This window comes from Budorcas taxicolor, chromosome 18, assembly GCF_023091745.1.
Source record: "Budorcas taxicolor isolate Tak-1 chromosome 18, Takin1.1, whole genome shotgun sequence".
Classification (NCBI taxonomy): domain Eukaryota; kingdom Metazoa; phylum Chordata; class Mammalia; order Artiodactyla; family Bovidae; genus Budorcas; species Budorcas taxicolor.
In genome coordinates, this window is record NC_068927.1 from 52325563 (window position 1) to 52464137 (window position 138575).

At 54.8% G+C, this 138575-nt stretch overlaps 4 protein-coding genes and 1 non-coding gene across 6 annotated transcripts in view; 4 read left to right on the forward strand and 1 right to left on the reverse strand.

Moving 5' to 3' along the window:
* Nucleotides 1-15658: 15658 nt before the first annotated feature.
* On the forward strand, nt 15659-37632 carry POU2F2 (POU class 2 homeobox 2). The gene is made up of 15 exons (XM_052655771.1): nt 15659-15716; nt 15832-15866; nt 16001-16057; nt 18868-19050; nt 19297-19575; nt 30839-30944; nt 31038-31129; nt 33153-33266; nt 33546-33687; nt 33770-33918; nt 33995-34171; nt 35292-35358; nt 36653-36854; nt 36984-37057; nt 37310-37632. Exons 1-15 carry the CDS (start codon nt 15659-15661, stop codon nt 37630-37632), a joined length of 2058 nt encoding a protein of 685 aa, XP_052511731.1.
* An 8433-nt stretch (nt 37633-46065) lies between these two features.
* Nucleotides 46066-51606, reverse strand: ZNF574 (zinc finger protein 574). 2 transcript variants are annotated; one of them, XM_052655767.1, is made up of 2 exons: nt 51545-51606; nt 46066-49026 (listed from the first exon to the last, which is right to left on the reverse strand). In XM_052655767.1, the coding sequence occupies exon 2, from the start codon at nt 49004-49006 to the stop codon at nt 46316-46318; it is 2691 nt and encodes an 896-aa protein (XP_052511727.1). In that variant the 5' UTR covers nt 49007-49026; nt 51545-51606; the 3' UTR covers nt 46066-46315. The 2 variants fall into 2 exon arrangements, with proteins under 2 accessions (XP_052511727.1, XP_052511726.1); XM_052655766.1 differs by having other exon boundaries at nt 51440-51573.
* A 10132-nt stretch (nt 51607-61738) lies between these two features.
* Nucleotides 61739-120492, forward strand: GRIK5 (glutamate ionotropic receptor kainate type subunit 5). Its single transcript, XM_052655765.1, has 19 exons — nt 61739-61817; nt 62127-62291; nt 64831-64928; nt 65022-65187; nt 67870-68048; nt 69843-69896; nt 69976-70137; nt 71853-72005; nt 72303-72407; nt 72534-72641; nt 83046-83249; nt 99849-99965; nt 100132-100241; nt 100635-100808; nt 111210-111375; nt 111918-112143; nt 114684-114812; nt 114914-115035; nt 120076-120492. The coding sequence occupies exons 1-19, from the start codon at nt 61739-61741 to the stop codon at nt 120490-120492; spliced, it is 2934 nt and encodes a 977-aa protein (XP_052511725.1).
* TRNAR-GCG (transfer RNA arginine (anticodon GCG)) lies at nt 79726-79797 on the forward strand. Its single transcript has one exon. It is a non-coding gene; the product is annotated as a tRNA-Arg (tRNA).
* Nucleotides 120493-124873: 4381 nt separating the features above from the next.
* The window catches only part of ATP1A3 (ATPase Na+/K+ transporting subunit alpha 3), a 19655-nt gene continuing 5953 nt past the window's right edge, over nt 124874-138575 (forward strand). Inside the window, exons 1-17 of the mRNA XM_052656791.1 lie at nt 124874-125186; nt 125325-125338; nt 129284-129373; nt 129482-129541; nt 129681-129884; nt 131273-131386; nt 131500-131634; nt 131999-132116; nt 132246-132514; nt 133916-134114; nt 134223-134332; nt 134418-134552; nt 136669-136861; nt 137124-137299; nt 137387-137523; nt 138156-138306; nt 138427-138575. The exon at nt 138427-138575 is cut by the window's right edge and continues 20 nt beyond it. Of these exons, the coding sequence (XP_052512751.1) occupies nt 124874-125186; nt 125325-125338; nt 129284-129373; nt 129482-129541; nt 129681-129884; nt 131273-131386; nt 131500-131634; nt 131999-132116; nt 132246-132514; nt 133916-134114; nt 134223-134332; nt 134418-134552; nt 136669-136861; nt 137124-137299; nt 137387-137523; nt 138156-138306; nt 138427-138575 (2567 nt within the window). The remainder of the gene's footprint in view (nt 125187-125324; nt 125339-129283; nt 129374-129481; nt 129542-129680; nt 129885-131272; nt 131387-131499; nt 131635-131998; nt 132117-132245; nt 132515-133915; nt 134115-134222; nt 134333-134417; nt 134553-136668; nt 136862-137123; nt 137300-137386; nt 137524-138155; nt 138307-138426) is intronic.

Below are 138575 nucleotides of genomic sequence, written 5' to 3' on the forward strand. Positions count from 1 at the left end.
GCTTCCCAGGTGGCTCAGTGGTAAAGAACCCATCTTCCAGCATAGGAGATGTAAAAGACATAGGTTCGGTCCCTGGGTCAGGAAGATCCCCTGGAGGAGGAAATGGCACCCCACTCCAGTATTCTTGCCTGGAGAATCCCATGGACACAGGAGCCTGGGGGCTACAGTTCACGGGGTTGTAAAGAGTCAGACACGACTGAGCATGCACACGCACGCGCACAAACATGTACTTTCCCACTTCTGGTCCACTCACCAGAGGTAGTTGTCATTAGCTGATTAGTTACCCTTTGGGCCTTTTCTCTGCATTTGTCAATACCTGCACACCCAAAGGAAATACATAGAGGTTTTGGTATGTGTTTTACATCAATAATGTTAAGTTGTGTCAGTCATTCTGCAGCTTGCCTTTGCATTCAGCAGAGTCTTGGAGAACTTTCCATGTCCATATTCATAGATCAGTTCCATCATCTCTCATGATCACATACTGTTCCTGAGTATGAATATGCTGCGCTTTATTTAGCCACTGTCCTGTGGTAGCATTCTGTGTTATTTCTGGTTTTCTCTATTTCAAACTTTGGTGTGGTAAACACTGTGAACTTTCTGAACTCCTTGTGCATGGTAATCAGTGTTAGATTTAAGACTGACCACAACAGAGTCCTACTCTATAGCACAAGGAACCATTAAAAACAAGAGAAAAAAGATTAAGAAGTTCCTGTCAGCCCATGTTGCACGCATGCTCAGTCGTGTCTGACTCTGCTGTCCCACGGACTGTAACCTGCCACGCTCCTCTGTCCATGGGGTTTCCCAGGTAAGGATACTGGAGTGGTTTACCATTTCCTTCTCCAGGGGGTCTTCCTGCCCCAGGGATCCGAACTTGGGTCTTATGCATCTCCTGCTTTGACAGGTGAATTCTTTACCACTGATCAGCCCATATTAGTGCCCCCTTTTCAAGGATGAGGATCCTCAGAGGCTCAGAGAGGTGAAATCACCTGCCCAGGGTCATACAGCAAGTGAATGGAAAGACCAGTTTCCACGCTCTCAAATGTTTGACTCCCAGATCAGTGCTTGCATGCAAAGTTGCTTCAGTCGTGTCCAACTCTTTGCGACCCCATGGACTGTAGCCTGCCAGGCTCCTCTGTCCATGAGATTCTCCAGGCAAGAATGCTGGAGTGGGTTGCCATTTCCTTCTCCAGGGGATCTTTCTGACCCAGGGATCAAACCCGCATTGCTTATGTCTCCTGCACTGGCAGGGGGGTTCTTTACCACTAGCACCACCTGGGAAGTGCTAGTGCTTACATCCAGCTCTATAAAGTGTCACAGTCTACGGGGCAGATGTCCTCATTCAACGGGGCTTATCTGCAGATCAGTGCTGGACTCCATTCTACAAAAATGAATGAAACCCCACCGTGCCCTTCAGCCCTGCCCTGTGAGGGCAGCCTCATTGGGAAGTAACTTCAGTGTAGTACGATTAGTGCTAAGCCCAAGATGCCTGAACTGTGGGAAGACTGAGGCCACCACTATTAAGTAGGCCTCCCGTGGAGTCAGAGACAGCTTCCAGAGAGGAGAGATTCGAGCCGAGGCTGTAGAGGCCAGTAGAATTTGCCCAGCAAACACAGGAAGCTCGGAGGACTGGTACATAGGGAACCCCAAGTTGCCGAACCTAGAGGAAGAAGGTGAGCTCTGAAGGCAGTTTGCCCATGGAGATTGGCAGAAGCCCATGTCCACTTGAGCTTGGAAAGCCAGCCCTGGATTTCATCCTGTGGGCTGTGGGAGCCTGGAAGGATCCATTCATTCAACAGATAGGATCTAAGCACGTGGTGTGTCCCTTTCAGAAGGGAATACCGCAGAAGACAAGACCAAAAACAGCACCTGCTTTCAGAGAGCTTACATTTCAGAGGGCGAAACAGTAAGGCACGGTGGCAGCGCCTGAGCTGCAGAGGGCACTACAAAGAGAACAGCGCTGGCCACTGGCTCGGGGGCCTGAGCCCGAGCAAACGCCGGCCAGCGCTGGTGCACGGGGAGCCTGGCGTGCTGCAGCCCACGGGGTCGCAGAGTCGGACACGCCGGAGCGACTGAGCGAGAGCTGGAGTGGAGAGTGGCCGAGGGAGGGCTCCTGGGAGGAAGCGGCCTTTGAGCTAAGTCCTGAAGGGTCAGAGGAAAGGGAAGAGATGGGGAACAGCGTTCTAGGGGAGGGGTCGGCAAGGTCAGAGTCTGGTGCGGCAGGCACACAGGGCTCTCGTTAGGAGAAGTGAGGTCCTGCAAGTTCCTGGAGGCCATCCATGGTGAGCAGGCCGGGCTTTCCTGGAGGCAGCAGCGGGGTTACTGGAGGGCTTCTGGACCGCTCCGAGGGCCCTTGCATTTCAGCCTTTGGACAGCTCCCTGGGCTGGGAGGAAGGAAAGCGCCATCAGCCTGGAGAGTCAGTGCTGGTGCTGGTGCTGGTGAGCGGGAAGTCTGGGCTGGAGCAGAGTCCACAGCCTAGGGGTGGGCGGGGGCTCCTGTGCCCAGGGCAGAGCCTCCTCAGGGGAGGCCCAGGGCCCGGCACCTGCCTCTTTGGATGTCCTGGTGGGTCTGTTCAGGGACAGCCTACAGCCTGGGACACGTACAAGCCCAAGTAAGGAGCCGCAAACCCAGGACAGCAGTCTCAGCGCAGGCTTTGGGGTCAGAGAGACTCAGGGTCCACCCAGGCTAGCTGTGTGAACGTGGCCGCTAATGGCGCCATTGGTCCATCTTGCCTGTTCCTGTCCCTTTCAAGCCACAGAATGTTAACAGTTTGAAGAAGTCTTTGAATGCTCCTCCAGCCCACCTCCCACTTTCAGGTGGGGAAATGGAGGCCCAGAGAGCCGCAGGGGGCTGGCCCTGGGCCACCAGATGGCTAGGTTCAGAATGGGGAGCTGTTGGTCTTCTGACTTTTATCTTCTTTGGGCCATGATGCTTCCTCATTTCTTTTTGTGTGTGGTGAATTTCTGGGATTTCTGGTGGGTCTGGGAAGCTGGTGGTGGGCAGGAGATGCGTGAGGAGTGTTTGTGCCGATATGAATTTATTCAGCATCTGCTGCCTTCCTGGTCCATAGACCTTGCTGACCTCCCCCCACCCCCAATCCCCAGCACTGACCTAAGCATCTTCCCCAAATCTCCTCCCCTTCCCAGTGTCCATCAGTGATGGCCTGAGCACCCACCCATCCACCCTGCTCAGCTGCCTGCTTGTAAGTCCACCAAAGTCTTCAAGACTCTTACTCAAACTCATCCTCTCATCTGCATCCCCATGGCCGCATTCTCTCCTATTGTCTAGACCACTGTCCCAGCCGCTCCTCTGATCATTTTCTCCAGCTTCCACCCACCAGCCTGCTCTCACACCAGTCCCCCGTGGGCCTCTCTTATACAGACTCTTCCTGCTCAGAATCTTTCCACCTGCAACATCAAATCCAGCCTCAAGTCTGTGTCTTGGGATTCATCTTTGACTAGCACTTATCGGATACTTTCTGAGTCAGTTGTGGAATATCAGAAAACTCCCATCAAATCCAGTCTCCCCCTTGGACTGTGAGCTCCCTGCGGGCAGATTTCAGATCTAGTTCTCTTCTAAGTCCTCAGCCCCCAGTTCACAGCTTGGCTCTAAGGGACACGCAGGAAATGCTTGGGGACTTCCCAGGTGGCACAGTGGTAAAGAATCTACCTGCCAGTGCCTGAGACATGGGTTCAATCCCTGGGTCAGGAAGATCCCCTGGAGAAGGAAATGACAACCCACTCCAGTATTCTTGCCTGGAAAATTCCATGGACAGAGGAACTTGGAGGGTTATAGTCCATGGGGTCACAAAAAGACTTGGACATGACTTAGCAATTAAATAACATCAAACACGTATCACTGATTATACTGCAGGTAGATGGTCTCAGCCTGGGGTTGGCAAACTATGGCCCACAGGCCAGATCTGACTTACTGTCTGTTTTTGTGTAGCTCTGAGGGCAAGGCTGAGGATGAAGGAGGTGTGTAAATAGGAAATGAGCCCGGAAGTCAGGAAGAGGTGGACAGGCAGTGCCCAGGGGTGGGGGGGCAGGTGGGGTTTGATTCCAGAGTACTGGAGGCCTTACTGGGAGGATTGCACGACCCTGCAGCAGGGCCAGCCAGACATACTTTGGTGTGTGTGTCTGTTTGCCACCCCTCATCCTGCTTTCCTCTGTGTCTGGGTCCCTAATCAGCTTTCCCTGACCGTCCGCCCACCGACCTGCCTCACCATGCAGAGGTGGCCCTCCTTGGGCTCTGCTGAAGGCAGAACACCGAGATGCAAAGGGAGGTTAACGTTGATGAATCTCAGACCCAAGCTCACCTTCTGGCTCGGCTGTCAACTCATAGGTAACCCGGTCTCCTTGTCTCCTGCCAGCCTGGATCCCTCTCTGAGTTCCTACATGCTGCAGCTCCAGAGATGAGGCAGCACTTCAGGGAAACCCTGCTCAGGTCCCCACGCGGAGCAGGGGCATGGCTGGGGGTCCCCACGTGGAGCAGGGACACGGGCGGGGGCTGAGCGAAGAGGTCACCAGACACAGCGGGATGCAGAAAGAGGTTGGGGAGCCAAGCCACAGAGAGGGTCCCCAGGGGCGGCTGAGAGGAAGAGGCCATGGTTGGGGGCCCTGAGGGGTGAAGAATCTCGCTCTGCTGTCCCCGGTGGGCTGGCTGCTCCCCCCACCACTCCCCGCCGGGCCCCCAGGGGACCTCGCTCTAATAATGTATTTGATCGACTCGCCGGCCGCGTACAAGCGATTATTGTCTTGTCGGGAGTCAAACGTATCGATCCGGTGAGAAATATGAGCGGAGCAATGGGGCCCGCGTGTCAGTTACCAGCCCCGCTGGCCCTGGGGAGCCCCCTACGTCTCCTTTAATTACCGCTCAGCCCTGAGCCCAGCCTGGTCTCCCCTGCGCCGCATCCCTCCCAGGCTCCCTGCACCCCCAGTGGCCCCCGCTGCTCCCCAGCTCCCAGGCCCTACCTGCCTGGCTCAACTTGGCCTGAGGCCTCGTCTCCAGCTAAACGGCCACCATCTCCCGTGCCTGGGCCTCCCCGTTCCTGGCTGCCAGGCCCTGCCCACCCAGCATGCCCCTAACTCAGCCCCTCTGTCCTCTCCTGGGCAGGTGGAAGTCTCAGGCCCATTCTTCTTCAAGATGCCTCGACTCCAGCTCAGGAACTCAATTCTGGTCTGCTAGAGGCGATAATAGTGGAGTCAGCTTGAGAGGCAAGAGGGGTGGGGTGATTTTACCCACCACGGGTAGGGGGGGCATGAAAGGCTGTCCCCAGCTCCACCTCTCAGCCGGAGGCCTGGGAGGGCAGTACCGGAAACAGGGGGTGCATCTCTCCCTTCTCTGAGTTACCACCTGGAGCTCCCTCTTGACAAGGATGGTGTTGACTGTGGAGCATGGGGGGTGTTTTGGTGGGGTTTTGCTCCCTCTGTAAAGTCCTTATTACCCTCATTTCCAAGTCTTCCAAAACATAAATCCTAAATAAAAAAAGAGTTTAGCAGGCAAATGCAGCTTCAAGACAAGGCTCCAATGCCATCATCCACCAGATGCCTGACCCTCCCGTATAGAAATCCTGCCAGCTGAGAGAGAGAGAGAGAGAGGCAAAGAGGTGGGCCCGGAGGCAGGAGGTCTGAGGTGAAGCCAGCGGATGCTTCAGGGTCTCCGAATTTGCTCAGAGGAATGGCCTTCACAATACGGAATGTTATGAGTATAGCTGGTGGGGCCACTGTCCCCTCTGTGCAAATGTAAGGACCACCATCATTCTCATGGAGTGGGCCTGCCTGCCTGGGAGTGTCTGGGCTGCACAGGGCCTGTGTACAGGCAGAAAGGCACTCTTGAAGGCGCTCACACTAACCTGCGTGAGTGTGCATGGGTGTGAACGTGGGCACACATGGCCGGGAAGTATGCCTGGGTACACCTGTATAGCCGTGCCCATGTGCCCGCATGACAGAGCAGAGTTCTGGGCACACACGGGTAGTGTTAGTTGTTGTCAGGGCCTGGGCACCAGGAGTGTTTCCATGTGTCTGGATGTACACACGTGTGTGTGAAGTACTGGGGTCCCTGTGTAGAAACACTTGAGCGTGTGTATAGGAGTCCAGCCGTCCGTGTGCGCGCGCGTGCTCTGGGGGTCCGCCAGCGTAGGGTAGGGGCGCAGCGAGTCCTGCAGGGCCCGGAGCGAGCAAGTGGGCTGTTTAGAGGCACCAGGCGGCCCAGCAGCCTCGGACCGCGGGCGGGGAAGCGGAAGAGGGCAGCGGGCTGGGCCGCGCCTTTGTCTGCGCCGCCGCGCGCGGGGAGCCCTGCGCCTTTGTGTGACCCTCGCAGGTGTGCGCGCGGGGGCGGGCGAGGGAAGGGGAGGGGCGGAGGGCGGGGCGCCTCCTCCACACCGGCCCCGCCCTCTGGCCCATTGGCTGGGCGCTGCCGCCCTCTGGCGGGCACCGAGGGAAGCGTTGGGCCGCGAGCGCCGCAGCGCGAAGGGCCAGCCCGTGGCCCCGGGACCCGGTACTTCCCTCCACCCCAGCCACCTCCGGCGCCCGCTTTGCCCCCTGGCGGACCTCCTGCCGCTCCAGGGCAAGGCCCGGCCCTACCACTGCCCACGGGTACCTCTTCCCAGTGGTGGCCGCGGACGCCTCACCTGCGGGCAGAGGCGCGGCTGGGTTCCCCGTTGGCCACAGTCTGCGGAAGCCTCCTCCTGCCCTGCTTCTTGGCTTCAACGCTTCTTGCCTCTGACCCCTTAGAGAGGCCACCTCACGTCTCTGGTCCTCAGTCTTTGTCTGGAAAATGGGGGCAAATAGCACCTTCAGAGATGATGCCTGTCAGCTGTGACAGGCAGGGCCTAGCATTGGGAAAGGCCCGCCCCAAACTCCTAACCAGTGTTTTAGTGCCGTGTTCTGGGTCCACCTTCTCTCCCAGACCCACAAGCCCTGCTCCAGATGTGTCGGCCAGTGGAGGCGGCAGAGAGGCAGGGCGCACCTCCTGGGGGCACAGCTGCAGAGTCAGCTCTTCCAGCCTCCCTGCGCTCTACCCCCCCACCCCCACTTCCCCAACACACACACACACACACAACATGATTTGGGGTCCGCTGCCGGCTGGGGTGGGCCTTCGGGCACGGGTATTTTCCCTTCCGAAGGGGGCGGACCCTGTGGTTTCCTCCCTGGGTGACTTCCGGCAGCGAGGGCTTGGCCCCCAGAGAGGGCGGGGAGATGACACAGTTGTTCCCCCAGCCCTGCGGGGCGGGCAGCATGGTTCACTCCAGCATGGGGGCTCCAGGTAAGGGGCTGGGGCGCACAGGCAGCACCCTGGGGTTCGTTCTGGCTCGGCCTGCCCTTCCTCTCCGGCTGCTCCTCCGCTCTGTGACTCTGTGCCTCAGCAGCTGCCCCTCTCCCCATCCTGCGTGCCCACCCCCAGCTCCTCTGTCCCCTCCCCTCTCGCATCAGCCCTGGGGGGCTTCGGTCCTCTTCTCTCTTCCTCTGCCGCTCCCTGTCCTGGGGGGTCCGGGGGCGAGGGTGGAGCCAGGTGTTGGTCCCCTGCTCTCATGCAGAGGACCAGCGGGTGGGCGGCCTGCGTGATTCTGGGAGAGGACTGCCTGGGGGCTGGACCTCTGAGTGCGCGCGTCTGTATTCGCGCGTGTGAACAGTGGTTCTGCGTTTTCTATATATGACTGTCAGGTGTGCGTGTGCGAGGGGCTGTGTGTGCGGTTCTGTGGGGATAGCCTTGGCAAGGCTCTCTTGATTCACTTCCTCACTCCGTTCACCTCCGATGTCCCCTTCTCAGGTGGCCTCCCCTGCTTTCCCCATCTAAACGGGCAGCCAGTCCCGGCACTCTTGGGCCCCTCACCCTGTTCTGTCTTTTCTTCATGGTACTCATCACCCCTGAAAATGTATGATATGTTAGTGTGTTTATGAACCGCCTCCCCCACCAAGTGTCAGCGGACTGAGCGAACATTGTCTGCCAGGGGCTGTACAAAGTGACTTGTGCCTGTGGACTCATTTGGCATAACGTGTCCATCTCTGCATGATGCTCTAGGCGGTGCGGATAGGAGAGTTAAGTGAGGTAATATAGGAATAGCGGGGCCTGGACCACGGCCAGTGTCCATACTTCAGGGGTGTTTTGTTTGCAGCCCTGTAGTTCTGACCGTGGGGATGTGTCCCATTTGTGGGTGTCTGTGGAGCTGAATTTTGGTTTGGCCTGCGTCTGTGTGCATCAGCAATTGCGGGGGTCTTGTGATCCATCATCAACACGTATTTATGGAGCAGTTCTGTGCTGGATGTTGGGAATACTACAAAAGAAGGCAGTTCTGGGTCTGTCTTCCTAGAGTGCCCAGTTCAGTAACAGAGACAGACCTGTCACCAGATAAGGGAGGAAGCACAGGCAGACGGGTGAGAGCTGGGATGCAGGAGGCACAGGGCACTGGGCGAGCCCAGAAGACTTGCCCAATTTGGCTAATGGGGCATCAGGAAGGACTTCCTGGAGGAGGGCATGTCTGGTCTGAGATGAAGGATGAGTGGGTGTGAGCAGGCAAGGGAGGCAAGGAGGGAGCTGAGGTAGAAGGAAGGTTACTTGCAGGATGCTATGTGATGTGATGATTTACTGGTGACCGTATGTGCAGCTATGGATGTGTGTGTGTGTGTGTGCGCGTGTGTATGCTCAGTGCAGACGCAGTGACCCAGGGCATCTGCACAGGATAATGTGTACCTACTGTCTCTTCCCTGTCTAGGGGGAATGGCGGCTTTATCAGGCACTGGGTTAGACCCTTTATTTGGCATTTCTCAGAGAACTGCCCAGCCTGCAAGGCCTGCCTGGGCTCCCCAGCCTGGATGTGAATTAACACATGTGTGGTCTTGAGCAGGTCATGCCTCCTGCTCGGTCTTGGGCTCCACATCTCTGGACTGGATTCCGGGTTGCACCCTGGCCGTCTCCCAGGAGGAGGGGACTCTGGGAGTGTGAGTAGGTGCACGTGTGTGTGTGTCTATCTGAGTGACCTGTGTGTGTGTACACATCTCTGTGTGTCTGTCTAGTGACTGTGTGTGTGTGTATATATTTGAGTCTACCTTTATGTCTGAGTGACTCGGGGTGTATGTGTGTGTGTATATTTTGTGTGAGTACATCTTTGTTTGTCTATATGAGTGACCCGGATGTGTGTGTATACACACATCTGTATCTGTCTGTGTGTCTGAGAGACTCTGGATGTGGGTGTACCCGTCTGTATGTGTGTCTGAGTGACGCTGGGTGTGTGTGCACTTCTCTGTGTGTCTGAGTGACTCTGGGTGTGTGAGTGTGTAGCTGTCTGTATGTGTGTCTAAATGAGTCTGAGTGAGTGTGCACAGCTTGTGTATGTACATCTTGGTGTGTCTATCTCAATGACCTGGGTGTGAGTGTGTACCTGTCTCTGTTACTCTGTGTGTGTGTGTGTGTGTGTGTGTGTGTGTGTGTGTGTATACATCTGGTGTGTGTCTATCTGAGTGACCTGGGTGTCTGTGCATCTGTCTGTGAGTGACTCTGGGACGTGCGTGTGTGTGTGTTTGGGGGTGACTCGGTGTGCGAGTGTATGTACAGGCAGGTGTGCCCACACACGTCTGGGTGTGCGTTTTGCATATCTGCTGGTGGCATTGTGTCTGGGCTCGCACACATTCCCGTCTGGGATCCGCGCACCTGTCCCGTGTGCGTTTGCATGGGCTCGGCCCGTGTCGGAGCCCCGCCTGGCTGAGGCTGTGGTGTGTGCGCTCCGTGGCAGCTCCTGTCAGCACAGCTGCGGGGCCACCACTCTTGTTGTGTCTGCATCCTCCTCCCTGACACCCAGGAGTGTTCACTCCCTGGAGGCCGCCCCAGGGACAGCTGTGGGGTGTGGGTGTGAAACACTGCTCCCAGGGAGGCCGGGCTGGGCCAGTGGGCGCGCAGAGGTTCCCGGCAGCGCCCACTCGGCCCACAGGGGCTCCCAGGCCCCAGCCTTGCTTGAGGGCTTTGGAGGCCGGGGACCCAGGGGACAGGCCAAGCGGGGCCGGGAGGGGTGAGGGGCAGCCCTTGGGCCCTCTATATTTAGCCCCATTTTCGGTAAGTGCTAACGAGAAGCTGGCCCAAGTCTGCTAAAACCGGCTGGGGGAACTGCAGAGGAGAAGTGAAAGTCCGGGGAGGGAGGGGAGGTGGAGGGGACCCAGGGCCCCAGGCCTGGGGCAGTCGGGCAAGCAAGCGGGTGTGAGCCCAGGGGCGGGGCAGCCCTGGGCGGGTCTGACCTGAGGGCGGTGGGACCCAGGGGCCCCTCTGGGTCCTACAGGGCTTTTTCCTGCCCGGTCCTCTGAAAAGTCGCACGCTGCCTGTGATGGGAGGAGGGAAGGGTGACCCTAAGCAGCCACCCAGACTTTCTGTGCAGATGAATGAGGCTTTGAGGGGGCACTTCTGAAGGTGGGGGGGAACGTTAGAGCAAATTAGAGTCACATGGAAGGGGGCTTGAAAAAATTAGGACACTTAGGTTTCACCTTGTGCCATAACACTGTGCGAGAGTGTTATGGGGTGGGATTGGGCATGAGTCTTTGTCTAGAGTCGAGAGAGAGAGGGAACGAGAGAGCCTGCAGGATGAGGTCTCAGCAAGCTTCTTGCCAGGGTCACCGTACCCTGAGTCCCCATGAAGACGTCACTGAAGCTTTGGGTCCATGGTGGAAATGGAGTCCCCCCAGTTCATCCCTAGTGGGGATGGTTTGATGAGACCCTCCTCTTAGGTTGGGCTCGATGAAGGAAGAGGAGAGGGGAGGACAGAGGCCTGGGGAACGGGCAGCTCTGGCCATTTTGCTGTCAGCCCAGCCGATGCTGCAGGGGTGTGTGGGCTGTGTGGGAGCTGGGGGCAGGGGCGGGATTGGGGAAACAGAGCTAGAGAGTTCACCTCAAACCACGTTTGCCTTTGCAGCCACCATTCCTACAGAGGGGAGGTGACCTTAAAGGGTTAAGGTCAGGTGGAAGCCCCTGGGGGCCTGGGGCTGAGGGTTGAAGATCAGGGTTGAAGACCACAGAGAGAGGATTCTTTCCTGCATTCATTCATTCCAAAGAGAGTCCCAGACTGTGTAGTGGTGACTCCAGTCTGGGCCCCAAGGAGCCCACCGTCTAGGGCAGGGGTCACCACCCAGGCAGTCAGGGTGTGTTGGGGGCAAAGGGAGCCCAGACTAGAGAGGCACTGACCACCTGGGCAGTCCAGGAGGACCTTACAGAGGCGGTGACGTGGAGCTGGGGACTTAAAGAGGAGCAGGAGTTTGCTAGTCAAGAAGGAAGGGGTCGTCCCAGGCTGGGGGGAGCAGAGGCAAAGGCCTGGAGGGGAGAGAGCGGGGCGGCCCTGCCCATCCTACCCACGCGGCCTGTGAGGACCCCAGATGAGTCAGCCCTGCCCCGAGGGCTTCCTAGCCTGATGGGGGAGACATTCTGGAGCCCAGATGACTGCAGCCCTTAGGACAATGACAGGGAGGTGGAGCCAGGGTGGAGGGAACAGGGCAGAGACCCCCATCTGAAGTCATCAGGGTGGTAACTTCATAGAGGACGGAGCCTGTGCTGGGACCTGAAGGATGAGTAGGAGGTCGCCAGGCAGACAGAGTGGGGAACAGCGTTCCAGGCCGAGGGACCAGCCCACGCCAAGGCTCTTTACGTGACAGACAGAGAGCAGGACAGAGGCAGGAACAAGTAAGAGACAGAGGGAGCCGCAGAGAGGCCCAGACGTTTATAACCTGGGCTTCCAAGCCGGGTGATGCTGGGGACCCAGCAGTGAGTCGGCCCAGGCCTGTCCGCTGGTCAGTGGGGAAGGACAAGGGCATAGGTGACCACAGCCCTGCGGGCTCGGGGCTGGATTGGTGAGAAGAGGCTGCCTTAGTTGGCTAGGGCTACCATAGCAAAGTAACCCCAGACGGGATGGCTTGCACGATGGAAATGATTTTTCTCAAAATTCTGGAGGCTGGAAGTCCAAGGTCAAGCTGTCAGTGGGGTTAGTTTCTTCCAAGGCCTCCCTCCTTGGCTTGGGGTGGCCGTCGGCTCCCTGGGTCCTCACCTGGTCTTCCCTCTGTGCCTGTCCGCATCCCCGTCTCCTCATCTTATTAGGGACACCAGTCGACCTGGATCAGGGCCTAGCCTGAGGCCCTGGTCTATACGTGGAGCCTGATCTCATTTTGGCTTCATTACCTCTAAAGATCCTGTCTCCAAAGACGGTCACAGTCTGAGCTACTGGGGGTTAGGAATCCAAGAGAGGAATGTTGAGGGGTACAGCTCAGCACACAGCAGAGGCCGAGGATGAGCACGGGCCCTCTGGGGTGGAGGTGGGGCCCGAGACTGCCCCGGTCTGTGAGCAGGAGGGGCGTTCACCGGCGAGGTGAGGAAAGATCCTGTGTGGCCTGGACCCCTGCCCCCCGCCCCTCATCAAGCAGAGGGTGATGCCAGCATGACTGAAGAGAAGGGTGCATGGGTGCTAAGAGATGGGCAGTGGAGCGTGACGAGGGTCACACCCTGACGGCCAGGATGGGAGCCTGGGCTTTTCTTAGGAGACGGGGAACTGTGGAAGGGGTCACGGCCGAGGAAGGGGCTCCTGGTGGCAGCATGGTCACTGGCCGGAAGGAAGGGCTGCAGAGGTGGCTGCGGCATGGCTTTCCAGAATGCTGGCAGGGATGTAGGGCCACTCTAGGGTTTGTGGTGGCCTGCAGCAGGGCCAAGGGCTAGGAGATTTATTTGCTTGGCTTTAAAATGTCATTTATTCTGTATCTGGCTATGCTGGGCCTTCATCAGCGCACAGGCTCTTCTCGGGTTTCGGTGAGCAGGGGCCGCTCTCCAGTTGCCGTGCGCGGGCCTCTTGTTGCAGTGGCCTCCCTTGTGGTGGAGCGCGGGCTGTAGGGGACTCAGGTCTCGGTAGTTAGGGCTCCCAGGATCTAGAGCACAGGCTCAGTAGCTATGGCACATGGGCTCAGCTGCCCCTCAGCATGTGGAATCTTCCCGGACCAGGGATTGAACTTGTGTCTCCTGCAGGTGACAGGAGGATTATCGGCAGGTGGATTCTTTACCACTGAGCCACCAAGGAAGCCGAGTCTGGGAGTTTTAGAGCCAGGATCAGGCAGGACTCCTGCTTCTTGATGCCCCAGAGTCAGGAGGCGGGGGGACTCCTTCCTCAGCTCCCTTTGTGACCTCCGGGGTCTCGGGGTCCTTAACCACTCAATGCCCCTTCCCCAGTGCCCGGAAATAGGGCCTCAACTCCGGGAGCATCTGGGCACCTGCTCCCCACCCCCACCTTGTAAGCTTATGCCTTAGTAGGACTATGTGCTGGCTTATTATTATTATCTTGTTTTATTTCTTTTTTGTGTGTGAAAACATATATATAGTAAAACGCTCAGGTTTTAACTGTACAGTTTGATGAATTTTACATACGTACAGACCCCCTCCCCCTGCCAAACCACCAAATAGATCACCTCCCAAGACATTTCTAACCCTCTGAAGGCTTCTTCACACCCTTTCCAGATCAGCACCCCTCTAAAGGTGTCCACTAATCTGACCTTAATCACCTGAGGTTGTCCTGCCTGTTTCTGAGTTTCCCTTTATTGGGGTCCTGCTGTCTGTCCACTTCTGTCATCTCACGTCTTTCCCTTGGCGGCAGGTTTGTGAGATTCAGCGTACATGATGCAGGAGCTGGTTCTTTTCCGGGCTGTGGAGTATTTCGCTGTACAGACGCACCAATGTGTTGACTCATCCCCGGTTAACGGGCAATGGGCCCTGGAGCCATTTCCAGTGGAGGGAGGGCAGTTAGAAAAGGGCTGCTGCCCGGAACACATGTGCCCGGGGCGGTGGTGGGCAGGACGCTGTGTCCTCTGGGGTGGATGCCGGGAGAGGATGTGCTGGGAAGCGGCGCCTCTCTAACTTTGCTGGGTTGTACTTGGGTGGATTTACAACCCCGTCAGCAGTGTGTGCCCTGGCTTTTCCCCTTTTTCCCATTTGTTGGCACCTGGCTCTCGTTGCTGCGCGGGCTGCTCTCGTGCTGTGGTGCACGGGCTTCTCGCTGCGGTGGCTTCTCTGCTTGCGGAGCGCGGGCTTGAGAGCCCAGGCACCAGTAGTGGTGGTGCCTGGGCTTAGCTGCTCCGAGGCGTGTGGGATCTTCCTGGATCAGGGATCAAACCCATGACCCCTGCACTGGCAGGTGGATTCTTTACCACTGAGCTACAAGGGAAGCTCTGATCTGGTTATTTAATCAGGAATTTCAAACCAGAGTGGCATTCCTTGTCAAGTGACCCTCAGTTGCAAAATATCTGGACTTCTTTTTCAGTTGCAGAGGCTCTTCAGATCTCTCTTTTCTTTAACTATCTTGGACACAGAGCATGCTAGCGTTGGATGGCTCCGTGGATAGAATGGGGTCTTGGTGGGGATTTGGAGTGAGTTGTGAGATATTAGGGTCAGAGCCAGGGTCGAGAGTAAGGTCTGAGGCCAAGCTGGGAGTCCGGGTCAGGTGAAGGACTCGGGCCATCTGGACAAGAGCTGGGAATCAGTGTGGGTAAGAAAATTGCGAATGTGCCAGTCAGAAACCCAGACTAGGAGTCTAGGACCAGGAAGGGCTGGGTTTGAATGGCTCTCAGGGTGAGCCTGGGTTGGAGTCACTCTGGAGATGAAGTGGAGGGGATCAGAACAGGTTCATCAGACCATAGTGATACTGCTTAGAAGCAGGAGCCCCGGAGTCACAAGGACCCCGGTCCAACCCGGGTGCCTCTGCTGTCTCACGGGGCTCTTGGGGAGGTGCCATCTGCCTGGAACCTCAGTTTTCTCCCCTGTAAAATGGGGGTAATATTGGCACCAGCTGCCAACGTGAGCTCTGAGTCATATCTCGCGCTGTGCTGGTAGCACTCACCTTCCCATGACCAGAATCGGAGTGTTGTGAGCATGGGGTTGTTTCTCTTGCTCCGGGTCTCCTGTTTGCCACCTCCTTCCATTTCCTGTAGTGTGGGATGGGGTTCGTAGGGTGGAGGCTCCAGGTTGGATTAAGGGCTGCAGTCCCAGGTAAGGCTGCAGTCTAGGATTAGCTCTGAGGACAAGGTCAGGGCAGAAGCGGATGGGGTTGGAGTTGGAGTCACAGAGATGAGAGCGGGGCCGCCCAGCCTGAAAGGGAGGCGGAGGGGGGAGTGGACGGGAAAGTGGTGGGCCGGGGAGGGGACCTGGGGCGCTGAATCACACCCGGAGATCTGAGGACTCGCTCCTGGGGGATGCTGCCGTCCCTCACACCTCCCAGGCCCTACTCAGAGTGGAAAACACGCCTCACCGAAACCTGGTGGGGCAGGACGGGCGCCTGGGCGGCCGCTGCGAGGAGGCCCAAGGCTGACTCGCTCCTTCGGAGCATCACCAGCCTCCCCCAACCCCGGGCAGCCAGAGCCGCGCCAGGACCGAGGGCCAACCTCACCTTCCGTCCTGCCCCAGGCCTCTCGGGGGGTTGGAGGTGACCCTCCTTGTGCCACCTTCCAGAGGGGCCAAGAGGCTCCTCTCCTGTCCTACCGGTGGAGGGCAGGGGCCTGGAGCAGAGGGCATGTCTCCAGGAAAGAGACACTTGCAAGGTGGCAGGGGCCTGGGGGTCTGGGGGAGAGGCTGGGTGGTGCTTGGGGAGCCGCCCCAGAGCCCTGCTGGCTTCGGCACCCTCAGCCCACTGGCATCCCTCATTTGTCCTCAGAAATAAGAATGTCTAAGCCCCTGGAGGCCGAGAAGCAAGGTCTGGACTCTCCATCAGAGCACACAGGTAAGTGGGGAACGGGGCAGGAAGAGCAGAGGTCACCACGGGCAGAGGGCAGGGGCGCTGCGGGTTTTAGGGTCAGGGGCTAGTGACAACTCACCCCTCGTCCCTCTCTTTGCAGACACTGAAAGAAATGGACCAGACACTAACCATCAGGTCAGGAGGCAGGGGATGGGTATCGGGGAGAGGGGCAGAAGGGAGCAGAGCGGAGCTCTGTTGGGCAGGGGCAGAGCGTCAGAAGTTGCTTCATCTCACTGTTCCCATCGCCTACCCCCACTTGCTCTTTGCAGAACCCCCAGAATAAGACCTCCCCATTCTCGGTGTCCCCGACTGGCCCCAGTACCAAGGTAAGCCCCGGTCAGAGCAGCCAGGGTGACCGCTCGGGTATGACATTTGATAGAGGGTCCCGGATGCCTGCTGTGGGCCCAGGGCCTGGCACCTTGGTGACAGGACTCCTCCCGCCCCTTCTCACCCTCAGGCTCCCGCCCCAGGCCTGTGACTCACCAGGGCTCCTTCCCCTTCCCTGGGGGGGTGGGGGTGGCCAGGGAAATCCCCCCCAGAGCCCCAGGGCGATGAACAACAGGAAGCTGAGGGCCCCGCCCCCATCCCAACTTCCCTGACTGAACAGGGGCCTGCCCCACCCCCACCCCCCAACGCACACACTCGAAGCCAGGCCAGGAGTGGGGAGCAGGTGGGGGCGGGCAGATCCAGTGAGGATGCGGCAGGAGAGGACAGCGGGCAGGCCGGAAGGGGCCAGATGGAGCACGTCCCACATCCAGACAGGGCCCTGCTGCAGGGCACAGCTGGGCTTCAAGAGGTGTCTGGTGCCCGGGTCTCCAACCTCCAGTCTGGTGGGGGTGGCCGGCCGATCCAGAGGCCTGAAGATGGCGCAGGAGCAGAGGGGGCCTGGGCAGGACTCCTTACCCTGACCAGTGGTGGCCGGAGGATGGGGTGGGGGCCAGGAGGTGCTCTGAGACCATGGGAAAGTCACCCTCCCACCCTGGGCTCCTCAGTCTCCTCCAACCCAGGAGTGGGTGCGGGCAGGTTGGGTGACCTCCTGACAGGTGTCCGGTCCAGAGTGCACAGACATGACCCCGAGGAGAAGGCCCCTGACTCTGACCAGCTTCACTCTGATCTCAAGCTGGGCTCTGGCCTCTGCCCTCAGAGCCAAGAGCATCCATTGCCCCCCTCCCCCCCCAGCCCTGGCCCCCCTCCTCTGAATCTCTGCTGCCCAGCCTGCCCCCACAGCAGCCCTGCTTCTCCCCTAGGAGACCAGTGGGGCCCAGGGGAGCAAAGGCCCCGCTCCCTTCCCCACCCGCCTCTGTCCATAGCTGGTCTGCATTCCCTGCCCTTGCTGCTCCATCCCACCGCATCTCTTCTGTGTCAGTCTTTCCCTCAGGGCAGTCCTTCATGAGCTTCCATCAGGATGTCAGACATGCACACACCACCCTGTATGATTATTTACATCACAATTTTGTTAAATTGGTTCAATTAAAAAAAACTTATTATGGAAAATGTGAAACAAATACAAAAGTAGAAGGAAGACCATAGCAAAAACAAACCTCCAGGTACCTGTCATTCAGCTTCAACAATAATCAATTCATGAACTGGCTTGCTTTCTCAACAGCTAAAATAAAACTTTTTTTTTAATGGAAATTTTATGAATGGAAAACCAGAATCACTTGCCATGGAAATAAAGACAATGATTATTAAAATTACCCAGAGACTCTTGCCTGTTGTAGGGTCTAAGCCTGAGACCAGTTCTCTATTGTTAGAAGGGAAGGTGAGCCAGGTTTGGAAGGTATTAGAGACATCCTTGCACCTAATGGAGACTTTTCTTAAAAGACCCAGAGAGAAGGAAAGAGCGCCGAGAAGCCTCGGACTCTCACCATGACACACAGTGTTAGTTTTTTAAAAACCTTTCATTAAAATATGACACACACTTAGATCCTTGGCATACAACTCTGGATTTTCACAAATTGAACACCTGTGTTGTCAGCATCAGATCAAAAGACAGAACAGGACCAGACTTCCAGAAGGCCCTTAGTTTCCCCAGGAGGGCAGCCGTGGCCCTGACTTCCAGTTCCGCTGCTTCGCACTGCGTCCCCACACCCTAGGCTTTCTGACACTTGGACCCCACGCCCTGGGGCATGCCACTCACTCTCCGTTATTTGGCCGTTCCCAGGCCTCTGTCTGTCAGTCTCTGTCTGTGTTGCAGACGCCGTGCTCGCTCCTGCCAAGTTGCTGTGTTGCCTCGCACAAGTCGTTTCCCCTCTAGGGACCTCCTTTTGCAAAACGTTGTTGGGAGAGTGGGCTGAAGGATGATCCCTAACATTCCCCTGTGGGCCCGAGAGTGAGACCCATCAAGCCGCACAGCCCCACCCCACATGCCTTTTACCAGCAGGCCTCTTAGGCCAGCCCACCATTGTCTGGCTTTTTGTGTAGGAGGGGAGGAAGGCAGGGACCTAGGGAGCACTGTGAGCTGGTCTGCCATATGTGCTGGATGCAGATGCACCGGTACACTCCACGGAGAGAGGAGGAGGGGCTCGGCGGGCTCTGGGTGGAAGCTGACAGCAGACCTGAGCCACGTCTGGCCTGCAGACACCTTTTGCTGACCTTGCCGCATTTCTGCCTTAGATTTTTACTGGCAGGGAGCAGAGTGGGGGCTGGTCAGGCCCCCCCTTCAGGCAGGCGGGCACGCTCTTTCCAGCCCACTCCATCCACGCCTGCCCAAATCACCCATTTGCGGCATCTGCCTGTTTTCCATCAGCTTTGACTTCGTGACCCATATTCTAAGGCGGTGATTTTTCTTTAATACCTTAAGACCCTTTCTTCCAACAAAGTCTTGTTCCACTGGACAGACAAGAGATGTACTTTGGGCTGAAGCAGATGAGGGATGTGGTACCCAGAACCCTTGGGTCCCCCCAGGCATCATTTCCCATTTGACACATGGGGAACTGACCCCCAAGAGGGTAAAAGCACTCTCCGAAGGCAGCCCTCTCCTGTTGGGAGTTTGGGTGCAGAGGGTGTGTTAACCGAGGCTAAACTGAGCAGTTAGCCAGCCCCTGCAGACCTTGCCTCCGACCCCCAGCCTGCTCCTCCCCATGCGAGCGCCGGGCTGGCGTAGCCACACACGTGCCCTCTCTTTGGTTCGCAGGTGGGCATTCTCTCTGGCCTCCACTTAACATTCTGGGGTCCCGGACCCTGCCTCTCTCCCCCCCAGATCAAGGCTGAAGACCCCAGCGGCGACTCAGCCCCAGCAGCACCCCCGCCCCCGCAGCCGGCTCAGCCACACCTGCCCCAGGCCCAACTCATGTTGACTGGCAGCCAGCTAGCCGGGGTAAGTACCGGGGTGCACAGGGACACGGGACGGGGCGGGGGCGGGGAGGACAGGCCAGCCGCCTCCTGTCTGTTACAGGACCCACGGTGGCCTGGGGTATCCCGCCAGTCCCGCGGCGACTCTGTCCGCGCCTGCCTCTTCTGCCCGGTAACCCGCTTGGCTCGAGGCGCTAACTAACCCCTCTCTGCCTTCTCCGCTCCTCCCACGCTCCTCCTGCGGCCCCGCCCCGGCCCCGCCCCCCCGCAGCTCACGGCGCTGATGCCGGCTCAGCAGCAGCTCCTCCTGCAGCAAGCGCAGGCCCAGCTCCTGGCCGCCGCCGTGCAGCAGTCCAGCGCCGCCGCCGCCGCCGCCGCCTCCACCTCCTCCTCTTCTTCCTCCTCCTCCTCCTCCGCCTCCTCCTCGACCTCGCAGCCCCCAGCCTCCTCCTCCTCCGGGGGAGGCGACCTGCCACCACCACAGTCTGCCAGCCAGCCCCCGGGGACCCCACAGCTTACCCTGTCCCAGCCCATCCAGCTCACAGCACAGGTAAGGGCAGCCCCCGGGGGAGCACCCTCCCCCAGCCGAGCACCCTAGACTGCAGGAGGCTGGCTGGTCCCCGGGCACCATTTACCATTCTGACCACCAGCCACCGGCCGGGCAGTCCCCCAGCAACCCTAGGAAGCCTTGGGACACGCCGCCACCCATCAGTGGGGGACTAGACCGAGGCTCTGAGGGAGCACACCCTCCAGGTGAGGGGAGCATCTGACTCCCCGATTTCTGTGCACCTCGCTGCGGGGGCCCAGCCACCTGGGAGGCTGACACGTCATGCTCAGTTTACAGCAGAGGAAACCGGGGGTCACCTCAGTGGGCAGGACCTGTGTGTGGGTCCCGTACGAAAGACTGAGAATCAGAATCAGTGTCCCCACATCATGTCCTCTGGCTCATCCAGTGAGACCCTCTTTCAGAAAGAGGCCCATGGGTCAGGAAATGCCACGTTCTCTCTCCCCATTCTACAAACTTCCAGTCTACGTGGAATCATGCATATGAGGGGCCATATTAGCTTCTAGGCCTGCCACAAAAAGTGTCACTAATGAGGTGGCTTAAAACAACCAAAATGCATCATGTTAGACCAGAAGTCCAAAATCAAGGTGTCAGCAGAGCTGGGCTCTCTGTGAAGGCTCTCGGGGGAATCCCTCTTTGCTTCTTCCAGCTTCTGGTGGTGTGGGAAACCGCGGGCTTTCTCATAGACGGATGATTCCAATCTCTGCCCCCGTCGTCACATGGCCGTCTTCTCTGTGCTTATCGGTCTCTGTGTCCACATTCCCCTCCTCGTAAAAGGACAGCAGTCACCGAATCAGGGCCCACGCTAATGACCTCATTTTAACTTGATCATATCTGCAAAGACCTCGTTTCCAAACCAGGTCATAGTTACAGGAACCAGGGGTTAGAATTCCCGCCATATCTTTTTAGGGAACACAATCCAACCATGGCAGTGGCCAATTCAACTGTTGGCAGTGGCCCACAGACTTCCCATAAGGATCCCTGACAGGAGCTGAATAGACGCTGGGCAGGCCTCCTCTTCTGACAGGCTGCTGTCTCCGGCGCACCCCTTCCTTCCACACCTGCCCATGTCACCCATCTGTGCTGTTCACCTGGTTTCCATATAGCATTTGAGTCTGTGACCCGTGTTGCAGGACAGCGAAGGGCCTAGGAAGCCTTAGAACAAGGGACCCTGTTTAACTCCGCACGGCCCTGAGTTTCTCACAGTGACTGTTCCTAGGACCCTCCTCTTTCCCCACCCCTTCCCTAGGAATCCCCTGGGGGCCTCTGCTGTCTGCACCAGGGAGCTGTCCAGCGCCCACGAGACTGTTCCCTTGGCAGCCGTTAGCCTCTGATGGACCGGCTCCACTGCTGGCCAGCACTCTCATTTGGGGCTTAACACCAAGTGCATTTCTGCCTTCTTAGTGCTTCCTGCCACGAGGTCTGGCTCCTCAGCAACACAGAGCAATCTGGCCTCGCTGCTCTATAGTGACTTTCCCAAACAGATCGTCCCAATGCCTGGCTCGCCACTGTTGCCCCATGTAGTCTGTTGGATGCGGCCTTGGTACCAGGCACTGTGCTAATGCGACCGCCTTGAATCCACAGACCCTTATCATGCCTGAGGCTCCGGGGAGGTGAAGTGACTTCTCCTGCCTCAGGTCATACCGTGAGCTCAAGGGGCATTGCCAGCCCGAGTCCAGAGCTGTAACCACATGATCTGGGGCTGCTGCCCTTCTCTGGCACCCCTCCCTCCCTGGCCACCAGAGACCCCTGCAATTTGCCTCGCGGCACACACCTCTCTTTACTGGGCAGTACTGAGGCTCAGGGCTCCTCACTAGGCTCCTCCAATCTCTGTCCTCCTTTCTACCTGGAAGTCACCTGTGTTTATCTGGTCAGCTCCTCCTCTTCCTTCAAGTCCCAGCTCAGGAGTCTGCGCCTCCAGGAAGTCTTCCATGACTTCTCTTTCTCTCGCTGGTTTGATTTTCTGCTTTCTGATCACCAAAGGCTGTGTGAAAATAGGCCCTCGAAAATCTCTGAAGGAACACAGACTACAGGGAGGGCAGAGGGACAGGGCAGCCTAGTGCAGACCCAACCAGGCCATCAGCCCCAGGAGCAGCAGACGCTCCTGTTCAGCTGGTGCCTACAGGCTCTCCACAGACCCCGGGAACAGCAGGCTGACCCTCTGCCGCCCGTTGCCCTGCCCGCACCCTGATTCTCCAGGCCTGCTCCTACCCAGCCCTCTCCCCTCGCTCTGCCTGCCCCAGCTTCCCCCAGCTCTCATCTTCATCTGTCCCCTGCGAGTGCCAAGCTAGGCTGAGGTGGTTTCCTGGGAGTTCCATCGCCCCGTGATCTCACTTCCTCAGCAGATAAATGTTTATCCCGGGCAGCCCAGGAGCAGGGAAGCAAGCTGCCTACGCTCAGGCCGCGGTGGGCACCACGTCCTCCCATGCTCACTGCCCCGCTGCAGTCACAGCCGGCCCGGCCCTGGCTTGACTCTCTTCCCAGCCTGTGTCTTGTGCATGCTGGGGCCATTTAACTTCTCTTGCCTGCTCAGCTCTGTCCCGCCCTCACTTCACAGATATTTCCCTTGTGTCGAGCCCTGGCAGGAAGCAGGCATGACTCACGCAGAGCCTTGTCCCTGGAGGGGCTCCCAGTCTCATAGAGAAACAGACACACCAATAAGCCACCAAGAAATGTTTGAGAAGTTCTCAGAAAGTTAAAGGGCTTCCCAGGTGGCACTAGCGGTAAAGAACCTGCCTGCCAATGCAGGAGACCTAAGAGACGCGGGTTCAATCCCTGGGTCGTCAAGACCCCATAGAGGAGGGCATGGCAACCCACTTCAGTATTCTTGCCTGGAGAATCCCATGGACAGAGGAGCCTTGTGGGCCACGGTCCATAGGGTCCCACAGAGTTGGACACAACTGAAGTGACTTAGCAGACATGCAGGCAAGAGAGTCAAGGGCATTCATAGTCCTAGCACTTTGAAATTGTATGTAAAGTACAAAGAGAAAGTCCAGCTTCTATCCCTGTAATGCCAGCTTCCAAAAAGTCATGTTGGTCAGCTTGACAGGAACCTTCCTTGCATTTTCCTATCTTGAACAGATGAAGAGGTGATTATAATACCATTTTACCACTAACTGTTTTTTTGGCTGCACCGCATTTGTTGTGGAATCCCAGTTTCCTGACCAGGCATTGAACCTGAGCCCTTGGCGGTGAAAGCAGAGTCCTAACCACTGGGCCTAACCACAGAACTCCCTCTAATTTTTACACTCTGTGCGGCCAACACTGGGCACAGTGCCTTCTCCGAGGTGGCCTCACAGATATTTACTGAATCAGTGAGGGATGTTTTGCTGCCGCTTTTCAATCAAGGGTAGGGAATACATCTCTCCTGGGGAGTCATTCAGATTGTCTGGGGTAGGAGAGGCATTGATTGAACCTTTATATTCACTGCTAAAACATCATTTTGTCTCTGGAGAGCCCGGCGAGTTGGGGGGATGGCCCCATTCCATCTTACGGCCGCAGCAAATAGAGCTCGAGAAGATCTTTTAGGCAGGCAGGACCTAGTGAAGAAAGGTGACCGGGAGAAACCTGCTGGGAGTGGTGGGGACGCAGGAAAAGGAAAGCGGTGGTGTCTGAGGGAGTCAGGGCAGGCTTCCCGGAGGAAGTGGCATCCGCACCGAGGAGGGACAAGTGGGAGTTTGCCAGGTGGATGAATGGAGGAGGGGTTCCAGGCATGGGAAGGGCGAGTGCAAAGTGAGAGAGTAAGGCAGGCTTTGGGAGGCGGTGGGTGGACACAAATGAAGGATGAGGTGGGAGGAGGTGTCAGCGTGGCCACAGCTCCCGCTCTAGGCAGTTAAAGAGTAAGAGGGAATATTTGGCTCAGGCCACTGAAAAGGCCCAGCCTAGAACATCAGACCTGGCCCCAGGGGTCTGTCTTCCTTTTCATTCTGGGACGGGCACAGTGGATACCAGCACTTCTAGGCTTGCAGCCACCGTGCCCAGTGAGATAAAACACACCCACTACCAAGTCATTGTCTCCTGACTCCTGAGAAGGTGGGCTCAGCCCCGCCTGGACTACGTGGTGTGAGAATGGGAAGGGGAGCACCCCAGGAGGAGATGAGTCCTGCCACTAGAGACGAGGTGGGAGAATGCCAGGTGAGCCCAGGCACCTATCTGGAGGTGTTCAGCCGTATACCCACAGGCCCCAGAGTCCAGGAGCCAGGCCGAGGCTCGCTGGTCACTCCAGGACTCCTGGGCTGGGAATCTGTTGGGCCTTGTCTGTCCTGGAATTTTAGCATGAGGTAGAATGGAATGTTGGGCTCAGATGGTAAAGAACCTGTCTGCCAGTGGAGGCGATGCAGGTTCGATCCTTGGGTCAGGAAGATCCCCTGGAGAAGGGAATGGCAACCCACTCCAGTATTCTTGCCTGGAGAATCCCAAGGACAGAGGAGCCTGGCAGGCTACAGTCCATGGGATCACAAAGAGTCCAACACAACTTGGTGACTAACAACAACAGCATGGGATGTTATATGCAGTTGGCATGTAGGTGCTTGGTGCTTTTCCTCCCTGTTGACTGGTGCTCTGTTCCACGGTGTGCTGCCCCAGTCGCTGCTCCACGCGGCAGGGCCGACCTCTGGGGGATGGGGGTATACATAGAAGATCCTGTGCTAGAGACAGGCCACCTCTGTCCACCTGCAACCCTAACCTTTAGAGCTTCCCTCAGTGGAGGCGACCGGAGGAATCATGGTCATTTATTCATTCAACTAACACTTACTGAGCACCTGTGTATGCCAGGCTCTCATTCGTGGCCCTGAGGGGACAGCTGGGAGCAAGGCAGAGGGGGCTGCCCTTGAGGACGTTATTATGTTCTAGTGGAGAGACAGATAGTAAACAAGTCAACAAACCAGCAAAGCAAGACGGTTTTAGCATAAGTGTAATGAAGAAAATGAAACAGGGTGCTGCCCTAGGGGGAGGAAGCCACTTTTTTTTTTTTTTTTTTTTTTTTTGCAGCACTGCACAACACACTGGGTCGGGGATCGAACCCTTATTTATTTATTTTAACATCAAAAGCATTTTGTATTGGGGTATAGCCGATTAACAATGTTGTGATAGTTTCAGGTGAACAGTGAAGGGGCTCAGCCATACATAGACATGTATCCATTCTTCCCCAAACTGCAGGAGGAAGTCACTTTCAATGGATAGTCAGGAAAAGCTTCACTGAGAAGGTGGCCTTTGAGAACCAATGCCTGAATGAGTCAGGCATGAAGGCAGTGGAAGAGCTTGGGAAAGGGCAACAGCAGGTACAAGGGTCCTGAGGCAGAAACCAGCCTGACTTGTTCAGGACACAGAGGAAGGTGAAATGTGTGAAACAGAGTGAGTGGGAGACAAGTGGGAGGTGAGGGGCCGTGGCAGAGGCAGGCAGGACTGGCTTTTGCAGCATCTTGTAGGCAAGATCCAGGAGTTGGGAAGGTGTGCTGGGTATGATGGGAGGCAGTAGGGGGTGCTAAGCAGATTAGGAATGTGCCCCAACTGACCCTTTACGAAGCTCCTTCAGCTGCTCTGGGTAGAATGGACTAGAAGCAAGGAGCCGAGTGGGAAGCCCTTGCAGGCATCCCTGAAGGTGATGAGGGTGGAGGTGGGGTCCAGCATGCTCTTTTGTATGGATCCTATAGGTCAAGGGTGACTCCTGGGACTCTGGCTTCAGCGACTGGGTGGTGGTGAGGTGGTTTCCTGAGCTGGGGAAGGTAGGGGAGGAACAGGGTGTTTTGGAGGGCGGGGCTGAGGAACCAGGAGTTTCACTTTGGACATGGTAGGGTTCAGAGAGTCTGTTAATCACCCAAAAGTAGAGACATCAAATAGGCAGATGGATATTAGAGGCTGAAGCTCGGTGGAAGGTCTGGGCAGGAGCTGAAAGTTGTCAGTTTCCAGGAAGAGGATGGACCCGTGGGGCTCCTGCCCTCGAGAGCTCACGGGGTGACATGAGGCGGGTGATGGGAGGGTGAAGTGCCAGCAAATGCTTGTGTTGGGGGAGTATGTTCTGGTTTTCGAGATGCTTTGATAATAATAATATTACTCAGGCCTCAAAACAACCCAGTGAAGAGTTAGACATTATTACTCTCGTTTTATTGATGAAAGAGCAATCCAGGTGGTCCTAGTGGTAAAGAACCCACCTGCCAATGCAGGAGACGTAAGAGACACGGGTTCGATCCCTGAGTCAGGAAGATTCCCTGGAGAAGGAAATGGCAACCCACTCCAGTATTCTTGCCTGAAGAATCCCATAGACAGAGGAGCCTGGTGGGCTACAGTCCATGGGGTCTCAAGGAGTCAGATACAACTGAAGCGACTTAGCATGTATGTACACATATGTGAAAAACTGAGGCCCCAAGAGAAATGACTCAGTAAAAATGACTGCTGTTTAAGGAGAACCCCTTGAATGAATCAGGGATCAGGCTAAATGTTCTACATGCCTTGTCTTATTTAATTCTTTAACAGCCCCATATAAGAATTATTGAGGTGTCATTTGAATAAATTGAGGCTTAAAGAGGGTAAAGAACTGCCCGTGATCTCAGGTGTGTAAAGGACAGTCAGGTGTCTGGCTGGCTCCAGAGCCCAGGTATTCCAGGACACCTTGTATTGTTACCCCAGTCAGTACAGCCCAGAGAGAGAGCTGGTGTACCCCCAAGTCACTCAGGAATTTGCTGGTGGTGCAGTGGTTAAGGGGTCTCCCTGGTTGCTCCGGGGTAAAAGAATCTTCCTGCCAATGTAGGAGATACAGATTCGATCCCTGGGTCGGGAAGATCCCCTGGAGAAGGAAATGGCAACCCATTCCAGTATTCTTGCCAGGAAAATCCCATGGACAGAGAAGCCTTGGGGTCTCAGAGTTGGACATGACTGAGCTGCTGTGCATGGACACACGCCAGTGATTAGGACTACGTGCTCTCACTGCCAAGGGCCCGAGTTTGAACCCTGGTTGGAGAACTAAGATCCCACAAGCTGTGAAATGTGCCCCCACCCTAAAAAAGGAGGAAGCAGGCACAACATCCAAGACTCGAATCGCCATGGTTCTCAGATGAAAGGGACCCTTGCACCCCCCAGGTGACCTTCCCACCCACTGTGGGAACTCCCTCCATATTGTTCTGAGCAGGTGGGGGTGCAGTGTCACCCAGGGGGCCCCCAGGACGGATGCTTCCTGCCCCCCAAGTGGCCCCTTCCACCGGGCTTTCACACAGTCACTGCAGTGTACTCTACACGGCTCCCGGCCCCCATCCCTTCCTGTCCTCCACACCTGGCCCTCACTTCAGGCTCTTCATGTCCTGGCAGCACAGTGTCCAGAACAGGTCGTAATTTGCCCTATCAGGGAGGACAAGCCAGTGTAGACGTGCGCGCTGACACCTTCCCCTTGGGGTGGCTGTCGGTGTGTGTGGAGGCCAGTCTTGGGGGGCAGGGAAGTTGGCCTGTGCGGTGGAGTGAAGCACTGCACCTGCTGGGCTCGGCCTGGTGCCTCTAGTTCCTTCTCAAGGCTGCCTCCTCCCCACCAGGTGGAACCAGCCCAGTGGGCGATTACGTTGCAGTTCACCCATAGGTCATATAACCACCCTGTCTCAGTCTTTCTGCCCCCAGTCTGCGGCCAAAATCCTACCTGTGGCAAAACCCAGCCAGTTGGCACCCAGACACCATCAGTCCTAAGATTTATCCTATGCATTCTCTGAAAATTCGTGTATCACCTGTACCGCCCTGCTCTGGGGCAGGGGAGTGATCAGATGACAGCGATGAGCAAGAATGTGGCCCTTTCCTTCTCAGCTTTGATAGGCTGTGCTAGCCCTCTGTTCTGGTTTTTCTCGAAGGTTAGGGACAGAGCAGATGATCCACTAATATCCCAGCGAGGGTCCAGCTGGCATGCCTCCGCTTACTCTAACTTTTCCATGGCCTGTTTCGGTTCTAACACGCCACAAGTGGCTTCACAGGGCGAGCCGGTTCAGATGGCGCTAGGTTGTAGAGAAATGGCGCCCCCTACTGGCTAACCCTTGGTCTTGCGGCAGCTCACTGCTCTTCCCAGAATCTCCTCTCTCGTTCTTTTTTCCCCACATATGGATGAATGGATGTATGTATGTATGCATTTGGCTGTGCCAGGTCTTAATTGCAGCAGGCAGGATATTTAGTTGCCTCATGTGAATTCCCTGGTCAGGAAACGAAGCTCCCAAAAACTGTGTGGCAGTTTAAAAAAAAAAATTGATGGAAAGTTGTGGAGGCTTTATTTTTTTTGTTTGTTTTGGCTGCCACACAGCTTGCAAGTTCTTTGCTCCTGACCAGGGATCGAACCCAGGCCCCAGCAGTGAAAGCGCAGAATGCTGGCCACCAGATTGCCAGGGAATTCCCTCTATTAATATTTAAGAACAAGAAACTGGGTTCCACAGACCATCGCAACAGGGGTCTGTGGATAGAATTCAGGGGTGAGAGTCCATGAACTTGGATGGGAAAAAATTTTGTCTCACTTTTCACTATCCTCTCACTGAAAATGTAGCATTTCCTTCTGGCATGCATAAAGGCAGTGGAGCACAGTAGTATTGGGAGGGCTTGGACTTTGCCACCTATGGAATGAACAGATATTTCCATATTCTATTACAGTTTTGCAGATCTTTTAAAATATAATTTTCAATCACTGTTTTGAAATTACAGTAGTCATTCAGCTTGTTGCTTGCTCCTATTTAGTGGGTTAACAAAGAAGCCCATTGATTACTGTTTATCACAGTCAAAAATATATTTGATGATTGTATTTTAATATAAGTGATTTGCTTTGAAGTTCTATATATTTTACGTTGCACTTTTTTTTTTAATTCTGGGAAGGAGGGTAGATTTTGGCAGATATTGAAGCATTCAAAGCACAAAAATGTGTAGAAAAAAATTTGGTAGAGGACTTCGCTGGCAGTCTAGTGGTTAGGACTCTGTGCTTCCACTGCAGGGGTCATGGGTTCGATCCCTCGTCGGGGAATTAAGAACCTGCAAGCTGTGACACTCGGCCAAAAAAAGATACGAAAAAAATTTTGGTAGGACTTATGGATAGACTGGATGGATAAGAGAGGGAGAAATCAGGGCTGATCCCCCAGTTTGTGGTCTGAGTAACGGTGGGTGGGGGACTGGTTAAGGTTCTCATGCAAGTCCTCACTGTGAGACCCACGCAAATTGCAATGCATTTCCCCATCTTTTCCCTCTCCCTGCTGATTCAGAAAGAAATCTGCAGACCTCTGTTTCAGCCTTCTGGAGATAAAGGGGGATTTCTCCTGAGAGTCACACTCCCAGAGAGATAGAAGTTAGTAAATATTTTAATTCTTATTTATTTTAATAAATAAGCTGAGAGTTATACAAAATCAGAACAATACTACTAATAAGATTATTTCTGGCCTTACTTTTTGGATTCAATTCAGTGGGCAGTAAACGGGGGCTTTCCAGGCTCTACTAAGGGTGAGGTGTTTAGTCCCTCAGTCGTGTCCAACTCTTTGCAAGCCCATGGACTGTAGCCCGCCAGGTTCCTCTGTCCCAGGGATTTCCCAGGCAAGAATACTGGAGTAGGTTGCCATTTCCTTCTCCAGCAGATCTTCCCAAACCAGGGATCGAATCCAGGTCTCCTACATTCCAGGCAGATTCTTTACTGCTGAGCCACCGGGCCTTTAGGACAGGGAGTTCTCTGGTGTCCCAGTGGCTAGGATTCCAGGCTTTCACTTCCTTGAGCCTGGGTTCATTCCCTGGTTGGGGAACTGAGATCCCATGAGCCACACAGTGTGGCCAAAACGATAATAAATATAAAATGAAAACTACTGAAAAGTACACAGATCATAAGTATACAGCTCAATGAGACTCACAAACCGAGCACACCCATTTAACAGGCACTCAGATCAAGAAACTGAATATGGCCAGGCCTCTAGAAGCCCCTAAAGATCCCTTTTGGTCTGTGAAAGTGTTAGTGGCTCAGTTGTGTTCAACTCTTTGCGATCCCATGGACTGTAGCCTGTCAGGCTCCTCTGTCCATCAGATCCTCCAGGCAAGAATACTGGAGTTGGGTGCCATTGCCTTCTCTAGGGGGTCTTCCTGACCCAGGGATCGAACATGGGTCTCCTGCACTGCAGGCAGGTGCTATATGCTCTGAGCCACACATGCAAATGGAACTTAAAAATCCAGGTGTAGCCAAGGTTGGTTCCTCCTGAGGGCTGGAGAAAAGGATTTGTTCCAGGCCTCTCTGCTTGGCTTGCAGATGCCCACCTTCTCCCTGCATCTCTTCATGTCATCTTTCCTCTATCCATGTTTGTCTCTGTCTGCAAATCTCCCCAGATTATATGGATACTAGTCATATTGGATCAGTGCCCACCCTAATGACCTCACATTAACATGATCATCTGCAAAGACTCTGTTTCCAAATAACATCACCCTCTGGGGTTCTGGGGAGGTTAGGATTCCAACATGTCTTTTTTTTTTCGGGGGTAAGGGGGGAACGACACAATTCAACTCATAACAATGCCAAAGAGTTTTCCTAAGTGATTGTACCAATTTAATCAGCTACTTGTTCGGTTGCTAAGTTGTGTCCAGCTCCTTGCAACTCCATGGACTGCATGCCAGGCTTCCCTGTCCTTCTCTGTCTCCTGGAGCTTGCTCAAACTCATGTCTACTGAGTTGGTGATGCCATCCAACCAATCCAACCATCTCATCCTCTGTTGAGCCCCCTTCTCATGCCTTCAAGCTTTCCCAGCATCAGGGTCTTTTCTAATGAGTCAAGTCTCCGCATCAGGTGGCCAAAGCTTCAGCTTCAGCACCAGTCCTTCCAATGAATATTCAGGGTTGATTTCCTTTAGAATTGACTGGTTTGATCTCCTTGGAGTCCAAGGGACTCTCAAGAGTCTGGTCACTGGGGGCTGGAGTATTTTAAAGCTAGTTCCAGACATGATATCATATGCCTTGGGAGTGTTTTAAAAGGAAGGAAGACTGTCTGATTTACATTTTTAAGCGATTCTATCTGTTCTGTGGGAATATAAGACAAGGCAAATATCCCACCAAGAAAGAAGAGGTAAATAAAGAGTGAGCTCTCCTGTGATGACACATGTAGGATGCTCAGGCCTCCCTGGTGCCCTCAGCTCAGGGATGTGTCCAGCGACCCGTGCTCCATCCCTTGATGACTAGTGCCAGCCTGCCCTGTGGAGCACCACTTGGGGTTTGGGGGATGCCGAGAGAGAAAGCGGGCCCGGACTCAGGCTGTCTTTCTGTCCGCCCTCCTCCCTGCCAGGACATCCAGCAGCTCCTCCAGCTCCAGCAGCTGGTGCTTGTGCCAGGCCACCACCTCCAACCACCTGCTCAGTTCCTGCTGCCGCAGGCCCAGCAGAGTCAGCCAGGTAAGACCCTCTACCCTGGACGGCCTCCCCCAATGCCTCCACACGACTCCTGCTGTCCCCCCTCACCCCGTGTGGTCCCTCTTGTCTCCCCAGGCCTGCTACCAACGCCAAATCTATTCCAGCTACCTCAGCAAACCCAGGGAGCTCTTCTGACCTCCCAGCCCCGGGCAGGGCTGCCCACACAGGTAACCGGTCTACTGAGGACTTCAGGGTGTGGGTGAAAGGTGTGAAGTTGGAGGAGTGAGGGTCTGCTTCCCATTTGGCCCACCTGCAGCCACAGGGGCCAAGATGGGGGTCGGAAGCCCCAGGGCCCAGCGCTGTTCTGCCACTGATTTGCTGTGGGACCCTAGGCAAGCTGCTCTCTCTGTCTGAGTTGGTTTGCTCCTCCACAGAATGAGGGAAGTCAGCCAGACCAGTGGCTCTTAACCCTTGCAGGCACATGGGTTCCTTGGAGAATCTGATGGAAGATTTGAGTCTGACCTCTCACTGCCCCAAAAAAGGCACAAGTGCACAAAACAAAATTTCAGGTGGTTCACAAGCCTTTAGATCACAAATGCTTCAGATCTCCTCCAGCACTCCAAGTAGGGTGGGGGGGCGGTTCCCTGAGGAAGGTGTCTGTTGGTTCATGTCCCCTTTCCAGACCAGAGACTGCAAACGGTGGCCCACACTCACTGAAAAATTGAGTTAGTTGTCAACAAAATTCCCAGATTCCCAGCTTCTTTTGACAAAGCAGAAGCTATGGGAAGGCTGGATCTGCATTCAGAGGGTACGAGCACAGGCCCCTTCCCGCATGGTGTGAGCTCTCCAGGCCGTCTCGTCCCCATGGCCTTTTAGTTTGCTGCCTGCATTCTAAACTTTGATCATGCGTGCGTGCTTAGTTGCTTCCGCCGTGTCTGACTCTGTGCGACGCTATGACGCTATGAACTATAGCCTGCCAGGCTCCTCCGTCCATGGGTTCTCCAGGCAAGAATACTGGAGTGGATTGCCATGCCCTCTTCCAGGGGATCTTCCCCACCCAGGAATAGAACTCCCTGCGTCTCCTGTGTCTTTTGCATCACAGGCAGATTCTTTGACGCTGAGCCACCCGGGAAGCCCCCAGCTTTGATAATACTCTTTCATAATTACAATTTCAAAGTTCCCTCCTACCTATTTTTCATAACAGCCCTTTCAAAAAATATATAAACTATTTCAGAAAACCTGAAAAGTTTAGATGCTAATATAGGGCTTGGCTACAACACTAGAATCCAAAATGCTCAGAAAATCAAGCTGATCTTGTAATGTGGGCACCGGAAGTCATTTGGCTGCAAAACTTGTCTTAACCTGAATTGAGGCAGTGTGTCACTTCTTTATCCCTCTTGTGTGATGTTCACCCTTAACTGACAGCTGTTGATATGTCTGAATATAGGGTAATGCCTCGACCCTAATCGGAGGAGAGTTTACATTATCTGTGATATATGCCCCATGCAGGCTTTCTAAAACCTGAAAAATTTCTGAATTCTAAAACACATCTGACCCTGAGGTTTTTGGATAATGGATCAAGGACTTGTGTGTCCAGCATCCCTGCACCCATCACCTGTTTAGATGTTTCATTTTTAGGGAAATGAAGCATTCCAGAGAGAACTGCTGCCTCCTTGTAAATCTCCCTAGTGTCCCTCCCTATTTTTTTTTTTTTTTAATTTTACTTTATTTGCAGCCTAGTCATTTTAAACCTGATTCTCCCAACAACCCCGTGGGGTAGGTAGGGTAGCCATGATTGTTTCCATTCCGCGGAGGGAGAAACTGAGGCCCAGGGAGATTAAGAAATTTCTGCTATCCTAGCAACTGGATAGCAGAGCCAGTCCTTGGATTTCCTGCCTGAAAGGAGGCTAAAACCGTGAACCCCCTTGGAAAGAGCCTTTGGTGGAAGGAGATGGCAGCTCCTTATGGGAGTCTGCAGGCCAGGAGGGAATGTGCAGAGAATTTCGGGCAGTGAGAGCGCCCTTGTGGGGCAGCAGAGGTCAGCTTGATTGGCCCTGAGTGGGGAGGAGCCACCTGGGGCGGGTGGAGGGGAGTCTGCAGGGAGAGTCTGGATGGCAGGGAGGGAGGGAGGGGACAGAAGCCAAGGCTGAGCCCCATCCTGGTCCTCGGCCCTACATCCCACCCACCTGCCCGCCCCACCAGGCCGTGACCCGCCCCACGCTGCCCGACCCGCACCTCTCACACCCGCAGCCCCCCAAATGCTTGGAGCCACCATCCCATCCCGAGGAGCCCAGTGATCTGGAGGAGCTGGAGCAGTTCGCTCGCACCTTCAAGCAACGCCGCATTAAGCTGGGTTTCACACAGGTCTGAGGCTGCCCGCCAGGACAGGCGGTGGGCGTGGGGAGACAGGGCGCCGGGACCCTCTGGTGGCGGGAGGGGTGGGGCCTCGTTATCTGGTGGGCGGAGTAGAGGGCGTGGCCAGATGGTGGCAGGGTGAGGGGCAGGGAGCGTAGGAGTCTAGTGGGCGGGGTGAAGGGGGCAGAATCATCTAATAGGTGGGGTTGGGGCGGGGTTAGATGGTGGGCGGGGCTGAGCCTTGTGCCCAGCCCTGACCGCCGTCCCTTCCCCGCCCCACCGGCCTAGGGTGATGTGGGCCTGGCCATGGGCAAGCTCTATGGCAACGACTTCAGCCAGACGACCATTTCCCGCTTCGAGGCCCTCAACCTGAGCTTCAAGAACATGTGCAAACTCAAGCCCCTCCTGGAGAAGTGGCTCAATGACGCAGGTGGGACTTGGGCTGGGGTTCCTCTACGGTCGGAGGGCCAGGGGAGGCTCCCTCTCACGCCCCCACCTTCTCCCGGACACAGAGACTATGTCTGTGGACTCAAGCCTGCCCAGCCCTAACCAGCTGAGCAGCCCCAGCCTGGGTTTCGACGGGCTCCCCGGACGGAGACGCAAGAAGAGGACCAGCATCGAGACAAACGTCCGCTTCGCCTTAGAGAAGAGTTTTCTAGCGGTGAGGTCCCACCCCCGGGCGGCCCCGAGGGCTGGCTGGAGGGTGCGTCCAGGACTGACGAGCCCTCTGTCCGCAGAACCAGAAGCCTACCTCAGAGGAGATCCTGCTGATCGCAGAGCAGCTGCACATGGAGAAGGAAGTAATCCGCGTCTGGTTCTGCAACCGGCGCCAGAAGGAGAAACGCATCAACCCCTGCAGCGCGGCCCCCATGCTGCCCAGCCCGGGCAAGCCGGCCAGCTACAGCCCCCACCTGGTACTAAGAGCCCCACGCGGAGAGGAGGGGGTCTCCAAGCTCTGGCACACCCTCACCCCTCGGCTGGCCCCTCCTGTGAAGCACAACCTACCTGGTTGTCCACAGTGTTCCCAGAATGGGTGGAGGCAGGGAGAGCCACCCTTGGGGACAGGCTGTCACACAGCACACACTGCTCTGCTGGAGATCCAGGCACCACCGGCACACACTGGCATGGCCACACACACAACTGTCCCAAGGTGCAGCCACACGGGGACGACCCAAAGTAGAGATCCCCCCTCACACAGATTGACCACCACTCAGACCCTGGCAGGGGCGTCAGTACAGCCCTGCTTGTGCACAGGACATCCCTTTTTCCCACCTAGAGTGGAAGGTGTGACACTACAGAGAGGGGCAAGGGGCCCAGAGGATGTGAAGGAAGGAGGGACCCTCTGAGCTGAGTCATGAGGACAAGAGAGAGTGAGCCAGCCACATGATGGACAGGCAAAGGGATCTATGTGCACAAAGGCTTAGAAGCCAGAGTGTGCTGAGCCCAGTTCAACAAACTCCAGTGCAGTTCAGTGTGGTTGGAGCTGGAATGTTTATGAATGAGTGTGGGGGAGGGGTGGAGGATAGGCAAGGGCCAGATACCAAGTCCAGTGCTGAAGGAGCTTTATCCTGAACCACAGGCAGTGAGGCACCCAGGATGAGTTTGGAGCCTTAGAGGGACTGGCTCACATTTACAGTGAGGCTTCTGGAATTAGGATGAGACTGGAGGCAGGGAGGCTAAGAAGGAGACTGGTAAATGGTCCCCCCAAAATCAAGCAATATAACATCTCAACACTGTGATGCAGAGATACACCTTATGCTCCTAACCACCCGCACCCCACCATGAGCATGTGCAGAGACACGCATACTTCAGACCTGCAGTGGGACAGCATCGGAGGAGAGGCAGGGAATGACTGTCGGTGGCCTAGGATCACCTAGGGCAAATGTGGCGAAAGCTGATGGAAAGCCCCTGGCATGAGAGAAACACAGCCTTGCAACCACAGCCCCTTTCCCCACCCTGGAGACACAGGTGCAGGACCCACAGGAAGCACAGGGGAGCTGCCGGAAGACAGTGCCTTCTCTCCTCTCTCCCCAGGTCACACCGCAAGGGGGCGCCGGGACCCTGCCATTGTCCCAAGCTTCCAGCAGTCTGAGCACAACAGGTCAGAGGGGGCGGTGGGCAGTGACAGGGTGCTGGGAGAACGCAGGGCAGGCTTGAGCCTGAGGTCCTCAAGAGCACGGTGTCTCAGGGCATCTATGGGCCTCGAGACGGAGCCTGGAGGTGGGAGATGGGGAAGAGGACAGACTCACCCCTACCTGCCAGAGTGGCTCAGGCTTCATCTGCTCCATAGTTTCATAGGAGAGAAGCAGGAGGTGATGTGCCTGGGTTCTGATTCTGGCATTTAGAAACTGTGAACTCCAGGAGCAACCCTACCTCTCTGAGTCTCAGTTGTAAAACGATTGTGAATGTATCATATATACAGAATTTACATCCACGAATATAGACATACAGAAGTGTATATGCACATATGCCTATACATGCTTTTGTACCCAAAGCCTTCCTTTGTTCCTTCCTGGGCCGCGTGCGTACTAAGTTGCTTCAGTCGTGTCCAACTCTGTGTGACCTCATGGACTGTAGCCCGCCAGGTTCCTCTGTCCATGGGATTTCCCAGGCAAGAATACTGGAGTGGGCTGCCCTGCCCTCCTCCAAGGGATCTTCCCGACCCAGAGAACGAACCGGCGTCTCTTAGGTCTCCTGCATTGGCAGGTGGGTTCTTCACCACTAGCACCACCTGGGAAGCCCCCTTCCTGGGGGTAGGGCATGTTTAACACCATATATAAAAATAATATAAAAACAAACACCAAATTGCCCCCCCTCAGGTTAAGAAATAGTAAGTGGAAGTTTATAAAGTAGTAACGGTTTAAACTAGGTCTAAACTCTTTATAGTGAGTGTTGACTTCATACCCATTTTATAAGATAGATTATGTTATTTTCCCCATTTTCCAGATGAGGGAACTGAAGGCCAGAGAGGTGGAGGTACTCACCCAAGGGCACAGCTGCAATGTTGCAAAGCTGGCGATTGTTGTCCCAGGTGTCTTGACCTGAGTCTGTGCTCTGCGCTCTCAGCCTCAGCTGCACCCCCTTCCTGGCCCCTAGAGGGAGCCATAGGGGTCTGTTCTCTGGGCACCCCTGGTTCTTTGTACAAGGGGGCCCAGAGGTGAGATTCAGGGCTGGATAAGCAGGGTGTGAAAGCACTCTGAGCTCAGGGCAGAGGCCCAGTGGGTGGCTGCCGCTTGTGCTGGGATTACTGTCACTGTGGCAGAGGCCGTGGGACAAAAGGGCAAGAGGCCTAAATGTGTTCTGACTGAGGAGAGGTTGCGGGATTGGGTAGGCGTCGACCTCAGTGGAGGACGAGTGGAAGCTGAAGTCTCCATCTCTTTGTCTCTCTCTGGCAGTTACTACCTTATCCTCAGCTGTGGGGACACTCCACCCCAGCCGGACAGCTGGAGGGGGTGGGGCCGGGGGCGGGGCCGCGCCCCCCCTCAATTCCATCCCCTCTGTCACCCCCCCACCCCCGGCCACCACCAACAGCACAAATCCCAGCCCTCAAGGCAGCCACTCGGCCATCGGCTTGTCGGGCCTGAGCCCCAGCACGGGGTAAGTGGGCAGCAGCAGGTAGGAGGCTGTGGGGAGAAGCAGGGCCGCCGCCTCCAGGGTGGGGAGCTGTAGCTCCGATCCGGCGGGAGGGTCTCTGCCCCGCTAATGCCTCTGCTTTGCCTCTTGCAGAAGCACAATGGTGGGGTTGAGCTCCGGGCTGAGTCCAGCCCTCATGAGCAACAACCCTTTGGCCACTATCCAAGGTGCGTGCTGCCTTAGGTCACTCCCATTGTCACCAGCCCCGTCCCCCGGGGCCTGGAGCCCCCCATTGCTGCTCCAGCCATGCCATCCTGCCCTCGCTCACTGCATCGCTCATCTCTTCATACCCATCTCACCTCTGGGGAAGGTGTGAGGGGTGCTGACGGGGTCCACGGGTCAGATGGGAGGACAGAGGGCACTGCGGGCGGGATGCTGGAAGGCACGCCCAGCCCAACCTCTCTCTCTCTCCCTCCCAGCCCTGGCCTCTGGTGGAACCCTGCCCCTTACCAGCCTTGACAGCAGCGGGAACCTGGTGCTGGGGGCGGCTGGCGCAGCCCCAGGGAGCCCAGGCCTGGTGACCTCACCACTCTTCTTGAACCACGCTGGGCTGCCCCTGCTCAGCGCCCCGCCTGGCGTGGGCCTGGTCTCGGCAGCTGCTGCGGCCGTGGCAGCCTCCATCTCCAGCAAGTCTCCTGGCCTCTCCTCGTCCTCCTCCTCGTCCTCCTCTACCTGCAGTGAGACGGCAGCACAGACCCCTGGAGGCCCAGGGGGACCCGAGGTAGGGTCCAAGCCCGAGTGAGGGCCCGCCATGCCTCCCCTCCGACTCCTCTGACCCCCCCCAGCTCCCCCCCTGCCGGCTCCGTGCCCCGCCTGGGAAGCAGGCGAGGAGGCCGGCGGTGGGGGCACCGAGGGTCCTCAGAGCAGGAGTGACAAGGGAGGAAAGACCAAAAAATTAAAAACAAAAGACCAACCAACAAACCAAAAAGAAAAAAAAAAAGAAAGAAAAGAAATCAACCAACAGAAAAAAGAAAACCAAAAATAATCACAAAGAAACCAGCTGCCCCAAAGGAACCAGAAGTGAAAAACAAACAAACATTAAAAACAAAAACCAAAAAACAAAAAATTCCTCACCAAACCAAACAAACCAAATACCAGTCTGGAGCCAGACCTCAATGTGCTCACCCTCACTGCTACGACACCAAATAAGAACCCAGCCAGGGGCGGAGCAGCCTCAGCAGGGCGGACCTTACACGACCCCTGGCTGTAGGGCCAGGGCTCCCCCCTGGGGGGGGCGGGGGCCAGAGAAGGAAAAAGAGAATGTGCCAGCCTCCCAGCCTGTACCCCCTGCCCTGGGCCAGCCAAGACAGGGCACAGCCTGCAGTGGAGGGGGTGGGCTCAGAACCACCCACCAAATATTCTTTTCCAGAAGGTGAAAGAGAAAGGGCCTGAACAACCTTACACCAAATATTCAGTAGCTTCATCCAAAGGATGTACAGAATTTTTAGCGTCGTGCTCAACAGAATGTGTCCCTGTCCTGTGTCTCCCCCTCTCTCCCGGCCCCCAGCTCTCCCCGCCCTGGCAGGGGGTCTCGCTTTAACCTCCTCCCTCCCTGACCCAGGGGAGAGTTCAAGGCCAGGCCTGGGATGACTTTTCAGCCCTTGTACCTCCCCCGCCCTTTCCCTTTGAAGGGTGGGCTAGGCCATTTTGCCAAGCTCTAGCTCTCACATGTTCCCCCTACCCCACCCCACCCCGCCCACCCATCACCCTCCTCTGTTCTGGGACCTCCCACTATCCCTGGTCCAAGGGAAGGAGGAAGTTTCAGGCAAGAGAGGAGAAGGTGAGGGCATTCAAGTTGTCTTTTTTCCATCCTCGTCTGTCAGTTTCCCTTAAAGAAAAAAAAAAATTCATATTCCAGTGCCTATCCGTGGGATCCTTCACGTTCTTCGACATTTTTGACCAGAAACCAAAAAGAGAACTCACCTTGCTCTTCCCGCCCTGTGCCCCTCCGATCCTGGCAGATGCCTCTCCCTCCCCCCGCCACCCCACACGCACACACGCACGCACCCCAGTGGTGGGGTTCCTCCAGATGGCGTCCCCATCAGGGTCGGTGTGGCAGGGACAGTGCCATGGCCCATGGTCCCCATCCGAGTGGGCGCTCTGGTGACCACCACTCCCATGAGACCTCCCTCGAGTCTTGGCTGGACCTAATGTTTGCCCAGCCCTGGACACATCTCGATGGAAGAGGAGAGACGCTGCTGGGAGCCACGTTGCCCTCCTGCTACTGGGGAGGCCAAAAAAGTTTTGAACCAAAAAAAAAAAACAAAAAAACCAAACAATAAATTAAAACTAGGAAAAAAGAAAGAATTTATAGATATATATATATTTAAGGGAAAGAAGACGAGGACTCTTCAACGAATAAGAAGGAGCCGCGAGGTGGAGCCAGGCCCCTGCACCAGTGGTCCAGGCCTTTGGTCCCCAAGGCGGATGGAAGGATGGATGCTTCTTTCTCTTCACAAATACCTCATGGACGTCGTCTTCGGGAAAGCTGGAGGGGGCGGCTGGGGCCAGGCCTGTCCCTCAGCCAGGGCGGATGGAAGCGGGTGGGCAGGGCTGAGAGAGGGTGTCAGGGACGGGGGTGAAGAGCCCCAAGCTCCCCGCCCCCCCCCCCCAATCAACTGAAAAAGCTTTAAGAAAAAACAGGAAAAAAGAAATGAGAAAGCAAAAAGGAATGGACAAAGGAAAACTAACAAACTTTCGGGTGGTTTGATTCCTCCTTTTGAGTCTGTTCTCTTCGGTCTGTCCTCTCCCCTCTCTCCTCCTCTCTCTCGGCTGTCCCTCCCTCTTCCTAACCTCCTCTCTCACCTCTCTCCATCTCCTTGTTTCTGTGTCTCTCCTCAAACCAAAGTGTTGCTGTGAAGGACGCGAGCCATTGAAATCAGAGTGGCCCCCGCCCCTGGCTGGGCAGGCGCAGAGGGAGGGGAGAGCCCCAGGAGACTGGTGGGGCTGCCGGACACTCCCAGGAGAGGCAGACGGAGCCTCGGATGCCACCCTGGGCCCCGAGGCCTCAGCGTTCTCACTTTCTTTCTTGTCTCCCTTCTCCCACCTGGGAAATGAAACTTTCGGGCTGGGCCACGGAGGCAGCAGAGACTCGGCTGTTTCAGGGGTCTCGGGGTGCCTTGTCTGGGAAGTGGTGGAGCGGTTGCCCCTCCCACCCTGGCACCGATGGGGCCTGGCATGCCGTCGACCCATCCTCGCCAGAATGTAAGCATCTCCGCTGAACCGACTCCCTGCCCTTACCCTACCTCTGAGTTTGTCCGTTTTTATTTCCTGAAGAGAAGGGACTGGCTAGCGGGCCTGGGCCCTAGCCCAAGGGTGGAGACGGGGCCAAGGGCTCCTGAATGGATAGGAAGGACGTTTGAGCAGAGCCAAGTGAAAGGAATTGCAACCAAAAACCCCTCCGAGAAGACAGGCAGCATGGAAGGCATGGTGGAGATGACTCAATAAACTATAATTCTAGACCAAAAAATAGAAAAGAAAAAAAAAGAAAAAGAAAAAAAAGGAAAAAAGAAAAAAAAAGGAAAGAAAATCCAGGACTCACCACCACCCACTTCATCCTGCTTCCTCCCCATCAAGTCCTGCCTCCCGGACTGCTCCTCCACCCCAGTAGGAAGTGGGCAGAGGAGAGGAGGAAGCAGGGGACAGGGATGGGCCGACGCCCTGACATTGGTGGAGGGACCCCCGTGCAGCCAGGGTGGTGGGGACCCTCCCCATCCAACCCCCATTATCTGGGAAAAGAAATAACAAGAGAAAATAAAATTCCTGGGAGGGGGAAAAAATAACCAAATCCCAAGCTTTAACTACAGCTGTGAAACCAAATATTGGGAAGGGGGTGGGAGGGAGGGAGGGGCAAGTGTGCCCCAGGTCTCCCCCCTGGGCCCCCCTCCCCCGAGGACTCGAGATAAGGCACCAAATACCTCATAGAACTTTAATGTTAAAAAATGGAAACCAAATATCGTTGGCTGGGGGCCAGCCAGGGCAAGGGGCTGGGGGGCTGAGGGAGCCAGGGTTAGGAAGGTGATGGGGGAATTCATGCCCCCCACCTCCCTCTGCCCCTTCCTCTCCAGCCTCCCCGTCTCGACTCCGGGAAACAAAACTATCTCATCGTTTTTATTTTGTGGTCTGTACAGAGCCTGTGTCCGTGTGTCTGTGTGCGAGCGAGAGAGTTGGGGGGCTGGGGAACTTTATGTGGGGTTGGGGAAGGAGACCCCAGGCCAGGTTCTGGGCTAGGGGCGATGTCTGAGGTGGGGGGCCAGGGGCCTGGGCTAGGAAGAAGGATGAGTGGACTGGAGAAAGTGGGAGCCCTCTGAATTTCTCCTCCCCAACCGTGACCTCCTTACTCAAGGGAGGGACAGAGACTGGGTCTACCTAACGGTGGACCTTTTAATTGTGCCAAAAAAAAAAAAAAAAAAATGCCAGTAACTAAAACACCTCTCTCTGGCCTCTTCTGGGAAGGCAGGGGCTGGGAGTGGGAGGAAAGACTGGGGGAGGGGAGGCGGGGTCAGTGGCGGTGAAGAACCGAGGCTCTGTATGACCTGGGGCTACGACCAGGAGGAGGGGTAAGGCTCTGAGTTTCCCCGCAGGTCTCCTCCCTGGGGAAGGCCAAGAGAGGCTCTCCAAGCCCTGCACCCTGGGAAGATGGGGTAAGGGACTAGCCCTGTGGTGAGGGCACCTCTTGACCTGGCTAGATCTCCTCCCCCAACCCAAACCCCAGGGTGCCTCTCTCCCTTTAGCCCAGGGTAGGGAGAACTGAGTGAGAGAGAGAGTGAGACGGACTGAGCAAGACTGAGACACGCGGGCCCCCACTGGCCTCTGAGTGGGAAAGGCAAGTGCGAGAGATAAAGGCCTCCAAGAGAAAAAAGAAACAAACCAAAGATTTAACCATTAAAAAAAAAACCCACAGACAACTCCGCTACCTTTTTATACGTTGGAAAAAAAAGTGAAAAAAATTAAAAAATAAAAATTAAAAAAAAATACACAAAAACTCCAAGCCGCAGTTCCTTCATGCGGTTTGAACTTTGACCTCAGCAGTCTCCAAAGCAAGATGACGATGAGAAAGGGGAACAAAAGAAAGAAAAAATAATGTATATTTTTAAGTATTTGTCCTTGAGATGTTAGCTCCTTGTTAAACAAACACAAAAAGGAGAGAAAAATCCAGAGAGAAGCGTTGCTGGGATGGAGACAACTATTTACTATGTCTGTGACCCCTCCCCTCTGCCTCCCCTTCCTCTCCTTTCCTGTCCCTGCTGTCCCTCCCCCAACCTGTCCCCCCAAGCCCAGGGGCTCAGTATTTATTTATTTATATGACTGCAGGGTGACTGGGGGCCTCTCGGCCACTTGTGGAGAGGCCCTTTGGATCATGGTAGGGTGGGGAAGGGGCGAGGAGTCTGGAGAGAAGCAGGAGCCTGATCTTCGGTCAGTTCCTCTCTGCCGGCTCCTTTCTGGCTTCTCATGTCACTGCTGCCACCTTCACCTCCCAAATCCAAGGCTGTTCCAAGGTGACCACCCCACCTTGTGAAGATGAAACTGATTCAGCCCTTTCTGAGGTGGGTGTCTCTCCCCTTTGAAAGACTAGGTTCGAATGGGGAGGGGAAGAGGTGGCTAGTAGTGGGCAAGGGAGACCAAGGAGTCTCATCCAGACATGGAGCAGGCCCTGGAGGAGGCCCGCCTCTCCTCCATCCTCACCAGGTTAGCCCCCCTTTCAGTTCTGTTTGTCCCCTGTGTAGCCCCTCCCCTTCCACCCTGGACCCCCCTCCCTGTCTCTTCTCGTGGTAGCGGGTTAGCGTTTCAGTGTTCTTAACTCCAATCTGCTTGTTCATTGTACAATGTGCTTCTTTTAAGGCCCCATTTTTGTAACTTGAGTGTGTCATTCATCTGAACAACATCAAAAAATAAAAAATGAAAAACTGTACAGAGAGAAACACTGCCTGCTCTCCTTGGTCTCCTATCTTGGGAAAGGTGGTGGGGAAGTCAGGGTGTGGGGTGGGCGTGTGTGTGCCTGGGAGGGGAAGGCTTTACTTCTGTTGAATGTTCAGAAGTAAGGCCTGAGCAATTTTTTTTCACCAATTAAAAAAACAAGTCTGGAATCTTAGAATGAATTCAAATTCCTGAATTCAAATCTCATTGCTAGGGACCTCCCTTGCAATCCAGTGGTTAAGACTCCATGTTTCCACTGCAGGGTGCTCAGGTTCGATCCCTCATTGGGGAACTAAGATCCCACATGCCCGTGTGACGCAAACAAAAGAAATAAATCTTATGCCATTTTATAGATATGTGACCTTCAGTATGTGAGCTTCAATGTCGGCATCTATTACACCAGGACAATATGTAGCCTGTGGCGGTGGTAAGGATTCAAGATGATCTCCAGCAGACAGACTTCGATAAATGAGTACTATGAGAAAATCAGGAAGTCAGAGAGCAGTTCCCTACTTCCATCCACAGAGGACTTAGGAGACCATTTAAAAAGAGTCGACTTTGAAGTTGTCTGGTGATACAAGATACACACCTGACTTCTTTTTCAGAATGACATTAGTGCTCTCAATTTTTGTGCCTGTCATTTGGCAGGAACGACTTGTTTCACACACCAGACCATGGGCTGATCCCTAAGATCTCACCGCTGAAAATCGTCAGTGGGTGGTCTCACTGTCTCAGGTCTTCCTGCCGCCGCTCTACCCTCTGATGTATGCCTGACACAGAGGTGCTGGGAGTCTGCAACACTCAACAGCGACGGATAGGGGAACAGGAGAAAGGAAAAGAGTAGGAGAGGGTTTGATCAAAGAAAGTATTAACACTTTGGGAATTCCCTGATGGTCCAGTGGTTAGGACTCTGCTCTGCGCTCCCACTGCAGGGAGGCACAGGTCCCATCCCTGGTAAGGGAACTAGAATCCGCAGACAACATGATGCAGCCAAAAAATTAAAAATTATCAGCACTGCACTGTTTTGGCAAGACAGAAAAGTGCTTCTCCAACTCTCAAGCCAAGTCAGTAGGGATGGGAGAGTGGCATGTTGGGCTGGAAGACTGGTCTTTTGTCCCAGTCTTCTCCCTGTAGGGGGATGCAGTCAGAACCATGTAGGCCCGAAAGGACTCTGTCTCCCAGGCCAGTCTGTGACAATCGGAGAGGCACATGCAAGGGCACTCCAGAGCTGAACTCGGCAGCATCCACTTGTGGCCCCTAAATGTGCTCAACTGTTCCAAGCAGCCTCCCCTGCACAGCCATTCTTGGGCCTCACATACCTTGAAGAACACGTTGTCACTAGAGGACCACCATTCTGTTCCTTTGAGTGCTCTGCTGAAGCACCTTCTGTATCTAAAAAATCTAGCAACGCAAGGTTCTTTGTGGGGTCTTCAAGCCACCACCAACAAAATTGCTGTGTTCAAAATGCAGATTCCTACGTCTCGAGGCAAGCTGCTGGATCCAGATCTCCGGGGAAATTCCCAAACATAAAGTTCAAGAGCCTTTGCCTGTCCAACTCAAACTCCAGCATCCAACAAGAGTTTGATTAATGCATCTTCTTTAGGACCGTGGTCCAACTGAAGATACTGGAAGTTTCAGTGGGGTGAACAATGATTCTTGTTCATAAACACATTTGTGCACATAAACTTCTCAAGGGAGTCTTGAAAAGTTTTCACTAGAGGCTCTAGAAAGGAACCACAATAGAGGATGACCCCTGCCCCAGGCACTGTCACAGAGCTTGCTTCTCTGCTGAAAGCATCTTTATTGTGGAGTCAACCAGAACCCTCAGGGTTTTTCCCTCCATTCCTGTCCCTTGATTCAGCCTGATTTTTATCTGGTTTTGCGAAGAGAAATCCTCTAATTGTTCTAAGTATTTATTTGACATGACTTTCTCGACGTTACAGCTCTTCTTTAAAGCAAGCAGTCTGAGAATGAATCTTTACTCGTGGATTAAGGGGCTCTGGTATGCTGGGCTAAGATGGTTCTAGTCCTTTCTGTAGGGTATGAGATTACTCAGATGGAGCCCACGATCAACACGCTTAACAGATAAGTGCTGTTCTTCATTAGGAGCTTTCAAGATCTCAAAGGGCTGGGAGCTTTACCTTTTTTAAAAAATGAAGCCTAAGCCTAAACCCCAGTGCCCACAGAGGGCTACAGGATTGCTGAAGGGAGTCAATCAAGAGCAATGGAGAGGCTGAGAGGGCAGCTCTTAGGCCTCCCTTTCCACTGGTCTCAATGCAAAGAGCTCCCTTTACCTCTCATTCCCTAGGGTTCCAGTAAGAATCCTAACAAAAAGACTGGAGTAACCCTGCGGGTGGGGCTCTTAGAGACAAAGACTAGCACAGAAGCCAGGCACTTCCAGTCACACGCTCCCCATCTCTTCTCCACCGCCCTCCCCCTCAAGGATGCAGAAAGCAGACGAATGTAGAGAAAGCACAGAGGCAATTAAGTCAAATGAAACTATGCTGAAATTCAAGCTCTGCCCTGTGTGGGTTGAATGACCTTGGATAAGTCTCCTCACTACTTTTGACTTCAGATTCCTTTCCTACAAAATGTTCTCTTCACAGGACCAGGGTGAAGATTCCAAAAAATGTAGAACACTTGACACAAATTAGGCATTCAAACATCAGCCAGCCACCCCAACCACCTCTCCCGCCACAACAAGCAACTGTTGGCTAACTCCAGGTGGGTGTCAGAGCACTTTCCTACCCCCAGAAGCTGTTCATCTTCTCCAGCCCCACAGCTGGATCTTGTGCCAGAAGCCACCTCCTCCACTGCCCGAGGTCATACCTTTCCAAGACGTGCGTTTGCCCTCAGGGGTCCATGGTGAGAACACCAGATGGCCTTGGAGGAGACCGCTCACATCAGGCCAGAGCAGGGGCGACAGCGTGGTAAGAACAACCTGGAGACTTTCCTAAAGGTTCCTGCCCCCCAGCAGAAACAGCTTCAAGTTTTTCCATGGGGCTTTGGGGACCTCTAGTGGTCAGAGAACCACACTGCCCCTACCTATGACCAGAGGGAAGTCCCTGCTCCAAGAGCCCAGGGACTCCAAGTCCTCCTCTTAGGTTCCGCATTCCCGTTTACTGAGCTCCACTGCTTGCCAGGCTCTGCTCTAGGCACTGGGGATGCAGCCATGACAAGTCAGACCCAAGAACCTGGGGGCTCACAGTTTCCAAGTTCCACCATCCCACAGTCAGGCCAGACAAAAGCACATAAATGTCCAACTCAGTCTTTATTGACTGCTTTACCTTGGGGCCACCAGTGCTAACAGTTGTGGGGGGGGGGGGCCCACCTTTATTCAGGTCAAGGACCCTAGAGCACCCCCCTCAGAAGACAACAAATCCAGTTACAGAACTTACATGGCAGTTGGGAGGAGTGGAAAGGGGCACAGTATGTACAGAGACCTAAGGGGATGGTAGAGGTTCTTCAGCAACCGGGCCTGGTGGTGCTGAAGAGGGAAACGAGGTGCGTCAGCCACTGATCTGGACCCCCTCGGCCTCAGCCAGAGGGTAGATCTCAATGGCCTCCACCAGGGGCAGAGCCTCCACTGCAGTCTCCATCACAGCCAGGCCGACAGCGGCTTCAGCCTCTGCCAGCTGCTGCCGCACAGCTGCCTGGTGCTGCTGCTGGTGGGTCTTGCGGTGCTTCCACAGGTTGGAGAAGGAGCGGTAGCTCTTGCCACAGTCGGGGCACGAGTAGGGCCGTTCACCCGTGTGGATGCGGCGATGTTCTGCCAAGCGCATGGAGATGGCGAAGGCCTTGCCACACACTTCACAGGCGAACGGCCGCTCGCCGGTGTGCAGGCGGCGGTGGTCCTTCAGGTGGGTGCTCTGGCGGAAGGCCTTGCCACAGTCCGGGCAGGGGTATGGCCGCTCGCCGGTGTGGATGCGCCGGTGCACCTGCAGCGACGTCTCTGTGCTGAACAGCTTCTTGCACTCACTGCACTCCAGGCCGCGACGTCGGGCGGGGGCCGCAGGGGTGGCGGGGGCCGCGCTCCCAAGGGGCGGCGGGGAGGCAATGGGTGTGCGCGAAGCCCGTGGGGCCCGAGGGGCCGGGGGCTCCTTAGCCAGGACCTCGCCTGGCCCAGCCGCTGCGTGGGCAGCCTCGTGTGCCTGCAGCCGGGCGGCCGAGCCCACCTTCTTGCCACACGTGCCACACTCGAAGCGCCGCGGGGCCTGGGCGGCAGCAGCTGCACAGCGGTGCTCCCGCAGGCGCAGCGAGGAGGGGAAGGCAGCACCACAGGACGAGCAGCGGTGGGGCTGGCGCCCGGCGTGGGCCACCAGCTGGTGCACCTCCAGCAGCCGGCGCAGCAAGAAGGAGCGGGGGCACTCGCGACACTTGTAGGGGTACTCGCCCGTGTGGTGGTAGCGGTGCATGAGCAGGCGGTAGGGCCGGTGGAAGCGCACCCCGCACTCCTGGCAGCGGTATGGGAAGTGCTGGGCATGCACCAGCCGGTGCTGCCGCAGCGTGGAGCTCTGGGTGAAGGCCTTGCCGCAGTCCCCACAGCGGTAGGGCCGCTCACCGGTGTGGGTGAGGCGGTGGCGGGCCAGGTTGGCGGGCGAGTTGAAGGGCTTGGAGCAGTCCGGGCAGGGGAAGGGCCGCTCGCCCGTGTGCGTGCGCAGGTGGTTACGCACGTGTGACTTCTTCTTGAACATCTTGCCGCAGATGCTACACTTATGGCGCCGTTCCAGCCGGTGCACAAAACGCTGGTGCCGGGTCAGCTGCAGCGCCTTGCCAAACTCGCGACTGCAGAGGAGGCAGCGGTAGGTGCCTGGGGCGGTGGGCTCAGCTGAGCTCTCCTCGGCCACGGGGGGCTCCGGGGCCTCCGGCTCTCCAGTCTCTGCTGGGGCTGGCTCAGGAAAGCCAAGGACGGGCTCCTCTGGGGGGACTGGTGTTGTAGGCAGAGGGACACCCCCAACCCCGTGGGTACGCCGGTGATAAAGGAATTTGGTGAGGTTGACAAAGGTCTTTCCACACGGACATGAATGCAGAGGATTGGGGGTGTGGGCTCGCCGGTGGGCCAGGAGGAGGGCCTCTGTGCCAAAGGCCAGGCCACAGTCCACGCACAGGAAATGAGACTCACTGCTGTGGTCTCCAAGGTGCTGGTCCAGACTGGAAGGGCTGGGGAAGACACGACTGCACAGGGGGCACTTGAAGACACCCTCCCGGTGACTCCGCAGGTGCTGCTGTAGCTGGTGAGGTGAGAGAAAGAGCTGGTCACAGGCTGAGCAAAAGAGCTCCTGGGTGGCTGCCCCGCCTGGCTCTCCGCTGTTGTTCCTCCGCGCCCTGCGCCCCCGGCGATCGCGCCCGAGGGCTTCCCCGTTGCGCAGCTCATAACTGTGGTCAGAGGAGGGCACGGGCTCAGGCTGAGACACAGGCACCTCCACCGGCGCTGGGGTCAGAGTCTCCTGCTGCAAGATGGGCTCCTCAGACTCCGGGGCGGGAGCAGGGAAGTGGGTGGCCTGATGCTCCAGGAAGTCGGCTGGCAGCTGGAAGAGCTGCGAGCACTCCGAACACTTGTAGAGGAGCAGCTCCACCTCGGTCACCACCTCAGTGGTGGTGGCAGCAGCAGACGGGACAGCTGCCCCTTCCCCACCCTCTTCTGCTTTGCGGTATGAGTGCTCCACAGCCACGCGGGTCTGGCCCACAGGGGACCCCACGACAACTGGGGACCCCAGGACAACTGGAGTTGGAGGCTTGGTGGGAGTGGCCCGGAGGTGTGTCTGCCGGTGGTTCAGCCAGAGCTCCTGGCTGGCAAAGAGAGCCTTGCAATCCACACACTCATAGTGGATGGTACTGGAACTCAGGGCAGGTGCCTTGGGTGCTGGCTCAGCTGGCACTGCCTCCTGGGGTGCCATCATCTTCAGGTGCAGCTCCTGGTGCTCCAGGAGCTGGCTGGGTGACATGAGCAGCTGCCCACACTCCAAGCACTGGTACTGGCTCTCCTGGACGAGGGTCTGATAGAGGCCCGTGCCAGAAGCTGCCTCTGCAGCCACAGTGACTCCGGGGTCAGCCACACCCACGAGCTCAAAGTGCTGCTGGGGCACGTGGGAGTTCTGATGCATGAGCACCTCCTCCAGGGATCCATAGAGCTGGTTGCACTCGGAGCAGACATAGCGGTGCTCAATGTACAGGACCGTTTCCTCTGACTCCTCAGTCATGACGGTGGCAACACCCTGGGCTGGGAGATGTGGGGACAAATCATATCTAAGTCACTGCTTCCTCAGTCCTTCCCAGGGACAACTCTTTCCCTTTATCACTCCTCTACCAAAACCCTAGATTTATTTCCCCCTCTAACTTTTTGCTTCCGTATTTCTACCCCACCCCACTCCCTAACAACCCTTCCTCTCCTGAACACACAAGAACACCAAGCACAAAACCTTTCCCCCCGTCCCTTCCCAGTCAATCTACCTAAATCTCATCTCTGAATCAACTCGCATTAAATTCCCACCACCAGATCCTTGCAACCTGTTGACTCTCTTCATTCTCCTGCCGCACAGCTGGCCCAAGGCCCCATCCTACCACATAGGAACCTCTTCAGTCAGTACTTCCTCTACTGACTCCTTACCAACACACTACCCCATCCCTACCCCACATGCCCAGGAGAGTCCTCACACAGGCATGGACCACCCACTTCTCACAGCTCGCTCCTCCTCTGCTTCCACCCCCAGGTTCTCTCTCTCTTTACACCTCAACCACTCAGACTGTCCCAATGCCTGGCCACTTTCAGCACCTTTTCATGGTTCAACCCTGCTCCTCTGCACATAGCCCATCACCCACTAACCTTCTCCCTTTGGTGTCCAGGTTCCTCACATCAATAAACTTTTCTCACATTGGCCTAACCCATCTCCACCCCCAGACGTTGCCCACCTTAACCACTTTCCCATGATTCCCAGGTCCCTCTCTTCAAATTACTTAACTCCCTCTATACATTAAGGCCCTTTCCCACAACCCTAATAGCCTACCCAGAACTTCTAGACTTATTTTCACAAAAGACAGCCAGAACTTTCTTCACACTTAGACCCCTCCCACCACCCTAACTCATTCTCCAGAGCACCCAGACACTCATCGCATTAATCCTCTACCTCTTCTGTGCACTGAGACCTCACCCACAATTCTAAGTCCCTCTGGGGTACCCAGCCCCCTCTTCATACTGACTTAAGCCCCCCTTCTTCATAGACAACCATCCTGGACAATTGAGGGATTCCCAGAACCTCTCTCCACATATTCTTCTTCGCAAAAAGGACCCTTCCCATCCTAACTTATTCTTGGGATACCCAGATCCTTCTTTAAAAAAGACCCACCCTCACCCTAATCCTTCCAGGGACAGACCCCCGCCCCCCCCCCCACATTACTAATCTGACCTTTTCTTCCCTGCAGAAAGACCCCATTCCTCCCACCCTAACCCATTCTAGGGACGCCTAGACACCCTTCTTCATATCAATCTAAGCCCCTCTTATCCGCAGAAAGACCCAACCCCACCCTAACCCACTGCAGGGATGCTCAGATCCCCTCTAGATACCTAAATTCCTCTTTTCTGCAAAAAGATCCCACACATACTCTATCCAAGAATATCCAGACTACTCTTCATCATAATGGCTTAGATTCCTTTCCCACATACTCCTCCCACTGTCCAAATCTCATTAAGAATACCTAAACCTTGCATCAGCACCCTAACCCTGACAGCCAGCCAGATCCTCCTTCCTAACAACCCAAGCCCCTCTCATCAGCCTATTAACCTTGGGGCTACCCAGACCCCCTGCCCCACCCTAGACACACAGATCACTCTCACCACCCTAAAATCCTCCAGGGACGCCCAATTCCTACTCTTCACCTTGACCTAATTCCTGGTACTTTCCAAAAAGACTACTTCTCAAGTTACTCGATAAACACGAAGACCAGTTTCATATAACATAAAACTTCTTTACACAGAGACCCATTCTCAGGTCTCAACCCATTCCAAGAGTGCTCAACGCTCCCCGCTCGCCCTCCCTCCCCACATACTTTGGTTTAACTCTTCACATTAATGTAACTCATCCCCATCCTTCACACTGGGACCTCCACCTAGCCCTAAATCTCCCTTCTAGGCATATCCATTTCCTGGTATCTTTTCACACTTAAGACCTAACTCATGAGCCTAACTCTCCAGCCATAACTAGATTTTCGCTTTACGTCAACTTAACCACCTCCGTTCTCACGGCCGGAACCCCTCCCCGGGCACCCAGCTGTCCTCGAACCGTCCAGCCTTCATCCTGGGTTGTCCCACAGCCAAGCCCTTAGCCGCGCACTCCCTGGAGCCTTAGAAACCCTCCCGGGGACACTCGAACGCCTCCCTTCACACCCAAGTCCCCGATAGCGCCCAGCCCAAGCCCCGTCCCTCCTCATTCAGCCCTTCCCACGACTCCTCGCTCCCTTCCCACCCGCCGCCCCGGCCCGGTCTCCCGCGCACCCCGCGGGCCGTTGGTACCGCTCCGCCCCACCTCCCGGCGCGCGCCCCCGCTCCGGTCCTCAGTGCGCAGGCGAGGTGGCGAGAGAAGGCCGCACGAGTAGGGTGGGGAGCCCGACCGGCCCTTCACGCGCCCGCTCGCACGTACCCGCCTCCGCCGTCTCGCACGCCCCGGGGCCGGACCCGGACCCGGGCCGCAGCTCCCCTTGCGCGGCCACCCTACCGCTGCGCCCTCTGTAGCTCCCGCCGTCACCTCTCGCCTGCTCCGCAGCCTCGCTCTCGCCCCCGATCGCCCGCAGCAACGCCCCTCCCACCTTCCTCCTTGGCCGCCGCGCGGATGGCCGAGTGCGCCCAATCGTCGTCCGTCTGGCCTCTGCCGTTGGACCAATCGACGCTCACGTCTCCGTCCCCTGGACCAATAGTATCGGGCGTTGGGCTCCCTCCGCACCATCCAACCAATCCTCCAGCGACGTTTTCTCATTGGCCCGCCCCCGACTGTTAAGGCCCGCCCCCACTGATAGGGCCCGCCTCCTTACGCCCTCTGAAGGATGTTCCTCCTGCACCTCCTCCTCGACCCCTCTTGACGGCTCGAGAAGGGAGGGCGGCGCGATGACGTCAGGTGGCGGAGCGACGCTTCTGGCGCCATCTTGGGGCCGCTGGGCGGGAGGCGGGTCGTTCTCCAAGGGGAAAGTAGGGGAAATTGAGGCACAAACACTAGGAGGGCGGCGGAGGCGGGGAAGCTGAGGCTTAGGAATCCCTGAAGAAGGAAGGGAGAGAGCGAAGCTCTGGTCAGCGCGAAGGGGAAGCTGTAACACCAATTGCATGGATGGAGAAAAGGGAAATCAAGGCTCTAGACTTACTTTGTTAGAGAGGAATAAAGGCAGAAAGAAAGAAGGGAAGAAAAACCGAGGGACCCTTGAGGGAAGGGGGAGGAAGAAATGTCGGAGGAAAAGCACGGATAGGGAGTCTGAGCGAGCAAGGAAGATATGAAGGATAAGGGAGGAAATGGAAGTTGGAAGGAGAAACCGAAAAATCCAGGAGGGGCATTTGTTTTGTTTCCTATCGTGAATATTTAATAAGCGGCTGCAGTATGCCAAGTCAAGGTTAATCTTTGTAGGGATAGAGAAGGAACAGGAAAAGTGTGTGCCCTCCTGGATTTTAATTTCTGAGAATATAAAAGTTATCAGGTTCAGGGCTTCCCTGGTGGCTCATCCAGGGGTTAAGAATCCGCCTGCCAGTGCAGGAGGCATACGTTGCATTCCTGATCTGAGAATGTCCCACATGCATCGGGGCAGGTAGGCCAGAGGACAATAACTACTGAGCCTGTGCTCTGACCCAAGAGAAGCTACCACAAAGAGGCCTGTGTACTGCAAATAGAGAGTAGCCCCTGCTCCCTACAACTAGAGAAAGCCCACATATAGCAAGGCCAAGTGCAGCCAAAAATAAATATTTTAAGAAAAGAAAAGATCTGTAGACAGCCAGTGGCAGTAGTTGTAAAGAAAATAAAGCAGAGCGACAGAGGACATGGACTGATATTGGATGGCAGGGAGGGTCTCTCTCTGAGGTCGCTGAGGAATGACAGGAAGGAGCCAGGAAGGAAACTGCTGTGGGAGTGGGGAAGGTACCCACATGGATCCTCATTTTTCCCCAAACCCCTTTCAACTCAGGCTCTGGTCCAGGAGACTTTCAAAGTAAACCAAGTCCAGGACAGTGACATTCCTGCCTTCATTATCAAGGCTTTCAGAGCCAGGAGAGAGGAGATGGCAATGGGAATCTCCCAGGCCCCTTCTCTCCCTGCCATGATAACCCTTGGCTTCCTCAGGCCCAGGCCAGAGGTCTGAATTCCTATCTTTTGGGAAATCTCGCATACTGAAGAGTCACTAAGGTCTCAGGCCAGGCCAGCTAGCTCTGGCAGTTCCATTTGAAGAAACAAGATGTGTAGATGGGTAGATGACCTGAAAGACAGCCAGGGTGAGAACCTGAAGCTGGTGACCCTATAGTGTCTGGACTGTATTCCACTTTCTTCTAGGGTGCTCTTTTTCCAGGCTGATGGTGCAGAAGCTCAGGAAGGCTGGAATCCCCATATGTTTGAGGAGCTCTGGACTACTCACATCCCCTTATGGATGGCTCTCAGGGCCTTGGAAGCAAGTTGCCGCCCACCCAGCCCTGCAGTTGCCGGGGCTACTCTACTCCCCAAGGACAGGAGGGGACCTGCAAGAGATTCAGTTGTTCTAATTGCTTCCCCTCCCCCCATTGCTAAATGTCCACCAACAGATGAATGGATAAAGAAGATGTTGTATATATACACAGTGGAATACTACTCAGCCATAAAAGATGAAATAATGTAAATTTGCAGCAATATATATGGAATTAGAGTTTATCATAGTAAGTCAACTAAGAGGAAGACAAATGCCATATGATATAACTTCTACATAGAATCTAAAACATGACACAACAGAAGATATCCATGGAGCAAACAGGCTCACAGATACAGAGAACAGACCTGTGGTTGCCAAGCAGGTGGGGTGGGGGAGTGAAAGATTGGGAGCCTGGAATTAGCAGATAAAAACTATTATATATAGGATGGATAAGCAACAAGGACCTACTGTATAGCACAGGGAATTCCATTCAATAGCCTGTGATAAACCATAATGGAAAAGAATATGAGGGGACTTCCCTGGTGGTCCAGTGGTTAAGATCTGCCTTCCAATGCAGGGGATGCAGGTTCAATCTCTGGTCAGGGAGTTAAGATCCCACACACCTTGGGGCATCTAAGCCCATGCACCACAACTATAGAGTCCGTACACTGCCAATGAAAGATCCTGCATGCTGCAACTAAAACCGAACATAGCCAAATATATAATAATAAAATGTTAAGAATATTAAAGCATATATATGTATATCTGAATCACTTTGCTGTACAGAAAAAATTAACATTGTAAATCAACTTCAAAAAAGTTGTCTAAGTTATTTTTATTAGGATCTCAAGTGCTTCCTTTTTAAAACAATTTATTTTGGCTGTGCAGCATGCAGGAACTTAGTTTCCAACGTAGGGATAGAACTAATACCTCATGCATTGGAAGCATTGAGCCTTAACCACTAGACCACTAGGGAAGTCCCTATGCTCCGTGCTTTCCGTGCATTTTCCGACATAATCCTATCAATAACTCTAGAAAGGAGGAACTAATGTTCTCACTCTAGAGAGAAAGTGAGGTTCAGAGAAATTAAATAACATGTCTCATCATTAGGAAGAGACCCAACCAGAATTCTAACCCAGGAGTTCACTCCAAGAGCTACACTCTTAGCTCCCACTCAGGTGGGACATCCAAAGCATCATACCAAATGGATGAATGCATTGCACGCATGCTAAGTCACTTCAGTTGTGTCTGACTCTGCCACCCTATGCAGAAGGCTCTCAATGGCCTAGTTTGAGCCCGTCCCCATCTCTGAACCAATCCCTGTGGCCAGGACGATGTGGTTCTTTGATCCTGGGTCAGGAATCAATCAGTCCTGGGAAACATATGGTTCTCTGAGGGAAAGTTCAAGTTCTGCCTTGGGGATGGGCACTGGGCAGGTGAAAACAAGACTTTGTCCGCCTCCCAGCCTGGAGATACATGCATGTATAAGGAGAAAGAAAAGGGAAGAAAGAGAGCCAGTTAATGCAACAGAGGAACAGTGTTTGGGGTGTAGAGCGTAGAGGGAACCGTGGCTGTGGATTCAGGGTAGAAGGGATGTTGGATGAACCCTAGGTGGTTGTTGTTTAGTCACTAAGTCGTATCAGACTCTTGTGATCCTATGGACTGTAGTCCTCCAGGCTCCTCTGTCCATGGCATTTCCCAGGCAAGATACTGGAGTGGGTTGCCATGCACCTCCTCCAGGGGATCGTCCTGAACCAGGACTCGAACCAACGTCTCTTACATCTCCTGCATCGGCAGGTGAGTTCTTTACCACTAGTGCCATCTGGAAAGTCCAGATGAATGCATTATTGCCTTCAGGGTGAAATCATCAGGGGCAGGAACCAGATAACCTGGAAGACCTGGAAGCTAGACTCAGCCTTTGGGGTTCCATGCTCTTAGGCAGATTCTCACTCTTGCAGAGGCCTCCTTTCCCCACTTGAAAACGGAAGGGTCCAGCTTGACTTATCTTTCTGCTTATACCTTCAGCTTGGAATTCCCAGTTTATCTGGATTGACTAGGTCCCTTCACTTCAGATGATGCAGGAGTAAGCTGAGGCCTGCGTCAGTTTTTCTGGAGGTGGTGGCACAGGACTAGGGCATCTGAGACAGGATCAGCTTAGAGAGAATACCATTTTATGCTGGGATCCCTGCATAAGCAATGGCCTGGAGGCCACTGTAAATCTGGGCTTTCAGACCTAGCTGGAGCTGAGAGTGGGTGTTGGGGCTCCCTTAAGTCCCGTGAGGAGGGGTATGCAAAGTCAGAGGCCCTTCAGGGTCAAATATACGTGTCAGATGTATGTTGGGGCCACCCCATATGCCAGCTGCAGAGGGACTTCTGTGCCAGGCCAGCGTGAGAGTTGCCACGTGCCGACTGTGTGCCTTCTTGCGAGGCATGCAGTCACGTGTGCTGGGGGCTGCACGTGAGTGCTTTAGTGTCTCCTCCCCATCACGAGCATTGGGGGTGGTGGTGAGTCACGGACTCAGCCTTCAGCGCCAACTGTCATGTTCCTTCCCCCCAAATTTCACCCCCCACCCAGCCGTGCACCACCCACCCCCACTCCTGCTTCTCTGCCATCCCCCTGCCCTGCTCAGCTCTCTCCGGGAGGGAGGGAGTCTCCCACTTCTGTGGGCTCTGCCCTCCAGCTCCCTGCCCTTTCCCACTGCCTCTATGCTTGGGTGGGTGACTCTCCTCCCCACCCACTCAGGTCCCCGGGATTGCTCTGCTTCATGGAGAATTCCCCTACTCACCACCCATCCCTGCATCTCCATGGGGGCTATTTCTGTTTCTCGGGGCTACTCCCTCGTTCCCACAGGCCCGCTGTGCCTGCCTCAGCGGGTCCTTTGGGTCCTCATTCTGCCTCTCTGGATTTTCTGGCCTCTGTGGGCCCCCCTCCAGGTCCATGGCCAGCTCCCCCTTTCCCTGGCCCTCCTCCCAGTCTCCGTGATGTCCACCCTTGTTCCAGTCTCTGCGGGCCTCTTCTCCGGTCACCCCAGACCGCTCCCCATGTCTTCTGTGCCCGAGGGCCTCAGTCCACCAGGTTCCCTCTGTCCCCCTCTTCACAAGGGGCTCTCTGGGTCCACCAGCTGCCCTCGCTTCCGAGGTCCTTAGCTTGTCTCTGTGGTCTGCTCCCTTGTCTCGACGGCCCTTTCTTTGCGCTGGGCTTCTTCCTGTCCTTGTCCTTGTGGGCTCTGTGGACCCTGGTCCACCTCTGTGGCTCTTGATGGCTGTCTTGCCATTTCTCTGCATTTTTCTTCGTCTCCGTAGCCCTCTCCCCCAGCTGCACGGCCTTCTCCCCAGGTCTCCCTGCCTCTCAGTCTCTGTCTCCTGTGGGCGCCTGTGCCCAAGGGCTGCCCGGGCAGGGCGGTGGCATGGTGTGGTGGAGGAGGTGGCCCGAGGGGTGGGCCCTCTGTCCAATGCAGCGCCTTGCCCTCATCAGCATTCTCCTCGCGGGGGCCCCCCAGCCGGACCAACGGGCTCCCCCTCCCCCGGCTCCCCTCCCTCCGATCTCTCCCTCTCTCTCTGTCTTCCTCTCTCTCTATCTCCGCCTGCCTCCCTCCCTTCCTCCTGCCCGCTCTCCTCCCTGTCTCCCTCCCTCGCTCCTCTCTCCCCCCGCCCCCCTGCGCTCCAGGACCCAGCGCGGGCGGCAGGCGGGCAGGCAGGCGGCGGCCTCAGAGGGGAGAAGTGGCGGCGGCGGTGGCGGCGGCGGCGGGGAGGGAGGCCCAGCTGGGAGCCCGGAGCCGGCGGCTGCTCCTCGCAAGGGACCAGGAGTCCGTGGCCAGGCCCTCCCGCCGAGGCCCTGCGCTGGGCGCCCCGGGACACCCCACCCTCCTCCGCCTTCCTCTTCCACCTGCTCCTCTCCATCCTCCCCTCCCTCCTCCTCTCCCTCTTCATCTCTCCACCTCTCCGGCCCGGCTCGTTGGCGGCGGCTCTTCTCGGGGTCTCCCAGCACCCCCTCCTCCCCCAGCTCCGCCACTCGTCCGCCTCTCCCCGCCCCCAGCATGCATTCCCGGCGCGGGCTGAGGGCTTGAGGACTCCAGGCCCCAGCCTCCTCATCAAGGGCCGGCCCGGGCTCCAGGGGGGAGGGGGAAAGGGGTGGCCCCCTCCCCCCCAGCCAGCCCTCCCTTCCCCCACCTCTCCTGATGGCCGGCTTCCTTGTCGCCACCCAGTCCTCGCCCCCCGTGGCCCCCCCAGGCCGGCCCGGCTAGGGGAGGGGGCGGGGGCCCTTGCCTGGGCCGGCTTCCCCCTCCCCCGGCTCTGCCTGTGCCCCCTCCCTTGCGTTTTCACCTTCCTCCCTCCTCCCCCTCTTCTCTCTCCCCTTCCCTCCTCCATTTTCTCCTTTCCCCTTCCTCCCTTCCCCGGCCCGCCCTCTTCTCTTCCACCTGTCCTTCCTCCCTGCCCCCCGGGGAGCCCCCTGTTTGGGATTAGTTGGGGGCCACCGCCGGAGGCGGGGGAGGGGGCCCTGTGGACTGCCCTCTCCCCCCCGCCCCAGCCACACCGCCCAGCGCCGGAGCGTCTCCCCCGTGTCGATCCGATCCTCGGGCCTCGAGGGAGCCCAGCCCTCCGTCCCACCAGGATCCGTGAGTGTCTGCAGGGTGCGGGTTGGGCCTGGGCCTGGAAGGCTGGGCTCACTGCTGGCTGGTGGGGGGCCCACATCCCCCTGATCGACCGGACCGGCAGACACCCTCCCCCACCAAGGGCCTGCCCTGCACCCTACATCTCCCCACCTCCTTTCCCCTCAGCCTTTCCTCACCCCTTCTTCTCATTACCCAGCTCAGCCGTGGCCCCCAGCCCCAGCTGCTGGGCTCCTGAGGGGCTGATTTGGCTCTGACTTGGGGCCTCACTCCGCCTCCAGGACTCCTGGCTGGTCTCCGCCCCTGCTAGCTCCAGCCTGGGTCCGCGGTGGCCGGCTGTGCTCTCTCACTCTGTTCCAGTCTCTCTCCTTTCCCCTGAGCCTCATCCTTGCCACCTACCGTGGGCCCCTTCCCAGCCGGTCTCTGTCTCCTGGAAGTGTCTTTTCTCCGCTTTTGAATCTCCCATTTAATGTGTCTGTTGGACCTCTGTCCGACTCTGTCCAACTTCTTTCTCTTTGCGGTGAGCCCAGCCCTTTCTTGGTGTGTCCCTATGGATCTCCCGGTCTCCCTCCCCTCCCGCCGTCTCTCAAAACTCTCCTGTCTCCTCTCTGTCTGGGAGGATCCTCTGCCTGGTCTCACCCTCTCCCCACTGCCCTCTGTCCACTGTTCACTTTGCCTGGGCCTCTGCTCACCTGTCTGCCTCTCTGTCCCTCTCTGGGCTTGGAGGCCGTCTTCCTTCTCTTACTTCTGCTTTCTTCCCCCAGATCCACTCATCCTGTCTCTTCCATCCCTCACTCCTTAGCCACTGCCCTGCTTTGTCTTTTCCGTGGTGATCTCCTGGGCCCCCTATTCTCTCTTCCCCTTCTGCATCCCCCCGCCTGGCTTCTGGTTCCCATTCCTCCCCTTGCCTTGGGGCTTGCAGTCTCTAGGGTTGACCTGCTTCCAAGATGCTGCTCTGTGCAGATGGATGGATGGATGGATGGATGCTTCTGTGTGTGGGTGCTTGTCCCCTGCCTGTGCCCCTCCAGGCCACTCACTCTTCTTTCCCTCCATCAGTTTCCCTCCTTGACTCTCCTTTCTCCTCTCTCCATGTTGGGGAGTCTGTCTCTCAATCTTGTGTCTCTCTCCCACTTGGTCTTTCCTCCTCTTTAGAGAAACTGTGTGGCTCATAGACCTTTTCTCTCCATCTCTCTCTTTGACTAGCCCTCCTTGTCAAAGTTTGGCGATTTCTCTCCTCCCCTCCGTTCCTGTATCTGTTCATCTTTTCTCTCTATCCCTCACCCCATTTGCCCTCTCTCCTTTGCGATATTTCTCACTTGCCCACTTGTCTGTCTTCCTCTCCTGGCAGGGCCCATTCCGCTCACTCAGCTGCTGTGTTTCCATCTTTATCTGGCTCTGCTTAAGTCTCTGGGCCTCATTCCCTGCCCTCCTCTCTGCGCTCTCCCTCTTGTCTTTGTCCCTTTTGGTGTCTCACTTCTAGGTAATGTCTGTGTGTCCTTCTCGCTCATTGAGCCCCAGTTACTTCCCTTTGGTTTGTCTGTCTTTCTGTCTGTGCCTTCCTATGCCTCTGTGTCCCTCTGGTGCCCCAGCCCAGTCCCTGGACTGTCTCTTTCACCTCGCACCGGTGTCTGCCACCTGCGGGTCCCCGCCCTTCTGGCCCCTGTCTCTTTCTTGGTCTTTATGTTTCTAGTCTCCTCCGTGATTTGTCCCCAGAAGCCCCTGGAGCTCAGGATGACCCCTCACTCGCACCGCTCTCCTAGCCCCGCCCTGCACACCCCTGTCCCTGTGAGTTCTCCTTCTGGGTTCGCCCTGCCTCCTTTCGTCCTGCACCCTTGATAGGCCTTCACCTTCGATGCAGATTACAGTCCAGAGGCCCCAGGCAGTCCAGCAGGCCCTCCTACCCCCAGCCTGTCTTTCCCAGAGGTCCTGGGAGAGAGGGACCTGTTCAAGGTCACCTGGGAGGTGGCGGCAGAGCAGGGACCCCGGGAGTCTCTGGCGGCCCTGGCCTAGGTTTTTCTGGCTACAAGGGATGATGTGAAGTGTTGCCGTGTACTTCTGCCTCCTCCTCCATCGGTGGGTCTCATTCTGCCATCTCCCCAGCCTAAGCCCTCCTCCCATGGGAATGAGTGGGGTGTGGCGAGTCCCCCAGGTTCACATCACCCCACTCCAGGCCTCTTAGGAACCCTTTCCCATGGAAACCCAAGTGTCCCTTCCCATGGGGCCCGGCCCTTGACCAGGGGGAGCCATGCAATTGGCCAGACTCATCCCTGCCCAGTGGTCCCCCTGCAGGGGGCAAGGGCACTGGGAGCAATTGTGGGAAGCAGAGGCTCACTGGCTCCCACTAGTCTTCAGCTCCCTAGAGCAGGGAGGGGGGGCCGTAGTTTGGCACCCGATTCAGCAGATAGTGCCCCCCCCCCCCAGCTTTATTCACTGCTTCCATCCAGCTTACTGGTGGCATCTCAGTAGATTTGTGTCTTCTCTCCTTTCTGTCTTCGTGTTCTATGTTGTGTCCCTCCTGTGCCTTTTTGTGTGTGTGTCACACTGCTTGGCATGTGGAATCTTTAGTTCCCCTACCAGGGATTGAACCTGCGCCCCTTACACTGGGAGCCTGGAGCCCTAACCACTGGACCACCAGGGAAGTCCCCTCCTGTGTCTTGATTTGCCTCTCTTCTACCTGCCCACTCTCTTCCTCTCCCTGCCCTGCCCTTTCTCTCTGTCTCCACGTCTCCCTGTCTTCTGGCTTCTCCTTCTTTCTCTTTCTTAGTCCTGTCCTCTTCTCCCTACAACTCTCCTTCTCTGTTTCTCCCCATTGCGAGAGAAATGTTTCTCTCCATTGTTTCTCCCAATTCTCTTGTCTTCGCATCATCTCTCTGTTCCCTCATATTTTGGCCCATTTTCCCTCTTTCCTTTCCTGAGTTTCTTCATATCTCTGCCACCCCCAGCCTCTCTCTTTCTCTGTGTCCATTTTTGTCTTTCTCTCTCATTACTCTTTTTTTTTTAATCCTTTTTTCTTTTTTAGCCCCTTAGGTGCCTTGGATCTTCCCATCTGTCTCCATCTGTGTGTCTCCGTGTGTCTTTCTCTTCCCAAGTTTCTTAACTCCCAGATACTTTCCCCTCCAGACCCCGGATGTCCAGGCCCCTCTCCCCGTGGGATTGTGGGAACCAGGGACGTCAGGAAGATGGCAAGTGAGGCCTGGGATGGGGTTGCCTAGCAACCACTGCATCCTCTCCAGCCGGTTTCTGTTGCCTAGTAACAGCTGCCTGCCCAGAGACAGGGGCGGAACTGGGTGGGGGGGTGGCACTTCCTGGTTTCCTATTGGGGTGGAGATAGTCCCTGGAATCTGCTCTTACCTGAGATCCTCTTCATATCTCCCTCCTGCTTGGGTAGCTGTGAACATCCTCCATCAGTGCTTCTCCCCCTCGATGCCTGGGTGCTGTGAGCCTCGCCCCCCACCACTGCTAGTCTTCCTGAGGCTCGGCACCCCCAGTGATGGCTTCAGCACTGTCAGCTCTAATGAGGGCAGGGCCTTTCAGAGCTCAGCAACTGCGTCCCAGGCTCTGTGGTCACCCCCCCATCCGGCAGTCCACAGAGGGGCTCAGAAGCCCCCATTTTGGCAATCTCCCCGTGGGCGGGGGGGTCTCCCTGCAGGTGGCGAGTGGGGGCCGCGGCAGCTGCGTCCCCATGAGGAGGGGAGGAAGATGCCGGCTGAGCTGCTGCTGCTGCTGATTGTCGCCTTCGCCAGCCCCAGCCGCCAGGTGCTCTCATCACTGCGCATGGGTGAGGCCCTGAAGCCCCCATCCGCCCTGCCTCCTCACAGACCCTCCCACTGGGCCCTGGGGCTCTTCTCCGACCATGCCGGTCCCTCAGGAACCCTGGGATCTGGGCCGCAGTCTGGCAGCCCCTGCCCAGCTCCTTCCTCCCCCTGAGCCTAGGAGTCGGCATCCCAGGTCTCTCCAAGCTCAGATTCAGGAATCTGGACCCCTTCACCCCACCTCCAGCCCTGCCTCAGAGCCAAGGAGTCCAGGAGCCAGGCCCTTCCTCCCTCAGGACCCAGGAGTACGGTCCCCAACTCCTGTGTTCCCTCAGCTGCCATTCTGGACGACCAAACTGTGTGTGGCCGTGGTGAACGTCTGGCCCTGGCCCTGGCCCGGGAGCAGATCAACGGGATCATTGAGGTCCCAGCCAAGGCCCGCGTGGAAGTGGACATCTTTGAGCTGCAGCGGGACAGCCAGTACGAGACCACGGACACCAGTGAGCAGGGCCGGGGGGGGCGGTGGGGGTGAGGCAGGCCGGGCTGCTGCCTCCATCCCTCCCTCAGCCTGCCCTATTCTGGGTGCTGCCCTGGAGGACCTGAGGGCCTCATTTGAAAGACAGGCTTCATGACTGGCTAGGGATGCTTAGCCCCCAGAGCTAAGTAACGAGGGGCCCAGACAGTGGGGCTGGGGGCCTCAGGGGCAGGGACAGCAAAGGTGTTCTGGAGAAGACTAACCTGAAGCTGAGCTCTGAAACATGAGCAGGATCTAGAAGGAGAGGCATTGTTCAAGATCCAGCCTGTGAAACACAACCAGCCCTCTAGTAGGGGTGCATGAGTCTATTGAATACTCACAGACTGAGCGAATGTCCCTTGAACAGACGTGCTGGGGACACAGACTTGTGGGAGAGGCGGCCTTCAAACGCGTTTTAGATTTCTTCCTTGCAGACCTTATCAGAACCTTTGTTTTGTTTACGTTTGTTTCAGATCTTTGAGAGGCCAGATGGGGTCCAGTGACTCCTGGACTTTTTTGGCTGGAGTAGCACAGAACACAAATTGAGAGACTGGATTGGAGGGTGTGGAGGCAGATGGTGTTCCAGGCATCCGCCTGTAGTCTGGAGCTGGGGCAGAGGGGACGACTGAGCGTTTGGAGCCAAGGAACATGATGTGGGGTTGCACTCAGCCTGACCCCCTGGGCTCAGGACCTGTTTGCAGGGATCGTGAGAGACTAGAGTATAGCTGGGTGATGGGCGGTGAGGCTGGGCAGGTTGACAGGTCAGCTTGAGGAGGCTGAAAGATGCCATCTTCACTTGCAGGCAGTGGGGAGTCATTGATGGGTTTGGAGCAGGGAGCTGGTGAAAGTAGAACCTAGAGGCTAGATTTGGGTGGCTGATGAGGAGGCCGGTGAGTGCCTGAGTTGACAGCCCTGAGATAGGACAGGGAAGGAGGAGTTGAAGAGAGGAGAGAAGATGTGAGAAAATCTGAGGACAAAAAAGAGACAGGACTTGGTGACTTGACCATTAGGAGAGAGATCAAAGCTGAGGATCATTTCCAGGGATGTGGTGAATGGTGACCCTGCCCCCCTCACCAACACGGAAGGCGTGCTGGGAGTACATTTGGAGGAAAACGAGATGTTTAGTTACAACGCTCTTTGTTGGGTAGCAGAAACCCAACTCAGGCTGACTTAAGAAAAACAACTTATCAGGTCATGTCACTAAAGGCCCTGATGCTGGCAAAGATTAAAGGCAAAAGGAGAAGGGGGCAGCAGAGGATGAGATGGTCAGATAGCATCACTGACTCAATGGATATGAATCTGAGCAAACCTCCGGGAGATAGTGGAGGACAAGGGAGCCTGGCATGGTGCAGTCCATGGGGTTGCACAGTCAGACACGACTTGGTGACTGAACAACAGCAAAATAACCTAAAGATTAATTTGGGGCTTGCTTGGATCCAGGTGCTTGAATGATATCCCTGGATTGTTTCTGGCATGGCTTAATACAGATACTCAAGTGATGTTCCAGGGAGCTCTGTGTCTTCATCTCTGGGCCCTACTTTTCTCTCAGTTGGTTTTGTTTTCGGGAATGCCCTCCCCAGCTGGTGTCAGGATGGCCACAACTGGTCAAAACTTTACATCTCTCCAGTTTAGCAAAGCCAGGGATAATTTTAGCAGGGGACCTGGGGAAGGCTCTCAATGGCCTAGTTTGAGCCCGTCCCCATCTCTGAACCGATACCTGTGGCCAGGACGATGTGGTTCTTTGATCCTGGGTCAGGAATCAATCAGTTCTGGGAACCATGTGGTTCCCTGAGGGAAAGTTCAAGTTCTGCCATGGGGATGGGCACTGGGCAGGTGAAAACAAGACTCTGCCTGCCTGCCAGCCTAGAGACGCACACGTGTATAAGGAGAAAGAAAAGGGAAGAAAGAGAGCCAGTAAACGCAACAGAGGAACGGTGTTTGGGGTGTAGAGCGTAGAGGGAACCGTGGCTGTCGCCCCCATGTGCTGCAGCCCACCAGCGTCTTCTGTCCATGGGATCCTCCAGGCAAGAACACTAGAGCAGGTTACCATTTCCTCCTCCAGGGGATCTTCCCCACCCGGGGGTGGAACACAGACGTGGCTCCTGTGTCACCTGCATTGCAGGTGGATTCTTTTACCACTGAGTCGCCTGGGGAGCCCCGTACCCTAGGTTTTATGTGGTTAAAAAGGTTGAGAAAGCCAAACGCTGAGAAACCAGACACTGGATTTGCAGCCAGAAGGAGGTCCTTGGTGTCTCCTCTTCCCCTCTTTGTTTCTCTCTTGCTCTGGCCTGGCCCTCTGTCGCCATGTCTCCATGTCTCCCTCTGTCTCGTGGCCCCTCTGTTTTTTCCCCCTGCGATGGGCCAGGTCAGGGATCAGGCCTCTGGGTGCCTGGCACGGGGAGGAGGATCAGGCAGCCCTATGTGGAGTGTGGGGTTCTCTCCTGGGCCAGGAAAGGGTCCCCGGGGTGGGAACAGAGAGGAGGAAGCAAGCGCCTGAATCTGCGATCTCCTCCTGCCCCTCACAGTGTGTCAGATCCTGCCCAAGGGGGTTGTGTCTGTCCTGGGACCCTCCTCCAGCCCCGCGTCTGCCTCCACCGTGAGCCATATCTGTGGAGAGAAGGAGGTGAGAGGCGAGCCTGGGGTGGGGGGCGGGTCCCTGGAGGCTGAGGGCCGGGGAGGGGGAGCAGGATGGAAGCACAAGCTCTTCTCTCTTTAGATCCCCCACATCAAGGTGGGTCCCGAGGAGACGCCCCGCCTTCAGTACCTCCGCTTCGCGTCCGTCAGCTTGTACCCCAGTAACGAGGACGTCAGCCTGGCCGTCTCCCGGATCCTCAAGTCCTTCAACTACCCCTCGGCCAGCCTCATCTGCGCCAAGGCCGAGTGTGAGGGAGAACGGTTTCTTTATTTCATTTTCACTTATGTGATTTTGTTGGCCACGCCTTGAGCCTTGAGGGATCTTAGTTCCCCGACCAGGGGTCAAACCTGGGCCCTTGGCGGTGAGAATGCGGAGCCCTAGCCGCTGGACTGCCAGGGAATACCCATGAGGGAGGAGGATGGGAGGCTTTGTTTTCTGTTTCCCCAAACTCCTCTTCCCAAGAGATCTAGTCTCTCACAGTCGTTGGTGCCCCCTGGTTGTAAGGTCTGGGGGAGTCAGACACAGTCTCTCCTTGTCCTTGCATCCCTTTCCCTTTAGGAACCCGGATCTCTGGTTCCATAGAGCTTCTCACTTCCCCACCCCCAAAGAGACCATCTAATGCGCAGATAATCACTAGGCATGGCTCAGAGCAGGACCCCTGGAGGTCCCAGCGTTTCCTCGGTGAGCAATGCTAGGCTCCGTCCCTGACTTCCTGGAGCTCTGGGGCCACTGGGCCACACGGTGGTTGAGCGGTTGTGATTCAGAGTGATGCGAGCTCTCAGGAGTTGAGCGGGCGGTGATCCTACTCTGGTCTGAGAGCCTCAGAGTCCTCCTCCCAGAGAAAGTGACCTCTGTGCTGGACCTGAAGGGTGGGGATGAGTTGAGGTGGGAGAGGAGGAAAGGCATGGGTACTGAGTAGAAAGCAAAGCAGAGGCAAGGCCCAGAGAGGCTCAAAGATGCCTCCTGTGCGGAAGTAATGAAGCAGGACCCGGAGGTGGGGCTCTGTCGCTCCGGGCCTGTGTTTTATCCTGAAGATTATGTGCTAAATCGCTGTCATGTCTGACTCTTTTGTGACCCCATGGACTGTAGCCTGCCAGGCTCCTCTGTCCATGGGATTTCCCAGGCAAGAATACTGGAGTGGGTTGCCATTTCCTCCTCCGGGGGATCATCCCCACCCAGGGATGGAACACAGACGTGTCTCCTGCATTGCAGGTGGATTCTTCACCCGTTGAGACATCAGGGAAGCCCAGTGATGGAGGGTGGGGAAAGGACCCACGCCAGGCAGGGTAGTATGTCACAGGAAGGGTGCTCTGGGCCCTTTGGCTGCCTAGAGAGCAGACTTGGAGAGGGACAGGAGATGTGGCAGGAAGACCCCCCAGAGGTGGGGAGGGATGGTCTTGGTTAGGCCTCAGGTGGTGGCAGGGGCCGGAGGGGCCAGAATGGATCTGAGGAGCATCGTGAGGGAAGGTCAGAGGGGTCATGGACGGTGACCAGGTCCTGCCCGTGGAGGAAGGGACAGTCAGTTCTGGGGCACACGGTGGGTTTGACATGTCCTTGAGACAGTCAAGTGCGGATGTCTAGGGGGCTGGTGGGCCTGTGGGTGTGCAGCTGGAGAGAGAGGACCGCGCTCAGTCACCTCCAGGAAGTCCTCTTTCGTAAGGTATTTCCTGCATACTTGCCGTGGTCCAGACATTCTTCTTGGTCTTAGGGATCAGGCTGTGCATGAGCCAGGCCAGGGGTCTCCGCCCTTGTCAGAGCTAATGAGAGGAGCCAGGAGGTGAACATAGAGAAGATGTAGTCCAGTCAGCAGTGTTGAGTCCTGTGGACAGGAACTTCCCTGGCGGTCCAGTGGCTAAGACTCGAGTTTCCAATACAGCATCTGTGGGTTCAATCCCTGATTGGGGAACTGGGACCCCATGTTGCACAGCAGAGCCAAAAAAAAAGTATGTGTGTGTGTGTGTGTGTGTGTATGTGTGCGTGTGAACATAAAGTCCTGTGGATAAATAGAGGAAGATGACAGGAACTGGGAGAGCTGGGGCAAGGAGTGGTATTTGAAATGGGCTGGTGGGCTTGGACCTTGTTGAGGAAGTGACATTTGAGTAGAGATCTGAAGGTGGTGAGGGAGGGAGCTGAGTGGGGATCTGGAGAAGAGCGTTCCAGGCAGAGGGGACAGCAAGCAAGGAGGCCACCGGGTGTGTGTGTGTGTGTGTGTGTGTGCGTGCGTGTGTGTGCGTGTGAACGAGGAGGCCAGCATGGCTGAGAGTGAGTGAGAGGAGCTGAGGTCAGGGAGATGAGGCACGTGGGCAGATGGAGTGGGGCCTTGGAGGCGGTGAGGACTTTGGCCTTCACTCTGAACACATGAGAAGGCGTCGGAGGGTTTGGAACAGACGGGGACACACCTGCTCACAGCAGTTCTGGCTGCTGCCCGGGGAACAGGCTCTCCCGGGGGTGCGGAGCGGGTGCGGCCTTTGTAACAGGCAGGAGATGGCAGCGGCCTGGGCCAGGGCGGTGATGGTGGCTCGGCGCCACAGGGTATGCTTTGAAACTCGAGCCTGGGTGGATTGGGCGCTGATGTGAGACGGAGAGGAAGCCAGGCTGCCATCAAACGTTTTGGCCTGAGCGCCTGGCCGGCTGGAGTTTGTGCGCTGACAGCCAGAGACTGGCGGTTTGGCGAGAAGAGCAGATTGCGGCTCTGCACGTGCGAAGTGTGCGTGCCTGCGACGCAGCCCCTTGGGGGCAGAAAGGTGGCAGGAGACGGGCATGTGGAGGTCAGGGGAGGTCCTGGCCCAGCGCCCCAAGAGAGCCAGCTGCGCTCTGGACAGCTGCCCTGCATCCTCTCCCTAGCTATCCCGTGCCAGGGAGGAGGGAGCAGCCGCTCCCATCTGGGCGCATGGAGGGGCTCTAACCCAGGGCCCCTTCCATCCCTCAGGCCTGCTGCGATTGGAGGAGCTGGTGCGTGGCTTCCTCATCTCCAAGGAGACGCTGTCTGTGAGGATGCTGGATGACAGCCGGGACCCCACGCCACTGCTCAAGGAGATCCGTGACGACAAAGTGTCCACCATCATCATCGACGCCAACGCATCCATCTCCCACCTCATTCTCCGTAAGGTGGGTCCCTCCCGGCCCCATCTCTGGTTCCCTGCAGGGTCAGGAGCAGAAACATGGGGTGACAGAGGAAGTCAGCTGAGGCCCTCAGCGGTCGCGTGGTGGTCCGGATCCCCGCTTCCCACGTGCAAACACCAACCAGGAAGTTCTGTCCCTTCTTGCTTGCACCCCTGGTTGGATCCTGGACAGTTGCCTCCCCTTTTTGAGAGTACATCCTATCTCAATGGATTGCCACTAGGGTTAATGAGGGAATGGTGGGGAGGCACCCGGATGGCCCCTGGCCCAGGATAGATGTTGGCATACTGGCAGTGCCCTGTGGTGTTTACTGAGTGCTTGTCCTGCTCTGTGTTGGGGTGTTTGCGTGTCTTCTTTAATTTGGCTCTTGGGAATTAGCTGGTGGTCCAGTGGTTAAGGTTCCACACTTCCACCGTAGGGAACATGGGTTCGATCTCTGGTTGGAGAATTAGTATTCCACAAGCTGCACAGCTCAGCCAAAAAAAAAAATTATATAGGTTTCCTAGGTGGCACTAGTGGTGACACAACCTAGGGAAGAACCCCCCCTGGCAATGCAGGAGATGTAAGAAAGGCGGGTTTAATCCCTGGGTCAGGAAGATCCCCTGGAGGAGGGCATGGCAACCCAGTCCAGTATTCTTGCCTGGAGAACCCCATGAACAGAGGAGCCTGATGGGCTACAGTCCATGGGGTCACAAGGAGATGAACATGACTGAAGGGACTTAGCATAGCACAACATATATATATATATATATATCTGGCTCTCATCCCACCCTGCAGGGCAGCTATGATACCATTTTGTGAATGAAGAAGCAGGGGTTCAGGGGCAGAGATGGACTGGCTCAAGGCCACCCGCGATGGGCCAGCCCCAGGACCTTCCCCTCCCACCCCAGGGCCCTCCAAGTTCCACCCACCAGTGAGCCACATTCATTAATCATTCATTGTTCCCTGCTCTTAATTTTCCTTATAATCTAATCTGTATTATTTATTTTTCTCCAGCTTTTAAAAAATTAAAACCATATGTCATTGTTGAGTATAGCTTCTAGGAAGGAAGTGTGACAGAATCCACGGGGCTCTTGAGGCAAGTGTCTGAGAGAAAAGATTTTGGGTTCTCAAGGCAGGCAGGGCAGGCCTGGGCCGGGGTCCCAGCCCCTCCTGTGTGAGCCGGGTGACCAGTAATCACCTTCCTCTCCGGCCCGCACTTTCCTGTCCTGGAAGGGGCTATAACCACGCGCTAACAGCTCCTGCCATGCAGGAAATGCAGGCTGGTGCCATTTCCTGTTCTAATGATCAGAGCGGGACAGAACTGGGCACTGCTGGCTTGAGATGTCTTCTAACTTTGTTCTGCTTGAAGACTGTGAGAAAGGGGGCTCACAACGTGACTCTTGAGAGTTACTTATTTATTTTTTATTTTCTAAATTTTTTTCTTTTTTGGCCATGCTGCGAGGCAGGTGGGCTCTTAGATTTGCCCCTGCAGTGGAAGCGCAGAGTCCTGACCACTGGACCTCTAGGGAATTCCCCCAAATCTTGAGATTTAAATGGGCATCCTTTCATGGCAAAGTGCTTCTAAAGATGGCAAGGCGTAGTTTTTCTGACCTGTGACCAGGCTGAGCCCTACGCATTAGCAGCCCCAAACTTGGCTTTGGGGCAACCTGGGGGTTAAAGTTAAGGTTACCTACCCCGCCTCTACCCTTTTCCCGTCTCTCTCTGTCCCTGGGTGTCTCTTACTGTTTCCCACGGGGTGTCTCTCAGCTTCTTCCCATTGCTGCCTCCTCTGTTCTCCAGGCCTCAGAGCTGGGAATGACCTCAGCATTTTACAAGTACATCCTCACCACCATGGTGCGTATCCCCTGCAGCCCCCACCCGCCTCTGCCCCAGGCGGGCCCGCCCCAGCCTCACGCCCTCTTCTTGGCCCCAGGACTTCCCCATCCTGCACTTGGACGGGGTCGTGGAGGACTCCTCCAACATCCTGGGCTTCTCCATGTTCAACACCTCGCACCCCTTCTATCCTGAGTTCGTGCGCAGCCTCAACATGTCCTGGAGGGAGAACTGTGAAGCCAGCACCTACCCCGGCCCTGCGGTGAGCTCACGCCTTCCTCTCTGCACACAGACACTTCTGGGGCCCCTTCAGGCTTAGGGCGATCATGCTCAGAACCCCCAGTACCCCTCTTGCTTTCTGAGTTCATCTAGGAGGCCTCACGGTGCAGCCCTGGGGTTCAGTCTGACACATTTCTTCCTCTCCACCTGCTCCAGCCACACCTCCAGGTGCCCCAGCACACGCACACCGCAGGGCCTTTGCGCTTGCTCTTCCTGCTGCTCTGCATGCACATCCCCAGGGAGCTCGCGATTCACTCCCTCACCACCAAGTTCCTGCTCAAACGCTCCCCTATTTTAAAAATGGCCAACTACCGGCTATTTGCAATGCGAGAGGCCCGGTTCCATCTCTGGGTCGGGATGATCCCCTGGAGAAGGAAATGGCAACCCACTCCAGTATTCTTGCCTGGAGAATCCCATGGACAGAAGAGCCTGGAGGGCTACAGTCCATGGGGTCGCAGAGAGTCAGACACGACTGAGTGACTAACACACACCCACTGTTTAGCCCCCTTCCTTGCTGGGTTTTTCTCCATAGCACCTGTCTTTGCTTATCTAACCACCCCGTGGCTTGCTGTATGTTGTGCTTAGATGTATTTATAGGGATTTAGGTTGTAAGTTCCACGAGGGCAGGGGTTTCTGTCTGTTTTGTTCGTTATTGTATCCCCACACCTAAAACCAGGCTCAGGGTAGATGTCTGAAAATGTGCTGAATAAATGCACAAAAGATGCACACTTAACGTGTATTTGTTCGCAGACATCTAGTCAGACACCAGGGTGCCGAGAAGACACATCTCTGTGCACAGAAACTCACACAGACCCCAAGCCACGCGTTCAGACGTGTGCATGCAGGGCCCTCACGCACATACACGGACGGATGCACATCCGTCTGCACCCTGCACCTACCGACACCACACGGCTACTCAGACCGTCACACCCAACCTGCTGAGACACGTTCTCCCAGATTCTCCCATATACATCCCCTGAGCTCACGGACACAGCCCAGCGGCCTCTGCGTGTCGAGCCCTCACTGAGTGCCAGGTGCTGTTTTGAGCTCTTTGCATGCGTTCTCTCCCTGGAACCCCACATAAGCACTTGTTACCTTTACTTTTACCAGGGAGGAAGTGGAGATTTGGGGAGGGGTGTGGACTCAGCTCTCTGCAGGAAATGTTAATAGCAGAGCCAGGCCTCTAGCTCGGAGTCGCCTGCCACCCAGCCCCAGGCTCATGACCGTTATGCCCTCCTGTTTTCCTGCACGTGACGCCCCTCCCCCCACCTATAGACAGATATGCACGTTTGTCCAGCCCCGCCCACATAAGTGTGTCCCTGGACACACTCAGACAGGGTCTGTGGCTGTCTCCCTTCCCCTTCTCCATGACCCCGTGTCAGCCACACAGACGCATGGATTCCTATGCCCACGAACCTCCCCGCTGTGGGGGTGACAACTGGCCGTCCAGGCAAACCCTCTTGGATGTGCCCTTCCCAAGACACATGCCACACAGGACAAGCTGCCCTGACAACGGCTTGGGCAGCCTGCTTGCCCTTCCCCCTGCTATCTCCGACCCCTGAGAAACCCCTCCTCGCTCCTGACCTCATGATTTTACATTCCTGGAGAGAGCAATGTCTGAGGGCTTGGGGATAAACACCATGGAGCTTCGCGCCTCCCTTGGCTGAACTCCGTCTTTCCCATCCCTCCGTTCCCCAGCTATCGGCTGCCCTGATGTTTGATGCCGTGCATGTGGTGGTGAGCGCCGTCCGGGAGCTGAACCGCAGCCAGGAGATCGGCGTGAAGCCGCTGGCCTGTACGTCGGCCAACATTTGGCCCCATGGGACCAGCCTCATGAACTACCTGCGCATGGTGAGCCCGGAGCGGGGTGGGCCGCGGGGGCGGCAGCCTGCCTCGGGCACGGGGGGCACTCACTGTGTCCCCCCCGCACCCCGCTCCCTGCGCCTCCAACCCACTTCCCCGCCTCCTTGCTCCCTTTGGCCCCGCCTTCCTCTGTCTATGCTGTTCTCCTCCTTCTCGCCCTGTCTCTCTGTCTCACCTCCTCTCCGTTCACCTGTGGTCCTTCCTGGTCCCTCTCCCTCTCTCTCTGTCATCTCCTCCCTCTGGGCCCCTGCCACCCCTCCCTCTGCCCTCCTCCCGCCCTGCTAGGTAGAGTATGACGGGCTGACTGGGCGGGTTGAGTTCAACAGCAAAGGGCAGAGGACCAACTACACGCTGCGCATCTTGGAGAAGTCTCGGCAGGGCCACCGGGAGGTGAGCTTCCCCAGGGCAATGCTGGGGGGCCTTGATGGGGTGGGGGGCGAGGGTAGGGCAGGGCCTGAGGGCTGAGGCATCCTCAGGAGAGGGGTGCCCGTGCTGACAGCGCCCTCTCTGCCTCAGATCGGGGTGTGGTACTCTAACCGGACGCTGGCCATGAATGCCACCACCCTGGACATCAACCTGTCGCAGACACTGGCCAACAAGACGCTGGTGGTTACGACCATCCTGGTGAGTGGCCCTCGCGGGGGTGGGCCGTGGATACAGCGGCCTCTGCTGAGTGGTACCCCCGCCCGGTCCTAGTGAGGAGGCGGGATGCATTGCCAGGGCTGGCCCAACACCCAGAACAGGGGAGGTGTCACCCGGGCACCCGACGACCCCTGATTGTGGACAAGATGTCACCCGCCTGATTGCTGCTGGAGCCTCAGCAGGCACAGACTCTGACCTTAGAGCCAGGTCCAGCCCCAGGAGCTGCCAGCCTGCCAATGCCTGGCAGAGACGGGAACTGCTGTCAGCACGAGCATTCCACTGGCACCAGAGGCAGGGCCTTGCACGGTGCCCGGCCCAGGGTGGGTCCCCGTGAATCACCATCGCGGGAGAGGTCATTTTGCCACATTTGCCTTCTGAGCATATTGACACACACCAGCTTACTTGATATCCATCTTGAAGAGGCTCAGAGAGGTGAAGCAACTTGGCCAGGTCACACAGCAAGTGTAAGGCATGGCCAAGACGGATGCCACGTCTCTGAATCTCCACAGCCTGGGTCTCAAGCACTGTGCTCTGAAGGTCCAGTCCTCCCCTTTCTGAGCCCTGGCACGATCATGGTCCTGTAGCCCCTGGGGTCCTACGTTTTGCCAGGTCAGAGACCAGGGAGCCTTTGTGTGTCAGTGAGGGTTTCTGAACCTGCTTTCACATCAGGCACCGTGCTAGGCCCTGGAAGGTGTCACTCTTTAAACCTCTCAGCTGCTCGGTGAGGTCTGTCCTGTCTTTCTCCTTTTGACAGTCAGGAAACAGTTTACAGGCTGGGTCCTGGCTGGAGCTGAGGGACATACTTGGAATCCCTCCCGTGTCCCCTGAACCCTCTGCCTTGTGCCAGGAGGTCAGGGAGGGGAGATGCTCAGGACCTGGGGAGCAAGAGGGTGCCCCGAGCTGCTGGGCTTCGGAGCACCCGGGTCCCTGGCCAGGTGGTATCTGTTGTCTGGGGGGAGCTCCCCAGTCACTGTGAGCTGGGCCGGCCGATGGCTATGGATGCTGAGCTTGGGAGGATTACACGGGTTCCACAGGATGGCAGAGGCCCCTAAAGCAGTGCGTCACATGCTGAGCCATTCCCTTGGTCCCTGGGGAACTCCTGACCTAGTGTGGGCCTTGTGTCCCTCTGGAGAAGGGCCAGCAAGCCTGCTGGGGAGGGACAGATGGCCTGCAGACGGGAAACCAGACGCTTCCTAACAGCCTCACCGAGGGGCCCTGAGGGCCAGGCCAGGCTGACTGGGAGAAGGAGTACCTCCTTGCAAATGTGGAAGCAGAGTGCACTACAGAGGTTGCCTGGGGTTCTGGGTGGGGAGCAAGGGCAGACGTCAGGGCGGGGATGTCAGGAGAGCACAGCCATGACCTGGGGGGCTTCCGGCCTCTTCCCACACTTGTCTCCCCTTTTCCCCAGGGCCCCTGAGCCCATGTTGCCCTCTCCCTAACCTTCATTTTTCTTGTGATGGAGTCATTCATTGGCTCATTCATTCTACAAATATTTACTGAAGCTGCACCAGATGTGATACAAATCCCAGAGGCACTGGGATGAGTCACAGGTGGGCTCGTGGTCTCTCTGTCCTCGAGTGGCCCCGGGGAGGGGATCCCAGTCTGATGAAGGAGGCGGACCTGGACACAATCGTTCCCAACCAGGGTGCTAAGGGGGCCCCACAGAAAGGAGGGGCTGCCTGAACTTTCAAAAGCCTGAGGAAGGAAGGCTTCACAGAGGAGGTGGCATTAGATGGGGCTTTAGAAGCTGTGTAGGAGTTGGGTGCACAGAGGAGGGGGCCTGGCCTCCCAGGCAGCAGGAACTCCCAAGAGGAGGGGCCTCAGGAAGTGTTTGCCAGGTTGGATGTGGAGGCAGCAGCCTCAGTGTGCCCCTTCATTCACGAACTTTCTCAGACTCATGTTTCTGGGCAGGGCCTGTGCCGGGCACTTGGCAACACAGATGTGAGTCAGCCTGGGTGCCGGCAGGAGGGGCACGAAGTTGTCAGGACCTGTCTTATTTCCCGCTCTGGTCCCCAGGGCTTGGGATGGTGCCTGGCACCCAGCGAACATGGAGGAGTGGTGAACGCTGACAGGTGGGGAGGGGCCTCTGAAGAGCTTAGTCATGCTCATTCTGTACCTTGGAGGGGTTGCCCTGGTGGCTCAGCGGTCAAGAATCCACCTGTAATGCAGGAGATGCAGGTTTGATCCCTGGGTTGGGAAGATCCCCTTGAGGAGGGCACAGTAACCCACTCCAGGATTCTTGCTTGGAGAATCCCATGGACAGAGGAGCCTGGCAGGCTACAGAGTCCAATGTGACTGAAGTGGCTGGCATGGACCTTGGAGACTGTTAAACCAGAAGGGACGGGGCCAGATCTGGATGTTTGGAAAAGCTGGGCCCTGAGGGAGACTGCAGGAGAGAGGTGCTCCAGGTCAGATGGGAGGATGAGGCTTGAGCTGGGCTGGGGCTGTGGAGATGGAGGGACCTGATGTGGGGTGCTGATGGGCTGGGCTGAGGGAAGGAGCAGGAGGAGGTCCTTGATGGGGGTGGAGGCTGGGGTTATCCCCAGGGTGGGGCCCACATGTCTGAAGCTGAGAGATCAGGCTGGTGCCAAGACTGAAGGAGGTCCCACAGGGAAGCTGGGGGTGTGGGACAAGTCCCAGGGGATGATGCCGTGCTGGGCCATCCCAGAGAGTTTCCTCCTTTCCTGGCATTCCTTTTCATTAAGGCATGACATCTTATCTTGCTCTTTGGTTTTCTGGGGTCAGACAGGCCTCACTTGCATTCCTGACTTCACCTGGACCTCAGTGTCTGACTCTCTAGGTTCCATACCTTCATCTGTAAATGGGTCTAATAGTCCCACCTTGAAAGGCTGTGGGAGGATTGCGTGAGATCAGAGGACCCCCCTGGCAGAGGGTCCTGCTGGCAAAACGTGCTGAGCATGTGGGAATCCCTTTTTTCTCCTGACCTGGTATCCTCAATAAGAATAGCAACTGAGACTTCCCTGGCGGTTCAGTGGTTATGACTCCAAACTTCCATTGCAAGAGGGATGGGTTCAGTCCCTAGTGAGGGAACTAAGATCCCAGCTCAAACAAGCCACCTGGCATGGCTTCCCCCCCAAAAAGAGTAGCAATCATCATGCCCAGAGTCTTGAGCTGTGTGCTGAGAGTCCTTTGCTGGTGTTACTCTGTGTTCATGGCAGTCCTGAGGCTGGTACCATCGTGACTCCCAATCTTCAGACAAAAATAAGGCACAGGAGGTTTAGGGGACATGAGTGGCCCAACTGGAAGATGGCAGGGCCCACGTGTCTCTACCTTGAACCACAACACGTCGATTTCTGCTTCTTTCCAAGCCTTCACTTCTGTTCTAGACCTGGCCCAGCTGTCTCTACACTTGGTGACCAGGGTGGGTCTCTTCTCTCTGTTCTCAGCTTCCTCCTGTAAAATGAGGGAATTAAAATGTTCATGACAGAGTGAAGGGTGGTGGGCTACATCAAGGTTCTTTAAACTGAGCTTCAGGAAGTCATGGATATGGAGTTGGGTCCTGGCTTCAGGAAAGGGTCGAGGCAAGCAGCTTGTGAAGAATTTTCCAGAACCCATCCTACTTTAACATTTTTGGTTTTAGTTTCAAGGGATTTTTTCCCCCTAGCAGTGTAACATGCGTACAGAAACTTTCACAAATCATGAGCGTACTGATCAGTGAATTTTCAATAACTGAGCACATTGTGGGGCCAGCCTTCCACATGCCCCGTCAGGTCTATAACTGCTGCCACGGCCTCAACTTTTATCACCACAGAGTAGATTTGCCTGCTTTGAACTTCACATAAATGGCATCATATTCTGTATTCTCTCTTGTGCATACGTTTGTGAGATTCACCAACTTTGCTGCCAATGGCTTAGTCTCGTTGTGGTCTAGTCGCAAAGTCATGTCCGACTCATTGCGACCCCATGGACTGTAGCCCGCCAGGCTCCTCTGTCCATGGGATTCTCCAGGCCAGAATACTGGAGTGGGTTGCCGTTTTCTTTTCCAGGGGATCTTCCTGGACCAGGGAACAATGTCTCCTGCTTGGCAGGCAGATTCTTTACCACTGAACCACCAGGGAAGCCTTTAGTGTTGTTACATGTTGTGTTACGTGAACAAACCTCGGTTTAGTTACCCCCCGAATTGATGGGTGTTGGAGCTGTTCCTAGTTCTTTTGCTGCTGTGGATACTCTGCCACATGCCTTTTGGTGAACGGATGGAGATTCCTGTCGAGTGTATAGGCAGGAGAAGAGTTGTTGGGGTTTGTAGCTTCTGCAGATACTAACAAAGCATCTTCCTAAGCCATGGTACCCATCTCCATTCCCACCCATGGTGTATGAAGGAGGATTCCAGTCGCTACTCACTTCTGCCGGTGCTGAGTGCAGAAAGCCGCGGACCCTATTGTGATTTTCATGTACATCTCCTTAATGGTCAGGGAAGTTGACCGCTTTTCATTTATTGCCTATTTGGAATCTCCTTTTGGGAGGTCCCTGCTCAAAGCTTTCTGTATATTCAGAAATTTGAGATATCTGACCTTTTTATTGATTTGTAATGTATTTGTGTATTCTGGATATAAGTTCTTTGTCGGAAGATGCATTGCAGAGACCTTCTCCCACTTTGTGACTTTCCTTTTCACTCTCGGAGGTTTGTTTTTTCTTTTTTTCAGCCGCACTTGTGTGGCTTTGGGAATCTTAGTTCCCTGAACAGAGATCAAACCCGGGCCGTTGGCAGTGAAAGCGTGGAGTCCTAACCACTCAACCACCAGGGAATTCTCCTCAGAGGTATCTTTTGAGGAAAAGATTTTTATTTTCCTAAAGTCCATTTTATCCATTTTTTCCCCCTTTCTGCTTAATGCTTTTAGAGTTTAAGAATTCCTGGGACTTCCCTGGTGGTCCAGTGATTAAGACCCTGCATTTCCACTGTAGAGGGTGTGGGTTTGATCCCTGGTTGGGGAACTAAGATCCAACATGTGGTAAGGCATGGGCAAAAAAAAAAAAAAAGACTTCTCTGCCTACCCCGAGATCATAAAGCTCTTTTCCCGTATGTTTCTTTGTAGTAATTTTGTCTTTTACGTTTAGATCTACAGTCCACCTAGAATTGATTTTTATGTATCATGTGAGGAGGAGTGATCAGAATACTTTTTTTCCATATGGATGTTTTATAGAAAGGCATCATTTATCAAAATGTTCATTCTTTCTCTTTTTGCTACAGTCTTACCCTTGTCATAAATCATGCATGCTTGCATGCTAAGTTGCTTCAGTTGCATCTGACTCTGTGTGACCCTATGGACTGTAACCCGCCAGGCTCCTCTGTCCATGAGATTCTCCAGGCAAGAATAGGGGAGTGGGTTGCCATGCCCTCCTCCAGGGCATCTTCCCGACCCAGGGATTGAACCCACAACTCATGTCTCCTGCGCTGGCAGGCAGGTTACCACTAGCGCCACCTAAATCAAGTATACATTTACCTGTGGATGTACAAATTCTTCATTCTATTGTCTGTCTGTCTTTGCTCTACTACCACATTGCCTTAAAACACCACAGCTTTAAGTTGTGTTAAAGCTATGGTAAATCCTTCAGTCCTCATATTCTACTTTAGGATTGCTTTGGTTCTTTTGATCTTTTGCATTTCCATATACATTTACATATCATCTTTAAGATGTTTTAAATATTTTAAAATTAAAAATGTTAAACGGGGGGTGGGACAGAAGTTAATTAAATAGAATTAAATAGCATTCAATTTAATTCTCCATTAAATTGAATTCAAGGCTTGCAGGGTGGGTAAGGAGTGAAAAAAAATCTGTCTCTTTCCCTCTCCAGTCCCCATTTTCCCCCCATCCTCCCAGAAATATCTGAGCATATACAAGCACATCCCCACTCTTGCCTTCACAGAGAATAGCATATTGTACACGTTGTTCTGTAGCTTGTTTTTTTCCTCTTAATATATCTTATAGAACTTGTTATTTCAGTAGTTGCCTGGGATTCTTTGATGACATCAATAATCTTTTTAACCTGTTCCAAATTAGGCTGTCTCGGTCTTTGTTCCCGCTACAAGAAATGCTGCCATGACTCCCCTGGACCTGCATTTTTGTGTGCACGTGCATAGCCACTCGGGTGAATTCTTAGAATCGGACTTAGCAACATCCCACTGTCTGCAATGCTGGGTTTTCTGCAGGTTCTTTTTTGAAGGAGTCTGAAAGCCTTGGATTAGAGGCTCCTTCAGGCCCCCAGCTCTGATGGTCTGGGACTGCAGCTTGAACACTGGATCACTGTTTTCTGACCCTGAGTTCTGTTCCCAGGCCTCAGCCCTTATTTTTGGCTCTGTCAGTTCCCACCCTGATCCTGAGGCTTTGAACCCAAATCTACAGCCCAGATGCCCCAGTCTTGAATTGGGAGAGCGACCTGATGGAAGGAATGAGGGCTTTGGCGAGTACAGCAATGGGTTTCAAATCCAGCCTCTGCCCCATCTCCCCTTGCCACTGCCCTGCTTCGGCTATGTGACCTTGGGCAAGGCACTTGACTTCTCTGAACTTCAATTTCCTCCTCTGTATGTCAAGAGGACTGTACCAGAGCCTTCCAGCTCTAACACTTGCTTGTCTAGAGAATTCCTAATTTCTGATTCTCTGGCTTCAATACCTGGCCTTCCCTTCCCTCACCCCCGTCTCTGTATCTGGCTACTCTCTGATTCTGTCTACTTGAGTTTAGTCCGGCGCAGAGCTTAAGAGCAGAGCTGTGGACTCAGCCTGACTTGTCCATCTCAACCACTTACTACTTCACTTCTAGGGACCTGTGTCCTCATCTCTCAAATAGAGGTAATAATACCGACCTCCTACGCTGACAGAATAGCTGTCATACAGCAAGCCCACAAGAAATGCTAGCTGCCACAGCTATTATTAGCATTATCTCATCCCTACTCTCAGTTCTACAAGTTTGGATTTAGAAATGTGGCTTTGGAGAGAGAGAAAAGTACTGACTTCCCTCCACCCCATCTCCCCTCAGCTCAGGGGCTTTGCTGGGGTCCAGGAATCCAGTCTGTAGTATCTTATAGGTACCTTCTAGTACCTATCAGGCTTCCCTGGTGGTTCAGATGGTAAAGAGTCTGCCTGCGATGCAGAAGACCCAGGTTCGATCCCTGGGTGGGGAAGATCCCCTGGAGAAGGAAATGGCTACCCACTCCAGTATTCTTGCCTGGAGAATCCCATAGACAGAGGAGCCTGGTGGGCTACAGTCCTTGGGGTCAAGAAGAGTCAAACGTGACTGAGTGACTAACACTATAGTATCTACCACTGTATAACAAACTGCCCCCAAACCTGGAGGCTTCCAACAATAATGATTATTATTTCTCACAATGCTACGGGTCAACTGAACAGTTTTGTTTTTCTAATGTGGCCGCAGCATGCAGCTTGTGGGATATTAGTTCCCCGATCAGGAATTGAGCCAACACCCTCGATGGTGAAAACACAGAATCCTAAGCACTTGACCCCCAGAGGAGTCCCTAAAAGTGATGTATTGATTTACTTAATTATTTTTGACTGCATCTCAACACTTGTGGCATCTTTGTTCCCCAACCAGGGATCGAACCCAGACCCTTGGCAGGGAGAGTGCAGAGCCCTAACCACTGGACCACCAGGGAATTCCCTGAGCAGTTCTGCTGCTCTCACTGCGGTTGCGTGCAGCTGGTATCTAGGCTGGGCTGTTGGCCAGCATACCTCGGTCCATTCATCCCTACTCATCCTTCAGCAGGCTGGCCCAGGCTTCCTCACACTGAGGTCCCAAGAGGTCTGTCTGAGGACCCAGGCGCTGAAAGTCACACAGCACTACTTCCACCACACTCTGTTGGCCAAAGCAAGTCTTGAGGCCCGCTCAGACCCAAGAAGTGAGGAAATCCACTCTACCTCTTGACGGGAGGAGCTGCAGAATACTATGTGTCTACCTCAGAGCTCAGGAATTCTGTGTTGGATGAGAGGCAGCAGGATGACCTCTGTGAACCTCAGTTTCTTTCTTTTTTAGAAAAATTCATTCATTCATTAATTTTTGGCTGTGCTTGGTCTTCATTGCTGCACACACGTGGGCTTTCTCTAGCTGCAGCGAGCCGGGGCTACTCTAGTTGCAGTGCACAGGCTTCTCATTGTGGCGGCTTTTCTTGTTACAGAGCACGGCTCTAGAGTGCGGGTCAGTAGTTGCAGAGCTCAGGCTTAGTTGCCCCAGGGCATGTGGGATCTTCCTGGACCAGGGATCGAACCCTAGTCCACTGCACTGGCAGGTGGATTCCTGACCATTAGACCACCAGGGAAGTCCAAGCCTTAGTTTCCACATATGTAAAGTGAGTCTGAGGATACCACCCATGTCAGGTCGCTGTGAGGAAATAAAGTGATAAAATCCAGAGAACACACTCAGTGCAGGAGCTGGTACTCAGCAGGTGTTCAGTCCATATGGTAACCATTGTGGATATTATTGGCCAAGGTTCTTCTGGCTGGTTCCTAAGTCATAACTCCTTTTATTCCTAAGTCCAAGGTGACACTGTACAACCATTTAGACAATAACTGCACAGATAAATTTCCCTTTTGTTACCATCATCTTCCTATACCTCATCTTAGTAACACTTGGAATATTCTCTCTGCTTTTGTCTCATTTGGCACAATAAGAGTCAGTAAAGTCTGCTCAAACCCCTCAGAAATAAGCATCAGCATAGCAAAACGGCTGTAGGCCAGAGATTCCAAACTGTTAGGTGTTTGTGTAGCTTGCAAAGCATTAAAAAAAAAAGATGGTATTAGCATTTGAATTGTTGCTAACCTTTATAATCAGGAGATTTTACAAAACAACCTGGGTTTCCAAATTCTCTTAACATTGGACCATCTGGCATCTCAGGCCTGCTACTCTCATGACAGCGTTGGGCTGGAGCTAAATCCTGGTGGGGCACATCCTTGTGGCTCGTGAAGTCAGTTTAGTGGGTCGCTAACGATTGTGTAGAAAAATGAAACAGAGCAGGACAGAAAATATCAGGATACTTTGCCATAGTTGTAAGAAGGACTGCTTTGTGGAGCTAAGTGTAGTGACGCACATGCAGCTACAGTCACACAGGCGTATATGTGTATGACTTGGATTACAAGTAATATATCTCAAGGGGCATCCCACGTGGCACTAGGGGTAAAGAACCTAAGGCACGCAAGAAACGTGGGTTCCATCCCTGGGTCGGGAAGGTCCCTGGAGGAGGGCATGGCAACCCACTCCAGTATTCTTGCCTGGAGAATCCCATGGACAGAGGAGCCTGGTGGGCTACAGTCCATGAGGTCACAGCAACTGAGCACACGTGCACGCCATGCAGACTGATTCACTCGGGTTACCTGCCTTCCTCATAGCCATTTGCGCTTTTTTTTTAAATTGGCTGTGCTGCTTGGCTTGTGGAATCTTATTTCCCTGACCAGGGATTGAACCCAGGGCTATAGCAGTGAAGGTGCTGAGTCCTAACCACCGGACTGCCAGGGAAGTTCCCATTTGAACTTGAGATGAGCGAATGTTAACTTGGCTGTTGGAGATCAAACCAGCTCCCTGGGATCTGCTAGGGGCTGGCAGGTTCCCTGTGCTTTTTCCTTGGCTCTGAGTATTTATGTTTTTTAGTAGTTATTTATATTTTTTTGAGGTATAGTTGATCTACAGTGTTGTTAGTTTAGGTCTATAATACGGTGATCACGTTTTATACACACACACATATATATATTCTTTTTTTCAGCTTCTTCTCCCTTATAGATTATTACAAAATATGAGTATAGTTCCCTGGGCTGCAGAGTAGGTCCTTGTTGATTATCCATTTGTGGTGCTGGAGAAGACTCTTCAGAGTCCCTTGGACTGCAAGGAAATCAAATCAGCCAATCCTAAAGGAAATCAACCCTGAATATTTATTGGGCAGACTGATGCTGAAGCTGAAACTCCAGTACTTTGGTCACCTGATGGGAAGAGCTGACTCACTGGAAAAGACCCTGCCCTGATGCTGGGAAAGACTGAAAGCCAAAGGAGAAGGGGGCGACAGAGGATGAGATGGTTGGATGGCATTACCGACTCAGTAACATTGACTTTGCGCAAACTCCAGGAGACGGTGAAGGACACAGGAGCCTGGAGTACTGCAGTCCATGGGGTGGCAAAGAGTTGGACACCACTTAGCGACTAAACAACAACATGTTAATCCAAACCTCCTAATTTATCCACCCCCCCCCGCCCCAACCCTGCCCTGGCTCTGAGCATTAGTAAACAGGGGATGTAGGTAGGCCAGGACTCTGTCATCCCTGCTCTGCGAGCAGGTTCTGGAGCTAGCTGCCAGGCGTGGACTCTGGGACCCAGACGTCCCCTCGATACCCAGTCTCTGACCCCACTCCCTCTTCTCTCCTGCTTCCCCAGGAGAACCCGTACGTCATGCGCCGGCCCAACTTCCAGGCTCTGTCCGGAAACGAGCGCTTTGAGGGCTTCTGCGTGGACATGCTGCGGGAGCTGGCCGAGCTGCTGCGCTTCCGGTACCGCCTGCGGTTGGTGGAGGACGGGCTGTACGGGGCGCCCGAGCCCAACGGCTCCTGGACGGGCATGGTGGGCGAGCTCATCAACCGGGTACGGCGGGGCGGGGGCTGCGGAAGGGGCATGGGCTGGGTGAGGAGGGAGGGAGGGCAGCCAGTGGGGCCTCAGGACCAGGCTGGCATGTACACTAGGCACCAGCCCATGGTGTGCTGTGCCCGTGTGGCTGGTGAGCACCACGGGGCCAGCACCGGAAAGGGGACAGTGCATCATTTCCGGTGTCAAAGGCCATGCACATCACTTCCTGTGTCCGGCTTCCAGATGCTTCCCTCATGCCGCCTCGGCTTTGTCTTTGCTCAAAGCTCGGACGGGAAAGAATCTACCCGCAATGTGGGAGATCCCCTGGAGAAGGGAATGGCTATTCACTCCAGTATTCTTGCCTGGAAAACCCCATGGACGGAGGCTACAGTCCATGGGGTTTCGAAGAGTCGGACATGATTGAGCGACTAACAAAGACTTGAGTGAATGAAGGAGACGAGGAATCGGAACTGGAGGGACTGGACAACTGGAGGAGGTGGAGAAGGCTTCCTGTGGGAGGCGGAGCTAGGAGGGGCAGCCGGGGACTGCACCTCAGGTGCATTGTGCCCCAGCACTTGCTGGGAGGTGGACTTCGAGGCTGCCCATTGCTCTCGCAAGTCCACTCTTCCAGTAGATGTTTATTGAACATCTAGTGTGTGCCTTGCACCTTGCTAGGCCTAGGGTATAGTGAGGAGCCTAGGGGACCTGGACCCTGCTTCCGAGAGCTCAGGGCCCCATTGAGATGTAGAAAAACAAATGACCACAAGACAGAACTTTCCAGACTTCGAGGGGAAAAACTCAGAGGAGGGATCTAAAGGCTCCTGACCCAGCTGGGGATCTAGGGAGGGCTTCCTGGAAGAGGTGACACCCCAGCAGATTCCCAAAGAGTGTGAAATAGTCAGCTGGGTGAAGTGGGATTTGTGAGGAGGAGAACTTATTCGAAGGAGAAGAAATGGCATTTACAAACAGCTGGGTGGGGTGTATGTAAGAGAGAGAGGGATGTTTTCAGAAGAGCAGCTGGGCCCTGAACGTGGACAGGATGTGAGGGTAGGTGAGGAGGGGAGAGGATGGGCAGGTGGGAGGTGGTAGGCGAGGGTGCAGTGGAAAGACTATTTTGGAGTCAGGCCAACCCTGGTATGAGTGCTCTGGTGAGTCATTTCTCTCCTCTGCGCCTCAGTTTCCCCTTCCTAGGAGGGGGGCTAATGATAGCTGACAGGTCTGTAATGGGGGTTACAGACACACCACGCATGTTGCTGGTCATGTGTGATTCCTGAGTTCCTCTTTGTTTCTGGTTGCCCTGCGAGGCTTGAACAATCTGGGTTCCTCAACCAGGGATTGAACCCAGGGCCCAGCAGTGAAGGTGTGGAGTCCTAATCGCTGGACCACCAGGGAACTACTGGGTCTACCCTGTAGTTCCTTTTTCTCCCAGACACTAGAAGCTGCATGGGCAAATGCCCAGAAAAGGCAAACAGGTCCCTGGCTTAGGGCATGCCCAGGGCAGGTGTGTTGAGCAGGGACCTTTGGCCATAAACAGTCAGGGTGGCCTTGACATTGGACTTGGCAGAGGGCATTGGAGACTGTCACTTTGCTGTCTCTCTCATCCAGAATTCACTGCATGCAAGGCCCTGAATGCCACCAGGGTAAACTCGAAAAGGCCACTTTGCTTGACAAGGACGTTGATCCCTTAGGGCACTGATTTTCAAAAGCTGTTTTGACTGCAGAACCTTTTTTCCGATTGAAAGGGCCCTCAGAACCCTGGACAAAACAGTTGCTCTGGTGGAGAAGGAGGTGGGGGTGTCCCTCGGGGTCCTGGTGACTCAGTCTCCCCCGCCCCCGACCCCGGCCAACTCCAACTGGCAGGCCCGAGGCACTGTTCTGCAGGCACCAGCTGGTTGAAAGCTTCAGCCCTGGGTGGGTTTAAGAGTCTGAAGCCAGGACCTGAGGAGCCCAGAGGCAGAAGCTGGTGCCTTAATGCCCGCCTCACTGGCAGCCTTACCTGTGACCTCATTGCCACAGCCTCGTCCCCAGTCATGTAAACTCAGAGCTTTCTGTTCATCGGGGCCCCCAGAAATAAGATCCAGGAGAGTAACAACCGCAACCTCCCCCCCCCCCCCCCCCGCCCCGAACCAAAGTCACCGTCAACTGGACGCCTGTCCATTCATCAAGGAAGAAATCCTGTTTATAACTGTATGACCTTGGGCAAGAGTTTAACTCCTTGTGCCTTAGGACTTGGTGTGAAGGTGCCTGGAGTGAGCGGAGCAGGACTGGGAACTTTGCTGATTGGTGGCTGCTAATCAGAAAAGTTTATGCTCCTGGGTCCTCCTGGGTCTTGTTTGAATCTCTGCAGAGCATTTGTTGTGTGACGTTGGGCGAGTTATTTAATCTCCCTGTAAAACTGAAGAAATAACAGATGCTGGCGCATAGGGTCGTTGTGAGTGTAAAATGAGTTAATCCGTGTAGGGGCTTGGAACAGGGCCCTGCAAGTAGTGGGTGCTGGGTGCTGAATGCTCTTTCTATCGTTGTTAGTGTCATTCCTGCCAGCATGGACATCCATTCATGCATTCATCTGCCCTCCAGCCAGCTAGCATTTATTGAGTGCCTGCTGTATACCAGTAGGAAAAATCCCCTGATGCTGGCAAAGATTGAAGGCAAAAGGAAAAGAGGGCGGCAGAGGATGAGATGGTTAGATAGCATCATTGACTCTATGGACGTGAACTTGAGTGGGAGATGGTGGGGGACAGGGAAGTCTGGTGGGCTGCAGTCCACGGGGTTGCAAAGAGTTGGACATGACTTAGCAACTGAACAACAACAGCAACTGTAACCAGGTGCTGTGGTACACCCTGGGGATTCAGTGGCCTGGCTTTGCTCTTAGGGTTAAAGACTGGTCCTCAGCTGGCAGCCCATGGGATGCACCCCCTGCACACAAAGGGTTGAGCTGGCTTAAATGAGGAGACGGTCGTGGGGTGGGGAGTGGCAGGGGCTGCCAGAGGGTCTGTAGGGATGAAAGGGGAGGCTGGACAGGGCCTGGACTTGGTGACTGCCTGGGGTGAGGGACGGAGGAGAGAGGACATGAGTGCTCCTCCTGTTTCTGATTTGGGTAACTGGGCACCAGCGACGACATTTAGGGGAAGAACACTGGAGGAGCTGACTGTGCAAAGGATGGGCAGAGTTTGGCCTTGCCGAGGCTCATCTGCCTGCTGTGGGAGGCCAAGCACACTGAGCCTTACACAGACACTTCCCACTGTCTTCCTGGTGGCGGCAGCTGATGTTAGTGAACCTCACACTACGTGTCAGGAACTTTGCAAGTGTCACTTACTTCTGACAATCCTTCCTGGCCCAGACGATCACGCCCTCCTGCTGATGCGAGATCAGGGGCTCAACAGTGAAGGGACCGGCCCCCAACACGTAAGGCTGCAGATGGGTGCGTCTGACCCGAGGCCTTTCCAGACACTCGGCAGGTCCTTGGGAAGCCTGGAGTGGTCAGAGTGATGCTCACGCCATGCCAGGCCCTTGTCCGAACTTTATGAACTTAACACAACTCCTTGACTCCTCACAGCCAGCCACCCCTTTGAGGAAGGCCTGGTGTTAGCTCAGATTTCTGTAATGGGCAGAGTGAGGCACTCAGATACCATGCCCAGGGCACATGGCTGGTGACAGGCAGAGCCAGGGCTGGCACCCCGGCAGGCTGGCCCAGAGCTGACTGACTTCCAGAGGGAAAACAGCCCTGGGCACCAGCAGCCCCCCAACCACCCCTGGGCCAGGTGCAGGGCTCAGACGCCAGGCTCCAGTTATGGTCCATTTATTCCACCCAGTGGCCACTGCCGGAATTGGCTTTATCCCTGCTGTCACTGCCACGCTGTGAACTCAGCCCCGCCCCTCACCCACCTCCTCTGGGTCTCCCATCTCTCTCCATTCCAGTTTGTCCTCTAGAGTCGGACACTACTGAAGCGACTTAGCAGCAGCAGCAGGATTTTTCTAGGGGCTTCCCTGGTGGCTCAAATGGTAAAGAATCTGCCTGCAGTGCAGGAGACATGGGTTTAATCCCTGGGTTGGGAAGATCCCCTGGAGGAGGAAATGGCAACCCACTCCAGTATTCTTGCCTGGAGAATCCCATGGACAGAGGAGCTTGGTGGGCTACAGTCCATGGGGTGGCAGAGTCAGACACGACTGAGCGAGTAACACAATTTAGTTGTCACCTCCCCAGGCCTGGAGGCTAAACTCTGTGCACTTTGGTCTGGCACTTAAGAGATCAGGAAGCGAATTTCCAGGTGGAAATTAGCAGGCAGGAGGTGTGTGGGGGCGCCCTTAGAAACCTGCCTAATGAGGTGGCGTGTGGGAAAGAACTCATCTGCCAATGCAGGAGACGCAGGAGACCCAGGTTCCATCCCTGGGTGGGGAAGATCCCCTGAAGGAAGGCATGGCAACCCACTCCAGTATTCTTGCCTGGAGAGTCGAATGGACAGAGGAGCCTGGTCGGCTACAGTCCATGGGGTTGTAAAGAGTCAGACATGACTGAAGTGACTTAGCACGAGGGAGGGGAGGAGCAGGCTTGGGCAGAGAGGGAGGAGTTGAGCTGTCAGGCAGTCATGACCATCCTGCGGGCAGCTCTGGAGCTGGGGTGGCCATTAAAGATGTCCCCCTGAGGGAAGGGGCCAGGCTTTTATGCCCCCCACGGACAAATCACTGGAGAGGGGCTGTCCTCAGGGGATGTCAAGGGGCTTCTTCCACCTACAGAGCAAACAACCACCAACACCTAGGGCCATGAGTATCCTATCCTGCAGAAGGGTCCAGGCAGCCACCACTGTGTCCACAGCTGTGAGCTGGTCAGACCCCAGATGGAGCCGGCCTCAGATTGGAAGTGTTCCCACGTGATCTCTGACAAGCCACTTCATTTCTCTGATCTCAGTTTTCCCTCTTGAAATGGGAATGATGTTCCCTTTGTCACAGATTTGCGGGGAGTGGGCAAGGGGGGATTCAAGGTCCCAGGACAGAGCCTGGGTCACTGGGATCTTGCAGGTATGAAATTTGGGTGTGTTTTTGTTTGTTTTTTGTTATTCTTTCTGACCTCAATACGTGGCTTGAGGATCCTAGTTCCCCAAACAGGGATGGAACCCGGGCCCCGTGAGTGAAAGCACTTGATTCCCAACCACTGGACCACCAAGGAATTCCTTTTTTTTTCTCTCTCTCTCTCTTTTTGGATTTTATTTTTATTGTGTTGTGGAGCCACTGGAAGGTTTCAAGCAGGGAAGGTGCCATGATCTAATTTCTTTATTCTTTTTTTATTGAGGTTCATATAAAATCAACCATTTTAAAGTATACAATTCAGTGGCATTTAGTATATTCACAATATTGTATAACCATTGCCTCTCTCTAGTTTCAAGACATTTCCATGACCCCCAAAGAAAACCCAAACCCAAAAGCAGTCACTGCCATCTGCCCCTTTCCCCAGCCTCTGGCAGCCACCACTCTGCTCTCTGTCTCCATGATTTACTTATTCTAGACATTTTGTGTAAATGGAACCAGCCAATATGTGGCCTTTTGAGTCTGGCTCCTTTCACACAGCACAGTGTGCTTGAGGTTCATCCACATTATAGCATGATGAGTACTGCCTTCCTTTTTAAAAAAAAGTATTATTATTATTCTGGAGGAGGGCATGGCAACCCACTCCAGTATTCTTGCCTAGAAAATCCCATGGACGGAGGAGCCTGGCCAGCTACAGTCCATGGGGTCACAAAGAGTCTGACACCACTGAGCTACCGAGCGTGCACACACACACACACACACACACACACACACACGTTATTACTATTATTTTTATTATTAGGCTACCCCATGCAGCATGCAGGATCTTAGTTCCCTGACCAGGGATGCAACCTGCACCCCCTGCATTGCAAGTGTGGAGTCTTAACTGCTGCACCACCAGGGAAGTCCCCTCCCTTCCTTTTTGCGGCTGAATAATATTCCATTACATGGATATAGGGCCTCGATTTAATTTCAAAAACATTTGAAAATGATTACTCTGGGCAGGGCTTCCCTGGTGTCTCTAGTGGTAAAGAATCCACCTGCTGAAGGGAATGGCAACCCACTCCAGTATTCCTGCCTGGAGAATCCCCTGGACAGAGGAGCCTGGTGAGCTACAGTCCACAGGGTGGCAAAGAGTCGGACGTGACTGAATGACTGAGCATGCGTGCAGTGGTGGCTGAGAAGTAACCGTAGTGGTCCAAGAGTAGAGGCAGGCCGGTCCACTTCAGAGGTCGTTGGAAGGTGTGGAAGAGAGAAGATGCTCCCTTGTGCTGGGGTGGTAGCCATGTCAGGTGTACCACCAGGTAGGGTGTGTGCCAGAGGCCAAGAAGAGTCAAGTAACTGCAAGGTTTGGCTAAACAGATGGGCAAAACCGGTAAAGCCAGTTTCCATGGTGGGGAGGATATAGGAGGGGCAGTCTCTGAGTGGGGAGGATGAGAGTTATCTCTGGGCGTGGATCACTGGAGATACCTACTTGAAATTCAAGTGGAGACAAAAGGATTTCCTTGTGCGACTGAGCATGAATTATTTAGCTCATCCCCTATTGATGGATATTTGGATGGTTTCCAGTTTTTGCAGGCATAGACAATGCTACCATCAACTGGGCCTGTGGACTGGTGGGGGTGTTCCTGAGGGATAAATTCCAAGCAGTGGAAGCATTGGGTCAAAGGGTACGAATATTTTTTAAGTACATACTGCCAAATGGCCCTTCAAAAAGGTTCCACCAATTTATATTCTCACCCAAAGTGCACAAGAATGTCAAATTTCCCACACTCTTGCCAACAATGGGTATTATCAATCTTTTAAAAAAATCTTTGCCAACCCGAAAGGCTAAAAATAATCTTAGCGTTTTAACCTAAACACAATGTCACACGGCTGCACATTAACCCCCATGTGGATGTACTGTACTTTACTGAAGCATTTTTTAGTTGTTTCCAGGTATTTTTATCTGTTTGTTTGTGCTGTTATGAACAACCATAAGCAAACATCTTCATGCACAAAGCTTAGCCTGCATTGTAGCTGATTAGAGTTGACTCTCAATAGAATTACCAGGTGAAAGAGGAAAACCCTTTGTATGGCTTTTGTTATATATTGTGGAACTGTTTTCTGGAAAGACTGTACCAGGTTCTTCTTTCTTTTCTTTTTTTCGGCTGTGCCACATGGCATAAAATATCTTAGTTCCCTGTGTGCACGCTTGGTCAGTCACTAAATTGTGTCTGACTCTTTGCGACTCCGTGGACTGTAGCCCATCAGGCCCCTCTGTCCCTAGGATTTCCCTGGCAAGAATACTGGAGTGGGTTGCCATTTCCTTCTCCAGTGGACCAGGGATGGAACCCAAATCTCCTGTATTGGCAGGCAGGTTCTTTACCACTGAGCCACCTGGAAAGCCCCTTAATACCCTGACCAGGGATCAAACCCATGACTCTTGCAGTGCAAGCTCGAAGTTTGAAACACTGGACCACCAAGGAAATCCCTTCTTTTCTCTTTTTTTAAGCCCAGTTTCTTTTAATACCAGCTTTGTTTCAGCACTGAGGATTTGATGGGTTTTTAGGTTTTCAGACAACCTCCTATCATTTTCATAGATGGCAAGGCATTTTGGGTTTTCCTGCTTTTACTGGTGGACCACCATAAGGGTTCTGTGGCCATGTGATCGATGCAGTCTGAGCCCAAGTTCCACTCAGGAGGGGCCCAATGGATCTGTGGACTCCCTCTGTGTTTCCCCAGGTCTGGGCTGTATAATTGGGACAGATGTATGTGGCAGCTGGCAGAATCCCACACTGGTGTTCTGACCCATAGAGTCAGGATCATTGTTATAGAAAGAGCCAGTGGAAGCCCCCAGAACGCCCCACATTTCCCAGGATGGAAATCCAAAAGCAATTCTACCACCTTTGGAGGAACTGCAGATTAGTGCCACCACTAATGGCTCAAAAGAAGCTGGGGTGGTGATCTCATCTTTGTTCCACTGACCTGTTTGGGGACTTCCCTAGCAGTCCAGTGGCCAAGACTGTGCTTCCAGTGCAGGGGACATGAGTTTGATCCCTGGTCAGGGAACTAAGATCCTGCATGCCACGAGGCACGGCCCAAAAACAAATGGACAAAAAATGACTGACCTGTTTGGCTTGTGTGGAAGGCAGATGGATCTCGGAGAATGACTGTGGATTACTGTAAATGCAATCAGGTGGTGATTGCAATTGCAGTTGCTGGCCCAAGTGAAGTGTCTTTACTGGAGCACGTCAGCACAGCCCTTGGCAGCTGTTGTGAGCTACTGACTGACCTTGCAAATGCTTTTGTCTCCATACCACTTTCCAAGGAGCACCAGAAGCCAGGAGTACAAACCTTCAGTCTTGCTGAAGGCTGACATCAACTCTCTTGCTTTTTGCCATCATCTAGACCACTGAGAAGGCGATGGCCCCCACTCCAGCACTCTTGCCTGGAAAACCCCATGGATGGAGGAGCCTGGCGGGCTGCAGTCCATGGGGTCGCTAAGAGTCGGACATGGCTGAGTGACTTCACTTTCGCTTTTTCTTTCATGCATTGGAGAAGGAAATGGCAACCCACTCAAGTATTCTTGCCTGGAGAATCCCAGGGACAGGGGAGCCTGGTGGACTGCCATCTATAGGGTCGCACAGAGTCGGACACGACTCAAGCGACTTAGCAGCAGCAGCAGCAGACCACTGAGATACAGTGTTGCACTCGTCCCGTCACATTGGCAACATTCTGCTGATCCGATCTTAAGAGGAGGAAACAGGATTTAGTAAGGAGGTTGGCAGTAAACCCACTGCTGGTATCAGTCAATTATGGTCCAATCTGGAGACAAAACAACACCAGTTACTTGGACAGAATCATGTCACTCAGTTGTGTCTGACTCTTTGCAACCCTACGGACTGCAGCATGCCAGGCTCCTCTGTCCTCCACTATCTCCCGCAGTTTATTCAAAGTCACATCCATTGAGTCGGTGATGCTATCTAACCATCTCATCCTCTCCCGCCCTCTTCTCCTTTTGCCTTCAGTCTTTCCCAGCATCAGGGTCTTCTCTAATGAGTTGTCTCTTCGCATCAGGTGGCCAAAGTATTGGCACTTCAGCTTCAGCTTCAGTCCTTCCAGTAGATACTCAGGGTTGGTTTCCTTTAGGATTGACTGGTTTGATCTCCTTGCAGAATCATATCAGCTATTTTTGTATGTTTGTTTTTATTTTATTTTTGGTCGCAGTGTGCATGCAGGATCTTAGTTCCCTGACCAGGGTTGGACCTGTGCCCCCTGCAGTGGAAGCTCTGAGTGCTAAAACTGTGCACCTCTGATGAACCCGTGTGTGAGGATTCAAAGCCAACCAAAACTCAGACTGGGACTTGAACCCACGGTCCTTTTTATTTTATTTGTTAATATTTATTTATTCGGCTGCGTCAGGTCTTAGCTGTGGCTTGAAGCATCTTCATTGCATCATACGGGATCTTTTGTTGCAGCATGCGGACTCTCTAGTTGCAGTGTACTGGCTCCAGAGCTCGCAGGCAGGCTATGTGGTTGCAGCGCATGGGCATCGTTGCTCTGCAGCTTGTAGGATCTCAGTTCCCCCACCAGGGATCGAACCCGAGTTCTCTGCACTGCAAGGTGGATTCATAACCACTGGACCACCAGGAAAGTTCTGAATCGACTGTCTCTTAATTAGAATCACTCACCTGGTGTCTAAACTTGGGTTCTTTGAGTCTCAGCACAGAAGGAATTCAGGGAGAGGCAAAGTGATAGGCAGGAAGTAGAATTACTAATATTCTACTTGCTTGTGTGGGATGCAAGTGGGCAGGTGAGGGGGCTGTGTCCCAAAACTACATTTTGGGCTTAACTGGTAGCTCAGAAAAGAATCTGCCTGCAATGCAGGAGACCTAGGTTCGATCCCTGGGTTGGGAAGATTCCCTGGAAGGGGAAATGGCTACCCGGTCCAGTATTTTTGTCTGGGAAATCCCATGGACAGAGGAGTCTGGTGGGCTACAGTCTATAGGGTTACAAAGAGGAACGACCGAGCAACTTATACCCTTATCAGTTGACTGAACGCTAACACTTATAATCAAAGGAAAGTGGAGGAGGGGGGAAAGGACGGCCTTCTTCCTCTTTCTTCCAGTTGATGTCAGGCTTACATCACTAGCTTCTCTTTTCTTTTGGATAGGAGAGTGTTTGACCCTATGAGGTCAAACTAGGACTGTCACAGAGCTTATTGAAATCAGCGGAAGGGTGGTAACATGTCCTAAAATATGTTGAATCATCTCAGTTTCCATGTAACGACAGTCTCCTGCTTTGAAATGTCAACCTTTCCCTTAAATCTGTCCTTAATCCTAAGGATCATTATTTTGCTGATCTCGACCAACACAATGCAAGCTGCATTATTTTTTTTTCTTTCACTTAATGACCTGGGGCATATCTCATGCTTTTACTCATGGCTTTGTAGTTAAGCAAACCTGCTTCATCCCAGGATGTTGTAATAACTTTCTTGAGTGACCCTTACCTTAGAGTAGGGCTTCCCTGGTGGCTCTGCAGTGCCAGAGACCTAGGTTTGATCCCTGGGATGGGAAGATCACCTGGAGAAGGCAATGGCAACCCACTCCAGTGTTCTTGCCTGGAAAACACCATGGACAGAGGAGCCTTGTAGGCTACAGTCCATGCGATCAAAGAGTTGGACACGACTAAGCGACTTTACTTTATCTTAGAATGGTCTCTTGAAGTTCCCTAGGTTTTCCTCTATCTACAATCCCCTACTGGGACTTCTACAGCCATCTGTGTAACTATCTATTTTTACCCCTATCAGTTTTTTAAATTTTATTTTTAAATATTTATTTGGCTGCATCAGGTCTTAGTTAGAACATGTGATATCTTCATTGAATCTTGCGGGATCTTTCCTTGTGATGCCTGGACTTTCTCATTGTGAGGCGCGGGCTTAGTTGCCCCAAGGTATGTGGGATCTTAGTTCCTTGACCAGGGATCGAACCCACGTCCCCTGCATTGCAGGGTGTATTCTTAACCCCTGGGGCCATCAGGGAAGTCCCATCCATATCAGTCTTAACCACTGGACCGCCAGGGATTTTTCCTCCTATCAGCTATTAGAACAGAGATAATTTAATATAGCTATTTGTTGCGCTTCCTTGGTAGTCCAGTGGTTAAGAATCCGCCTGCCAATTCAGGGGACATGGATTCGATCCCTGTTCTGGGAAGATCCTATGTGCTTGAGGCAACTGAGTCTGTGCCACAACTACTGAGCCCCTGCTCTGGAGCCTGTGAGCCACAACTAGAGAGGAGTCCCCACTTACCACAACTACAGAAAGTCCTTGTGCAGCAACAAAGACCCAGCATAGCCAAAAATAGACAAATCTCTTTAAAAAAGAATTGTTAGCTTGGGAAACCCCTGGCAGTCCAGCGGTTGAGACTGTGCTTCCTCTGCTCAGTGTCCGGGCAGATCCTGCAGGCTTCACAGTGTAGCACCCCCCCCCCACCACCAAAAAAAAAGAATTGTTAACTAGATGTAAAGTTGTTAGAGGGCTTCCCTGTTGTCTCAGTGGGAAAGAATCCACCTGCCAATGCAGAGACGGGGAATCTATCCCTGGGTCGGGAAGATCCCCTGGAGAAGGGAATGGCAACCCACTCCGGTATTCCTGCCGGGAGAATCCCACAAACAAAGGAGCCTGGCGGGCTACAGTCCATGGGGCTGCAAAAAAGTTGGGACACAATTTAACAACTAATAACAAAATGAAAATTGTGAACCTGCTAGCCAAAAGAGTAAAAAGGAAAGTAAGGGATCCTGAGGGTAGCAGCTGCAGGAAGCACCCACCACCCTGAGGGCTAAGGAGAAAGGAGAAGAAGTTGGAAAGACTGAAACTTAGAAACTCGAGAGGCCCAATAGAGCTGAGACTCAGACCTTTGAGGTGGAGATGCTGTTGGTCTGGTACTGCGGATGTTTGGTGGGATTTTTGGATTTGAGCAGCAACTTGTCCCTGAGTCTCACTGTGTGTGCTGCTTCAGGCTTTTACCAAACAATTCATAAGACTTTTCATTTTGAGGGAGGCCCAGAGTACAAAGACTCTGAAGCAGGTGCTGGCTTCATGTAATCTGACCTGGCTGACACCCGGACCTGACGACCCGGAGGATCCAGGGATGTGCAGAGCGCTGGCGGCAAATAGGGATGCAGGCAGCAGGGGGTCACTCTCTGCAGACCGCCAGGGTTTTGAAGCAAATCAGACTCTTTTCGGCAGATACTATTTTTTTTCAGTTTGAGAAACTGCTCATTACTGGGCCCCCACAGAGTTTGAACACCTGCCCGTGAGTAGTGACCATGTGACCTGAGCACTCGTGTGATCTGAGTATTGTCATTTGTGCACCATTCAGGGTCCTACCAGGAAACAGGTCACTCCAAATATCTGAATGAAGAGAAGTATTCACTAGGAATGAAGTTGCTAACTAGGTAACTGGGAGGGTAAAAGTTGAAGTCCGAGGCCAACTTTTTCTTCCAGGGGCCAGATGTAAATAGTCCCAGCTTCCAGGTCATCCTGTCGCTACTCAACTCTTCTTTTGTCTGGAGAGCAGTTGCAGACGATAGCTAAACGAGTGAGGCTGGCTGGGTTCCAATAAAACTTTATTTACAAAATTGGGCAGATGCACTAGACCTGGCGGTGGTGCACACACCGTTGCTCTCAGGCACGGAGACAGCAAGTCAGGAAGCCACTCTGTCTCCAATTCCGAAGGAACAGAGAGGAGCTGACACTGTTGGAAACTTTGAGGAAGGGCTCTGTGAGGCTCGTTCTGCAAGTGCTTGTTGTCGTTCTTAGTCGCTAAGTCATTTTAGCCCGCCAGGCTCCTCTGTCCATGGGATTCTCCAGGCAAGAATGCTGGAGCGGGTTGCCATTTCCTTACCCAGGGGATCTTCCCGACCCAGGGATCGAATCCCTGTCTCCTGCATTGGCAGGCGGATTCTTTAGGGGAAGAATCGGGGAAGCCCGCTGCAAGTGCTAGGAAGCTGCAGACTGGATTTGTCTGCTGTCCTGGGAAGAACCGTGGCTGCCTTTGGTGCAGAAAGAAGGCTGGGGACCTGAGAGCCCACTGGGAAGTGCAGGCTACGCGCATTCCTCCAGCCTGCAGCCTTCCTCTGGCGCCCCCTATTGGCAGAGCCTGCCAGGGAGCCGATGGCACAGCACCGGTGGTTTGCGCAGAGCTGGTGCCCAGGGTGGGTTGGGGGCAGCGGGACAGTCACAAGTGGTTGGTTTTTAGGCATTTAGACAACCCCCACCCCCATCACTTCTACAGGTGGCTTATCATTAGGCTTCTTCTCGATTTCATCCCAGAGATAAAACTGTCAGGGTCCCCTTGGGGAGGGAAGTCTTCTCGAAGGAATGGGTGTCTCTTTTGGGAAATGAAGAGGCGGGGAGGAGGTGGAAAGGGAGGGGGAGTTTTAAGTCTCTGAGAGGAGTCTAGAAGGAACTTTCAGCCTCTAAGGATCTATCTGTCCTCTGTTCAGAATGAAACCTGAATCTGACCACCACCACTTTGCCCGCCCCTGGCATCTGCATGGACACCTTTAGTCAGCTTTCTCCCTGCCCATCTCACCCCTATGCCCGCTTCCACTCTTGCCCCTGTGGTCTGTTCTCAAGGCAACCAGATCAGTCACCTCCTGCTCACACCCTCTGATGTGATGTCCTCCACTGTCCTTGGAGCAGAATTGGCCGCCTTACCCTGGTCTGCAAGGCCCTGCAGGGCTCTGGTCCCCACTCCACTGAATTTCCCACCCCTCGCTTTCTTTTTCTTCTTTTTTTTTTAATATTTGTTTATTTGGCTGCACCAGCTTTAGTTGCAACACGCAGGATCTTCAATCTCAGTTGTGGCAAGACCAGGGGTCGAACCCAGATCCCTGCTTTGGGAGCACAGTCTTAGCCACTGGACCACCAGGGAAGTCCCCTACTCCTCCCTTTCTACTCCAGCCACCCCAGACACTGTCTTGGGTGCAGTGGGGAAGCCACCCACCCCTGGGTTTTAAACAGGTGATTATCACTTTGGATTGGGGGTGTTATTAGCGGAGGCGGGGGGTGTGGCAATGAGGAGGCTGATGGGTTATCACAGAGGACCTTTGCCAAGACAGACCTCCGGGGGTGCGTAAAATATAATAAAGATTCCTGTATTTGCTGGCATTGTTCCTAACAATTCACATATTAGTCATAAGAGGGGCAAGTGCACAACAAAGGAGAAAACCAGAATTCCCTGGTGGTCCAGTGGTTAAGACTTGGTGCTTTCACTGCTGGGGGCACAGGTTCCATCCCTGGTCACAGAACTGAGAATCTGCAAGTTGTGGGCCAAAAAAAAAAAAAAAAAAAGGAGGGAACCACTCCTTACTCTCAGCATGCAGAAATCCCCGAGGGTGGGCTGTGAACCCAGTGTGTTCTGGGCCCTTGCCACACGTCGAAGCCTCTGGCTTCACCATCGCTGCTCCCAAGTCTCACGGGGCCATGTCGTCTGTTCCCCACCTTGCGGGAATCGTTTCACCTGCGTCATCTCCCTCTGCTCTTGGTTCGTCTTTCGGGTCTGTCCTCTTTCGCTGACATCGAGTTATCTTTCAGATCGGTCTCTTCTCCCCCGATCATGGGTCTCATTTGGGCCCCACATGGTCTCTCTGTGGCCCTGGTTCTATTTTCAGCCTGTGCCACCGCTCTCTCCTTCAAGGCCTGAGCCCTCTCTCCCTTTCCCCAGTTCTGCCCCAGCCTCTGTTACCTCCCATGCTGTCAGTCTCAGTGCCCTGGGGAGGTGAGCGTATCCCTCCTCCCAGGCCAGTGAGCTAGGACCTTGACTCTTCTGTTTCAGCCCCAGGGTTGAAGGTCTGTGCTTGAATTGGGAGTCAATGCTGGGCCCAGTTCAGGCTGTTGGGGCGGAGCCGGTATTCATGGAGAGGCACCCTGGGAGCCGGGTCCCAACCCAGGAGACGTCTCGCCCACACATATTGCTCCCGTTTTACAGAGGAGCAAACTGAGGCGCCGGAGAAGGCAATGGCAACCCACTCCAGTACTCTTGCCTGGAAAATCCCATGGACGGAGGAGCCTGGTAGGCTGCAGTCCATGGGGTCGCACAGAGTCAGACACGACTGAGCGACTTTACTTTCACTTTTCAGTTTCATGCATTGGAGAAGGAAATGGCAACCCACTCCAGTGTTCTTGCCTGGAGAATCCCAGGCACGGCGGAGCCTGGTGGGCTGCCGTCTATGGGGTCGCACAGAGTCGGACACGACTGAAGCAACTTAGCAGCAGCAGCAGCAGCAAACTGAGGCTCAGAGACATGGAAGCCCCTGTCCCCGGTCACGCAGTGAGCTGGTCAGAGCCAGGGCTCCCTCCTCCTGCACCCGGCCCTTACCAGCTCCCTGCCTCCTCTGTCATGTATGTGTGCGTGTGAGGCCACGTGTTCACATGTGTGCACTGTGCCTCTAGGGGATGACCCCCCCACACCACATCACCGCTCCGCCCTGCACTCATGTACTGGGCACGTGTCTGTCTGCCTGAGTCCACGTGGGTAGCCTGTGTCTGGGCACTTATGTGTGGATTTGGCGTGGTGCACACATGTTGCTGGTATAGACTTGACTGTGTATAGTGCTCACATGTGCAGTGTGTATGTGTGTGTGTCTCCGGGGTGTGTATATGTGTGTGTGAAGTGCCAGGTTTTTTCCCAGCCTGGGTCCTGCCCGCAGCTAATGACTGACTGATGTCCACTTGAGCAAGATGGCCTCTTTGGATCAGGCATCCTGGTGTGCCAGCCAGACCCCCCAGCACACCCTTTTCTCCCTCCCCACCCTTCACCACGTCAGGCCTGGACCCCAGCCACCCACCCCTCCCTGACTCAAGACCACATGCAGCTCCTCTCGAGGTCATTCTCTCAACGGAGCTGGGCGTAGTCCTGTGTCTCGGGATGCCTGGATGCATACACCCGGGTCCCTAGCACCTGCCAGGGGCAAGAGACTGGAGGTCACAGATCTGTGTTATGATCCCCAGCTGTTGTGCCTTTATTCCCCAGTGCCTTGATGTCTCTGAGACTCAGTCTCCCCAGCTGTACAATGGGGCTAGTAGTAGCCCCAGGGAGCTGTTGAGAAGATTATACAAGATAAACCCTATAAAGTGGCATCTAGCTCGAAGCCTGGCACGTAGTAAGCTTGATAAATGTTACCTGTTGTTAACTGTTCATACCAAAGAGAAACCAAGGCTCCCGGAGGGTCCTGAGTGGGTCAGCGTCCGGGCATCTTGACTCCAATCTCAGGACCCCAGCATGGTGGGAGTGGTGGGGGGTCAGTGGTAGGTTTTATAAAGCAGGGCCTTAAATGATGAGCTTGATGTCAGGGGAGAGGAGCGGGAGAGATTGGATGAGGCGGGGCAGCTGGGAGGAAGGAGGACGTGAGATGACAGGGGTCCAATACGGGGCCCAGGGAAGACTCCTGGAGCCAGTCTGGTCCCCTGGCTCCTCCTGCCGTCCTGCTCCCTGTGTGTCTCTCTCTTGGCTTCTGATACTCCAAATCGCTCCCTCGGCACAGCTCTCTCTAACTGCGCGTCTGTCTCCCCGGCCCACCCCTCTGCCCCCGCCCCGCCTCCCCTCCAGCAGAAGGCAGACCTGGCTGTGGCTGCGTTCACCATCACAGCCGAGCGGGAGAAGGTCATCGACTTCTCCAAGCCCTTCATGACCCTGGGGATCAGCATCCTCTACCGGGTGCATATGGTACGGTTCCCCTGGAGATGTGGCCGGGGCTGGGGCGGGAGTGGCACTGAGGCCCGAGGGAGACAGAGGCTGCAGGCTGGACCTTGCCTGCCACGGTGGGGCTTGTGGGCCCCAGGGCTTTGGGAGGGGCTGGGGGGGACTCTGCTCTCACTCCCTCCCCCACCAGGGCCGCAAGCCTGGCTACTTTTCCTTCCTGGACCCTTTCTCTCCGGCCGTGTGGCTCTTCATGCTTCTTGCCTATCTGGCCGTCAGTTGTGTCCTGTTCCTGGCCGCCAGGTGAGCCCACTACCTGCTGCCTGGGAGGGAGGGGGCGGGGTGGAGGCAGGAGCCGGGCTCTCCACGGCTGTCTGTCCTGGCTGTCTGTCCTGGCTGTCCCGGCTTCGCTCGGAGCCTTGGGTTCCCTGCAGCTGCCCTCCCTTCTCCCTTTCCGGCCCCGTCTCTGTGTTTCCTCCCTGTGTCTCTGGCTTCTGCTCCGTGGTCCTCTCCAGGCCTCTCCCCTTCTCGTTCTTCTGTCCCCTTCCTCTTTTGCCCCCACTGTCTCTGTGTGTGTGTGTGTGTCTCTCCCTGTTCATCTGTGTCTCTCTTCCTCTCCAGGTGTGTCTCCCCATCCCTTCTGATCACGGTGGCTCTCCTGTTTTCTTTCTTCCCACCTGCTGTGTCTCTCCACAGGCTGAGCCCCTACGAGTGGTACAACCCGCACCCGTGCCTGCGGGCGCGCCCCCACATCCTGGAGAACCAGTACACGCTGGGCAACAGCCTCTGGTTCCCCGTGGGGGGCTTCATGCAGCAGGGCTCGGAGATCATGCCCCGGGCGCTGTCCACGCGCTGCGTCAGTGGAGTCTGGTGAGAGGCTGTCTGCCCGCCCCAACCGGGGTGGGTGGGACTTTTTGGGGGGACCCTCCTGAGACCTGGGCCCATTCCTATTCCCCACGCCAGCCGTGTGATGGGACACAGGGTAGGGTGAGCTGAGCCCCAGCTCTGCAGCTCACTGGCTGTACAACCCCCTCCATGCCTTAGTCTCCTCATCCGAGAAATGGGAGTAAAAATGCCCACGTCTCATATAATCAGGACAGCATGGGTGTGGTAGTCACTGTCTGAGACATTGCCCCAGGCAATCACAGAGACTAGAATCCTTGAGCCACGACAGCCTTCACTGTCCAGAGACCAAGGCTGAGGCCCAGTCAGAGACCTGCTCCCTCAGAGCCCCACAGGGACCCAGTACCTTGAACAGAGCTTATTTTGCCCCCGAGACAAGCTCTGAGAAGCTTCATGCCAGAGAGCAGACACTGAGCCAGCCGGCCGTGTCTGGCTCATAGCTTTACACTTTTTGGATTAGTTGGCATTTAAAAATTGGGCAAATTCACTTACAAATTCAGATTTCTTTCTTCTTAAAAGAAAAATATTTGATTAAATTAGTTTATTTGTTGGCCACGTGGCATGTAGAAGCTTAGTTCCCCAGATTCTATAGGGATCGAAGCCATGCCCCCTGCATCGGGAGCTCAGATGTTCTTAACCACTGGACTACCAGGGAAGTCCCAGGCTTCTATCTTTTTCTGTTTTGTTTTGGCTACGCCACACGGCTTGCAGGAATCTGTTTCCCAGCCAGGGATTGAACCCCGGGCCTCGGCAGTGAGAGCCCGCTGTCCTAACCACGAGGCCACCAGGGAACTCCCCACATTCAGAGTTCTCACTTTGCTCAAAGCTTTGGGAGCTCTGGTATTGCGCAGCTGGCACTCCCACCTGGTGTCGACGCCGCTCTGTTGGCCCCAGGCCCTCTGCCTCCTCCGGCCCCTTTAGGGCCTCGCTTCCATAAGCACTCACGTCTGCCACCCTGTCTTTGATTCATTTAGCCCCGTGGCATGTGGGACCTTAGTTCTCCAACCAGGGATGGAGCCTGTGCCCCCTGATTAGGAGTGCAGAGTCTTAACCACTGGACCGCCAGGGAAGTCCCCATCCTGTCTTTTAAATAGCAGATGGGCTCGGTGGCAGCTCATGTAACTCTTCTCAGCTCCTTTTCCTCCTTAGAACCACAGAAAGCCGAGGAGCACGCCTAGAACAAGGAACATTCTCCCAGTTTTACGGATTAGGAGGCCGAGACCCAGAGAGAGGAAGTGGTTTCCTAGAGAGAGTGCGTTTGGCTAGAGACAGGGTGGGGCTGAGCCAGCTTCCTGCCCCAGTGCCACCCACCCCCAGTCCCTGGGTGCTGCCTGAGCCTGGCTCTGCTCCCCAGGCCCTTGGTGACCTCTCCAGGGCAGCCCAAGACGTTGGGCCTCGTCCCCGTCTGTTACGGTCAATGCATCAATAGTCATTCAGCACAAAGTGCTTCTGAGCCCTTTCCATGTGCCACGTAGTCAGGTGAAAAGAGGCAAAGGGGCTGAGAATAAATAAGTGAACAGATAGATAAACACAAGGAGGTCATATTTTATGCCAGGAATGTATCCCGGTGATACTGTCTGATTCAAAACTTGTTCATTCAAGACCAGCCATAATGGTGGCAGGTTTTTCTCTCTCTCAACTAAGTGGGACTAACTACCATCTGGCAGTTGTTTGCAATTTGCTTGGCCCACTGGCTTTGAAACTTTTGAATCTCAATGATTTCTTTTAAACGTTTTGGAATTGGCATCACTTCAGGAGTTACACCCTGCCTTCGTTTTCTGTTGCTGTTGCAACAAATTACCATAAACTTAGTGGTTTAAAAACAATGTAAATTTATTCTCTTACAGCTCTGGAAGGCAGAAGTGCAGGATAGATATCACTGGGCTAAAGTCAAGGTGTCGGCAGGGCCAATTCTGAAGGCTCTAGGGGAAAATCTATTTCTTTGCCTTTTCCAGCTTTTAGAAGCTTCCTGCATTCCTGGGCTCGTGGCCCCTGCCTCCAGCTTCAGAGCCAGCAGCACAGCCTCTTCAAATCTCTCTCTGACTCTGACCTCCTTCTTCCTTTTATAAGGACCCCTGTGATTCCATGGGCCCACCTGGATACTCCAGGTCAATCTCCAAATCTCAGGATGCTTAACTTAATTCTATCTTCAAAGACCTTTTTTAAGAAAAAAATTTTTTATTTATTTGGCTGCACTGGGTCTTAGTTCTGGCACTCAGAATCTTTGATCTTCATTGTGACATGCTGGGTCTTCAGTTGCAGCATGCTAACTCCTAGTTACGGCATATGAAATCTAGCTTCCTGATCAAGGATCGAATCTGGGCCCCCTGCACTGGGAGGGCAGAGTCTTAGCCACTGGACCACTAGGGAAGTCCCCTGTAAAGAGCCTCTTACTCTATGAAGGAACATACAAGTTCCAGGGATGTGTATATAGGTGTCTTAGGGGCAAGGCTTTCTTCTGCCCACCACGCATCCGAAGTGAATTTTATTAGCATTTTAAATGTAATGATGTATCAGATGTACATAAGCTGAGCTATTGAAGAACCCAACAGGGTGCAGTGAAAAAGAACAGTGGAGAATGAAGATGCTTAGGAAAGGCACCTCTGAGGGAGGTGACATCTAGGCTGAGTCCGAAAGGTGCAAACAGAGGCAGGCCTGCCAAGGAGAGGGAGGCGCATTCAGCCAGGCAGGAGAGGGTGGCCTGTGTGAGGAGGTGGCTGCAAGGGCAGGGAGGGACCCGCCGTGACAAATCTGGCTGAGTCCCCAGGTCAGGTGGGGGACCAGTGACCACCTCTCTGTAGCCCGTCCCTTCTGCTCCTCAGTCAGGGACCCTCTTCCCCAGCTGGGTGTTCCATGCCCCAGAGACGTGGTTGCCACAGGAACAGCAGCAGCCCCCCCGACCCAGAGCCCACCTCCTGGGCCCCTCATCTCATGTCCACCTGGGCCACAGCCTCCTGCAGCCACACCCAAGGGCGCATCATCATTTGGGACAGTTCTGCCTTGATTCTTTATTATTTTTGGCCATGCCCCGTGTCCTGTGGGATCTTAGTTCCCCAAACAGGGATTGAACTCACACCCCCTGCACTGAAGCCCCGAGTCTTAACCACTGGACCGCTAGGGAGGCCCCAGTTCTGCCTTGAAAATGAGTATTTCCGAGTTCACACTCTGACCCCAGCCCTGTCCCTCCTGGGCTCCCCCATCACTCCCTTGAAGTCGGTCCTTACCCCTCCTTTGCCGTTGTCAACGTCTCAGGCCAGGTCACCCTCTTGTCACGCCCTCCTGGTTCAGAAAGCCCCCAAACCTCGGGTCTCGCCCTGCTCCCTTCCCCACGCTCCACCAGGGTCACATGGCCCCCTTTATTGATATGGCTAGCACACCCTGTCAGCCGTCCTCTTTCTAGAAACCCTTTGCTCCTAGGCTGCTGTGTCTTCCTGGTTCCCTACGACCTCTGGATCTTCTGTCCCATTTCATCATGGGCTTCTTTGGCCCTTGCTCTCTCACTTCACACCAGTGACTCTTCAGTGCTCACAGACTCAATGCACTCTTTAAAAAACAAACAAAACACTGTTTACTTGTTTATTTTGACCACTCCACACAGTGTGTGGGATCTCAGTCCCTGACCAGGGCTTGAATGCAGGCCACAGCAGTGAAAATGCAGACTCCTAACCACTAGCCTGTGCACATGCTAAGTCGCTTCAGTCACGTCTGACCCTTTGCAACCCCCTGGACTATAGCCCAGCAGATTCCTCTGTCCATGGGATTCTCCAGGCAAGAATACTGGAGTGGGTTGCCATGGGGGATCTTCCCAACCCCGGGATCGAACCCATGTCTCTTAAGTCTCCTGCATTGGCAGGTGGGTTCTTTACCACTAGTGCCACCTGGGAAGCCCCCCTTAACCACGAGACCACTAGGGAACTCCTTCAATGCCTTCTTTTTTTAAAACATATTTATTTATTTGTGGCTGCATGGCCTTCCCTCTAGCTGTGGGGAGTGGAGGCTGCTCTCTAGCTGAAGTGCACAGGCTTCGCATTGCAGTGGCCTCTCTAGTGGCGGAGCACGGGCCCTAGGGCGCTTGGGCTCCAGTAGCTGCAGTTCATAGGCTCTGGAGCACAAGATCGATAGTTGTGGTACACGGGCTCAGTTGCTCTGTGGAATCTTCCCGGGTCAGGGATCAAACATGCGTCTTCTGCATTGGCAGGCGGATTCTTTACCGCTTAGCCACCAAGGAACCCAATGCCCTGTTTTTATAACAAATATTTGGTAACATCTCTTTTCCGCCCTAATGAAATTCAAAGGTAATACGTCAACCTACACTCATGATTCAGAACAAATCAATATAATGCCCTGATTTCAATACAAAGGAGAAAAGGAGAAGTGATTGACGATACAACAGTAGGAAAGCAATACCTAAATGCTTGGGCGGGACTGTGCTCCAAGACAGATTGCAGCGGTCAGGTGGCCGTACCTACAGGTAGTGGATACCATTGCAATTATGAGAAGACAGACTGTTTAATAGAATGATGTCAATACCTGAGGCATGATGCTTTGAAATCATTGGCAGATAAGTGTATCTGTACAAATACAAATCACCATGATTGTGAGACTCATCAACACAGCCGGTCCAAGTTTCTTCACACAGTGACTCAAATACCACAAGCAGGGCTGCTGTCAGAGACGCGATTTCCCCAAATCGTGAGCAATTCTTGGCACGGTTTCAAACAAAACAGCGTCCAGCTTTGTTCCTCAATCTAAACAATAGGTACCTTTCTAGAAATGTTGGTTTCTATTCTAGCCATGCCAAAAATATTTCTATTTTTATGTCCGTGCGTGCTCAGTCATGTCCGACTCTTTGCAACCCCATGGACTGTCGCCTCCCAGGCTCCTCGGTCCATGGGATTCTCCAGGCGGGAACACTGGGGTGGGTTGCCGTTTCCACCTCCAGGGGATCTTCCCGACCCAAGGGTTGAACCTGAGTCTCCTATGTTGGCAAGCAGATTCTTTACCACTAGCACCACCTGGGAAGCCCTGGTTTTTAGGTATCAGGGAGTTAAGAGTCAGATAATCAAATACAGGATTTTCCATGTTTAGACTGGGCTGTCTGGTCGACACCTGTCCCTACCCACTGACATCAGGACCCCACACAATCACTTTGGTCACCAGAGTGCCTCACACCTCACCAAGCACTTTCCTCAAACAACCCTGGGGCCACGCCCTGCCCAGGAACCACCACTCTGTATACCCCCAGCTTCCCTTCCCAAGTCCTCAACTGCAGATCCCTCCATGAGGCACCCTCAGACTCAGCTTGCCCAAAATGGAGCTCACATCCTTACTCCCAAATTGGTCCCCAGGTTCTGTCTTGGTGAATGGCCCCATCACCCCCGCCATCGCCACCACCCATCTGCCATGGTGTCCCTGGGGTTTTGGGGTGCCTGGGGTGTATCAGGCACTGGATAGTTTTGTCTTGAGTGAATGACAGCATTGATCCGTGGGGTAGGTTTGAAGAGACTTGGTTTCCAGAGAGATTATGGCGGACCCTGGATCTTTGTATGAGTTGAGTTTGGGTTGCTTTTGGAAAAGGTGTATTATTCATCCCTTTATCCTACACTCCACCCGCATCCCAGCACCCAGCACAGGAGTGTGCATGCGTGCTCAGCAGAGGACAGCTGCTCTTTTCTTCATTATCCACTGGAGGAGGGGGTGCTCTGGAAGGACCTCTCAGCATCTTTCCTGTCTTCATGCCCCGCAGATCTGTGTCTGTACTTCGGCAGGGAGCCTAGTCCCTCTCATCTGCCTGGTGGGAGGAGAGAGGGCCAGGCCAAGGCAGGTGACTGCTTTTGGGTCTAGAGCCAGGCCAGTGGGTACTTCTTTTCCCAAGTCTGTTCTGAGTCACAGGACCACAAAAGCACACACATGCATGGCACTTGGTCTGTGTTGTAACTCACTCTTAGAACAGCCCTGTGAGGAGCGACCTACAATTATTATCATCATTATTACTATTATTATAAATACTGTTATTTTGGCCACACTCTGAGGCGTATGGGATCTTAGTTCCTCCACCAGGGATTGAACCCCCCCACTTGACATTGGAAGCATGGAGTCCTAACCACTGGCCTGTGAGGGAATTCCTATGGGGGCCTACGATTATACTTAACCTCACGGGTGAATCCATGGTCTCACAGCTCATCAGTGATGGAGCCAGGATTTGGGGATTTTCCAGGGACCTCGATTTCTACTTTATTTCCAGTGTGGTCAGTGAATATTCTCTGTAGGATTTTAATCCTTTGTCATTTATTGAGACTTGTTTTATGACTCAGTGTAGAGTCTATCCTGGTAAATGTTCTACATGCACACGCATAGAATGTGTGTTTTGCTGTTGGTGGGTGCAATGTTTTGTAAATGGCAACTAGGACCAGTAGGCTACTCTTGTCTTCATATGGTTACTCACTTTCTGTCCACTGATTCTGTCAATTACTGAGAAAAGAGTGTTGAGATCACCACTTGTAATTGTGGAGAAATTTCATGTTTCTCTTTTCAGTTCTATCAGGTTTTGCTTTATGAATTTTGAAGCCGTGTAATTAGGTGCATCAGTGTTTGGGACTGTTGTGTCTTTTTGATGAATTGACCCCTTTGCTATTATGTAGCTTAGTTGGTAAAGAATCCGCCTGCAATTCAGGAGACCCTGGTTCAGTTCCTGGGTTGGGAAGATCCGCTGGAGAAGGGATAGGCTACCCACTCCAGTATTCTTGGGCTTCCCTTGTGGCTTAGCTGGTAAAGAACCCACCTGCAATGCAGGAGACCTGGGTTCAGTCTCTGGGTTGGGAAGATCCCCTGGAGAAGGGAAAGGCTACCTACTACAGTATTCTGGCCTAGAGAATTCCATGGACTATATAGTCCATGGGGTCTCAGAGTCGGACATGACTAAGTGACTTTCACTTTCACTTCCTCTTTATTCCTGATAAATTCCTTGTTTTGGGGTTACCTTTTTTGATATTCATATAGCCATCCCAGCTTTTTTAAAAAAAAGTATTTATTTATTTGGCTGCACTGCATCTTAGTTGCAATGTGTGAGATCTATTTCCCTGACCAGGGATTGAACCAGGGCCCCCTGTTCAATCACTGTATCACGGAGTCTTAGCCACTGGACCAACCAGGGCCGTCCCCAACTTTTTAGTGCAGTGTTTCATAGTGTATCTTTTCCCTATCCTTTCATTGTCAGCTTACCTACACTGTTACATTTAAAGTGGTTTTCTTATAGACGGCATGTACTTAGGCCTTGGATTGGCAAACTTCTTTTTTGAGTATTGGGCCAAATTATAAATATTTCAGGCTTTGCTGGTCATATGGTATCTGTTGCATCTACTTAACCCTGATTATGGTACAGAAGCAGCCTTGATTGAATGAGTGTGGTTGTGTTCCAATTAAACTTTTTTTTTGATCCCAGTGGGGCACGTGGGATCTTAGTTCCCCAACCAGGGATCCATCCCACACCCCATCCCCCCACATTGGAAGCTCAGAGTCCTAACCACTGGATCGCCAGGGAATTCCCCCAGTAAAACTTTATGGACACTGACAGTGAAATTTGAATTTTATGTGTCGCGTGTCATGAGCTGTTACTCTTCCTTCAGTTTCTTCTTAAGCATTTTAAAATGTGAAAGCCATTCTTAGCCTGTGGGCTGCACAAAAACAGTAAGTCAGATCTTGCCTGTGGGCCATAGTTTGCCAACCCCAGGCTGAGATCATTTACCTGCAGTATAATTATTGGTATTTGTTTGATGTTGTTTAATTGCTAACTCGTGTATTTTTTCATCCCCATGGACTGTAGCCCACCAGACTTCCCTGTCTGTGGGATTTCCCAGGCAGGAATACTAGAGTAGGTTGCCATTTCCTGCCCTAGGGGATCTTCCTGACCCAGGGATCAAACCTGAGTCTCCATGTCTCCTGCATTGCAGGTGGATTCTTCACCACTGAGCCACCTGGAAAGCTCAGAAAACCCAGCATTTACTTATAAAAATTAGTTGCATTCATTCAGAAAAAATTCAGACTTTATAAACTTGGTGTAAAATGTTACTAGCTATTTCTAAAACAAGAAATAACTAATAACGTGTGTATATGTATGTTGTCTTACTTGGGGTTTATTGAGATTCTTGGATCTGCAAGTTTACAATTTTCACTAAATTTGAAAAGTTTTGAACATTGCTTTTTCCACTATTTTTTCTGCTGCCCCCTTACTGTCTTCTGTCTCTGGGACTCCAGTCATGGATGTAAGACCACTTGGTCGTATTCCTCAGGCCACCGCGGCTCTGTGCTCATTGTCGGTCATTTTTTCCCTCTTTGTGTTTCATTTTTTGTGTATGTGTGTTTCTTTTGAATAGATTTTGCTGTCTTCAAAATCTGTTTTCTTTTCTGTGCAGTGTCTAATCTGTGTAGATCCTTCCAGTAAAAATTTCCTTTTAGATCTTATATATTTCATATAGAGCTTTCTAGTCCTTTCTTCCATTTCTGTCTGCAACGTGTTCATGTTTTTCTTTACATCCTTGATCATCTGAATGTCTTCGCTGCCTAATGTCCTTGCTGCTAATTCCATCATCTCTGCCAATTCTCGTTCCACTTCCGTTGAGCAACTTTTTTTCCTAGTTGTAAGTCCGTTTCCTGCACGTTGTTTATCTGGTATTTTTTTTTTATTGGATGACAAGACATTGTGGATTTTATGTTGTTTACATTGTTGCATGTATTAAAGAATCTTTGGGTTTGTTGTTGTTGTTGTTTTCCCTGCAAGACAGTTACTTGTGGATTCTCTTGAGTCTTTCCAGGCCTGTTTTTAAGTTCTTTTAGAGTAGGTCTCAGAGAAGGCAATGGCACCCCACTCCAGTACTCTTGCCTGCAAAATCCCATGGATGGAGGAGCCTGGTGGGCTGCAGTCCATGGGGTCACTAAGAGTCGGACACGACTGAGCGACTTCACTTTCACTTTTCACTTTCATGCATTGGAGAAGGAAATGGCAACCCACTCCAGTGTTCTTGCCCGGAGAATCCCAGGGACGGGGAGCTTGGTGGGCTGCCGTCTATGGGGTCGGATAGAGTCGGACACGACTGAAGTGACTTAGCGGCAGCAGGGTAGGTCTAGCATAACATATTCTTGGGCTAACTTAACTCTGATTCTAATGTGTTATCCTTTATCTCTTTGAGTGTCTTATGCATTCAAAGAAATCTCTCTTCTCTGGTTAGGAGCTCAAAAGATTCCCATCCCTGTATGAGCCCTGGAAATTGTTCTCCCTTTGAACGTTCTTATCTGACCCCTTGGAGTTTTATCCAGCACATACACAGACTGACATTCAGCCAAGGATTCAAAAGAGAAGCTATGCAGATTACTAGAACTGGGCATTCTGCTTCTTCCTCTTGGGCATTCTGTCTTATGAATGCCAGCCATCTCTTGGCCTTCTTGATCTCTGATCTCCATCTCTACAGCTCAGTGAGTTTGCCAGACTCTGGGTTTTCCTTCCTGGCACAGCCGTCTATAAATTAAGTCCAGCTGGGTAATGGCAAGCAAGTCTTACTTCATTATTTCTCTTTCCTCAGGGATCCTGGGCCTGTAATGCCTGTTGTCCTTTGTCTAAGGTCATTTCCTATACCCTGTCCAGTTTTCTATTAATAGTTCACAGTGAGAGGGTATTTCCAGACCATCTTATTCTCTTGTGTTTCTGACAGTGGAAGTCTCTGGAAAGAAAGTGTTAAGTTGCTCAGTTGCGTCCAACTCTTTGTGACACCCCATGGACTGTAGGGCACCAGGCTACTCTGTCCATGGGATTCTCCAGCAAAGAATACTGGAGTGGGTTGCCATGCCCTCCTCCAGGGGATCTTCCCAACCCTGGGATCAAATCCGGGTCTTCTGCATTGCAGATGGAGTCTTTACTGTCTGAGCTACCAGGAAGTCTCTGGAAGTAATATTTAAACCCAGGGAAGGGACTTCCCTGGTGGTCCAATGGCTTCAACTCTGTGCTCCCAATGGAGGGGACCCTTGTTCAGTCCCTGCTCAGGGAACTAGATCCCATATGCTCAACTAAGACCTGGCATGGCCAAATAAATAAAAAAAAAATCTTTTAAAAAATGTAAACCCAGGGATCTGGACTCTAGATCCTATGATCCCAGCCCCTCCCAACTCTTTGTGATGCCATGGACTGTGGCCCACCAGGCTCTTCTGTCCATGGGATTCTGTGATCCCAGATTCTTTGATCCCATCAGCAGTCAGCCTTCTAGCCTTCTAGATGCTGGGGTCACTGGGGCGGGGGGGCACCACCAAGGGGGTTCATGGCCACACGGGCAAAGTGGCAGGGGTGGCTCCAGCCCGTAGCTCACCCCTCCCACCCCTCAGGTGGGCCTTCACCTTGATCATCATCTCCTCCTACACGGCCAACCTGGCCGCCTTCCTCACCGTGCAGCGCATGGAGGTGCCCGTGGAGTCGGCCGACGACCTGGCAGACCAGACCAACATCGAGTACGGCACCATCCACGCTGGCTCCACCATGACCTTCTTTCAGGTGGGGCCCCCGGCGCCACCCTGGCTTGGGGTCGTGGTCACCGCCACGCACAGCAGCTTAGGGTAGGGCAGGGCATTCCTCAGAAGGTCCCCACGGGGCCTGGAGGAAGAAAGCTGTCCTGTTTGGCCTGGATGGAGGTCTCCCTGGAACAGGCTGGGCCCTGGAGAGATAATGGGGGTGGAGCCTCTGCTTCTCTGGATATACCCTGGGAACACTGGGAAGACGGCTGGGCATTAAGCTGTGCCAAGACCCAAGGGTGGGAGAGAGAAAAAGGGTTGGAAAACAGGTCATGCCCCCTCCTTCCCAAGCCTTCAGTCCTCGGGTTCCTCGCTGGGCTGGTGGGTGTGGGGATGGTTTGGACCTGGCCTTGAGCAGTCTGTCTGTCTGTCTGTCTTGTCTCTCTCTGTCCTTGGCTCTGCCTTCCTCTGGTCTCCTCACTCTCTTGGCTTGAGGGAGACCTCCTGGAGGGCAGAGGGCACGGGGAAAGGCAGGAGTGGAAAGACCCTCACCCGTGCTCCCCTCCCCACACTCCCCTTGCCCAGAATTCACGGTACCAGACGTACCAGCGGATGTGGAACTACATGCAGTCGAAGCAGCCCAGCGTGTTTGTCAAGAGCACAGAGGAGGGCATCGCCCGCGTCCTCAACTCCCGCTACGCCTTCCTGCTCGAGTCCACCATGAACGAGTACCACCGGCGCCTCAACTGCAACCTCACCCAGATCGGGGGCCTCCTCGACACCAAGGGCTACGGCATCGGCATGCCGCTGGGTATGGCAGCCCTGGGGCCCCGGGCAGCCGGAACCAAGCTGTGTGAGCAGGCCACGCGGTGGGCCAGACCCTCCCTGAGCAGGCTGGGTGTGCTGTGTGTGGCCTCTTGCCTGTGTGGCCTTGGGCAGGTGTCGCCACCTTCCTGAGCCTCTGCACCCTCCACCCGGATAAACAGGCCTAGGAGCCATCCACTCCAGCCCTGCAGGGCAGCTGGGAGAACCCTGTGAGGCTCGCCACCTTCTCCCATTGGCCCCAGGGCCCCTCCAGGGGGAGGGCATGGTTTTGCTGACTTCACATTCTCTGCACCAAACCCACAGCCTGGCTCAGTGCAGGTGCTCAGGAAATGACAGTGGATGTTGTTGGATGGGTGGAAGGGAGGGAGGAAGAATGATGGATGGATCTGCCAGGGAGACCTGGACGTGTTTTTCCAGGGCTGGTGTTGGAAACTCACCACCAATTTTGTCACCCAATTTTGGCTTTTAAACCTACCTCTGTTCTGATGATTGCTGCACCACTTACCTGTGACTGCATAACAAACGAGCCCAAATTTTAGCAGCTTTGCAGTAGGGTCAGTGCTGTCATCGGGGAAACTGTGGCGCCTGGTGCTCTGAGAGACAGGATCCGGAGTCATGCCAACCTGGATTACAATCCCAGCTTCCTCCCTGACTCAGGCAACAATGTCATCTGCCTCCTTCAGATAACGAGGGTGGTAATACCTACCTCGGGCTTCCCTGGTGGCTCAGCGGTAAAGAATCCGCCTGCCAACGCAGGTGATGCGGGTTCAGCCCCTGAGTGGGGAAGATGCCCTGGAGAAGGAAGGCAACCCACTCCAGTATTCTTGCCAGGAAAACCCCTTGGACGGGGGAGCCTGGCGGTTACAGTCCATGGGGTCGCAAAGGGTCGGACACAACTTAGCAACTGAATAGCCACAGTACCTGCCTCATGGGATCACTGTGAGACCTGAATACATTTCTGTAGACCAGGGGTCTAGCACACAGTAGGTGTCTGCTAAATACCCATCACCACACTGGCCCTAGTTTCTGGCACCTGGAAGATGCTCAAGAATCATCACAGTGGGACTTCACCTTCCAATGCAGGGGGCGCAGGTTTGATCCCTGGTCGGGAAGCTAAGATGCCTTGCAGTCAAAAAACTGAAACATAAAACAGAAGCAATATTGTAACAGATTCAATAAAGACCTTAAAAGTGGTCCACGAAAAAAATATTTTTTAAAAAAGAATTACCATAATTAGTACAGGGTAGGATGTGGGTGGGACCCAAGGATAATTTAAGGGAAGGATCTGAGGGCAGATAGGAGAGAGGTGGTCCAGGTCTGGCAGAGGAGAGGTGTGGCTGGGGACTCATTCATGTGGCAGGCCTGATGCCCTACTGTGTGCCAGGACTGTGCTGGGTACTCAGAGGCCACAGCAGGGAGCTAGCTGCTCAGCCCCCACCTCAGCTGTCTACTGGGGTGAAGATGGCAGACAGACAGTTAACATATAGCCATGTAAGGTGACATCATGTGGTCACAACTGCTCTGAAGTAAATGAGCAGAAGAGATGGACAGGGAGTGGGGTGCTTGTTATCTTTTTTTAATCTGGCTGCACCACATAGTTTGCCGTATCTTAGTTCACCAACCAGGGATTGAACCCAGGCCCCCCATAGTGAAAGCAGAGCCCTAACCACGGGGACTGCTGGGGAAGTCGCTGGTGTTTTAAATAGAGTTAGCAAAGACCTTTCTGAGGCACCATGTGAGCCGCACCGTGAGTGAAGTAAGGGAACGAACACTCGAGGCAGAAGCCGAGGTCCTAAGGGAGCCCTGGGTGGCAGGCCCAGTGACTGCAGGATCTTGCTGAACCTGTGAACAGTTTTTTTCTAGCTGCAAACAGAAGTCATTGGAGAGCTTTAAGCACCAGAGAGGTGTGATCTGGGACTGTGTTTCTGAAATTGTCTCTCTGGCTGCTGTGCTGAGAAGAGCTTCAGTGAGGAGTGAGGGAGGGGCCCACAAGGAAGGGAGTGGTGGTGTTCAGTCGCTCAGTTGTGTCTGACTCTTTGCAGTCCCATGGATTGCAGCATGCCAGGCTTCACTGTCCTTCACTATCTCCCGGAGTCTGCTCAAACTCATGTCCATCGAGATGATAATGCCCCAACCATCTCATCCTCTGAACCCCCTTCTCCTCCCGCCTTCAGTCTTTCCCAGCATCAGGGTCTTTTCCAATGAGTCAGCTCTTTGCATCAGGTGGCCAGGGTATTGGAGCTTCAGCTTCAGCATCAGTTTTTCCAATGACTATTCAGGGTTGATTTCCTTTAGGATTGACTGGTTTGATCTCCTTGCTGTCCAAGGAGGGGGAAATGGTGACAAATGTGACCCGTTGGGGGCTTGGCCCAGGGGTGGTTAAGGGGAGCTGGCGAGCAGTAGTCGGATAGAAGGTGGACAGGAAAGATGCTGGGCACACGGCAGAACCGGGAGGAGAGGAGCTGGGCCTTGGGGGCCAGGGCTCCAGGGTCCCGATGACCTGCCCCTGCCGTGTGCCTGGTCCAGGCTCCCCGTTCCGGGATGAGATCACGCTGGCCATCCTGCAGCTTCAGGAGAACAATCGGCTGGAGATCCTGAAGCGCAAGTGGTGGGAGGGGGGCCGCTGCCCCAAGGAGGAGGACCACCGAGCCAAAGGTCAGCTGCCCCCGCGTGCCCTGCCTTCCCGGAGGCCCCTCACTGGCCCGCTCCTCCCCCGCCCGCAAGGCCCGACCCCTGGCTCTCCCCCTCCACCCCAGGCTTGGGCATGGAGAACATCGGGGGCATTTTTGTCGTGCTCATCTGTGGCCTCATCATCGCTGTCTTCGTGGCAGTCATGGAGTTCATATGGTCCACGCGGAGGTCGGCAGAGTCGGAAGAGGTAAGGAGGCTGATGAAGGGCGTGAGGGGAGAAGTGGGACCCCGGCGGTGGCGGGGGCTCGTGACGACTGTGGTATTGGGGGCCATTCCTGGAGGAATGCGGGGGAAGGGGTGGGAGCCAGGGAGGGGAGAGACGATCCTCCAGGGGTCCCAGAGCTCCAGAAAGAGGTGAGAGCAGGGACTTCACTGGTGGTCCAGTGGTTAGGACTTGGCGGTCTCAAGGCAGAGGGTCCTGGTTCAATCCCTGGTCGGGGGACTAAGATCCCACAAGCTGCAGGGCAGCCAAATTTTAAAAAAAGAGGTGAGGGCAGAGGAAGGAGAGGGAGGGTCCATGGACATGAGGAAGGATAGAGCAGGAAGAGGGTGCAGGCAGCCGTGAGGATGCGGGGAAGGAGTGAGGAGGGGCACCGAGGGAAGGCTCAGGGAGAGGACGAGGTGGTGGATAAGGAAGAAATAGCAGGAGAGACAATGGGGCAAGGAGAATGCAGCTGTATGCGGCAGCAAGGGAGCAGGCGTGCTGGCGGCTCTCACGCCCTGTGCCGCCCGGCTGCCCACCCACACTCCACCCTAACCCTGCGGCCTGCCCCCTCACTCCTCCTCCGCAATTCCCACCTTCCCTCTGCCAGCCTCCAGCCCCTCCTCCCCCTCCTGCTGTGAGCCCTTGACCTTGCTTCTGCTCGCCTGAGAAAAGCAGAGGAGTCCCAGAGCCTGCCAGCCCTCACCTCCACATCCCGCCACCCGCCTGCCTTCTCCACTCGCCCCGTTAGTTATTCCAAATGAGCATCACGCTCCTCCTCGCTGACACTCCACCTGTGCCCGGTACCCTCTCGCCTTCCCAAGGACATTCCTCAGCCTTCCTTCCCTCCGGCACCATCAGCTTTCCTCTCTATTGGATCAAGCCGGTGGCAGACAGATTCACTATCGTTTCTCCCATCTTCAAGGAATCCTGTCTCTCGACCCGGATTCCCCTCCCGGTCACCAGCCCATTCCTCCCCTTCTGTGGCAGCCTTGACAGGGTGTTTCCAGTTTCTGTCCTTCCAGCCATTCTTGGACACACTCCCATCCACCTTCTGTCCCTGCCCCTCTGCTGAAGCCAGTCTCGCCATCCACGACCTTCACATCTGAAATCCAGTGCCTGAGTCTCTGGCCTCATCCCGGTGAGGTAGCCCAGGGCTCCCCCGTGGCCGGTCACCATCTCCTCAGCCCTCTCTGGTCCCTGCTCCCATGTCATCTTCCTCCTCGCTCTCTGACATTCTCGTTGGGAGGCCCTAGGGCTCGGGCCTAGGACTTCTCTTCTCTTCCTCCCTCCCTCGGTGATCTCTTCTAGCCAAATGGTTTGCAAGACTGTATGCTGATGACTCCTGCATTATTCATCTTTTGCCACGTAACAAGCTATCCCCCGTTTTAGCAACTTCCAACAACAAACTGATCCCAGTTCATAGTTTCCATACGTCAGGAATCTGGGAGCAGCTTAGCTGGGTGGTCCTGGCAGCTCAGCGTCTCTGCTAAGGTCACGTCCATGATGTCATGGGGAGTTGCTGTTGTCTGGGGGCTTCCCAGGTGGCGCTAGTGGTAAAGAACCTGCCTGCCAATCCAGGATACGTAAGAGATGTGGGTTCGATTCCTGGGTCAGGAAGATCCCCTGGAGGAGGGGGTATGGCAACCCACTCCAGTATTCTTGCCTGGAGAATCCCATGAACAGAGGAGCCTGGCGGCTACAGTCCATAGGGTCGCACAGAGTCGGACACGACTGAAGCAACTTAGCACACATGCGCAGAGGCCCCACTGCGGCTAGAGGATCTACTTCTAGGATGGCTCCCTGTCTCAGAGTGCACTTGGGGTTTTAATTTATGAGTGACTGGGTGATGACACGGAGACGCCAGTGCCAGGGAAAGAAGAATTTAGTACTTATATCACCTAACAGAAGCCCATGATCCCCCCATCACCAACGCCACTAGGGCCACAAGGAAAGCACCAGCTTTGGTCAGGAAGCAGAAGGGAGAGAGAAACCTAGGGCAGAGGCTTTATTGGGAAAGGCAAGGCAAGTGGGGAAATGGCTTAGTACTCGGCCATGTGAACCCCATCACTTCATGGGAAATAGATGGGGAAACAGTAGAAACAGTGTCAGACTTTATTTTGGGGGGCTCCAAAATCACTGCAGATGGTGACTGCAACCATGAAATTAAAAGACGCTTATTCCTTGGAAGAAAAGTTATGACCAACCTAGATAGCATATTCAAAGGCAGAAACATTACTTTGCTGACTAAGGTCCATCTAGTCAAGGCTATGGTTTTTCCAGTAGTCACGTATGGATGTGAGAGTTGGACTGTGAAGAAGGCTGAGCGCCGAAGAATTGATGCTTTTGAACTGTGGTGTTGGAGAAGACTCTTTGAGAGTCCCTTGGACTGCAAGGAGATCCAACCAGTCCATTCTAAAGGAGATCAGCCCTGGGATTTCTTTGGAGGGAATGATGCTAAAGCTGAAACTCCAGTACTTTGGCCACTTCATGGGAAGAGTTAATTCATTGGAAAAGACTTTGATGATGGGAGGGATTGGGGGCAGGAGGAGAAGGGGACGACAGAGGATGAGAAGGCTGGGTGGCATCACTGACTCGATGGGTGTGAGTCTGAGTTAACTCCGGGAGATGGTGATGGACAGGGAGGCCTGGCGTGCTGCGATTCATGGGGTCGCAAAGAGTCGGAAACGACTGAGCAACTGAACTGAACTGATGTGAACGCTGTTAGCAGGCTATGGGCTAGAGGGGTCGTCTCTACTTGGCTGGTACCTGCCCTGGGTTGTTTTAGGGTTTGGTGTGTGAGTCAGATAAAGGGGGAGTATAGATTCAGAACTGGTTGGGTTTTCGTATGAAAGGCAGGTTCCCAACCCTTCGCTGTCCCTAAGAATCGGCTAGCTCTGGGAGGGTGGTCTCTCCCTGGCTAGCAAGATGTTTAAGATGTCAAAACATCCTGAGATAGAATAAAAATACACTCATTCACATGGCAGTGGGCAGGAGGCCTCAGTTCCTCACTCAGAGACTTCTCCATAGGGCTGCTTGAGTGTCCTCAGGCCGTGGCAGCCGACTTGTCCCAGAGCAAGGGATCCAAGAGAAAGCCGAAATGTCAGCAGACCTAGCCTTATTCTGTGGATCACACAGTGACTCTCCTACACAGGCAAAGGGGATTACACAAGGGCGTGAACCCCCTGGGGGCAGGACCTTGGAGGCTGACTACCATAACCCCCAGGTGTGTATCCCTTCCAGGGACCTCTCCCTGAACCCACGGTTTGTAAACTCAGCTCCCTGTACTCTGCACCTCCACGTGGATGTCCACCAGGCGGTGCGTGACGTCATGTGGCCAACACGGAGCTCTGCCCACCCATCAGGCAACACTGTCATTCCAGTTGCTAGGGCCAAAGTATGTGGAGTCACCCTTCACCCCTCCCTCTTCCTCCCGCCCTCTACCTGATCTCAGCAAAAACTGTGGCCTCCACCTTTGAAACACACCCAGAACTCAAACTCTTCTCACCTCCTTGGCCGCCACCACCACGCCACCAGGCACTGCCATCTCTTGCCTGGTGATCAGAGTGGTTTCCTAGGGGGCTCCCTGCTCTTGCCCTTGGCCTCCCTACAGTCTTCTCAGCACAGCTTCAGAGTGATCTGAAGCACAGCAGTCCTATATCTAAAACTCTTCTGCCTCAGTTGTTCAGGCGCTCGGTCCTGTCCGACTCTTTGGGACCCCATGGACTGCACCACGCCAGGCTTGCCTGTCCTTCACCATCTCCTGGAGCTTGCTCAAACTCATGTCCGTTGAGTCAGTGATGCCATCCAACCATCTTGTCCTCTGTCGTCCGCTTCTCCTGCCTTCAGTCTTTCCCAGCATCAGGGTCTTTTCCAGTGAGTTGGCTCATCTGACTCAGAGTAAAAGCCAAATGCTTACCGTGGACTCTGGGCCTTAAACAAGCCAGCCCGCATTGCTCCTCTGACCTCATCTCCTCCCATACCCCCTTGCCCACCCACCCCAACCACCCTGACCTGCTCTGGGTTCTTCAGCAGCTCCGCACCTGTATCCAGCTGAACTGTCTGCCCTCCCTCCTAGCGGGTCCCCTGCAGCGCATCCTGCCCTGCCTTTGTCTACTTGCAGGTCCTCTTCTCAACGAGTCTCCCCTAAGGTCTCATCTCAACATTCAACCTTGCTCCCCCCACACACCCCTATCTCTTTTCCGAATTTAATTTTTCTCCAAAGCACTCATCACCATCGAACCGTCTCTGTATGCTGGAATATAACCTCCAGGAGGGCAGGGGCTTCCACCTGTTCTCGATGTGGCCCTAATGCTCCCAGACAGTGCCTGGGACACTGTAGGTGGTCTGCCAGTATGTTGCGAAAGTGTTAGTCACTCAGTTGTGTCTGACTCTTTGCGACCCCATGGGCTGTAGCTCTTCAGGTTCCTCTGTCTGTGGGATTTTCGAGGCAAGAGTACTGGAGTAAGTAGCCATTGCCTTCTCCAGGGGATCTTCCCCACGCAGGGATCAAACCTGTGTCTCCTGCTATGCAGGCAGATTCTTTACCATCTGAGCCACCAGTAGGCGGTCAGTACTGAGCACAGGAATCAGTGACAGAGGATGGAGAACAAGTAGGACGGAAGGACTAGAAGCAGTTAGAAACTTTCGAGTGAAAAGACAAGAGGCGGGATAGTAGGAAGAGAGGAGCATGGCTCGGAGGTGAAGGGCCGATTTAAGAACAAATCCAGAGAATGAGGAAGACGGGAGAGAGAAGTGGAGGACAGACAGGAGTTGAGAGGCGAGAAGGAAGAGCACGCGGAGAGAAGGGACCTGCGAGGGAAGAGACCAGGAAGTGAGGAGAGGATGGAAGGAAGGGAGAGGACGAGAGCGCAGGTGGGAAAGAGGAAGAGAGGTGAACACAGCGGTAGGGCGGAGAGAGCAGGAGGATGTGAAGAGTGTGGCCTGGAGGACCCGGGGCAGAAAGGGAGGAGGCGCGCGGCAGGGAGGGCGCAGACCGTGACCGCCGCCCCGCGCCGCCCCCAGGTGTCGGTGTGCCAGGAGATGCTGCAGGAGCTGCGCCACGCCGTGTCCTGCCGCAAGACGTCACGTTCCCGCCGGCGCCGGCGGCCCGGCGGCCCCAGCCGGGCCCTGCTGTCGCTGCGCGCCGTCCGCGAGATGCGCCTTAGCAACGGCAAGCTCTACTCCGCTGGCGCGGATGCGGGCAGCGCGCACGGGGGCCCCCAGCGCCTCCTGGACGATCCGGGGCCGCCAGGCGGGGCCCGGCCCCCTGCCCCCACGCCCTGCACCCACGTGCGCGTCTGCCAGGAGTGCCGGCGCATCCAAGCGCTGCGGGCGTCCGGGGCCGGCGCGCCCCCGCGGGGCCTGGGCGCCCCCGCCGAAGCCACCAGCCCGCCCCGGCCCCGCCCCGCCGGCCCCCGCGAGCTGGCCGAGCACGAGTGACCACGGGCGGGCGCCCGGACTGACGCAGGGGCCGGGCCCGCCCCAGGCCCCGGTCGCCCTCGCTTCCCCAGTGGGCGAGGGACGGGACTTGCGCCCGCCGCGCGCCGGACGCCGCGATTTTGCCTTCGGTTCCCGGTGAAGTCCGAGGCTCGGCTCCAGAGCCCGCCTGCGCCCCCTAGTGGACTCGGCGGGGGGAGCCGCGGACGCCCGCACTCCGCCCCCGACTGCGGACAAAGAGGAGCGCAGGGACCGAGGACTCCGGGGGCCGGGACTGCAGGGGTCGTTCCCGGAAGCGGAAAGCAGTCCGCGGGGAGATCCCTTTCCTGGGACTGCTCAGGCTCCCCAAGACTTGACGCAGCCCTCCCCACTTCTAGAGAAGTGGGAAGCCTGTGGGCAGATGGGTGTCCCCTGGCGCCCCTCGACTCTTCTCTTTCTCTCTTTTTTTGGGGAGAAACCTCCGAATTTCTATGAGACCCCCACAGGGAGAGGGTCAGTTGGGCCTCCATCCCTCCCCCTGCCACAGCCCAGTCCCTGTTGGAATAAAAAAAAGAACAAAACCCCAAAGCTGGGGATACGCGGGTCTCATTTCCTGGGGGTGTGAGGGCACCAAAGGCTTGGGCTTCCCCTCCCCACCCCCCAGGAAGTCTGCTTAACCACAGACGGGATGGTCACCCCTTCACTCTCTCGAGTCTCCGCCCTGCCCGCAGACAGCAGGTCAGCGCAGGTCCGGGCAGCTGGCCCTTCTCCACTGACCTTCTCCCAGGACAGAAGGAGGCAGCTCTCCCTGAGACAGATGGAGAGATGCAGGGATCTGGAGAGGAGGAGACACCAGGAAAAGGAGACATAGAATGACAGAAAGCAGATGGGGCTGGGGGAGGGGAGGGCGAGTGAACAGTTCAGCGTGGTGGTGCCCCGGCTGGCCCGACGGGGACAGGTGTGTGCCTGGGCCAGGGTGATTTGTTGGCTTTGTAATCGTGTGCGTGTGTGTACTTCCCTGAGACCACCTTCAGTTGTCTGGGCCCCTGATCCTGTGTTTCTGCTGAAAACGTAACTCCCCAGCCCCCAAGAGAGGAAGTGAGAAATCCCGGCGGAGGGGGAGGTTGGGGGGGGGGCGCGGTGGGAGGCCGAAGGGCCGGTGGAGCAGGAAAGGGTGGATCTGCTTTCTGTCCCCGCCCTCCCCCGCCCCGCTGGAGGTTTCTGTGGAAACTGCCGCTGAGAAAGGACGAGTGAAGGTCACACAGCCAGAGCCAAAACGAGGCCGAGTTGGAAGGGGGAGATATTGAGAGGTGGAGAGAAAGAGATGGGACAGGAATGGGGAAGAGACAGAAATGGAGTAGCGAAGGGGAGAGACCACGGAGGGGAGCAGAGAGGGATGGGGAAATAGGCCAAAGAGGAAGACACAGGGAGACAAGCCATAATGAGGTGGGAGAAGGGTGAGACAGAATGGGAGAGAGGAGGGGTGGACAGAGAAAACAGGTTAAGAGACTTGGGGTTGTTGGGGCTGAGAGAAGCAGAGAGTGAAGTGGAGCAGAGATAGGTGAGAAACAAGAAGCCTTGGAAAACTAGATGTAGACGTTACGGGGCCCGAGCCGTGGAAATGCTAGAGATCAAGCGAGGGAAAGGAGCGAGGCTGGGCCCCGCCCCTCGGGCAGGCGGCCCAGAGCTTGGGAGCTGTCCGTTCAGCACCGGCCTGGCGCGCAGCATCGCCCTGTCTTCCCGACCGGACCTGCCAGCCTTCGCAGTGCTTGGGCACGCCACATCCGGGGGACCCCGCCTGTCACGCAGCACCCCGTCTCAACCTGGCCTCTTCCGTGTCTCAGACACTTGCCACATGTGTGCCCTTAAGAGGCGGGTGTGGGGACGAGCTTGTGTCTCGGGATGTTTCTTGTTTCCACATCTCTTAGAGACTAATCAATGTCTCTGCCCTTGAGCGGGAATGTCAGTCCGTCAAGGTGATAGAATCTGGCTGCAGACATTTGTGGTCTCTCCCTTTCTCTGTCCCAATGCCAAGCATCAGGTCTCCCACTTCTGAGTCTCCCCACCCCCATTTCTGCTCTGTCTTGTCAGTCTTATCTCTGTCTCCCCAGTTTGCCAAACATGTCTGCCTGGCTCTCTGTGTCCCCGTGACTCTCTGTCATCTTCACTAAGTAATGCAGTTGATCTGTCTCCTCCATCTGTTTCCTCATTTCTGTCTTTGCCAGTCAGTCTGTCTTTGTCGCTCTTTCTGTTTTTCCTTTCCTATTTGCATCTCTCTGCTTTTGAACTCTATGTGTCCATTCCTCCGCTTAGTCTCTCCCTCCATCTCTCTTGCCGAGTTCCCTTGTCCCCATCCATCCCTGTGACCTTCGTAAATCTTCCTCCTCCCCCACCCAACTTCCGCAAAGCCTCACGCTGGGAACACTATGCACAGTCATCAGTCTCCCCAAACTGAGGAGGGTGTGCATGAGGGGGGACAGGAGCCTGTCTGGGGTGCAGTCTCCCCCAGCCCAGCTGGTGAGCAGGAGAGAAGGCCAGGAATCTCCTGGGATCCTGAAACCCCCCAGGCTTCTCCATCCCCCCAATCTCTCTGCCACGGTTCAGGCTCATCCCTGCAGGATAAGGTGGAGAGGAAAAAGATAGTATGTTGACAGAGCCTCCCTCCTTCTCTCCCATCCTCCTCTTGGAAGGGGACAGAGTTCCGCAGAGGGGCCAACTACCAGGGTTAGAAGATGTGCCCCCCCCCACCAGTCTCCATGGAGACAGGCCAGATCTGTAAGCCCAGCCTCCTTTGCTGCATTCGCTGCCTCCCTGTTACTATGGCAACAAAGGACAGCAGGGAAGGATGGGGACGGGTCAGAGTACAGGATTGGGCTGAGGCTCTGGGTGCTGGAGGAAGGAAGGAGCCCACCTGCCTGCCCCCTTTTACTCTCTGGCCCAGTCTCCCTGTCCTTGTGGTTCTGTGGTTTTGAATCTCCCATTTTTGTGTGTCTCACTCCAGCCTTCAGCCTTTCATACATATCAGTGACCTGGTCCTTAACTTTCATGCCCCTTGCCTGTCTCCCACATCTCAACTTCCATAGGTGGGAGGATACCCACATTCTGAAAAAGCTACAGAGACAGGCTCTTGCCTGCTCTCTGCCTTTTCTGCCATCCCCACAGAGTCTGGGAGTGTTCCTCATAGAGCAGAGAGGTGTGGGTGGGAGGCTGTAACTCCTCAGGCTCCAGTGGGTGGCCGATGGGGTGTCGTGTGTATTGTGGCAGGCCTGGGGTGTGAGTGTCAGCTGTGCATCTGTGTGTGTGTGTCAATATACACCAAGCTGGGATGTGCACGGTGTGGGGGTGTGGGCCTTGGGGGTGTTTGCAGCTACAATACAAGTGTATAACACAGCACTGCATTACATGATCAGTGTAGTGTGTGAGGTGTGTGGGATGGTGTTCCGTGATCTGTGTCTGTGAGTTATTGTGCCATGCATGAGTCCGAGTGCACCCTTTGTCTGTCATTCACAATTAGCAATACTTTGGCAGTTTAGCATGGAGGGTCTTTGCGTGTGCCCAGATACATTGGGGAGGAGTGTGTGTGATGTTGTGTGACTACACAGCAGAGCCCACAAAGGTTCAAGTGGGGTCTGGGGCAGTGTGAGGCCTGTGTCTGTGTGATGGTGCTGAGTGTGAATGTGTACTGGTTCATGGGCCCATGGGTGAAATGTTTACTGGTCCTGTGAGAGATGGTTTCAGGCCAGTTATGACGGAGCATGTGACATGTGTGTCTGTGAGGTGGTGTTTTAAGGGTGTGTGTTCCTCTGCATGGCATTTTATGCCTGTGTGATTCTGTTGTGGTGTGATGGGGTATGCAGTGTGTGTGTTCCGTGTGTTTTCCTTGCTGTGTGTTTGTGAGTCTCTGGGCTTGTTTTGATGGGGTCCTGTGGGATGTGTGGGAGGTGATAAGCTGGTGTGTGATGGAATGTGGTTGTGAATTTGCGGTGTGTACTGTGGTGTTGGTGGGCGTCCCCAGCATCTCTGCTCTCTGGGTGGTCGGGTGTGCGTCCGATGCTTGGTGGGATTCTCTGGCTGTGATGTGTCTCCTGTGTACCTGTGCAGTTGTGTCTTGTTGGATAACTGCCATGCCTTAGTGGGTGGGGGGAGGTCACACAGTGAGGGGCCTCAGGGCCCTGCCCCCCTCTGCAGCGTCCCTGCTCACTGGGGGGTGTCTTTCTCACCTCTTGGGTTCCCTCCCTCTCCCCTCCTGAACAGCACCCCACAGTCTCCAGGGCTCCCCCTGCCTCACTGCAGAGAAGGGTGCTCTGGCCCTCGTGCCTTATTGCAGTGGCTTACGGGGCTTCCCCCCCGCCCTCGCGCCCCGTGTTCACCTTCCACAGCGCACCCCTCCCTCTGGTGGCACACAATGAGGGGGTATTGGGGCTCTCCCACCCTCAGCGCCCCCTCCTTGGAGGCGACACCCCACACTGCGGGGGTTTCCAGGTCCCTCATTGCGGGGGTCGTCTCCGGGTTCTCCGCTTCCCGCAGCGCTCCCCCTTCGCCGCCGAGCCGCCACTTTGCGGAGGCTGGGGGGCGGGGAGAACAGCTGCAGTACCGGGGGCGGGGCCGCGGGCCATCCATCAGGGCGGCGGCGCCCCTGATTGGCCGGCGCAGGCCCCCCCGCGGGCGCGGGCATATGAGGAGGCGGAGGAGGCGGCGGGCGCCGCAGACTCTGTGCGGTAGGGCTGACCGCCGGACCCGCGCGCGGACCGAGGCGCGGGCGCTGCAGAGGCCCCCAGCCCGAGCCCGCGCCTGAGCCCACCCTGAGGCCCCCTGCCTCGGCCCCTGCCCCGCCCGCGTGCCCCTGTCCCCCGGAGCCGCCAAGATGGGGGTAGGTGCTCGGGCCAGCCAGGCGATGCCTGTGTACGTGTGTGTGCCTGTGTGTGTGACATTGTGGGTCCAGTGACATTGGGTGTCTGCGGAGAGCGGAGGACGAGGACTCTGGGACCTCTGCTTTCCGAGACCCGGGTGCAGGACCCTGGGAGCCAGCTGACCCTGCCCATCCGTGTGGTTGTGTCACTGGTTGAGTGTGTGCCCCGGGGCCGCCTGGGTCGGCGGGAGTCTGTGGCGCATGTTGGCATGTCCTTTGTGTGCGGGGTCCGCGGGGCACGGACCGGCCTTCGGCCTCTCTGTCTGACCTGGTGTGGTTCCCTGCTCAGCTGAAGATGTGTGTGTGCGTGTGTGCGGTCCTGGTTCTGTCAGGCCTGGCAGCACCGTTCGCCTGCGATTGTGTGGCCCGGGTCGTGTCTGAATGCCTGCACCCGTGTCTGGGTGTGTCTGAACGCCGGTGTTTGTGTCTGGGGGTGTTGAAGCCCGTCTGCTTCCGTGGCCAGGCGGGCATAGGTCCAGACTATGAGATGCATACCCGGTGACCTCCCTTTCTCCTTCCAGGCCCTCATGGGGTTGCTCCGCAGTGCGGAGCAGCCTGGGTCTGCAGCGTGTGTCTACCTCCTAATCTGGGGGAGCAGACGTGGGGGCTGGGGGGAGCAGGAGAGCCACGGCAGGGAGACTGAGTGCCTTGCTGAGGGCTATGTGTGCAAATGCGTGTTGTGGGGGTATTGTGCATGCCCGGCTATGCCCTTTCCTCCGTGTCCGTGTGTCCTTGTCTGTGAGTTTCTCCAGCAGATGCCGCCTCTTTCCCTGGCTGACCACCTGACCCCCCAGCTGCAGCCCTGGATCCCTCCCTGAGTGTCTGGAGCGGGGCCACAGGGAGGGGATGGGGGGAAGGAGGCTGGTGGGCTGGGCTGGGTGGGTGAAGAGAGGGGGGGTTGGGATGGGAGAGCAAATATGAGGGGGATGGGGAGAAAGATGGCGGAGGAAGGCTGTTGGGTCCAGGGACAGAGGTGGGGGATGGGGCTGCAGATGGGTGGATGGGGGTGGGCCAGGGGGGAGGGGAAGAAGAATTGGATGGGGAGAGGACTGGGAGAGAGAAGGGGCAGGTGGGAGTCAGTGATGGCTTCCAGGTAAGTGGAAATGGAAGGGAAGCCATGGGCAGATTGGAAGAGAGGACTGAGGCTAAATGCCTTAGATAAGGAATTGGGGGCGGGTCTTAGGAAAAGACCTGGGACAGGAGAAGTGAGTGCTTTAGACATGGGAGACAGAGACATGGAAAGAGAGAGAGAAATGGGCGGACACAGAGAGAGATGCTCTGAAAGAGACAAAGAGATGGAGAGACATAGAGAGAAAAAGAGACATAGTGACAAAGAGAGAGACAGGCACGGGCAGGAGGATATGGAGAGAGAGAGAGACAGACAAGACACAGATAGAGAGGCGTGGGGAGACAAAGAGAGAAACTGAGGCTGAGATGAGTAGACCCCAGGACAGACACATCCCATCCAGGCACGGTCAGAGGCAGCCTGGATGAAAGGAAAAGGGGACGGAGGCACAAGGGGAGGTCGACTGAGAGACGGGGAGACGAGGCCTCAGACACCTTGAAAGGGAGAGGGAGGGGCGGGCCGAGGGGCAGAGCCTGCCTGAGCTCGGCTGGTGTGGAAAAAGACGAGGAGCTGCAGAGGCGGCTGCAGCGGCCAGACACGCGTGTCCCCCACCCTCCGAGGTGCTCCCGCCCCGCAGTGCGCCCATCTGGGCCTCCTGCCTTGACTGGGAAAGCCTCAGCTCCCTCTCCAACAGATGGAAGCCCGCCCCCAAGGGAGTCTGGTCATGGCAAGGGCAACCAGGAGCCAAGGCTCGCCTGCCAGGGACCGGGGTACCCCAGCCCCTCCTCCCTCAGACCCAGGAGTCCAGGCCCCTGGCCCTTCCTCCCCCAGACCCAGGAGTCCAGACCCCCAGCCTCTCCTCTCTCAGATGGAGGAGTCTGGGACTCTACCCCTGGGTCTCACAGGGACCCAAGCATCAGCTCCCTGGCATTCCCTAAGGCTTCAGGGGTGGGCAGCTAGTTTTCCCCCCACCTCCCTCCAGGCCCCTCTCTCTCCTCTCTTGCCTGCCCCTCATTTCTCTGACTTGTGCCCATGACCTTGTATCTCCACTCTCTCCGTCCTTGGGTCTGCCCCTTGTGGAGGCTGAGACCCCTCCTGAAGCGGGAGCAGAGGAGGGTCCTCCCTGCCCGCCTGAATCTCCATGCTCCATGTCAGACGCAGCGCTGCTGCAGGGCTGGCCCAGGGCCAAGCCACCCTCCTGCCCCCTGAAACCCAGGCTCCCAGGCCTCTAGGATACAGTAGCCCCCCGGGCTCAGCCTCCGGGTCTGGGGGCAGACAGCAGGCAGCTCAACCCTCTACAAGGTCACGAGGGGATTAGCGCTGAGCCGCACTGAGCCTGGGATCCCAGCTTGGCTCTGGGCCCGTAAGATCTGTCAGTGGTCCTGTATCAGCACCCAGCCTCACCCCACCCCTCCTGCCAGCCTCCAAGGACGCTGGCTTCCCCATGAGCCCAAGCCCCCAAACTAGAACTTCCGTCACTCCCCCCACACTACATCCAGTTCACACCAGGCCTGGGGGACTTCTGCCTCTTGCTCTTCTGCACCCCGAATCCCAGCCAGCAGCTAGTCTGTCCTTCAGAGACCTAAACATGCCCACCCCTGTCCAAACATATTCATGGCTCCCGCCAGCCCCCAGGAGAGAGGCTAGGCCTCAGCTTGTCAGTCAAGCCCCTCAGGACTGACTGCACGTCCAGCCAGGCCACCATCCCTGGGCCCAACAGGCGACCTCCTGGGCATTTGTCCCAACTGGGTCCTCTGAAAGAGACATCCACGGAGTTGGGGGAAGAGACCCAAGAAAAGAGCCAAGAATAAAAGACAGGGAGAGACCTGGGGGAGTTCTATGGGGGAGGCCTGGAGCTGGAAGCACAGAGATGCCAAGATGGACGAGAGAGAGAAAGTGAAAGATACGGGGGTAGAGAGGGAGATGGCAGAGCGAGACAGTGAGACACAGACAAGACAAGATGGTTGGAACAGTCGAGACAGAGAGAGACGCGCCGAGCGTTACAGAAAAGCAGGTGCCTTGAGAGATGAATACAGAAAGAAGGAGAGATGAGGATGCACAGAAAATACTGACACTCAGGGATATTCTAAGATCCCCACACACCAACTTGGAACGAGATAGAAACCCTGGGAGAACACAGAAAGACTGACTCAGCCAGACTCAGGGAGAGAGTTCAAGAGATGGTGACAGATATTGTATGAGACGGAAAACATAAAGAGCCGGAGATCAGAGAGAGACATAAGTCTCAGAGAGACACGCATAAAGATGCAGAGACAGAGAGAGTGAGATCAGAGAAAGCACTGCAGAGAGATGGAGACAGCCGCAGATGGGGAGGTGGAGAGGCAGAGGGGCAGCAGGAGACAGAGAGACAAAAGGGAATAACACGGCACAAGCAGAGACCCGGGGAGGCGGGCCAAGAGGGACAGACCAACAGGCGCAGCAGGAGACAGACACCTGGGGGGTGGGGGGCTTGGGCAAGTCCAGGGAGAGGGAGTAAGAGATAGAAATGACACCAAGAGGGAAAAAGGACACATGGAGACTGAAGGGGAGAGACCTAGAGACAGAGAGAGGGACAGAGGCATAGACAGACCCAGATGAGACTCGCTGGCACAGAGATCCAAGGAGCCAGAGGTGGGGGTGGGGGGTGGGGGGCTTGGAAGCAATAGGAGGAGACAAGCCTCGGGAGTTCTGAGAGACACCCAGGCCGCAGGGCAGGGACAGACGGAGAGCAGGCCCTGTCCAGAGACGCAGCTGCACAGCCGCTTGGCCGGTGCCCCCCTGTAACCCCTTCTCGCCCGCAGTCTGGTGGTTCTGACAGCTATCGTGTCGCCACCTCGCAGGACAAGAAAGATGACAAGGGCTCGCCCAAGAAGGCCAAGGGCACCAAAGACCGCCGGGACCTGGACGACCTCAAGAAGGAGGTGGCTATGGTGAGTCCCACCCTCTGCGCCCTCCCGGAGCAGGCCCCTCCCCCAATGACCCCCCCCACCGCCAGGCCTCCACGCTCACCCGATGTTCCCCAAACTCCTGTTCCTTAGACAGAGCACAAGATGTCCGTGGAAGAGGTCTGCCGGAAATATAACACCGACTGTGTGCAGGTGCGGCTGGGCTGGAGGGACAGGGTTCCCCGGGGTGGGGGTGGGGGAGGTGTGACCCCCCAATGCCTGAGGGTACTGTGTAGTGTTGGGGTGCCAGGGTTTCTCCGGGAGGGTCCTATGTGAGTCCTGTGTCCCCCAGGGTCTGACCCACAGCAAAGCCCAGGAGATCCTGGCCCGAGATGGGCCGAACGCGCTCACACCACCGCCAACAACCCCAGAGTGGGTCAAGTTCTGCCGCCAGCTCTTCGGGGGCTTCTCGATCCTGCTGTGGATCGGGGCCATCCTCTGCTTCCTGGCCTACGGCATCCAGGCGGGCACAGAGGATGACCCTTCTGGCGACAACGTGAGTGCCCTCCACCAGGCCCCGCCCAGGAGCTCCTCCGCATAGAGACATGCGTGTCTCACTTCTCCCCTTGGACTTTTCAAAGCCCCGCCTTCGACTTCTTCCCATCTAACTTTCACAATCACTCAGTGAGAGAACCAGAGATGCAAGGAGGAAAACAGGCTCAGAAAGGACAAGGATGGGACTTCCTGGCGATCCAGTGGTTAGGGCTTGGTGCTTCCACTGCAGGGGGCCTGGGTTCAATTCCTGGTTGGGAACTAAGATCCTGCAAGCCACATGGTACAGTCAGAAAAAAAAAGACCAAGTTGCTTGTTCAAGGTCACACAGTAGGAAATATGAGCCGGGGCTCCATCCCAAAGCTGTGTTGTGCCATCACTGGCCTTGAGGGTAGACACAAGCAGGTGGTCATGGCCTAAAAGATGCTCAGTGAATGGGCTCACGTCGAGACCCAGGCACACCCATGCGCTGATTTATCAGGTCCTGTTCACTCAGCACAGGGTGCACACACTCACAGTCAACAGACGCGATGCTCACAAACATAGACCTGTATTCTCACTACACGGAGATCCTTGCACGCACGCACCCACACATTCGCACGCACACACCAGTGCAGAGAGTCAGTGCAGGCAGTCACACTAACACGTAGATTCAAGCGTGGCCACCTAGTTCAGACACGCAGGCACAGGCACAGACATGGACTGATAGATAGACAGACAGACGCAAGCACCCAAACAGAGTGGCAGGCATAACCTGGTGGCGGACAGAGCCGTGTGAGAGTCGAGCGCAGGCAGGATGCTCAGAAATTAAAACCCGCACAGGTGAACAGACCCAGAGTCTCAGACCTATGCAGACCAGCAGAGGGAGACGAGACAGAGATCCACCTAGAGAGAGTCAAACACAGTCTCCTACATGCAAAGTCAGGCATTCAGTCAGACAGACAGGCACATGGACAACGGCATACACACCGATTCTCTGACATAGGCTGAAAGACCCACAAAATAGAGAGAGGGACAGAGCAGGGGCTCAGACACACTTTTGTTCAGGAAGAGAGATTCAAGCAAATTCCCTGGTGGTCCAATGGTTAGGACTCCGTGTTTTCACTGCTCAGGGCCTGGGTTTGATCCCTGGTCAGGGAACTAAGATCCCATAAGCTGTATGGCGAGGCCAATAAATAAATAGAACAAACATTTTTTTTTAAAAGAGAAAGAAAGAGAGACTCAAACATAGACAGCCAGAGAGACACAGACCCTCAAATAGATACAACCTGAGGTCAGACATACAATTGCAGAAGCCCACTTACTCAAAGCTCTCTCCCCAGACACACACATCTTAGGGTAGGGCCGGTGGGAGTCACTGTGGGCGGGCTGTGACCTTGAGTCTCCCCACAGCTGTACCTGGGCATCGTGCTGGCGGCTGTGGTCATCATCACCGGCTGCTTCTCCTACTACCAGGAAGCCAAGAGCTCCAAGATCATGGAATCCTTCAAGAACATGGTTCCCCAGGTGAGGGGTGCCCAGGAAGGGGCCAGGTGGGGTGTGGACAGCTGCCGAGGCTGTGCCCAGTGACCTCAGGCAGAGAGCGTCAGGGAGGTGACGCCTCTCCATCCCACCCGCAGCAAGCCCTGGTCATCCGGGAAGGTGAGAAGATGCAGGTGAACGCTGAGGAGGTGGTGGTCGGGGACCTGGTGGAGATCAAGGGTGGAGACCGAGTCCCAGCCGACCTGCGCATCATCTCAGCCCACGGCTGCAAGGTGCGCATGGGGCCCAGCTCTGCCCTTCCTGGAGCAGCCCAGGAGTCCAGACCCCCAGCCCCTCCTCCCTCAGACCCAGGAGTCCAGGCCCCCTCCTCCTCCATCAGACCTGCAAGTACCTTTGACCTTGCCTAGAAGTTGCACCCTCTCCACCTTCAAGAGCCCAACCTCTGTCCTCCAGACAGACACCCAGACTTCTAGGTCTCTAGCTGGGACCTCCACAGAAACAGGTTTCCTTAATTAATGAGATTTCTGCCTCACTAACAAAACAAACGAACAAACAAAAATCTTTAAATCTCCTCTGAGCAAATGCCAGTTGACCCCAGGCCTGGGGTTGAGCTCTGTCCCCTGTGCCCCACCCCAGGTGGACAACTCTTCCCTGACCGGCGAATCAGAGCCCCAGACCCGCTCCCCCGACTGCACGCACGACAACCCCCTGGAGACCCGGAACATCACCTTCTTTTCCACCAACTGCGTGGAAGGTGAGACGGTCAGGGTGGGGCGGGCACCCGGGTGGGGCCAGGCTGGTCCAGACAGACAGACGCGCCTCAGGGGCTCGGGGTCCCCCTGCACCTCGCTGAGCCTCAGCGCCGTCCGCTCTGGCCACACAGGCACGGCTCGGGGCGTGGTGGTGGCCACGGGTGACCGCACCGTCATGGGCCGCATCGCCACTCTGGCTTCGGGGCTGGAGGTGGGCAAGACGCCCATCGCCATCGAGATCGAGCACTTCATCCAGCTCATCACCGGCGTGGCCGTCTTCCTGGGCGTCTCCTTCTTCATCCTGTCCCTCATTCTGGGGTACACCTGGCTCGAGGCTGTCATCTTCCTCATCGGCATCATCGTGGCCAATGTCCCAGAGGGCCTGCTGGCCACTGTCACCGTAAGGCCCAGACCCCTGGGTCTGAGGGGGGAGGGGGCTGGCGGCCTGATGGCAAACATCTTTTCTTCTAAAAAGTTTTTTTATTTGGCTGCACTGGATCTTAGTTGCCGCATGCAGAACCCTTAGGCAATGATCGTATTTTATTTACTTGTTTATTTTTTGGCTGCACCACACAGCATGTGGGATCTTAGTGCCCAGACCAGGAGTCAAACTTGTGCCCCCTGCATTAGAAGGCGAATTCTTAACCGCTGAAGTCCAATGGCAATGATCTTGATTGCAACTTGGGGGACCGAATTGCAATCAAGACATCAAGGGCCAAATCCTCCCAGACATTGAAGAAGGAGGGTCCTGGGACTCAGTGAGCCTCATGAATAAAACAAACCAACAGGGATTTCCCTGGCTGTCCAGTGGTTAGGACTTCGTTTTTTCACTGCCAAGGGCCTGGGTTTGAGCCCTGATCGGGGAACTAAGATCCTGCAAGCTAACCACCCCATCATTTTTGAAGTTAACTTACACAATTAAGAAGCACACCCTCATGGTAAAAAATCAAAAGAATACATTAAAATAGTTAAAGAGTAAAATAACAGTCTGGACCCATTGCCTAGCCCAGCCGTCAACCTCCCTTCAGAAGCAGGCTCACTGCACTGTTCCCAGCAGAGGTGGGCATATTCACACATATGTAGTAACTGTTTTCAGTGTACACAGAAGGGACCATCCTAGGAATACTGTTCTGCTCCTTGATTCTTTTAGAATCAATAGATCCTGCAAACTTTTCCATATTAGCATACTCAAAGCTACTCTAGGTCAAGGTCAAGGCCTTTTATTGACCTACACTGTACACACGTATGAACATACAACCTGATGAGCTGGAGTCAGTTGAACACACCCTAGGTCAGCTGCACCCAGACGGAGCTCCCTAGAGGCCCTCTCAAGACCTTGTTCAGCCCTTCCCCCACAACCCCAGGATTAGCCCTAGGATCGCCTGGTTTCAAACAGTAGTTTTTCACTTCACATCAGTGGAATCATTCAGCAGCAACTCTTGTTTCTGGCTCTTCTTTGCTGAACATTGTTTTTGAGCTTCACCCACGACATTGTAGGCACTGATCTCTTTTCCTTTTTCATCTCTGTATAGTATTCCCGTCTTTTATTTCTCCAATTTTCTCTTCTGCTGTTAGAGAACATTTTGGTTGTTTTATGTTGCTGCTGTGAACATTCTAGTATATTTTGGGGGGTGCATCTGAGCCCATTTCTATGAGTCTGTGCCTTGGGTGGAGTCTCTAGGTGATTCTTTGCTCAGGATTCTCTTTGGGCTAAGCAGTCAGGTTGTTGGACAGTCATGTTGCCGGCCCAGCCCTGCCACTGACTCTACCTGTAACTCACCTGTCCTTGCACATGACCCAGGTGTGTCTGACACTGACTGCCAAGCGCATGGCTCGAAAGAACTGCCTTGTGAAAAATCTAGAAGCTGTGGAGACCCTGGGCTCCACGTCCACCATCTGCTCAGACAAGACAGGGACTCTCACCCAGAACCGCATGACAGTCGCCCACATGTGGTTCGACAACCAGATCCACGAGGCCGACACCACTGAGGACCAGTCAGGTGAGGGTGAAGCCCAGACAGGAGGGTGGGCCCCGCCCCCGCCCCGCCCCCGCCCCGCCCCCGCCCCGCCCCCCGGGTGACCCTTGCCCTGACTGGTGGCTTTTTCAGGGACTTCATTCGATAAGAGCTCGCACACCTGGGTAGCCCTGTCCCACATCGCTGGACTCTGCAACCGTGCTGTTTTCAAGGGGGGTCAGGACAATGTCCCCGTGCTCAAGGTGGGTCCCACCTCCCACTGGCCTCAGCCTGGCTCCTGCCCACCCCGTGCTTCTCTGCTCTGACAGCCCTCTCTCCGCCCTACAGAGGGATGTGGCTGGGGATGCTTCCGAATCTGCTCTGCTCAAGTGCATCGAATTGTCCTCTGGCTCCGTGAAGCTGATGCGTGAACGTAATAAGAAAGTGGCCGAGATCCCCTTCAACTCCACTAACAAATACCAGGTACCCTAGGGGTCTCCACTTTCTCTGTGATGCCCAAAAAGCAGTCAGCTCTGCCCCACTGCCCTCCTGCTTTGGACAAGCTATTAACTTTCCCAGAGCCTCAGTTTCCCCATCTGTAAAATGGGACTGATAGTAGAAAGAGGAACAGAGATGGGAGTGACAGCGAGGTCTCTGTGGGAGTGGGAGGCAGAGGAGTAAAGATTTCCTGCAGCAGAGTGGGAACCAGCCAGCGATCTCATTCATTCATTCAGCAGATATATTTTTAAGCAGCCACCATATGTCTGGGAGGCTCGTGTTAGGTGCTGGGAAGACGTAACAGCAGTGAGTGAAACAGTGAAGTTCCTCCGCTTGGGGAACTTATGCTCCTGTGCCAGGAGACAGACAATGACAGAGGCATGAGGACTGGAGGAAATCTGGAATGTCAGGAAGTCACCGTGCTGAGGGGGGAAGCCCTGCAGGTATCTGGGGGCAGTGGGCATAGTATGTGCAAAGGTCCTGAGGCAGGAATGTGTTGAGGTGTCTGAACAATAGTCAGGGGTTGTGGAGCCAGGAAGCATGGTGGAAGATGAGGGCTGTGTGTGCTGGGCCAGGTCCCATTAGGCCTCATGGGCTGTGGACACAACTTGGGTGTGACCCTGGGACGGGGGGCAGCATGAGCCAAGGAGCAGGGGTAGAGACGGGACCTGACTCACGTTTTTAAAAACTGCTTTATTGAGATCTGGTTCATACACCATCATAGATCACCCATGTAGTACATAATTCGAGAGTTCTAGTATAGTCACACATAGTATATAGTATAGTTTATACAACATAGTATAGCTAGCGTCTACTCAGTCAGTTTTAGAGAATTTCCATCATCTCTAAAAACACCCTCACACTCTGGCTTTATTCCCCTACCTCCCCCGTCTCCCCAAGCCCTAAGCAACTACTAATCTACGTCCTGTCTCTATGCCCTTGCTTATTCTCGACCCTTCATGTAAAGAGAATCCTACAATACGTGTTTTTGAGTGTCTGAGTTCTCTCACTCAGCATCATGTTTTCCAGGCTCCTCAGGGCTCCCCTGGCAGCTCAGACAGTAAAGAATCCACCTGCAATGCAGGAGACCTGGTTTTGATGCCTGGGTTGGGAAGATCCCCTGGAGAAGGGAATGGCTACCCACTCCAGTATTCTGGCCTGGAGAATCCCATGGCCTGTAGAGTCCATGGGGTCACAGAGCTGGACACGGCTGAGTGACTCTCACTTCCCTTCCCTTCCATGTTGTGGCACATATCAGTACTCCATTCCTTTTTACGGCTGAATGACTTTGCGTTGTATAGCGAGATCACATTTTGTTGATCCATTCATCTGTCAACGGACATTTGGGTTATTTGCACCCTTTGGCTACTATGAATAATGCTGCTGTGAACATCCGCCTACAAGTTTCTGTGTGGACATCGTCTGCATGCCTCTTGGGTGTATACCCGGGGATTGCAGGCTTACGTCGTAACCCTGTGTTTAAGCTTTGTGGGGATAGCCAGGCTGTTTTCCAAAGCGGCTGCACTATTTTTCACTGACTCTCATATTTTAAAGTCTCCTTCTGCCTACCATGGGGAGAAAATAAAATACAGTGGGGAGGGGAGGACAGACACAGGGACTCGATGTGGGGGTGCTGCTGTGACATTTCATATGAGAGATGCTGGTGGCTGAATGGGAAGGCAGCAGGGGTGAGAAGAGGTCAGAATCTGGGTACTTCAGAGGTAAGCTGGACAGATTCAGTGATGGGGTCTAATGTGAGATGAGAGATCGTCGGGCGAGGCAGAGAGAAATGCACGTATCCTCAGGACCCTTGAGATTTCTGTGAGAGAGACACAGAGGAGAAAAAATATTCGTCAGACAAAGAGACAGAAATGGGCAGGGATGAGCAGAGATCTCTGTGAGAGAGTCTGAGAAACAGATGACAACAAGTAGAGAGATTCAGGCAGTGCCCTCTGGCGAGCCCGGCTGAGGTCCGTCCTGGCACCCGTGGCATCCTGGCACCCGAGGGGGTGGCGGGGAGTCCTCTTCCCCCTGGCTGGGTGCAGGTAGCCTCCAGGTCCCTGGGAGGCTCAGGCACGGCCACCCTCCGCTCTATTTGCAGCTCTCCATCCACGAGACCGAGGACCCCAATGACAACCGGTACCTGCTGGTGATGAAGGGCGCCCCTGAGCGCATCCTGGACCGCTGCTCCACCATCCTGCTGCACGGCAAGGAGCAGCCGCTGGATGAAGAGATGAAGGAGGCCTTCCAGAATGCCTACCTCGAGCTCGGCGGCCTGGGCGAGCGCGTGCTTGGTGGGCACCAGGGGTGGGGCCAAGTCGGGGCAGGGGGCCGGAGGGTAAGGAGGGATGTGGTGCTGCCGGGAGCCTGGCTCAGAATAGGATCTCCCAGAATGCACCGTGATTGACTGAATGAATGACAGGGGAAGCCGTCTTTCAGACATGAGTGTGGACTGCCTCTGGCCAGCTGGGGAGTTTGACTGCTGCCACGGGAGCTGTGGGCAGGAGGCAGGGGGAACTGAGGCTGGAGCCCCTCTTCCTTTCTTCCCCGCACCAGGTTTCTGCCACTACTACCTGCCTGAGGAGCAGTTCCCCAAGGGCTTTGCCTTCGACTGTGACGATGTGAACTTCACCACCGACAACCTCTGCTTTGTGGGCCTCATGTCCATGATCGACCCTCCCCGAGCAGCTGTCCCCGACGCGGTGGGCAAGTGCCGCAGTGCAGGCATCAAGGTGTGGCCCGGGGGGCAGCGGGGGAGGCAGGGCCAGGGCTCCAGGAGCCAGTGGTGAGGCTGGACCGTTTGCGCACAATGCCCGCAGGTCATCATGGTCACCGGCGATCACCCCATCACGGCCAAGGCCATTGCCAAGGGCGTGGGCATCATCTCTGAGGGCAATGAGACTGTGGAGGACATCGCTGCCCGGCTCAACATTCCTGTCAGCCAGGTCAACCCCCGGTGAGCCCTGCCCAGCCCGACTCAGCTCCCTCTGGGACAGTAGGTCCCCTTCCTCCAGGGTCTCCTCTGTTGACTCAGCATCTGGGCCCCGTTCCTCTTCTGTCTTAGTGATGGGCAGCCTGGTGTTCCAGCTGTGTGATGCTGGCAAGGGGTAGGCTCACATCCCAGCTTGGCCACACGTGAGCTATGTGACCTTAGGCGAGTCATTCAGCCTCTCTGAGCCCCAGTTTCCTCCACTCTAAAATGGGCTGCTAGTAATTCCCATCTGAGAGGATTCTATGATGTTCCTCATTCCTGTGTCCATCAGTCTCTCTTCCTGCCTGTCCTTTACGTCATTGTCTCTCTCATCTCTATTCTGACTCCCTCAGCTTTCCCATCCTCATGTCTCTCTCTGTGTCTGTTTCCATTTCCTGCTTGTCTGCATATCACTGTTCCTCTGAGTCCAGGGTCCCAAAGTTCTTCCTGAGGTCTGCCCTCCATCCCTCCTGCAGCCCCTGCCCCCCATTTCCCTTCATCTCTGATCCCCCCACCCCCACCCCCACAAAGCCCTTTGTCCCTCTCTCAGAGCCTGGTCCACCCCCCTCTGTCTGTGGGTCTGTCCACATGTCCTGACCACTCTCTGCTCTCCGCAGGGACGCCAAGGCTTGCGTGATCCACGGCACTGACCTTAAGGACTTCACCTCCGAGCAAATCGATGAGATCCTGCAGAACCACACCGAGATCGTCTTCGCCCGCACCTCCCCCCAGCAGAAGCTCATCATTGTGGAGGGTTGTCAGAGACAGGTGGGCTGGGGCTGGGGTCCCTCAGGGGAAGGGAGATGGGGGCCAGGACTCCGGGGTCCATGATGAGAAGAGGGTAGGTGCCAGGCCTCTGGGCGCCGTGCTCACCCTCTCCCTCTCCAGGGAGCCATCGTGGCCGTGACCGGGGACGGCGTGAACGACTCCCCCGCCCTGAAGAAGGCCGACATCGGGGTGGCCATGGGCATCGCCGGCTCTGACGTCTCCAAACAAGCAGCTGACATGATTCTTCTGGACGACAACTTTGCCTCCAT

Coding starts and splice junctions, on each gene's coding strand:
- POU2F2 (XM_052655771.1), top strand. CDS start 15,659: ATGTCTAAGCCCCTGGAGGCCGAGAAGCAAGGTCTGGACTCTCCATCA. Junction 33,919..33,994: donor TAGAGAAGAGTTTTCTAGCG/GTGAGGTCCCAC, acceptor CTCTGTCCGCAG/AACCAGAAGCCTACCTCAGA. Junction 37,058..37,309: donor CCCTTTGGCCACTATCCAAG/GTGCGTGCTGCC, acceptor TCTCCCTCCCAG/CCCTGGCCTCTGGTGGAACC.
- ZNF574 (XM_052655767.1), bottom strand. CDS start 49,006: ATGACTGAGGAGTCAGAGGAAACGGTCCTGTACATTGAGCACCGCTAT.
- GRIK5 (XM_052655765.1), top strand. CDS start 61,739: ATGCCGGCTGAGCTGCTGCTGCTGCTGATTGTCGCCTTCGCCAGCCCC. Junction 65,188..67,869: donor CATCTGCGCCAAGGCCGAGT/GTGAGGGAGAAC, acceptor TCCATCCCTCAG/GCCTGCTGCGATTGGAGGAG. Junction 114,813..114,913: donor GGAGGACCACCGAGCCAAAG/GTCAGCTGCCCC, acceptor CCTCCACCCCAG/GCTTGGGCATGGAGAACATC.